This window comes from Lagopus muta, chromosome 18, assembly GCF_023343835.1.
Source record: "Lagopus muta isolate bLagMut1 chromosome 18, bLagMut1 primary, whole genome shotgun sequence".
NCBI lineage: Eukaryota > Metazoa > Chordata > Aves > Galliformes > Phasianidae > Lagopus > Lagopus muta.
The window spans coordinates 5446122-5567426 of NC_064450.1; the positions used below are offsets into that span (position 1 = coordinate 5446122).

Below are 121305 nucleotides of genomic sequence, written 5' to 3' on the forward strand. Positions count from 1 at the left end.
TCCATCCCTCCATCCATCAATCCCTCCACCCATCCATCCATCCATCCATCCATCCATCCATCCATCCATCCATCCATCCATCCATCCATCCATCCATCCATCCACCCACCCACCCATCCATTCATCTCTCCTTCCCTCCCTCCATTCCTCCTCCCTCCATTCATCCCTCCACTGCCCATCCCTGTGCTGTGCTGCACCAGGGGCTTCCCAGGAGCCTGAGCAGTGCCCTGGGAAGAGCACAAGCTTTGAGAAGAGCCCATTTTTTTTTGCTTAAACCTACAGAGGAGGATGGTGAGATGTTGGGAGGAATCCGATGTGCTGCAGAGCTGCGCTGGGCATTGGGGCACAGCCTGATGCCAGAGGGCAGGTCTCAGCCCTGTGAGCTGCAGATGTGTGGATTAGTGAAGCAAGGATCTTAGAAGCAGAACTGTTTTCAAAGCCCTTTATAAGCATGACCTTAGAGAGAGCTGCCTTTCAGAGCTGGAGGAAGAAATCAACTGCATTCGGAGGGTGGTGACTTTTGGACACTTGGATTCTGTGGGAACTCTTGGCCGAAATGCAGACTGCAATAAAATTGGCTGTGAAAATATTTCAGGAGCTTCCTTTGGGTTTCCAGCAGCCTGGTCTGGGAGCAGTCTGTGGGGACAAGGAGCACAAAGCAGTCACAAAGCAGTTGGAAGGCGTTTTGGGCACGAGGTGACCATGATGCAGCTGTCCTGGCTGCTGTGTGTTTGAGCCAAGCAGGGAGACACAGAGGGTGATGCACCCGCTTCCAGAGCATGGTGTTCCTGCACAGCCCCACTGACAGCTCAGCAGTGTCTGCAGCCATTCCCGTGCCCACAATTTGCAGCTCATTGCCTGCATGCAGCCCTGGGGATGGCAGCCCTGCAGCCCCCAGCCTGCTGCCCCCTACCCTGACATAGGAACAGGAGGAAGGGGAATATTGAGTGCAGCTCACAACAGGCAAACACCACGTCGCTCTCCTGAGCAGCAGCTGCCCAGAGAACAGCCAACCCCAACCACTGCCGTCTGACACAGGAATGATGCCAGCACAGAGAGCTGTGGACATTTAGTGTGAATTTAATAGAGGCACCGTGAGTTACCAGCAGCCAACACTGGGGCCATGGCGCTGCAAATGGCTGAAATCTGCTGTGGGACATCGGGTGGCAGCAGGCGGGGAGGCAAGGAGATCCCAGCAGTGCCCTGCTTTGGGCTGCGCCACGCGTGGGAGAACCGCAGTGCTGTTTGTCACCAAACAAATCCTGAGTGATTTCCACATCGCTGCACGGCATTTCAATGGCAGAAAAAATAACACCAGAAATTATCGGCTTCAGCTCCTCCCGTTGCCTCCTATTTGCTGCAGCAGGAGCAGTGCTGGACCCTCTAGAGTTGCCCCAGCACAGCGTTGCGGCCTCGTGGTGCAGCCTGAGGCCAGGACTTCTCCCACTGGGGAAGCAGCACGTGCTCGGTGGGTCTCAGCACAGCACTGTGCTCTGCACCAACCTGCCTGCCAGGCTCAGTGCCACAGCGCTGGGCAGAAGGAAGCAGCAAAACCAGCACGGCCCTGTGCTAGCCCATCTCCATGTCCGTTCCTAAGGAAGCTTTCCCCAGACTCCTCTTGGCACGAGCTTTGGCTCAGCACACACCTTTGGCTGCCAGTGGATTTGGTAAAGACGTTTCGTATTTGGCAACATGGCTGCACTCAAGGCCTCAGCACAGCTTCCAGTTGGCAGATTTTATAGAAGGCAGCAGTGAAAACAGGCTGTCCTTCCAAAAATACTTCAAGGGAAACGTTTACCAAAGACAGCTCAGCAAAAACAACTGCAACAAACCAAGTTTTGTTTTTCTTTCAGGATGGGGAAGAGTGCATACGGGTGGCATCAGCTGAGGAGCGCTGGGTCCGCCCCACGTGCCTATGGCAAAAACAAATAAGGACAGAAAATATTCAGTCGTTGGGAAGAGCCAAAGGGAACACGTTGGAAACACACTAGAAACAACAGAATTCCATAAACAAGGTTCTAAAGTCTGTGGCTGGCAGCATAAAGCAGCAGCTTTGCTGTAATGTCACAAAGAAGTAAACTCCAAAAGGTGTCTATGAAATACCCTGACTACAGAAAGCAGTGCTGTAAGACCCGTGGCTGTGCACTCTCTGTACAAAAGGAGAAGAATCACGCCAGCAGGCATGCCATGTAAAAACAGAGAGAGCAAAAGATGGCCTTCAGGTGACCAGCTCTTCCTCACCAACAGAACAGATACGTCCCCTGCAGTCCCAATGGTCTGCAGGTTTATTTTTGGCAGATTGTAATTAAAATGATCGTCGTGGCGTTAGAGAGAAGCCACCAAGAGGCATTGTTCTGGTTGAAGCACGTGTGCTCGGGGTGCAGGGATGCTGCAGGGCCCTGCCCCCCTCCCCCCCACCAGCCACACACTCTGCTGGGGGCACTCGGCTCTCATTAGCGTTCACGCTTCTCATCAGCAAGGTACAACTTCTGGTTCCTAACCAGTCCAGTCTCAGAGGCAGAGTAAAAAAGTCCTTGTGAAGGTCTAGAAACACTTTGTGTTCCTATGAAGATCAAATCCAAGCACGTGCAAACGCTGTTCCTGGTTGGGTGCGTTTCGCCCCCGTTCCTCCGCCATTCTCCTGCAGACAGACTCCATCCCTCTTCCATTCTCCCCCTTCCAGTCCTCTCCGGAGCCTTGACAAACCTCCCCTCCATTTTTGTCCTCCACATTTTTCCTCTGCACATCCTTCCTGCCCTTCCCTCTTCCTCTGGCGCGCCCGGTTCCTCTCCAGCTATTTTCGGAAATTGAAGATGTCGTGTGTTTTCACTCCTCTCCTGCCTTCACCTCCTGCCTTGGGAGAAGAATCCTCCACCAGCCCCCCATAGGGGCAGCCCTCAGCTGCGGGGTGGTGACCAGAGCACTCCACTGCAGGGATGAAGCCGCTGTCCCACATCCCCGTCCCACACAGCTGGCACAGGTCGTGCAGACTGCAGGGGATGCGGGGCAGCAGGTGGAACTGATAGAGCAGGCTCCTCGCCTAGAGGGGAGAGAGACAAAGTCATTCCCGCGTGCCAGGGTGCGGATACAAAGCACTGGGGTTGCCATCGGGCCCTGCTCAGCTCTGTGATAGGAGTCAAAACGTGGGGCACCCCTCCTGAACAGCCAGCTGGAGGTTAAATGGGGCCTGGAGGCATTGCCAGCAGGTGGATTTAGCAGGAGCTGCTCTCAGCATGGGATTCCTGCCCCTCGGCACCGCAGTGCCTGCATCTGCCCTGCAGCCTGGGCTTGGTGCTGCTGTGTGCTGGCACGTCCCAGCAGCATCACCCTGTTCTTGCTGGCTGCAGGCAAGCAGGGGATACAGGAGGTGAGGAAGATGAAGCACCGGTCCCTGGTTTTCTCCATGCTCTGACTCATCTCATGGGCCTGAGAGCCCACCTCAGCATGCAGACATTTACCTTCCTGAGTACGAGCTCTCCGTTCATGTGCATAGCCAGGTTGCCGAAATGCAGCAGCATCTGATCGGTGGCCAGCTGTTGTTCAATGACATCATCCCCATAAATCACCACGATGGCCACACAGATGAAGAGGTGGAAGTAGTCTGTCTGCAAAGAGAACACGGGCTGGGTTACAGCAGGTGGAAGCTGAACTCTGGCTCCCCACCCTCCACAAGCACGTCCTGAGGAGAGATTTGTTGCTCCTTCCAGTTCTGCTTAGTGGTGCTCATAAAGGAGTTGTTGTGGATTCTGAATCACAGCTGAGTCAAAGTCTCTCACCTTTAAAGTGTGGGAGTGTGGTTTGGGCCACAGCTTTCAAAGCAGACTGGTGGCTCTGGGAAGACATTGTCCAGCTGTTAAAGAGGAGTCTGAACCTCAGAACGGATGGTCAGCACATTCTGAAAAGCATAGGCATCCCCAAGCTGGGGAGCAGCGTCCATCCTTTTGTTCTACAGGTAAATCCCTTTGGTAGTTACAGACTCTCTGAAATACCTACAGTCTCCCCACAACATCTGACAGGGAAAACTGCTGGAAGATGCCCACAAGGAACACAAGCTTGTGAAACAGACTTTTCAGGTGTCAGTGCTGCAAATGTTCAAATTAGGGGAACCTGCACTTTGATGAATGAACAGTTTTGTAAATGAAGCAGAGCCCTTCGGAGCCGATCTGTCTGTGAGCATAAAGTAGCTCAGGCAGCTCCTCAGTGCATTCACCAGGCAGCTCCACGTGCAGTTTGTATGACTTCCCATTTCTTTCAAGGTTACCTCCAGCAAATCAAAGCAGAACCCGGCAAAGACAAAACCAAGCTGTCACATCTCAGCTAAGAGAGTGCTGCGGGAGAGGGAATGCCTGCAGTGTAACTTATTTCGGATACTTTGCTACGAAGGGCCTTTAAGGAACCCCGCAGAGTGCTGAGGTGAGGGCTCAGCAATGCACACTGCCTGTGTGCTGCATGGACTCCCACCTGGTAGTGTGCCCAGCAGGCTTCCCACATGCGCAGAGCCTCAGCGTCAGGGAACTCCCTTTTAAAGCAGAGGAGGATCCAGCGGTGACAGAAGAGCATCTGCAGGCCGTCCTCCCCCAGGGCAGAAAGGTGCTGGTAGAAGCGTGGGTGCATGAGCCTCAGCAGCTCCCGCAGGTACATCTGCAAGAGATGCACTTGGCTGAGCCACTGCCTGTGTGCCAGGACCCCCAGAGCCCCCCCACGTCCCCAGCACAAGCCAGGCCTGCTAACACTGGTTTGGGTTTTGTCCTCCCACACAGAGCCCCAGCTCACGGCCCCGGCTCACAGGCAGCTCCTTACGTTCAGCCAGGAGCAGCCTGGGCCACTGCAGCTATTCCACAAAGAAGCAGGGAGGGTGAAAAGAAAATCCTCTGACTGCTAAAGGAAGATGGGGAGAGTCGGGCTGGGCAAAGCAGTACGCAGCCCTCGAGTGCAGACAGGATGTGGCTATCTACAGCATTTCATTTCAGGGGGGGCTGAGCAATGTGTGAGTGATTTTAAGAAGCCTGATGCTATGGGCACGCTGCAGAGCATAATCCATACAATGATTGCACCTCACCTGCAGCACCCCACCAGGCTTCCGTGACAGATTTACCATTTTACATCAGTGCCATCATGACCTGGACAAGATTTCAGATTTAAAATGTGTTTCCCAGGATTCTGACCAGCGAGCAACTGACATTAATGTTCAAACCTAAAAGGTTTCTATTTTTCAGCAAGGTCACTTTATTTTAAGTGACTCTGCCAGATAGGAAAGGCTTTTCATTTGGATATCATTAAAAAGATATCCATTAAAAATGTTAAAACCTTCAAAAAAGCTCATACAGAGGGCTGCAGCTCCACTACTACGCCTCATTCATACCTAATGCCCCCAAATCAGGATGGAAACAAATGAGTGAGTCTCCTCTGCCTGACAGAAGCACAGAGAAAAAGGCAGCAGAATCCTAAATAAAAGATGACCATAAAAGATTCCTTGAATCAGCATCCTTCAGCACAGCCAAGGCAACTTGACTGACAACTTATTGCCTATAATTGCCCCTGGAGTGCCTCAATCACCTGAGATTCATTTTATCCATCGGATGCTTTGTGGCTTTGGTGCATGATTTCACACAGACCAGTTAACAGCTTTACGTCATTCCTCCAGTTTGAATGAGGAAGGGAGAAATTACAGACAGGACCAAACCGAGCCCAGCCCTCCTCCTCACCAGCTGTTTCTCCATATCCTCGTCCCGGGGTGAGCTGATGAAGATGGTGTTCTGCATCAATCCCACAAAACACCAGAAAGTATCCGACTCATCCAGGACCTCTGCCAGGATTGGGGCGACCAGGTCAGACATGCCTTGTGAATACCCAATAGCTGGGTTAAACACTGCGTAGTTCAGCAAGATCCTCCTGGAGGAGACATTCAAGAGGAGAGGTGAGATGTGGAAGGCACGGCCCTTCCATCCAACCCCAACCATTCACCAGGAACACGCTGACGAGTCCCGCACCCATCAAGGAGACTCTGAGGGCTGGTCTTCCACCCCATCAGCAGAACCACAGCCATAAGCACCTGCCCACAACCCTGCTGCAGCACTCTTTACCCCACGAGCTGCAGAAGGCTCCCCCCTCTTTTATGTGCAGGGAAGCTAGGGGATGGCAGTAGTGAGAGCTCTGGGGAAGGAGTTATTTTTGCATCCTCTGGTCCAGCCATCCTATGTGTGATGCTCTTCAGTATTCCCAAGGCAGCAGCAGAGGCAGCCTGGGCCACGGGGAGTTCTGGAGTTTCCTACGTGCTCAGTAGGGCACTGTGTGGGACGCTGAGATCAGACACATCACCTCATTGTTTCCACATTGGGGTTGTTTTCCCCTCGGAAGAACTGGTTGCTGCGGTCAGTCCTCACAACATCCTTGTCTACTGTGAACTGCACCTTGCGCCAGAAATCCTTCTGCTCATCTGGAGACATAGAAAGCCTGAAAATTGAAAGGCAACACAGGTATGTTGAGACTACAGGCACAGGACCGTCACAAAGAACAAACAGCCTTACTTCAGCTTTGGCTTTGAGAAAAAAACCCTATTTCTATACTGAGTTTTCTCATCAGTTGAAAAGCAGACAAGAGGTCTGTCTGGAACAGCTCATCTTCTGTCCAAAGGCATTATGAGAAGGGGCTTCCTGGGTTCTGAGTGGGTGACACTGTGTGTTTTGTGATGAAGTCGACGTCAGGAGCAGTTGATGATGCTCTCCACTGCTCCTTGTGGGTGTCACACCAGAACTCACCACTCTGCTGCAATTTACTCCAAAATAATAATACCACAGTCTATCTCCAGCTTAAATTTACCCACAATCAGTTTGCAAAGCACAGATAACTTCCTTAAATTTGACATATCTTCTTCTTCCCTATTTTTACATCCAGATACATTCATGAAGAAACCTAAAATCCTGTTTTCACCTTCAGCCTGCTAAGCCTAGCATGTCAGGCCATAGCCTTGCCTGTGGTGCTGCTGGTGCTGCTCCAGAAGCTGGGTGAGATAACATTGGAGTAAGACTGGCTGTGCTGAGAGCAAATCTGCACCCCTCACCTCTGTCCCCAGCAGCTCTTTGGAGTTAGAAGCTAAAGAGAGGGGAGCAGCCGAGGCTGAGGCCACTCTGTTACCTCTTCTCCTGGATCTCAAAGTACTCCTTCCTCTTCTGCACCCTCAGTGCCTCCCTCTCCTCAGAGGTGGACTCGTAGCTGTAGTAGTGCAGCAGGAAAGGCCACACTTCCCCACGGATGGACATATCGATCCCACCAAAGAAAATGGCCTGGAAGGAAGAGTAGAACCATAGAATCATAGGAAGGTTTGAGTTGGAAGAGATGCTGAAGGGCATCTGGTCCCACCCCCCGCGCTAAGCAGGGACACCCACAGCTCCATCAGTGCTCAGCGCCCCATCCAGCCTGACCTTGGCTGTCTGAACAGAAGTTAGGACCGGTTCAGCTTTAGCATTCCCAAAAACAGCAACAAGGAACTGCCCGCCACTGTGCTGCGTGGCTTTGCAGCTCTCTCCTGACAAGTGACGCCTTGATTCAAGCTCCTGCAATTTGCACATGTTTAGAGGGAAAGTGCTGGCCTTCTATTCCCAGACGAGACACAAATCGGGCTCATTTCAATGTCAATAACCCCCCCTGGAGTGGCTCTATGATTAACGTGTCGTTCTCATGTCACGGCTTAATCCCCAATCTTGGAGACACCGCATTTCACTGCAAACCCCTCTCAAGACCCGGACCCGGTGCTCCCCTGAAAGCCCCGCATTCTTTCATACAGTCATCTCAATTTTTCTTTCTTTGATTTGCTCACAGCACGCAGAGCACAGATGCGTTGGTTTACCCATCCTGCTGCCTCCTTGGGATGATGCTCAGATCTCACCTGCAAGCGCTCTGCGGTCCCACCAACACCTCTAACCATGCACCACGAGCAACCTTCATCCCCTCCAACATCACCTGCCCCGAAAGCAAACCAAGCTTCCACTCCAGGACTCTGCCCAGCACAAAGCAGCAGCCTCAACTCACCTTCTGCAGCTTGTACTCCTCCTCCACCTGCCCGCAGTGGTTCAGGTGGCTCAGCCATGCTGACACGTCGAGGCGCCGATATGCGTTCTCCTCCGGGTGAGTCTCTGACGAGGGCAGCTTGGGCCGACGGATGGAGAACTGCATGCATGTCTTCTCATCAGCGAGCTGCTGAGCGAGGGGAGCGAAACAAAACAAAACAGAACAAAAATGAAGGCGGGAGGCAGATAGCGGCACAGCGGGAGACGTTGGGAGCAGCAAAACCTTTCCCTGTGGTTCTTGTAGCAGGCACAGCACTTAGCAAGGTTGTTTTCTTAATTCCAACCATTACAATAGCACGAGTGATTAGAATAATTAAAAATCGGAGCGCCACAAAACAGCTTCATCTTAAAAAACCACCAAAAACAACACAGTTTCCTATTCCTCCCCCCATCTTATCCCTGACCTGAAAGCGAATTAATGCTGCTTACAGCAAAACTTCACCCTGCCAGGAATGCCTGCAATAAATTACATATGATTGGCCATATACAAAGGGATTGCTGTTAGGCAAGCGGGGAACGGCACTGCCAGGCTCTCTAAGGGCACTCCTGATCCCAGTGCAAGACTGCAGCTGACATTTAATTTAAAAATCAAAGGTTGTTCAATGCAAAAAGTGAGCCCATGCAACCACAATAAGAAAAGCAGCAGGGGTCTCTGTGGGAAGGATGGAAATTTAAAAATCACTGTTACTAATAAGCACATATAGTATCTTAAACAGATAATTAAACAGCTCTTATCACATTTGTATGTAGATTGAACAAAATATGGCAAGATGCCTTGTCAAAACATTTTCAGATGCAGTATGCTATGCTTCACAAAATGGATGAAAGGCTCGGACAGCAGTGCACTGCTGCATTGGAAATTGGTTCCCAGCCACCTCACCACCCAGAGCACAGTGCTGATCTACCTGCACACCACAGCCAGCAAAATTACCCCCTAACGAGGTTCCTGCCTTATCTGCTCTGCATTCCACAGGCAGAACAGGAATGGATGAGGATGAACAAACACAACCAAGACCTCCCAGCTAACTGCTGGCTGTATCCCAGTAACAGTCGGTGCCTTGCTGCCCTATTTAGTGATGGAACCTCACTGCTTCATTTCCCCAACTCCTTGTGAGAAGTCCCCTGCCCCACCTTGCCCGCTACCTGCTCCTTCAGGTGGGTCTCGGTGCAGTACTTCCACTGCTGGAACACCTCTGACACTTTATCCAGGCCTCCATGGTGAAAATGGAAGATCTTGTACTGGCTCTCCCGGCTGGCGACCACCAGCTGCCCACAGGTGCATGCCTCGTCGCTGTGGGGAGGGCAGAGTGGGGTTAGAATCAGAATCATACCATCACAGGATGGTTGAAGCTGGAAGGGGCCCTAAAGGCCATCTGGTGCCACCCCTGCCCTGAGCAGGGACACCCACAGCTCCATCAGTGCTCACAGCCCATCCCTGCCTTTGGCTGTCTGCAGGGATGGGGCACCACCGCCTCTCTGGGCAACCTGTGCATCAGCAGACCCTGCTATTCTGTCCCCTTCTTCCCTACAGCTTCCCTTTGGACGCTTAGAGGCCAGCACAGATCTCCCTGGAGCCTTCTCCTCTTCAGGTCACCTCACAGGGTGAGGAGGTGCCCCGCAGGAAGGGGACATTGGATTGCAGTGAGAGGAAAGCAAACTGTAATGAAGCTCTCCCTTCAAACAAGGCAAAAACCATCTTACAGCTCTGGAAGTGACCACAGAACCAGAGGAGCACTGTGAGGCTGTTCCACCAAGAGCTTCCCTCGTGCTGCTAAGAGCACCCTTACCCTCCCGATATGCCAAGGAACTGCATTTTATCTTTCCTGGAGAACAAACCCCTGAAGCCTGCCTCACGGCACCTCTGTGAAAGGTGCCTAAAGAAAGGTTACCTAAAGAAAAGGCGCAGGGATCTCATTTGTCCCAGGTCCACTCTGAAGACTCCGCAGATCTGCTCCAGGGCTCCCACCTTCTGCTGCTCCTCTCCCTGCGTTCGCCCGCTGCTCTCTGGGCTCTGGGTGCTGCCGTTGGGGCTCTCTGTGCAGCAGTGGGAACGTGGCACGTGGTCATCACATGCATCCCTGCAGCCATCACCTGTGTCCCTGCAGCCATCACCTGTGTCCCTGTAGCAGAGTGAGGGGAGAGCCCAGCAGCGTTAGCCAGGAGCTGCAGTTGCATGTGACAATCACGGCTGCCACGAGGCTATGCATCTTTCCCAGAGCTCTGACATTGGAATTCAGGGCAAGTCTAGGGAATCAATAACAGGCTGCTTACAAAAGAGATTAAATGATTTTTATTGAAATCAATGCCCTGCCATCCCAACAGGCGCTCCTGGGTTTGGTCTGCTGCACACAGAACTGGAGAGGGTGGATGTGTTCCCACCACTGCCTGGGGAGGTGAGCTGTGCACCCTGGGTATCAGCTGTGAAGTCCCTCTGAACACAGCAAGACCAAAAGAGGCTTCTCCTGAACTAGATCCATGCAAGCAAGCCTCACAAGCCTCAATTCAGACATACATGGCTTCAGGTTCCCATTTGCAAGCTTGGCACTTGGGGAGTTAAGGAGCGGGAAGTGACACATGAGCTCAAAGCCAGCCTGGAGCAGGAGAGTGAAGCAGCATGATGCAGGGAGCTGGGAGCATGCAGGGAACTGGGAGCACGCTGCACCCATGCATCCACCCCAAAGAGCAAACTGAGCTCAGAGCAAACGCCCTGCATGCCCGCCACCAGCCCCGATCCCAAAAGAAAAATATCACTGCTTTGAGAATTAAGTGAATCTGAAACTGTGACCCCTCGGTTCTTAAAAAGGCCAATACATGTGAACAATCTCAGAGCAAGCTCTGAATGGGTTCCGCTGTGAAATCAGGGTTTGCAAAACAAGGCAAGTAGCAGGTATAAAGACAGCCCCCTGCAATGCCACTTTATGCAATGTTTTCTAATCCGCTTATCTAACAATGTAGGCACTGAACGCTGAAAATCACACACTCAGCATGCATCTGCAGCACAGCACATCAGTATGCCTGCCGAGCCCGGCTGCGGTGCTCCTGCACAGGGCCGAGCCCCGCGTGCAGCATCTGCCCGTGGTTCAGGTCACTGCACCCCAATGGCCGGGGCTCCGGACATCCCCCTTGGCTGTGGGTTACATTTTTAACGGTTCCAACGGATGGCTCAAAGCCTCAGCGCCCACCCGCATGGGAAACAGCCCCCAAAGCCCCTTCCTTCACTCCGCAGCATTGTGCAGGGACAAACGCTGCTTGGCTGCCAGCTCGAAGAGCAGCTCCATGGCTCCATTGGTGATGATGTGCTGCTCTGTCTTGGTGTGCCCGTGCAGCACTTTGGTCTCAATAACGCCATGCAATGCTGCAGGCTTGGGGCATGGTGGTTGGAAAGCTGCCTGGGGGTGCTGGGGCACAGCTGCCTGAATGTGAGCCACCAAGAAGGCGGCCAACAGCATGTAGGCTTGTATCAGAGGTGGAGGCCAAGCTCTGCTCCCACTTAACAGCAATGGGATGAGAGGCGATGGCCTTGCACTGCACTGCAGAGATTCGGATTGGACAGCAGGAGAAATTTCTACTCGGAAAGAGCAGCCAGGCACTGGCACTGCTGCCCAGGGAGTGGGGGAGTCACCGTCCCTGGGGGTGTTCCAGAGCCATGATGCTGAGGACTGTGGTGAGTGGGCATGGTGGGGATGGGTTGGGGTTGAACTTGGAGATCTTCAAGTTCTTTCCCATGGAAATTGTACAGGTCTTTGTGAAAATTCAAGTGCTATTTTCAGCTCAAGCTGCGAAATGTAACACCTTCCTAAAGCTCTCTGTAGCTCACATGAATGCAAAAATAACAGGAGTCCTGGTGCAGGGCAGCCGTGTGGGACTGCTTGCTGTAAGCAGCTGGTATTTGTGAAGCAACACTCAGCAGGCACAGCTGGTTCCACAGGATTGCCCTGGAAGAGGTGACTCAAACCAACTGTAAGACTGAGCAGAGGTTCTTGTGTCTGTGTGCAGAGCTGAACAGAGGCACAGCGATGGCTCACTGGGATCTGCTGCCCCACGCACACCGTGTGCGTTCAGGCACTGTGGGAACTGAGGGGAAAAAATCCTCACAGTGTTTAGGGTCACTTTTTCCTTTATACATCAATATTGGGGCAAAAAAGTACGATAAAAAGGAATGGAAAGACTCTAAACTGTGGGTCTACTTCTTAAAGCACTGTTAACGTGCCCAAGTAGTGGAACGTAGCACTAACAGCACTGGTTCTGTGGCTTCTGGGGAGTTCTCCATCCAGGCACACTTGATGTGCAGACACAAGGGAAAAATTTTACCATTTATTATTTATGAAAGCCAGACTATTATACCTGCTGGATGAGGGATTTGCACCAGTGCAAGGCAAAATGCTGGAGGAATATTTAAGAGAGAGCTGGGGCCGTGGGAGCCAGAGACAGCAGACTGCCAGGAGAGCACATGCAATCCCCAAGGGAACAGAAGGGACAGAGGAAAAGATTATCAGGCGAATTAGCAAACCTAGAGGCAGGAAGCCCACGGACACAGCCACAAGGCCAGTGACACCTTTTCTCTTTGCTCAAGTCCCATCACTCTCTTGTTACAAAACACATCTCAGTCTTGCTGCTGCAAGATCAGGGAGTGATGCATTTTCTCCCAACCATCAGCTGCAGCAATCAATGCCTCTATGCTCCATGAGCTTCTGCAGCATCTACAAAGCATAATGCCCGCGTGGGGCTGGCCCTGTGCTTCAGCTGCAGCAGGAACTGCTTGGCAACGGGATGACTTACAGCAGTGGGGCAGACCTGCAGGAATTGTGGGGCTGACCTGCAGCAGTGGGGCTGACTTAGCGTCCAGCCAACACGCACCTGCTGCACAGAGACAGGAAACCAGTTGTTATTACTGTTACAGAGCCAGGGCAGAGACCTGCACCAATTACATGGGAAGGCTATTTTAGCGACAAAGATCTAATAACTCATTTTATGACAAGATGTGACACGTGTAATTATAAGAGGGAGGATGGCAGACGGGATGTGGCAGTTATTGAGTGCCTCCCAGCCGCCTCCCAGAGTCTCTTGCAAAAGCCAAACCCTCTCCCCTTGGCTCTCCATCACCACTGCATTCAAGCACACCTCCAGTAATTGCAGCCTGCCTCACAGCCCCATCTATTCCTGCACGCTGCCTTGTGAAGCGTTGTTTACAGACAATAAGCATCACCATAATGTATGAGCACCATGAAATGGGAACAACGTGCCCTTTCCCTCCCCAGGGCTGATGTTTCTCTGCTTCTCCACAGCTCCCCACAGGCACTGACCTTCCAGTTCCGATTCTCTCCAGCAAGGTGACGCAGCTCACGGCAGCATCAGCTGCCTGAAACGCCAATGACAGATGGCTTCAAATAAATAATCCATCAATAAAAGTTCAAAGATATCCCAAAATGCCTAAACGCTGAGTGCGGCGATGGCACAAAGTGAGGTCAGGTTGGGTAGCTGGAGCCCAAATCTATTGTTCTGATAAATAAAAGAGTGTCCTTGACAACATACATGTATAATGAATTGTGAAACGTGCTGATTTCAGCAATAGATGAACAAAGTGCAAAAGAACACAGGTAATATGGAACAAAGCAGTTTGCCAAAACAGCCCTGCTTGCACCAGATGATGCTGCAGAGCGATGGAAGGACACAGGCAGGGCAGCAAAGTCCAATGCCAAACCCTGACTGGTGGGAACATGTAACGATGTTGGGAGCCGTGCAGAATTCCCCCTTGGGCTGAAACCATGTGGAACTGAAGCCCCTCTGCCTCAGAGAGCCCCAATAGAATCAATCCATGTTAACCTGCAGGGAAGGGGCGGATAGGAGCCTGGATGAGCACACAGCCAGGAATCCCAAAATGAGATGTGGGAACACCCTCGTGTGGAGGCACACACAGAGCAAAGCCAGCAGTTCTTCCCACTTGTCAGGGAGACTGCTGAAAGCCATGAGGACGTCACAGCACAAAGTACGTCAGTGTCAACATGGACTTCCCAAAAGCCTGTTCCACAGCTTCCCATTGATCTGTTTGCTTTCAAAACATAAATTTCCCCATGCTGAACTGCACTAAATGAATGCTATTTAGTAGCTAATTAACTTTCTGTGCTGAAAAGCTCCCTTAATTGCACTTCTTTCACCTTTTTTAGCCCGTGTCCTCTGGGGAACCTCAGCTGTCCTACGGCATTTGTTCTGCTCCTTCCTATGGCACTCAGCGGCTCCCAGAACTGCAGAGGTTTGTAATGAACTGATGTGTTCTGCCTCTCCTTCCTCCTCGCAGGTCTGCGATGTGATGCCCTCCAAGTACCCAAAAAGCAACACTTAAAAAAATGCCTGAGATGGAAAAAGTGATTTCTCAGCAAAGTCCCCAAAAGAATGTTTGCTTTTCAGCCCATTTGGGATGAGAGAAGGGCACCTTTCTTACCAGTGTTTATTTTATATTTTAAATCAATGCCTTATTTTGCTTTTCTCTTTCAGTTCTACCCATGCAAAAATAAAATCCTATACTAATTATGCTAATTACAATCAAGCCTTCACACCGCCTGTCCCTTGGAAGACCCAAAGATTACCTTTTGTCTTACACACTTGGCTCTAAGCAGTGGATGGGGAATATTGGGCAGCTCTCTGCCAACACCAAAGCCGTGCACCTCTGACCTGGCCCGCTACCACTGCCCTCGTGCTCAGATTGGGAGCCCAAAGGAGGTGGATGCTCTGTGTTAGAAGCAAGAGGAGTGAATTACTGATCACACCACCGGTGTGCTTAACGTGAAGCAGTCTGTGGGAGCAGACCTCAGCAGCACCTGCATATTCCTCAATTAAAATCCCAAACAAATAGCTCCACCGCCCCTTCGAGCCGTAATTCTTGATCTCAAGTTAGCTGTCACTATTTTTCTTCCACAGAGAGCTGGCAGCGAACCAACAGAGGCAAAAAAACCAAACCTGCCATAATTAACATGCTTGCTGTTCAAATATTGATACAAAGGAAGACGGAGCCGTATGCCCACACTGCTGCTCGGCTCTGCCCAACCTCACAGTGGATTGGGACAGCATAGCCCTGCCCAGAGCCCACAGCTACCCCACTATTAGGGAGCAGAGCCTCACTGAGGGACAGTGGTGTTCTTACAGGCACTGCTCCAGGTACCAGCAGCACTTCTCAAACCACACGGACCCAGAGCCAGGCCCTGAGGCTGAAATCGCCAAAAGCAGGCGAGAGTGATGCAAGACACTGCAAGAAATTACAGGAGTTGGGAACCCAGAGCCCAATTCCCTCAGCCCTGGGAACACAACCACCCCAGGCAGCACAGCAGTGAGTGTGCAGCCCCGCTGTGCCCTTACGCTTCCCCGGCCCGGTCTGCAGGGGGCTGAGAGGCACCGAGGTGCTGCCACAACATCATGATGCAACAGCAAGCTGTGCTATCCCTGGGGAGGCCATTTGCTGATGAGCTCCCCAGGAAGGACTGAGCAACACTAGCAGAGATTGCAGCAAGCGTGCCCAAGGAGCTGCTGCTTGCGTTGCATGCTGCGCCTGTAAGAGCTGTTCATGTGCACTCATGACTCCTTCGGAGCATGAGAACTTTACTGTGGTTTAGCTCCAGCATGAAAAGGTTGTTTCATGACCCAGAGAGTGGTAGTCAATGGCTCAGTGTCCTGATGGAGATCGGTGAGCAGTGGTGTCCCTCAGGGGTCAGCAATGGGACCAGTATTCTTTAATATCCTCAGCGATGTTGACAGTGGGATCAAGTGCACCCTCAGCAGTTTGCAGATGACACATCCCAGGGATGGGATGCCATCCATAGAGACCTGGACAGGCTGAGCAGTGGGCCCAGGAGAACCTCACAAGGTACAACCCATCCAAGTGCAAGGCCTGCGCCTGGGTGGTGGCAGCCCCTGCTATCAGCACAGGCTGGGGGGTGTAAAGATGGAGCACAGCCCTGCCAAAAAGGACCTGGGGGCATCAATGGATGGCAGCAGGACGTGGACAGCATGGTGCCTTCACAGCCCAGAAAGCCAACAAGACCCTGGGCCGCATCCAAAGCAGCATGATCAGCATGCACTGAGCACCCTGATCTAGGTGTAGTCCCTGTTTATTGCAGGGCCTGTAAAGCTCCATTCCAACCCAAGCCATTCTGTGATACTATAGTCATGGTTCACTGCTGCAGTGAGAAGCCCCTCACAGCTCCACTGCCCCTGGCCTGGCTAGCAGGGGACACAAATCCAAAGCATCCCTACAGAGCACCAAGTGCCTCAGCAACCAATTGGCACAGGGCTGCTGCCACGACCAGCTAAAGCGATTTTAGAAGCACTGAGTGACATCATGCAGGTGTCAGATGCTATCTCGTCGCAAGGACGTACCAAAAGCTTTTGGTTTCACTTTGCTGATGGGGAAATGGAAGCTGAGTAATCTAGCAGGGCAGCAACAGCCCAAGGCCGGGTTCAGATCCCGCTGTCCTCAACCAGTGCCCTTCAAAGCAAAGCAGATGTTTCCTGACAGATAACAGCGATAAGGGAGAAAAGGAACACAAAGAGACCATTTTATTTCCAGCATCTCTCCTCTGCCACACAAACGCAGTTCAGGATGAAGCCACTGTCTGTGCAACCACCTCCCATCAGCCGCTGCCCCCAGGAACCTGAGGGCCAGCAGGGGCACGGGAACCAGGAGGACACATCCCCCTCCTGCCCACGGCCCAACCCAGCTGCAAAGGAGCACGAATGTGTGCTGGTAATGGGGCACTGCCCTCTCCCCAGCCCCAGGAATTGTGTAAATGGGAGGAAAGCATTGATCACTGCATGGGAGCCTGGCAGCCTTTCAAACTGAGAAGAAAAAAAACAAAAACACAACAAAACAAAACCCAACAATGGATACGTTTTTATTTCCTTATGCTCTGAAAAGCGAGTTGTCGACTTAAAATGACTGACTCATTGTGCAACTCCAAGGCTTCCCAGCTCCCTCCTGCCCCTGCTCCGCTCCCTGCCTCACACACAGTGCTGAGGCTGCAGCTCCATCCTGCCCCCAGGAGCAGGTCCCAAGGGTCCAGTGTCATGCAAGCAGCCCACCTCCATCTCATCTGACCCAACACAGCCTAATTCTTCTGCAACGTCACGCTTCTCCATTTCTGATGGTACCCAACTGCATGGAAGGGACAGCCGAGCTGGAAAACCCATGCGCTGCGCCGCTGCAGCTTTTGAAATAAACACAGAGCAAAGTAGAAGTTCTCTTTATTGCAGCTCCCCAAAGGAGAGGGAAATAACCAGAAACAGTCGCTCCTCTTTGGAGGGAGGGTGGTGGCCGGGGGGCAGGGAGGGAGCTGCCGCCAGCAGCACTAACTTTGTTCGCACTCCAGCTCTGCTGCAGAGGAGCTGCCAGCAGAAAATCCTTCCGAAACAAGGAAGCCGTTTTCAAGCTCGTGGTGACTCCTGGAGCAACATCCCCTGCCCCTGAAAGCTGGGGTGAGCATTGGGAATCGGAGTTTTGGGCAAGACATTTGCAGAATATTCTGCGCAAACTCTCTGACTCGAGCAGTTTGCAAGCAGCACCCAGATCTGCAGCTATCATGCACAAGGCCCTGTGGGGAGGAACAATTTGGCACAAAAGAATGGACACACTGGACAAAAGCCTTTCAAGCCTGAAGCCCCAAACAATGAAAGGTCTGTTTAATTAATCTGTTGCAAATTATGAGAGCCACATCCACTGTAAGATGCTTGCAGGCTGCTGCCAGAGGAGTTAAAATAAAATAGAGGGGAAGGAAGGAGCAGCCCCCAGGAGCAGCAGGTAGGCAGAGCCAGCAGAGGGCTCCCCAGCAGCCAGGGCAGCATGCATGCACACAGCAGGGACTTACAGCTGAAACTGTATTTTATCTACATAAAAAGAAGAAAAAAAAAGCCCAAAACAAACCAACTGTGTTCTCTATCACAGGTCAGTGCTGTGGGACATAATGCAACTGACCTCTTTGCTATTGGACTCTGCAAACACAGATGTTATCACTAAAAAGGAGTGAAATAAATAGAGGTTTCCTAAAGTTTGTTCCAGACAACAATCTGGTTGGTGATCACTCAGTAAAACTCAGGTTGCAACACTTAAAAAAGGAAGAGCACTTTTTTTTTTGTAATAGTGACAGAAACAGCTCAAGCGTGCTCAGCATCACGTGCTGCTTCCAGGAATAAAATTACAACTCTGAAGCAAACTAAGGTGCTGGTGGCAATGGAGTTCCAATGTGCTTTTTTTGCAATGAGTCAAATTAATCACAACATTCTCTGAAAGCACGTGCAGCTGAAGGCCCAAACAGCAGCCCAGCACTGGAGGAAAACCTCACTGGGGAAGCACACCTTGGAACCAGCAAAAGTGAAACTGCAAACCCTATTTCAAGGAGTCAGCCAACACACACAGAATGGAAGAAGGAAAAGTCAGCTGTCAGAAGCTGTGTTTAACTCATTCAAAGGCCTCTCCAAGCTTTCAAGGTATGTCTCATACCATTCATCTAGTTCCCAAAGCCCTCTCATGGCCCACAGCTGTCAACAGGAGATGAGCATGCAGAGAGCTGTAAGAGCTCTCTCTTTCAGATTTCCTCTTTTCTCTCTCTCTTTCAACGCTGTTTGGAAACCTCATCCCAGCCTGAGCAGCCTGCACTGCTCACAAAGGTGCTCTGTAGGGAGCAGGGTGTCGGGGGGGGGGGGGGGGGGGACAGGGAGCACTGCCCAGCAGCCCCAAGCTCCCCATGCTCACGCTTCATGACCGCGTGCTGCTAAGATCTGCAGCAAACATGAGGCCAATACAAACGTCTGACACCACCACACTTAGGTATTCAAAAAAAATATTCAGAAAGAGTTAAACCACTTAAAACGCTTCCTTCCATAGACTTGTTCTTACTGGTATTCTCTGGGTTTGAGATTAGACCATGAACTACAGAGGCCAACTCCTTCCGAGCGTCAAGTCTCCGCGCAGCCCGCGCGTTGCTGACACACACAAAGTAGAACTTGTTTTTCCTAATTTCAAGTGTAGTTTCAAGTTCAGCTGTATCCTTAAAATCAGCCCTGGGGTGCTTCACGAACACACCTCTCACTCTGTGTGACGGAATCGAGTGATACAGCATGGAGACTGCAGGGCAGAGAGCCAGAAACACCGCGGATCAATGTGGAAGTGATCAGGTGCACAGTGATAAAGCCTTGCTTTGCCAGGGGGCCCTCTTCCCCCATAGAGTTGACTGCAGGTGCCATTGAGAAGCACTGATCTTTGGATGCACCAATGCTGACCATATTAGCTAGGTTAAACATTTCAGAATTCATATTTCTGCCCTACTGTGACCTTGTTGTCAGCAAAGCAGCCTTCCTGTCCCTGCAGCGCCTTGCCCAGAAGCCAGGCTCGCAGGATGCCAGCCAGACTCTTTGATGTGGCTTTGTACCAGCAGCTAGCACAGCACAACAGAGCCAGGGAGACCCACGGAGGACCTTCCCACTTCAAGTAATGCTGCTCCCAGGCCTCCAGGCAGCTCACCCGAGAGGCCCACACGTGCACAGCCCTGCACGATGGACAAGGCCACAGTTCAATGAGCAGGACTGGCCAACAAGCAATTTCCTGTGAATTACACAGGTGTCATAATCAAGGGGAAATTAAAGCAAGTCTGAAGCCAGACAGGATATTCAGCTCAATGTCACTGTCGAGCTTCTTGATTTCCCTTAACGTCCCCAAGCTCAGCAGCCAGCAACCCAGCAATTCACCCCAAAACTGGAGAAATGGATGCACTCACCTGGTTTCATTATCCAGAAATACAGAACTACTGCTTTTCACAAGGGCTTCGCTAATGGGAGAGAGGCAGAACGGGGAAGAGAAGGCATCAGAATCAGAGTCGAAAGTGCTGTCCCTGCTCACATCGTCAGCAAACAGCTCCAGGGAGCCCTCGTCCTCCCCTGGCTCTGGCCTGCAGTCCAGCCCTTCCTCCACCGACGGCTCTGACCTGTTCTGCTCATCCTGAGAGCTGATTGTCGATAGGATTCCTGAGTCGCTGCGCGCAGGCTGCGGGGACTGCTGGGCGCCGTCTGCTGCCACACAGCTCTGGGGCAGCTTCTCCCCATCCAAAGAAGGGGAACTGATGTAAGCCCCGTCCTTCACGAGCTGCGACACAGTCAAGATGTCTTCCTTCAGGACCGCTGCCCCTTTTGGCTCAGTGGGAGAAGCCTGCTGGGCAGTGCCAAATCCCTGAGCGTGGCGGCCTCGTTTGCGGGGAGCTTTGCGGACCGGGGAGCTCTCAGGAGTGACGTAACGCAGGGCTTCTTCATCCTGCCTCTGGATGCGCGAGTTTGGGACCCAGGCGAGGATGAGCGTGGTGCCGAGCAGCTCATCCTTCTCCATGTAGAGGCACAGATAGCCTGTGGGAGAGCAAAGCAGCAATCGGTTACAACACAGCTTCAAAGTGCCTAAGGCACAACCTTGCCCTTCCTCATCGCCTCCCCTCTTCACCACCACTGCAACAAGGGCAAAGTGCTTTTGTCATCAGGAGAGAATTCTGCCACATGAATTGCAGAGTTCTCAGCATCACTCAGTGTTCACAAATAATTTCAGGTCTGCACATGGCTTCTGCATACCCTAAATTCCCTCTGGCTTAAGTGAAGGAATTGCATACAACGCTTTCAACTTCCTGGCTGGATTACTAATCGAGAGTAAATTCTGAAATATGTTGCCACATGAAAAACTTTCACTGTTTGTTAGTTAAACAATGTCAAGTGCCAGCTGAATACTTCTTCTTTTCAAGAATATTTACCTTAGTATGGCCAAAGGGCTACAATTCTCACGGAAAGCCAATAGAAGAGTCACACATACAAAAGGGGAAGTGTGGGTCAACGTTCACAGAATAATCAGTTTTGTGAAGTTAAGCCAGTAGCCACAGCTCTCTTTGATGAAAACATGAAAGAGCACAGTAACAGATGAGAATAAAGGGATAGGGGCAGTATTTATCTTCATTTATGCCAGTGCATGCAGCCACAATCAGGTTTTATTTTCCCTCTACCAAGGGTTGGTGAGGCCACTCTGGCAATAACAGTTACAGGATGATACTTGGCTTCTCTGAACCATACACGTTTAAAAGAGCATCAGAAGTTCCTGCCCTCAAATGGCAACTGTTCATCTTCTGGGAATACAAAAGGATGTTCTGAAACAGGTAGATCTATGCTACCAGAAGAAGAAATGTTGTCAATTTTTCCTATTAAAAGAACAGCTGATAGATCAGCTTGTGGATGGCTTTCCTCGGTGCCTTGAAGCCTGCCTTCCTCGTGCCCCACTGGTGTGCAGATGTTGACAGGAACAAAGTCCCCAGGAACAGGAGAGGGTAAAAAGGCTGAGTGAGCACCCACTCACCTGGGTGGTGCTCCCCGATGCCCTGCAGCAGCTCAGGTGGGTGGACACAGACATTGTTCTTGGAGTAGATAATCTCCCCATCGAGTATGGAAGATGAAGTGCTGCTGCCACCAGGGTTCAGGGTCAGGAGGTCAGAAGCTTTAGAGGAGGCACGTCGGAGGAGTCGCCCCAGAGACATCGCCGAGGAAATGTTTCCATTATCTGTCAGCTTTAATCAGGAGCCAAATTCAGAAGATCTGTCAAGAAGGAGGAAAGAACGGTGTTAGAACAAACACAAGGGCAGTGCAGCCTGAGAAGGAAGAGGTCTCCCATCAAGTGCTGCTCATGCAACAGCCTCCAAGTGCTCTGGGCCCCTAATGTCCTCTTTGTGGGTTAAGCATGCTAAAGCATGTAATTCTGGGATGTTTCTCTCTGCAGGGAAGAAATATGGAAGCAGTGAAAAATAAAGCAAGAAGACCTTTGGTAGTTATAAAGTTTTTTCAGAGAGAAGTGACATCCCACAGACTGCCCAACAGAACTCAGCGCAGCGCAGGCACTACTGCCACCACTGCCTGCAGCTGGAACACACAGCATTGCAGCATGGTAGCTGCTGTTCTGCAAAGGGACACGAGGAGAGGAGACGCCCACTTCTGTTCCTCTGTATTTACACGGCCTCACTTTAAAGGAGCAGGCTGGCCTGACCGTGCAGCACCGTGCATTGCCACAGGGCTGGGTGCAGGTGCAGCACTCCTTGCTCACTCTGCGGTCTGCAGAGCACACGGAGGGGCAGCCAGGGGGAAGAGAAGCAGACAAGCTCAGGTTTGTGCTGTTGGAGGCATTGTGTGCAGGGAGTATGTAGGGGTGTAAGGCAAGTTCAGTTTAACACAGAACTGCTCTCATTTCTTGAACTGTGGTTCTAATGGATAAACGAGGCAGCAAGGAGGCTGAGAGGGCAAACAGAAACCAGAACTTCCCCAGCAGCAGAGTGAAAGCTGCTGGGAAGGAAAACAGCAGTCCCAGCTCAGAGTGATTTTTCCATGTGATGGCAAATGAAACCAAGTAGCTAATGGTGCCTTCGTTAAAGAGCAAGCTATTGGTTTAACTGGCAATTGCTGCATTAGTCAGCTTGAATCAGCTTTTGTTCACTGGGACTTGGAGAAGCCTCAGCCTTGCCATGCACCGAGCCCAACAGGCTCCTATCTTGGAGGAAGTCATTTGCTTGAAGATATCTACAGAGGAAGCCACCCCTCCTCTTGCAAGAATACAGCCAGTGAGCTCTGCTGCAGTTCCTCCTCCTCGCCGCTGCGTTCCAGCACAGTGCTGAGTCCAAAGCAGTGATGTGGAGCAACCTGTGCAGCATCACTGGCCCTGAGCTTCCACCACACCCACAGGAGCTCATCTGTCTAAAAAGGCAAAGCCTGTATAAGCAAAGAATGAAGGTTTGGTCGAGGTGGTTGCAGCTGTTGACCAGGGAATGCTTCCTTGAAAAAACATTGCTGCTACAGACAACAGATGGAGATGCACCTATGAAACACGAGCTTATGTTATGAATGCTCAAATGCAGCTCCCCAGGATGCAGGAAGAGGTAGAGGACTTGTCTGCCAAGAGAAGCAGCATTTAATTAGCTTTTACCTGGCATAGTGAGAACAAAGCAATAAGTAAAGACCTAAATTCCTTCTGCTTTTCAGCTTTTTTTTCTCCCCAGCAGCTTTAAGGGAGGTATCACTTTGATCTGCAGAGCATCTGTTGCTTCAGCACTGCCTTGATGTGCAGGTGGAAGGCACTGGAGGTACATGCACACATGAGCAGGTTGTGAAGAAGAAATAAAAAAGCCAGGAGGTCCAAACCATAACGTCCTGCCAACATGGAAACAGCTTGTGAACCTGCTGCTGCTCCCCAAAGGGCAGCAGCTCAGGCAACACAAACCAGCAGTACCAGAAGTACCGAATCCAGAGGGTTTGCTCCATTCTGAGCCCTTTCCCACGTGGGACAATGTCCTGAGGCCTGGACTGTGGAAAGTGGTGCTGCCAATGCCCTGGGGCTGGGGGAGGCAGCAGGACCCCGTCCCACAGCTGAGTCAGCACAGAATCTGCACCATTACAAACGTCCTTTTCATACTTTCTATTTATCCCCCTGATCTGAAGGGATTCTTTCCAACACGACAAAGCCAGCCCAGCTCTTTGGAATCCAAAGCACTGAATTAGCTGATAAGCTCCTGTAGGGTGCCAACATTTATCAAGCGCACAGACATTTTTCCTCTCCCACACATTAACTGCCATCTCTAAACACCTTCGCTGCAGCTCCTGAGCTGCCCTCACCACCTCAGCTGCTATCCCAGCCAGCACAGCCCCTCAGCCAGCAGGCAGCTTAGAGACACACTGGGCTGCCAGCCCCTCTGCAACAGCAGATGCCCTCCGCACAAGAGCCTGCCCACTTCCAGGCAGTGGCATCTCCAACAGCGCTGGCTGCCCTTCCCCTTCTCATAACCAACAAGATCCTGTTTGGTTTGGCAGACTGCACTCTCACCTTGGCAGTGGCTGTCGGACCAAATGTCGCTGCCTCCGGTTGCACAAGATCCCTGTCTGCTGAAAAAGGAATGCAAGGAAGGCTCCAGCACATTGCCACCCTGCAGCCACCCATGGGGCCTCTCCCACCAACATGCTTGGCTCAGGGGCACTCAGAGATGTGCTGCAGCCTACAGCCACGCTGACAGTGCTCCAGGCCTGACAGCAGATCTTACATCTCCAAGGGCAAACGTTCTGTACAAGAGTGTAATCACTTCACAAGCAAAATAAGCCAAATGACAGGGCTCCTGAAGGGAAACACGAGGCTCACAGCACACCTGTGCGTAAAGGAGAAATGAGAGCTGTCAAAATCAGCACCAAATTTGAGCATGAAACGTCTTAAGAAAGAAAACCACAACAAGGTTTTTTTTCTTTTTCTGCCTTAATAACTTGAAATTGATTTTGCAGATTAAAGGAAGAGTCACTGCGCAGTGGAGGTCTCAAGCCCAGTAGGAGTTACTGCTTCCTCCTGCTCCCCTTGGGCAGAGCAATCGCTCCATCTGCACTCTGGGCTCTGGATGGCAGAGCACAGGGACACAGAGCCAAGTATCGACCTTCCCTTTGCACTAAGAAAAATAATAGCTATCCAACCCACCAGCTATTAGCTAGAGCTATTTAAGATGCCAAATCATGGGGGAAAAAAAAAAAAAAAGTTTACCATGGGGAGCCATTCTGAAGTCACTCCATTTTGCAGGAAGAATGATGTAGGTCACCAAAAGCTTTTCCTTTCCAACCTGCAGGTGCAGGCGGGGCACAGAGCAAAGGAGTGACAGCAGCCACAGTGAAGCATCCTGCCTGCTCCCATGCAGCAGGTTTCACTGAGATGAGAGGTAAAGAAGGGACAGCAGACTGCACGCTGCAAGTTTGTGACTCAGAGATAAAAAGGGAAACAAAATGCCATCATCGACGCCTGCTGGCTGCTCCCAGCCACACCTGCTCAGGCATAAAAAAAGCAAACACAACACTTACACGCCTCCAGCCCTAAAAGTCAAACGGCAGCATGAAATGATTTGCTCCTGACGTCCCTCAGTCCCAAGATTAGCCATCCAAGATTAACCATCATTTCACTTAACTCATCGTTTACTTAAGGGAAGTGCTGGTGTGGTAGACAACATAACGGCCTTTTATCGGCACAGTTCTGCAGCCGCTGCCCTGTGACTCTCACAATGCCCAAAGAACAGCTGAAGAAAGCCCAGAGTCTGTGGCCACACAGACCAGGACTCACTAAGCAGCCTCAGAGATGTGCCCATGCCCTCCAGCGAGATCTGCCAGCAGCCCTCAGGGCAGGGCAGCGGCTGGCACGGATTCTCCAGCTTTAGCTATGCGATCACAAGGATGAAAGCAAGTCCCGCAGCCTCAGAAGCCGCTCGAAGAGGCAGCAGCAAGCCGGGCATCCCTCCTCTGAGCTGTCAGCAACAGCCAGTCCTCCCGTTCATCCCGTTCTCTCTTCAGAGACCTTTCATTAGTTCTGTCACCGAGTGCATCCATCGAGACAGTCGAGCGCCTCGCACGGCAACGTAGCGCTGGGGGTACGGGGAGCCCCGATAACGGCAGAGGACCGACGCTCCGGGACACTGGAGGGCAGTTCGGGAGGGACGGACAGACGGACGGGGAGGGGAAGGGGGGGGAGATTGGAGCAGCGAGGAGGGGAGAGACAAAGAACGGGGAGAGCGCGTGCTGCTCCCGGCACCGGGCTGGGAGCTCTACCTCGTGGGCCCGGAGCGTGGAACCACGGCCCGCCGAGCGCCCCTGGGCTGCTACCGACAGACAGGGCCGGGGAACTTCCCCCCGCCCCATTCGCCCCGTACCCACCGCGCGCCGTGCGGGGCTGCCGGGCCGCCCTCCTCCTCCTCCTCCTCCTCCTCTTCGTCGCTCCGCGCGGCCCCGAGCTGTGCCCGCCCCGCCCCGCCCCGCCTCACAGCTCCCGGTAACCGCCTCCGTGCCGGCGGGGAGCGGCGGAGAAGGACGAAAAAGCCCCGCCCCGCTCCGTTCCGCCTCGCCCCGCCCGCTCCGGCCCCGTTATCCCGGTACCTGTGCCTGCAGCGGGGCCGGGGGGCAGCGCTGAGTTGAGGCGGCGCGGTCCGTTCCCCCCCCCGCTCCGCGGGGTGAGGTGGTGCGGTCCGAGCGCCCTCGCCCCCCGCCCGCACCCCCCCATAGCGGGGCGAGGTGGTCGGATCCACCTGTCACGTGACCGGCTGTTGACTCGTCGCCTGGCAACGACAAGATGGCGGTGGCGGCGGGTGAGTGCGGGCTGCGGCCCGGCCCCGCTGCTTTGCGGTGCCACATCGTCTGCTGTGCTTCTCGCACGGCTGCTGTGGGCGTATCGGAAAGCAATTCACCCGAAAAAGAGAGTTATCCCAATGAAAGTTCCTTAGGTGCACGGCAGTGTGGTGTTTGATGGTGTTTTTTGAGGTTTGACTGTGATAACTGCTCTTTCCTTGTCAGCACTGTACGGTATGTGAAGCTGGGGTGCGGCCGGGTCCCTTTCAGAAGAGGCGATTTTATTGCTGCGACCACAAAACTACAGCAGGGAGAAGAGATTTGGTCGAGCGTGGGGGAAGTTCTTTCTTATGAGAGTGGTGAGGTGCTGGGACAGCTGCCCAGAAAGGCTGTGGGTGCCCCGTCCATCCCTGGAGGTGTTCAAGGCCAGGTTGGATGCACCCTGGGCAGCCTGGGCTGCTATCAGATATGGAGGTTGGCAGCCCTGCCTGTGGCAGCGAGGTTGGAGCTTGATCCTTCCAACCCAAGCCATTGTATGAAGTGCACAAAAAGGCTCTGATGAAATGGGAGATGTTTCTTTCTAGTGCCCGATCTCTGCAAAGGTTTCTTTTTATCAGAAGTGATGCTGCTTTGCCAGTATATTTGTGAGCTGATGATGAAACAGGATTCTCTTGCTTGTCCTTCATGTTGTCTGTATCTCATAATGACAAAAATAAGCAGGTTTTTAGGGGTAGACAGACTGCAAAGTTGATTCAATTGTTGAATTTCATATTCTAGGAAAAATCTCCTGAAGCTTTCTCAGACAAAATGGAATTTGATGGTAGCCCTCCTGAACTGGCAGAGATGGAGCAGCCAGAAACAGAGAGTGAGAGCCCTACCCATATAGCTTCAGGAACTCCTATGCAGGCACCTGCATTTGCAGGGGACTTGAACAGCTCCACAGAGCCAGGTATCATCCCATTCCTTACTGATACTACAGTAGGTGATACCATCTAACAAACAAAATATCCTGCTTTCTTCCTTTCTGGTGATTGTGAATCCAACTTTAGACACAACACTACAAAATGTGTTGGTTTTTTTTTAATTTTCTTTTTTTCCCTTTCTGTTCAGAATCTGCCTTGGAGCAGTTTAATCAGCTTGCTAGTGAGCATGGTGGCCAAAAACGGGAACAGGACCACCAGCAGGTTGGAGCTGAGCAAAATGAAACAAGTGGAAGAAGTAACGAAGCAGCAGAAGAAACACAGCTAGTTGTCCTGGATCCAGAACATGTGAGAAATCTCCAAATCTTGCTTTTTGCTATTGGTTGTATTCGCAGCTATATAGAATGTAGGAGGCAAATTCTAAGCAATGGTTTAGCTGTGTGCTAAGACTAGATGTTTAAAAATAGGTTCTGCTAAAGTGCTGACTTCTGAATGTCTGTTCTCAGTATTAAACTCAGATTCAAACGTGAGCAATGCTGTGGGCATATTGGCTTCTATTTAGCACTCCTGAGAGACAAGTACTCCATACAGGAGGGAGTGGATGGGCTCTCAGATGTAGCTCTCTTGATGTTTCTGACTTTCAGATATTCTTAGTTGTTGTTTTCTGTTGTCAATGAACTCCCACTGTATAACTTGCTGCAGTGAGTGTAGCTAAATAGGAATCCAAGCCTCCATGGTAGAGAATATGATGTTTTATTCAGTAGCGGCAGTAGTATTAAGGTTCCTTCATCATTTATTGATACAAGTGTGTTAAAATCATCACCATCACGCTTTTTTACAGCCTCTGATGAGAAGATTCCAGGCTGCCCTCAAGAATTACCTTACTAAGCAGATGGAAAAAGTGGATCTAGAGCTTCGAGAACTGGTAGATAAGAGTATTTTGTTGCCTTCTCACAGCGCCCTGTGCAAGTTGAAGGGAGGGAACCAATTTCCTCTTGTATTTGCAGAGGACGGCGACAAAGAAGAGCAATGAACAGAGAGAAGAGCTCGGGGTGATTCTTTATGGTGCGCAGCAGCAGCTGGCCCATCTGCAGCTGGAGCTGGAGAAGAGCCACAGCCGTCGCTCTCAGGCAGCCGCAGCGCGTCGGCAGCTGGAAGAGGAGCTGGAGGGCCTCAGGCTGACCTACCAGAAAGTGTGTCAGAACACGGCTGATGAACGCAGGAAAGGTGACTGAGGCAGTCCTTGTGATGCAAAGCAAGCAGTGGATTTCAGAATACAGTGAGATTCACACGGAATGATGCGCTCACTGGGGAGTTTCATAGGTGCTCCCAGTTCTTAGGAGCATCCGTGCGGCAGCCTCTTCTAGTCTTTCCATTTTATTTGTGCTTAAAGTGTGTCCTTCAAACACAGTTCTCAGTAAATATTCTTTCTCCCACCTCCTCAGTTTCTGCAATGCAGGCCCAAGCAGAAAACTTGGCCTCACGTCTCTTGCACATGCAGAATATGGATGAGGAGATGCATCATAATATCTTACTGATGAAGCAGTCGACAAAGAAGGCTGAAGCAGAGAAGATTCAGGCTGAGGTGGAAAAGAAAAAACAGGTATCAAGTAAAACTGTCTGCTTTTAGATAAATAAAGATGGACAACAGTAATGAATCTTGGAGGAGGTGCTGCCTTGTCAGAAGAAAAGCTGTAATGACAAATGTAAAAAGTGCATGGGGACTTCATTCCCAAAGAATTGGAGAAAAACAAAACAAAAACAAATCAACCCAAACAGAACAAACACGTACACACACAGCACACAAAACCCACACCACAAAGCAAGTGTTTCTAAAAAGGAAGGAAAAGCCACCACGAAGATGGTGGTATGCACTGCCCACAGGTCCTCTGCAGTTCTTACGGTAGTAAATCGCTCTTCAAGCAAGCAAAGGGGGATGGGGAGTGAAGGTAGTGAAGAAGTGTCATTGTTCAAGCTTTAAGGATTACTCTGAGTCACAGTGAGGTTCACAGGGGAAATTGAACTTTGGAAAGGAGCAAGCCTGTTGGTGTGCTGGAGCTCCCTCTGCTGCCTTCTGCTTGCAGCAGGACACACACCGATGATTTTTAATGCAGGGTTGTACGCAGACACTTGAAGTAGAGTGGATTTAGATGTTTTCTAACAAAGCATTTTACATCATAAGCTATTAAGATTCCAAATGGTGAGGTGTCATAATATAATGTAAACTGACAGGAAGAAATGTTAATTCAGTTTCCAAAGTGCTGGTTTACTAATGTGAACAATAAGCAAAAGATAACAAAATCAGCAAAAAAGGGCTCTTTCTTTTGAGAGTTCTCTTCTGCACCCGTGGCAGTCATTCATATCTGAACGGAGAGGTTCAGTAAGAATCAGCTCTAATCCATTTGCCCATTCAGTCTTGATACTGGGCAATCTTGTTGCATATATAGCTGATGAAGACTGAGATTGCATTACTCATCCTGAAATGCTTGATTCTGACTCTTTAGGATCTTCTAGTGGAACGCTTAACAAGAAAAGCCTATGAACTACAAGAACAGATTGCTCTGTTTGAAGCCCAGTTTGTGGCCCAGGCAGAGGACACCAAAGTGACTCGGCAGGCAGTGAATGAGGTGAGAAGTGCACTTTTGTTTCTTTATTCTTCTGGTTAACATTTCCGTTTGGGGTGACTGACCCTAAGGCTCATGTGATTGGTACAACACAGGCCACAGCTTCATAGTCTGTTCCTGTTTGCTGACACGAAGAGATTTCTTGCCTTTGTCCTTAAGAATTGTCTGTAAATCACTTCTTAGCCCACTTCCTCAGCACTTTATCTTGAAGGCCTATAACTTCTCTGTGCAATAAATCAGACACTTGACCTGAAGCTGTTTCTGCCTGGCATATTATGTCAAGAAAAAGGTACAGAGTTGCAAAGTATATTTGGTTTCTCAACCCAGCAAAGGTTCAGCCTGTCTACATGTTCTCTCTTCTCTAGGCCTGTATGGAGGTGCAGGCTATTAACGTGGAGAAGAAGCAATTGATGAACCACTGGACAAACAGCTTAGCTGGAGTGAAGCAAAGAGATGAGGCCTATGTTGCTGCACAGGAGCTGCTGAGGTATGGCATCTGAGAAATGCCCCAGGAAAGGCCTCAAATAATTTGGAGAGCAGAGATTCTAAAAGGGGCAGTGTGTCTTCTGTCACGTCTGTTACTGCATGGATATGTTAGAGCAGGATATGTTAGACAAAGCAAGTCTGCTGCTCTGAAGTACATCATAGCAAGGTTATTGGCTAAGAAGTACATTTCTTTGTTGCTGTGTTTTGATCCACAGCACCATTCTCTCTCCAAGTGTGGTGTTTTGTTTTCTTTTAAGCTGTCTAGCATTTCTTTCATTTGAATTTCATTCCTTCTAAAAGTCCCTTTACTTTTGCAACATCCCTCAGTCTAAAGAGAAACAAATCCTTCCTGATCTTTCTATCATTTTTGGTTAAGATTTTGGGATGCCTTTAGAAGTCTTTGAAAAAACTTATTGTTCCCAAATGAAGCATTTGTTGGTTCTGGAGACAAAACCTGACTGATTCTCTGAAAGCAAGAACAAAAAATTGTTTTTGTATGGTGACATCCTGGTAAGAATGGAAAAGAATGGCAGTGGAGGAAATGAAAGATTTTCCTACATGCGTTTCCCTTTAGGTCATAATATCTCTGTCCATCTTTTGGGGACTCTGCACACTCTGCACTAGGTTTCCTTATAAAGATGGTCATTTGTTGCTGCAGTAATGTGTTTGAAAGAGCAATTTCAGATGATTGTTCAGCACAAGTCAACCTATGTGAGGTTTTTCATCTTCTTTGCCACTCAGCAAGTACAGACGTGACCTCCAGTCCATAGAAACAAACATCCATGGCTACAGAAAGTCAATCAGGAAGGAAGAGGAGAAGAATGAGATGCTTGTCACGATACTGAACCGTTCATATAATGATGCCAACACTACAAAGAAACTGATTGCCCAGTGCCTTTCAAAGCAGGAGGCCTTGAAGCTTGAATCTGGCAGCTACACTCACATTCTCAACGAGACACAGCAGGCTGTCAGCAGGATCAAGATGGTGAGAGGAGTCATTGGGAAGAACAACACTTTTGAATTGTGCATTAAGGTTTAATCTCCTTTCCCCAGGCAGTGGCAGTGATCCTCTTTGTGTCTTCCCTACCTTTTAGGATCGAGCTGCTCGTCTAAACGAGTCCTTATCCATTAGTAAGGACATAGAGAAAGAAACTGAAGCCAAAGAGCAGATAGAGAGTGAGATCATGGCAAAGCTGCGGGACCAGATGATGTCCAACAAAGCAGAAAAGCACTTCTCACAGCTGGTTGCAAAACTTGATCAGAGAAAAACAGATCTGGTACAGTATGTTCTCCGTTTGTGAGTGAAACAGGCCACAATCATCACCTACAGCAATGTCTTGCAAGTGTGTTTTGGCAGCATCTTTGCTTCTTCAGCTCCACAATTGAAGCTTTGTTGAGTTTTTGACCCCAGTTTTGCTCATCCAGTGATGCACAACCTTTACTTTAAAAAAATAACGAGGCAGTAAGATGAATAACACTGTGAAGTGTTACACTGTGAAATGTTGTTAGGTCTTGGAAGAAGTCTGGACGTTCTGGATATTCTGCATCAACTCCTATTAGTGTCTGTGTTGTGCAGTAAAATGCAGAGACAGTGGGCTTGGAAAAGACCAAACTGTAGCTCTGTGTGGAGCAGGATGGACAAAAGTAGCAGGGATGTTCTTGAAAGCTGCATTCATAACTCAAACAACCAATAGACATAGCCACTCTTTCTGGTTACTGTAGATGTTGTTAAGTGAGAAATGCATTTTGGAGGTGGTAAAATATGTCCTACTGCTGGCCAAGTATCTAGAGACATCTGGGCTGGGGATACAGAAGCAATCAGCATGGTCTCTTTGGGTTTAGGGATGTTTACTCTTCTTAATGTTTTTCAGCAGCCTTATGGCAGAGGTAAATATTGATATCTCCTGTTAATGGTTGGGTAAACAAAGGTACAGTCATGGTATGTAACTTGCTTACAGCTTGCAGCGCAGACCTGGGTGTAGAATCTAAATTCCCTGATTTTCTGTGCTAAACAGGCATTAAAACTTCATTAGTGCTGGTGATACTGACTTGTCTTCTGTCTGCTACTAGGAGCTGCATTTTTCCAAGGTTGAAAATGATATGAGCCAGGTTATCCTGAACACAACTCACACTAACTGCAGGCTGACGGTCCTCCAAAAAACACTGTGTGAGCTGGACAAGGAAATAAAAGACATCCACCATCTAATCAGTCGTGGTGAAAGTGAGATCTCAAAGGGCAACCTCCTGATGGAGAATAAGCAAGGGCTCATCAGGCAGTACAACCAGAAGCTGGAGGCACTTCTTTCTCAGCAAGGGGTTCGTATGTCTGCGTTTTGATCCCAATTTGATCTTATTCTTTGTGTTGGCTGCAGATGTCCTTGATAAATGTAGCTGTGGGAGTGTTGTGTTGTTAAAACTTCCAGGCATTGGTATGGGGTTCAAAAGCAGCACTGGTTAATGTGATGCTTCTATTTGGCAATCAGTGCTTCATGTGTGCAAAGAGGAACTGAAAGTAGGGAATTGCTGTGCAAGGAGGGTGGGCCTGGTGCAGGATTCAGCACAGAGCTGTCTGTACCTGAAGAAAATGTTGAATGACATCAAGCTTGGGAGTAAATAAGGTAACGGTATAGAATCTAGAAAGGTCAACAAGAGGAGAATGGGACAGACAGTGACTTGATTTCATTGAGAGTTGGCCCTGTCTGGATGGTACCCAGATCTGCTCCTGGCACTGAAGTTCATCTGGGTACCAATGTGAGAATCAGTGCTGTGGCACATACTCTGTAAGCTTCTGAATGTCCGGCTGGGCCTGTTGTTAGCACTTAGGTGGCCCTCTCACTACAGAAGCTGAGGACCTTGCAGGTTTCTGTTGCATTTATGAGGTCGTGCACTCCTATTAGTGCCATTCAACTCAGGGGTAACAGAAGCAGGGAGTTAGGCACTGCAGCACCTGAACTGCCCTCTGCAATGGTGCTTTAAACAAGTGCTCCAGAACCTTCCATCTCATTGATCCCAAACCTTGCCCTCGTACAGGGGCAAGAATTGGGACCTTTGGAAATTGAGATCAACAAGCTGACGAAGGAGATAGAAGAATGTAATTCTGAGGTGATGATGCTGCAGAAGTACTGGCTCAGTCTGCAGAGAGAGCTGCTCAAGCTGACCCGTGAGCAGGAGGACCAGCTCACCTCCTTGGACACGTTAAAGAAACAGATCACAATAATGCAGCAGAAGAAGCTGCGCACTGAAAGTGAGTAATTCCCCAACTCCCCCCTAAAATATTCGGCCACCAGTGGAGGTAGGAAAGGGAGAAAAGGCTCACAGGCTCTGTGTCAATCCAAAGAATGCCCTCAGTGCTCACATCTGTGTGCAGGCAGTAATGCAGTAATGCACGTGGCCCCGTGCTGCACTGTGAGGCTGAGAGCCAGGCACCTCCTGCTCTTCTGTTTGTTACGTTTCCTATAATGATCTTAACTGAAACTGTTCAACCCAAAGTGGCCACGTCATGAATTCCATGCCTTTATCCAAAGCTTGCAGATAGTTGGCAGGCCAGTGTTCCCACAGGTGATAGTTTCCTAAACCAGCTCTTTTTCACTGCAGCAGTCTTTGTCGAAAGCTTTATCTCAGTTTTGGGCTGTGTGGAAAAATGTTTTGGCTGGGTGTGTGGCACCCAGACAGCTCCACGTGCAGGGCTGTTTGCTCTAACAGCAAATTGGTTGGACTTGGTTGGACTCGACCTGCTGCTGACAGGAATTCTATTTACATTTCTTTTTCTGTTCACCCGTAGATGAAATCCAACAGCAAATAAAAGAGCAGAAAGACCTTGAACGTCACATGAAGAGCATATCCAATGACTTGATAAAGCTGAATGTGTTGATCAGCAAGAACAACAGCAGCTTCACAGAGCTGCAGTATGGCAACATTATCACAGAGAACGAGTTCGTACGCTCTCTCAAGGTACAGAAGCTCCCATGCTACGGTCAGACTGGGCTTTTGAGAGTTCTGTACAGCAGGAAAATAGTTTTGTGCTAGAAAACAGTATGGCTAAGTGGAAATTACGTAGTTATGCACAGAAAGAGCATCAATTTCTTTACTGTTTCAGGATGATGGTTCTTTATCTCACAGCAGAAACTCATGTGCAACTCGTAGAGCATAAGAAGCTGACAACCAAAAGGGACACGCAGCTCAGAGATAAACAGTGATGCTGTGAATCTTTCTCAGTCTGACAAATTTGTATTGTTTTACACTTCCCAAATCCAGGCAGCAGAAAAGGAATCCATGGAGATGCAGGAGAAGCACAGCCAATTGACTGAGGAGAAGGAAAGACTCTTAAACAGCCTGGTGGAAGCAGAGTGGGTATCAGAGAGTTTCTTGCTTAATGCCACAGTCTTAGAACTGCTGTATAATGGCCCATGTTGCCTTTTTTCCTCCAGTCACCAAACTCAACCAGCACCTGTAGTTGTGCCTCTGTCTTTCTGGGAGAAGATGAAAGGAGTTGAATGAATTTTTGAAATGGAGAAACTGAAAGGTGCATTAGCTGTCCCTGCAACCAGCAAGAGCTGGGAGGATATTGGTTCTAATGATCCCAGCATACTTGTTCTGGATGTCACAGCGATCTGTTATTAACCCAAAGCCAGTGTGCTGTCCTGGGCAATTAATTGTGCTCCATCAGTCCTGTCAGTCTGGGCTTGCTTGTTTTCAGTCATCATGACAGCTTATAAATTGTGGAGCTTCCTGTCTGACTTCACGCTGTGCTGTTGCTGCCACTTCACATGTCTTGTGTGCAAACTTTTAGGTTGCTCTGTGTTCAGAATCAGCCTCAGCAGCGTGCTGCCACTGCTACACAAAGAGAGCATTCTCTCTGTCCTTTACAAAGGCCCTCCTTTCCCTTTTTGTCACTGAAGGCATCAAATCATGCTGTGGGAGAAAAAGATCCAGCTGACAAAAGAGATGCGCTCAGCAGTGGATTCTGAGAGAGGGCAAGGAGAAATCCGAGCCATGAGAGCAGAGATTCACAGAATGCAGGTGAGCCATTGTGTGCTGCAGCAGCATTCAGAAATACCTGCTTTCTTTTTCATTCATGGAATACATCCTCTTATTTTGTGACTCCAATAAGCAAAGAAATGTTGATTACTAATACTGCCTCATCTTAATCACTGCTTCCAGAAGTCTTCTGGTGAAGCAGCTCTTCCTTTCATTCCCAAGATATTTCTGCTCTTCTGCTTTTGCTACTGCTAATGATATTCAGTAAAACATTCTGCTTTAGATATTATAGATAGATTTAGATAGATATTTAGATATACACGTTGATACAGAGCTGGTAACTAAGGCAGCCCTTTTCCTCCCAGAACTATACAGGGCCAAACTAGGTTTTGATTTAGAACAAAATTTGCCTTGCAAAGGCTTCTGTGTCACACGGATCTGATTTATGTTGATGGGATGTGCCACGCAGAAGACTTCAACGAGGTGCCATTTGTAACCATTTGTTATTTTTGTTCCCCTTTATATTTTGACAAATGCAGGTCCGCTACGGCCAGCTGATGAAGCAGCAGGAGAAGATGATTCGTGACATGGAGGCATCTGTTGCTCGTAGGGAGGCCATCGCAACTCGTGGGGAAGGTCGGAACAAAACAGATCAGAAACGTATCACCAAGAGCGACTTCTGCCGCAAGAAAGAGGAGCTGAGAAAGAAGATTGCTGAAAGCCAGAAGGTGAGCAAGCAAAGCAGTGCTGCACGAGTTGACACGGCCAGCCTTTGCCTCGTAATGAGCACCAGTGTGTGCTCAGCACAGGTGCATGGGATGGCAGTACGCAGATCAGGCCTGCACAGAGGGCAGGCGTTGGGAATTCATTTTAAGTAGCTGAAAACCTTTGAAGATAGCAGGCTTGCTGGCAGGGCAGCGTGAGAAACAAAAATGTCCTTCACTCAGTGTAAGCACTGCTCAGCAGTAACTAAAACAGCAGTGTTATTTTCATCCTAAATCCAAAACTGTGCCGCCTACTGTGAGGAAAACAAACTGTCAGCCCCAAAGCGTGGTGCTGGGAGTGCAGCTGAACTCAAGAACCACAATCCATAGTCTGCCCTTTCCTTCTCTTGCGTTTACTAGAATGCTCAAGACTGCAACAAAATTATCCTGGAGCTGGAGAGTACCCAAGCATCCCTTAGTGCCAGCCTGGTGGAAAAGCAACAAGAAATGTGCATGCTGCAGGCTGAGTCCCATGGCCTCGATTCACACACGGAATGTCTTCGGTACAAAAAGCAATGGGTGAGTGGAACCTGCTGCCTCCTTGTGCTGCCAGCTCCTGTCTCCTTGTCTGCTTGAGCTGGACACACTTGATGTTAGCAGCACTTTGAGTTATCTAAGCTTGTTTTGGGGACAGTCCTGAACTGATGCTACAGGTATGCTCTTGGTGAGGCAGCATTCACCTGGAACCATCAGCCTGCAGCATTTTCCTTGGAAACACTGCATAAAACTGTATGGGTCAGGGGGAGAACTCTAATTTGAAAGCCATCTCAAGGTCTTGAATAGCATCCTATGAAATTTTAAGCGTGTCAAACCTTGTCCTGGCAACGACCCCAGCATATCCTTGTGTGCACAGGTATTTCTGTGCTTTATGACTGATGTGATGTCACTGTACATCTGCAACACTCGATATGAAGGTGCACCCTTCGATTTCACAATGGTGGCAGTACTTCTGTGCCTTGAATCGTGTTGTGTTGTTTTCTTTGCTGCGTGCAGCTCGCTATCAAAGCAATTTCTGTTCATTGCTTTTCTCAGAACCTTTTGGAGATTGTGGCCTATCAGACACGGCAGAAGCATCTGCAGGCGCTGAAGGAAGGGAAGTACACACCCCTGTGCAGCTCTGAGCAGAGCTGCAGAAACGAGCAGCAAAAACTGCAGGAGCGGCTCCGTGCCATCAGTGCCATTGTCCACCGCGTGCAGCAGGAGCAGCCGCAGCACCACCCGGCCCTGCAGTGGCTCGGGGAGCGCCTGGAATCCGGGCTGGGCTCGCAGGAAGCCTGATAGGTGTGGGACCAGGTGTGGGCAATGCAACCAAGGGGGAGAGGTGGGAAGGTTTTATAAAGAAATGTTTAAAAAAAAGAGAGAAAAAGATGCAAATCCTCATTAAAGACGTGCTACTGCAAAGCGTGTTTGGTTTCTTTTGCTTCATCCGTTTCGTGTCTTCTATTTTCCGACACGGGTTCATCTGTTCCGTGCATTCAGGCGGCGCTCAGCCCCAGCGTTCCGGGGGGTCGCGGGCTGCGGTGCGGAGCTGCGGTGCCTCGGCGGGAGCGGGAGGCGGCGCCGCGCACACCGGGAAGGGAAAGCGGAGCCCGGAAGGAGCGGAGCCGAGGCCATGGCGGGGCGGCGGGCGCTGCTACTGGCGCTGCTGCTCCGCTCGCTCCCCTCCGCCCGCAGCTCCGCGGATTCCGCCTGCGCGGTGCCACCGGACGAACGCTTCGACTGCGGCCCCGAGCGGCTGCTGGCGCGGGCGGGCTGCGAGGAGCGGGGCTGCTGCTACGCTCCGTCCGGCCCCGGCGACGGCGGCCCTCCCTGGTGCTTCTTCCCCCGCGGCTACCGCAGCTACCGGGCGGACAACGTGACGGCCACGGCCGGCGGCTACGCGGCCCGGCTCCGCCGCGTGGTGCCCAGCTTTCTGCCCGCGGACGTGGGCACGTTGCGGCTGGACGTGGCGCTGGAGACCGAGAGCCGCCTGCGCTTCACGGTGCGCCCCGTGCTCCCCCATCCCCTCATTTCCTTCCCGTTCCGCCGGCCCCGCTGAGCCCCTCTTTTCCGCAGCTCCGCGATCCGGCGCGGCAGCGCTACGAGGTGCCCATGGCCACGCCGCGGGTGAGCATCCGTGCGGCTGATGTGCTGTACGGGGTGCAGATCCGCCAGGACCCTTTCGGCATCGTCGTGTTCCGGCAGCCCGGCGGGCAGGTCCTGTAAGTGCAGGTCCTGTAAGTATCGAGCCCCGGTCGTGCCCCGTGCCGTGCCTTGGCTGCACTCCCCGCTCCTCCCCGCAGGCTCAACACCAGCGTCGCTCCGCTGTTCTTTGCGGACCAGTTCCTGCAGATCTCCACCTCTCTGCCCTCCCGTTTCATTTCTGGGCTGGGGGAGCGCCTGTCCCCTCTCATCCTCGACACGGCCTGGACCAGGGTCACACTGTGGAACCGAGACATGGCACCAGCGGTACAGACGGGGCCGAGGGGTGATGGGATTGGTGAGGGGTTGGGCGGGCACTGGGGTCTCACCTGAACTCTGCTCCAGCCCCAGGTCAATCTTTATGGTTCCCATCCCTTCTACCTGGTGCTGGAGGACGGTGGCTCTGCGCATGGTGTCTTCCTGCTGAACAGCAATGCCATGGGTGAGTGCTGCCAGGCACGTGGCCACACCGGGACTGACCCTGCACTAACCACTGCCTGCACCCCCAGATGTGCTCCTGCAGCCCAGCCCAGCCCTGACCTGGCGCACAACAGGAGGCATCCTGGACTTCTATGTCTTCTTGGGCCCCGACCCCCAGAATGTGGTGCGGCAGTACCTGGATGTTGTTGGTAGGATGGCACAGCATGGCAGTGGGGTTCGGGTGCTCACAGCATGTCACCACCCCTGCTAGCAGCTGCTCTCCTGCCCCGCAGGGTTCCCCTTCATGCCCCCATACTGGGCCTTGGGCTTCCACCTGTGCCGCTGGGGTTATTCCTCCTCTGCCACCACCCGGCAGGCTGCAGCCAACATGTCAGCTTGGCGCTTCCCCCTGGTACGTGGCAATGGATGTGGGGTGGCTGTGGGCACCATGTGGGGCTGCTCCTCACTGAGCGCTGCCCTGCAGGACGTGCAGTGGAACGACCTGGATTACATGGATGCAAAGAGGGACTTTACCTACAACAAGGAAACCTTCAGGGATTACCCCGACATGGTGCACGACTTCCATCAGCGTGGACTGCACTATGTCATGATCGTGGTGAGGGACGTGGCCTGCTCACCTCATCGGTTGAGTCCTACACGGCTTCGGTTTAGTGGCAGTCTGGGGTTTATTCATACATTTATGATAAATCATGAGGTGGGGTCGGATGATTCTTAGTAGCCCTTGATCAGTGCTCCATCATCGGCCAATTGAACGCAGTGAGTCAGTGGTGAGTGCTGCACTCAGCTTTGGGTCCCTCACTACAAGAAAGGCATCGAGGCCTTGGAATGTGTCCAGAGAGGGGCAGTGGAGCTGTGAGGGGCCTGGAGCACGACTATTATGGGTTGGCATTAGGAAACTTTTAATCTCCAAAAGAGCGGTGATGCGTTGGCACAGCTTCCCAGCGGAGTGGGGGGGTTACCAGCCCTGGAGGTGTTCCAGAATTGTGGAAATGTGGCACTTGGGGACAAATGGTCAGTGGGATGGGTTAGGGTTGAGTTTGGGGATCTTAGAGATCTTTTCCAACCTTAATTACTCTGTGATTCTAATCACCACAGCCACATCCTCGCCCCCTGCTCTCCTGGGTTTTATAAAATCTCATACAGGAGTGGGGCTGGGAGCCGTTCCTTGTCCTTACTGGTGATGCTGTGGCTTTGTGCCCTGCAGGATCCTGGCATCAGCAGCTCGGGGCCACCTGGCACCTATCGGCCCTACGACGATGGACTGAAGAGAGGAGTGTTCATCCGCAACGCCACAGGGCAGCCACTTATTGGGAAGGTGTGAGGAGCACAGCTCCGTCCTGGAGCGTGGGGGCCGTGGGGGGGCTGTGGGGAGTGGCGAGAAGGAGGGGAGCACCCAGGGGGGACCAAGGGATGCCAGGGTTCTGGGGTTCTGGGGTTCTGCCCATCACTGACCCTCCTGCAGGTGTGGCCAGGCCCCACGGCTTTCCCAGACTTCACCAACCCTGAGACGCACGAGTGGTGGCACGACATGGTGAAGGACTTCCACCAGCAGGTGCCATTCGATGGCATGTGGATTGTGAGTGGCCAATGCAACTCCCAGCTCCTTCCCCACCTTCCCTGCTCCCTACTTCCCCAGCAGTGAGGGCTCCTCCTTGCCTTCCCCAGGACATGAACGAGCCATCCAACTTTGTGGAGGGCTCCCAGGATGGCTGCCCTGACAGCAGCCTGGAGAAGCCCCCATACGTGCCAGGTGAGCAGCGCTGGGGGTGCTGCCGTGGGCAGTGCTCTGTTGGCAGCCCCCAGCTCACCCTCACCTCTCTGTGCAGGTGTGTTTGGGGGCCGCCTGCAGGCAGGCACCATCTGCGCCTCCAGCCAGCAGCACCTCTCCTCCCACTACAACCTGCACAGCCTGTATGGGCTGACCGAGGCCATCGCCTCCCACAAGTAAGTGTCAGCCCACCGGGTGGGAGCTGGAGATGCTGGTGCCATTGGGGTGGAAGTGTGAGCTCAGATTCGGTTGGGGATGCAGGGAGCAAGAGGGGGGTTGGTTTGCAGCACAGCTGCCGTGCCCCCAGCACAGGGCTCAGCCCCGGTCTCTCCCTGCAGTGCACTGCTCAGGGTGCGGGGCACGCGACCCTTCGTCATCTCGCGCTCCACGTTTGCGGGACACGGCCATTATGCAGGGCACTGGACAGGGGATGTGGAGAGCAGCTGGGAGCAGCTGGCCCGCTCTGTGCCAGGTGGGCTGCGGGGCCGCGTCCCCTTTTTCCCTTTGGGGCTGTGCAGCCATCCCTGTGCCGCTGTGCCATCGCTGTGCATCCCGCAGAGGTGCTGCTCTTCAACCTCCTCGGGGTTCCGCTGGTGGGTGCTGACATCTGTGGCTTTGCGGGCGACACATCGGAGGAGCTGTGCGTGCGCTGGACCCAGCTGGGTGCCTTCTACCCCTTCATGAGGAACCACAATGACCACGGGAACCGAGTGAGCACGGGGCCGAGGGCCGTGTCCCCATCCATCGCTGCATGCGTGCATCCATGCACTGTCTGAGTTCCTGCTTCTCACAGCCACAGGAGCCCTATGCCTTTGGCCTGGCTGCACAGGATGCCATGAGGAGGGCCCTCCGCCTCCGCTACTCCCTCCTGCCCCACCTTTACACCCTCTTCCACCGGGCACACGTGGCTGGGGACACGGTGGCACGGCCACTGTTCCTTGAGTGAGTGCCAGCTGCTGGGCGTGGGGCAGTGGGTGCAGGATGGGCTTTGCTGTGGTGCTGCCCCTTCACTCCTCCCCAGGTTCCCTACAGACCCCAACACGTGGAGCGTGGACCGCCAGCTGCTGTGGGGCGCAGGGCTGCTGATCACGCCGGTGCTGGAGCAGGGACAGACCAAAGTCAGTGGCTATTTCCCAGCTGGGACGTGGTACAGCTTCACAGGGGTAAGTGCTGGCTGTGGGACGGTGTGTGTCTTTCTCCATCTCACCCCAACATATGACCTGTGAGCTGTCCCCAGAGCTGTGACACTTCCATCCCTTGTGGCAGTCTGAGGGCTGTGATGCTCTGCTGGGATCCCCGTGGATGCGTTGATCCCCAGGATGCAGCCTTTCTTCTTTTTCTTATTTAGGACTCAACCATCCACAGCAAAGGGCAATGGATCCTTTTAGCAGCACCCCTGGACACCATTAACGTGCACATCCGAGCAGGGCATATCCTGCCCCTGCAGGTGAGTTCTCTCTGTGTGACACCCCAATGACAATGGGACCCAGCCACTCCATGGCTGTGCGTGGGGTTGGGGCAGGGCCTGGGTCTGACCCTGCACCCCCAGAAGCCCGGACTGAACACAGTTGAGTCCCGCAAGAAGGGGATGACCGTGGTGGTGGCCTTGACACCGGACGGCTTCGCCCGTGGAGAGCTGTACTGGGACGATGGGGAGAGCTGGCAGAGCTTCGAGAAGGGGGACTGCACTGAGATCCTCTTCCTGGCTGCACGTGTGAGCATGGGATGGGGCTGGGAGTTGGGAGGAGGGCACTGATGCACCCACATCATACCGAGGTCCCCAGGGTGAGCCCTGCCATCACTGCATCCCCTCGAGCTGCTCGCAATGCGGTGCCAGCGGTGCTGGCTGGGGCAAGGAGGGGGTGCTTGGGGGGATGACCTTCCCTGTTTCCACAGGGTGCCGTGCTTAGCCAGATCTTGCGGGCTGGCGGCCACCTGGATGGGATCCTGCTGGAGGACGTCACCGTGCTGGGCGTCCCCAGTGCTCCACAGCGAGTCCTGGCCAATGGCATCCCCGTGGAGGACTTCTCATACCGCAGTGACACCCAGGCGAGTGCTGCTCCTCCTGGGGGAGCCCCGGGCCTGTGGGATGGGGCTGACTCTGCTTTTGCCTCCCCAGGTGCTGCGTGTCTCCGTGTCGCTGCCGATGTGGGAGCAGTTTGTGGTCGCTTGGTCCTGAGCAGGTGATTGTCCCAGGTGTCACTGTGCCATTGTGCTTTGAATCTGTCCATCCCTTCTGAAGCAGTGTTGCCTCTTGCCCATGTGTTGTAGCTGCTGAGCCTGGCATATTTGTGCTGAAATGAACTCACAGGAGGTGTAAGAACGGGACTGGCACAAGCAGGCCTGCAGAACTTGAGGGGATGGGGAAAAACTCATCGACAGAATGGGGAAAAAAAAAGACCCAAGTGCCTTCTGAGACAGCAACCTGTCAGTGTGAGAAACCTGGCACCTGTCAGGGACTGTGGGGATTCTCCTGGTTGTGGTTTTGGGATGGATGTGGGAGAGTCCTTTCTGCACACTGGACTGTGGTGGTTGGTGTGTGCTGGGTGTGGGATGCAATCTGGAGCTTTTCCACGAGGGCTGGGAGTAGGGTGGGGGGCCTGGGGAGAAATGCTGTGAATAAAGAGTGGTTGTTTGCTCCCAGCAGTTCGTGTTGCTGTAGCCATTGGGCTCAGTCCCAGCCTGTCCTGCTATCAGCTCTCAGCCCTCCCCTTGGTTGGGGCACCCTGGCTCCATCCCCAGCATTTAGGAACTCCGGAGCTGTGCTGAGCTGTGGGGTTTAATCACAGCCCGGCCCCACAAAGAATAGAAGGGTGCCTAGTGGTTGCCCCTGTCCCCTCCCTGCACCTGAGGGTGTCACAGCGGTGACAATCAGGGCAGCCCCAGAGCATGCACACCACAGCAGTTCTGCATGCTGTGTGCACTGTGCCAAAATGAGAACTACACCACTTCTGTGTGCCCACCAGTGGCTGCTGGCTGCTTCCCAGTGAGCTGCAGAGGGACAGCTGAGCCCCAGCTACACCACACAGCTCTCCACCAGAAGCTTTATTGAGCATCAGTTTGGCTTTACAGCTTCTCAGTCTGAGCAGAGCCACGAGGATCCTCGTGCTGCAGGCCAGGCAGTGCTGGTGGAGCAGCTCACAGCTCGTTGTGCAGCGGCTGGCACTGCGGGCTCAGCTTCTCCTCCAGGACAGCATCAGGGGCGCACACCCAGGGGTCCCCCGTGTCCCACTGCCACTTCAGCAGCTGCGCACGCAGCATCTGGAAGACGGCAGCATAGTGTGGGTCAGAGGCCAGGTTGTGGCTCTCAGTGGGGTCCTGGCTGCAGTCAAAGAGCTCCCAGCGGTTCCGGTAGTAATACTGGTGCAAGGTCTTGTTCCAGTGCGTGGGCTGCCCTGCCCTGGTGCGGTTCAACAGGTCTTGAAATGTGGGTGAGACGTAGAAGTCCTGGTCGATGGGGAAGGGCATCTTGTAGTTGAGGTTGTGGATGAGGCGGAACTGGCGGTGCTGGATCGCACGCATGGGGTAGTACATGGTGGCCTCGTGGTGGCTTTGGCTGCTGAAGGCGGTGGCCCAGGGCTGCTCTGACTGCAGCGCTGGCAGGAGAGATTTACCCGTCAGCTGCACCCGCTTTGTGCCAAAGATGCTGTACGAAGGGTAGGGGATGGAGAACCAGTCCAGAATGGTCGGTGTGAGATCTGCAGGGAAAGAGAAGGTGAGGAGGGAGCTGGCACCCATGGGAGCAAGCTCAACCCGAGAGGGTCACCCGTGCTTATCCCACCTATGCTGGGGTGACTGCAGCACAGAGATGCAGTGCAGGAGAGAACTGGCACAGCTCCGCTCCCTCCTCACAGGCAGCACTTACCCAGGAGGCTGGCAAAGGCTGAGCTGACCTGGCCCCAGCGCCCGGGGTGCTCTGGGGAGGAGAGCAGCAGGGGCTCAGCTGTGCCTGACCAGTAGAGGTTGGTCCTGCCGCCGGGGAAGGGGATGCCATTGTCAGAGGTGTAGATCACCAGCGTGCTGTTGAGGACTCCAGCACGCCGCAGCTCCTCCAGCACCAGCCCGATCCCTGTGGGCAGCAGGCAGAGCTGGGCAGCTGCAGGACAGAGCTCTGTGTGCAGGCACCAGCCTGCTCCCACACCCCTTACCTTGGTCCATGCGCCCAATGGTGGTGTACTGAGCTGCCAAGTCTGCCCGGGCAGCTGGTGTGTCTGGAACAAAGTGAGGGACCTACATGGAGAAAGGGGAAGTGGTGTGTGGGGCCATGGGAGGGGTGGCATCGGCACACCACGGCTGGTGGCTGTTGTGCAACCCCATGACCCCAACCTGCACATCCTCTGGGTGGTAGAGCTGTGGTTTCCAGTCAGGGATCCAGCCCATGCCACTCTCTCCATTGCCAAATTTCTCACAAAAGGCTCCATACTGGGGCTGGGAATGCCCGCAGCGGTGTGGGTCATGGAAAGCAACATAGAGGAAGAAAGGCCTGGAGAGGGGGGAGGCAGCGGAGCTGGGGATAACCTGTGTGCCCCATTGGCCCCCCCAGTCACAGCCTTCTGTGTCCCCCCTGCAGGGTGCTCAGGGCTCCCAGGCACACAGGGCCCCATCCCACCTCGTGTCCTGGCTCTGCAGGAAGCGCCGGACCAGTGCTTTGATGCGGGTGATGTTCCTCCCCACCTGCAGCACCGAACTGTTTTCTTCCGTGTAGGCAAAGTCGAAGGGGTACACAGCCTCAGGCCCAACGTGCTTCTTCCCAATGATCCCTATAGAAACACAGATGTGTGCTGTGCCAAGAGGAGAGAGGCAGGGCACTCTCGGCCCCTCCTTCTGCCCCAGGGCTGGTGCAGAGATTCTGCTCCATCACAAATGATGCCCCAGTCCCTGCTGCTGTATACAGAGGCACTTCTATGTGCGGTCAGAAAATGGGACCTGCCTGGGACTGCTCTGCCCCGGCCACAGCGTGCACCAGCACTGGAGCAGCGAGCAAATGGGGGGGAGGTGTGGGTCCGGCATGAGGCTGGGAGCCAGAAAGCAGCAGGAGAACAGAAGTGGAAGCAGTATGGAGGCCGGGGAGGGAGCAGAGCAGGGGCATAAACCCGGCACCACGCAGGGCTGCAGTCATTGATTCCCTCCCTGTGCCGGGTCCCCACCTGTGCGGATGTTTGCCTGGCGGAGCAGCCACGGCAGGCTGCGCACGGCGTCGAAGGAGTTGAAGTGGTGCACGCCCTGGTGCAGCCCGTACATCCCATTCTGGTGCTGCAGACGGGGGGAGGCCACGCGGTGGGACGATGCCCAGCGTGCTGACCTCCAGAACAGCACAGCATGGCTGCAGTGCCGGGCAGGGGATGCCCACCTGGGGCAGCCCGGTCAGCACGCTGGCCCGGCTCGGCGAGCAGCTGCTGACGGACGTGAAAGCGTTCTGGAAGAGCAGACTGCGCCGTGCCAGCGCGTCCAGGTTGGGCGTCCGGATGGCCGAGTTGTTGTAGGCACCGCTCTCGAAGCCGCCGTCGTCCGCTGCGGGGACAGGAGCGCGGGGTGAGCCCTGCGGCACGGGGTGAGCCCGGCCCGGCCGAACCCTGCGGGCAGCAGAACCGGCGGTGGGCAGGGAGAAGCTCACGGTCATCCCGCAGCACAGCCGCGTTCCCCGGGCGCTCACCCAGCAGGAGCAGCACGTTGCGGGCGAGGGCTCCGTCGAGCCGGAGCGCGCCCAGCAGCAGCGGCAGCGCCCAAACCCGCATGGCACCGACACCGGCCCCGGCCCCGGCACCGACACCGACACCGGCAGGGCTCGGGGGCCGCAGCTCCTCCTTCTGCTCCAGTCACATGAGCCGGCCGGAACGGATCACATCCGTCCCAGGCGGAGCCGCCCGCCGGATGCAGCGCTGCGGGTGTCTGTGTGCCCGAAGCTGTCGGGAGCGGCGGGAGGAGCGGGGCGGCCCGCGGGCGGAGCGGCCCTCGAGGATGCCGTGAGCCCAAACTGAGCCATGTGGGGCCCGCGGGAGCCCGGGCAGCGCTGGTGGCAGCGGGCGGTGCTGCGGAGGCTGCCCGTGCTCGGCTGGCTGCCGCGCTACTCGCTGTCCTGCCTGCGGCTCGACCTGATCGCCGGCGTTACCGTGGGGCTCACGGTCGTGCCGCAGGCGCTGGCGTACGCCGAGGTGGCCGGGCTGCCCGTGCAGGTGGGTGACACAGCCCCGGGCTGCCTTCGGCCCTGCCCGTGGGGACCCGCGGGTTGGAGCAAGCAGAGCAGAGTGGGACGGCTGGGAGGGTCGGGTAGGGCTGGGTGCAAGCACAGGTGGCATAGAATCATACCATCACAGCATGGTTGGAGCTGGAAGGGACCCTAAAGGCCATCTGGTGCCACCCCTGCCCTGAGCAGGGACACCCACAGCTCCATCAGTGCTCACAGCCCATCCCTGCCCTTGGCTGTCTGCAGGGATGGGGCACCACCGCCTCTCTGGGCAACCTGTGCCACTGCCTCACTGCCTGTAGTGTTAAAACTTCTTCCTTGTATTCAATCTGAGTGCTCTGTGTCCCCGTGCAGTACGGCCTCTACTCTTCCTTCGTGGGCTGCTTTGTGTACTGCCTCCTGGGCACCGCCAAGGATGTGACGTTGGGCCCCACTGCCATCATGTCCCTGCTTGTCTCGTCCTACGCCTTCCATGACCCTGCCTATGCTGTGCTGCTCGCCTTCCTGTCTGGCTGCATCCAGCTGGCCATGGGGCTCCTGCACCTCGGTGAGATGCCTGTGCTGTGTGTTTGTGTTCTAGAGATGTGTCCTGCTGTCGCTCCCTCCCCTGTGTTCTCTGAGATGCTGGCGTTGTGCTGCTGTCACTTGTCACAGCTTTGCGTGCACCCCTTTCTCCCCTTCAGTGCCAGCAAAGCAATCTGTGTCACTCATCCCATGCAGGTTTCCTCCTGGACTTTGTTTCCTGCCCAGTCATTAAGGGCTTTACGTCAGCTGCTTCCATCACCATTAGCTTCAACCAGGTCAAGGTAGGGGCTCAGCTCTGCCCCCCTCTCCTGGAGCCGTGCTGGCTGCTCAGCAGTGGGCAGCACTCTGGCTCTTCTGGAGCTGCAATGCTTCCTTTGTGGTTAACCAAAATCAGGCTCAGGGCCACAGTGTGAGATTGTGCAAGGAAGCAGGGGATGGGTCTGGCAGGGGCTGCCTGGGATGGAGGCCTCTCAGGGCTTGGGGCTGAAAGAGAACCAGAGCATCCCTGGGGCAGCCCAGGAGGTCTGTCCTCACTGTGTGTTGGAACTCAGGGAAGTTGCCCTGAGCTGTCCCAGCCTGCAGTGCCCTGGGCTGGCCATTGTGTGCTGGGCTTGCATGAGGTTGTCTTTCTGCACAGAACATCCTGGGGCTGCAGGGGATCCCTCGGCAGTTTTTCCTGCAGGTGTATGAAACGCTGAGGAGGATCGGGGAGACCAGGTCAGCACCGCCCCTGCACCCTTGCTGCTCTCAGGCTTTGCTGCTTCACTACATGCCTCTGGTCACCCCTTGGACTGTTTCTCAGTCCATGCCCAGCACTGTGACTCGAGAGCCTGTTCTCTACACTTCCCAGTTTTTCTGGAAATTCGAAGATAGGGATGCACATGGGCTCCTAAAGAGGGGGACAGGGCGAACTTCTCCTGTTCTCTGCTCCCCGTTAGGATTTTGCCAGCCCAAAAGCACATCCTTGGGGCTGTGCATCTGTCACAAGTCCTCCCCCAGTTTTTGGTTGCCCAAGAGAGGAGCTCCCTGGTTTCACACACCTCATTGCTGTGGGGAGGGGAGGTGGTGGGTCCGGCTGCACGAATCCTGCCTACCGCTGGCATCCTTCTTCCCTGTCCCCAAAGAGCCCACAGGCGGTGTGGAGGGCAGACGCTCTCCTTCCCCTACAGCGATGCAATGAGTTTTGCTGGTGATTCATTTTGCTGGTGGTGCCACAGCGTCCCTGCAAGGCAGCAGCCCTGACACATCCCATTGCAGGGTTGGGGATGCCGTTCTGGGGCTGTCCTGCCTGGCTGCACTGGCTGGGCTGAGGGCCATGAAGAGCCGCCTGCACCCTGCTGCCAGCACAGAGCCACTGGCTACCAGGGCCAGCATCCTGCTCATCCAGAGCTGTGCCACAGGTGCGTTGCTCCCTGCCCCCTGCTCTCCCAGGACCTCGTAGCCTGGATTCCCCTCTTTGCCCCAGGTTTTCAGGGCTGTTCTCTCCCGCAGCACGCAATGCCCTGGTGGTGCTGGCTGCTGGCCTGGTGGCATACTCCTTCCAGGTGAGCGGCTCCCAACCACTGACGCTCACCGGCAGTGTTCCCTGTGGGCTCCCCCCATTCCATCCACCACCCTTCTCCAAGGCTGTTCCCAATGGCACTGTGCCTTTTGGCAGGATGGTGCAGGTGGGTGCCGGGCTCTGGGGCTGCTTTGTCGGCACCTCGGGGCTTGCTCCTCTGTTCTGATGCTCCCCATCCTCCTCTGCAGGACATGGGGGCTGGGCTGGCCGTGGTCCCCCTGGTGGGTGTGCTGGAGACTGTTGCCATTGCCAAAGCGTTTGGTACGGCTGGAGGGGGCCCTGTGAGGGGTTGGGGGCTGAGGGGACCTTTCAGTTCCCATGGGGGCAGTGTGCTGAGCGCTCTGGGCTGTGCTCCTCTCCTTGCAGCTTCACAGAACGATTACAGGATCGATGCCAACCAAGAGCTGCTGGCCATGGGTAAGGCTGTGGGGCTTATAGGGATGGGTGGGCCCATCTGGAGCAGAGGAGGTGACAGCGGTGACACAGATCGAGTTGTGCACCCACAGCCCCTCTCCTTCCTGACTGCAGGCACTGCCAACATCCTGGGCTCCTTCTTCTCCTCGTATCCCATCACAGGAAGCTTTGGCCGGTGGGTGTATGGTGAATACATGAACTGGGGCTCATCCTGGGGGGTTGCGCAGAGACCTCAGGCAGAGCCCGTGTGGTGCTGGTGGTTCCCATGCCCCAGCCCCCAGCTGGCAGCAAGGCGGGCACATCACACAGCTGCTTTGCCCCCCAAGTCCCACAGTGGGTGAGGGGCACCAGGTTTGCCAGCAGCCCCCAGCGGGACCTGCCCAGGGGCTGTGCAGGCAGCAGAAGGGGCAGCATGTGGCTCTGTGTTTCAGGACAGCAGTGAATGCACAGACAGGGGTCTGCACCCCCATGGGAGGGCTCGTCACAGGTATTGCCTCTCACCTTGCTGCTCCTGGCTTCGGAGAGCCCCAGTACTTGGGGGGGCAAGGCTGAGGCACCGCTGCTGTCCCACAGGCACCCTGGTGCTGCTGTCCCTGGCCTACCTCACCTCGCTCTTCTGCTACATCCCTAAAGCAGCGCTGGCGGCCGTCATCATCTCTGCTGTGGTCCCCATGTTTGATGCCAGGATCTTCAGGACACTCTGGAGGGTTAAGAGTGAGGGCACAAGTGGGGTGGGTGATGCCCAGACTGGGTGAGATGGGGTGTTTAGCCCTGGCCCCAGAAATGCCTGAGCCCTTCCCAGGGGTTGCGTGTCCACGGCTGGGGGTTTCTCCTTTTGCTGACCCAGTGACTGTTTCCTCCTCAGTTGTTCTGCCCTTGGGTCATAGAATCAGAGCATGGTTGGGTTGGAAGGAACCTCAGAACCCCCCTCAGGCCCACCGCCTGCCATGGGTTAACTGCCTGCCACCAGCTCAGGCTGCCCAGGGACCATCCATGGCCTTGGGTACCTCCAGGGATGGAGCACGTACACTGCTTCTCTGGGCAGCAGTGCCAGGGCCTCATCACCTCTGGCTAAAGAATTTCCTCCTTGCATCTGACCTAATTCTTTCCTCTTTTAGTTTAAAACCATTCCACCTTCCCTGTGGGACCAGAATTGGGTTATGGAGCATCAGAGTGCTGCATCACCTTATCTATTTTCTGCTGCGCTTCCCTCTGCTTATCCACTGCTGGTTACCAACTTGACACTGAGGTTCTGGTGGCTGGAAGATGAGGCACAGCCAAGCCTGAGGCTGTCTATTTTGCAGGGCTGGACCTCGTCCCTCTCTGTGTGACATTTCTGCTCTGCTTCTGGGAGGTGCAGTACGGCATCATGGCTGGCGTGCTGGTCTCAGGCATCCTCCTGCTCTACTCCGTGGCCAGGCCCCCGATCAAGGTGGGCTTACACCCTGCTTGGGCTCTCGCCGGCTCCCTGAGAGCAGCAGGGAATGGTGCAGGGCCCTGTCCTGCTCCTGCCTTGTCCCATGTCCCCAGCCAGCTGTCAGCACAGCCCAGGGTCTTGTTCCAAGGAGCAAAAGCACAGGAGGAACCCAAGGAACTAGGGACAGGAGAGTGAGGCATTGCTTCCTTGTACCTTGGGTGTGTGCAGGAGAGGAATTCCTGTGAGGATGGGGGTGTGCTCACCCAGCAGGAAGGACACTGGCTCACATTGTCACGTGGGCCATTTCCTGGCTCAGGGCAGACCCCAGCCCTCAGCCCACTGTGACTCAGCCCCATGGGCCCCGTGCAGGTGTTGGAGCAAGGTGTGCTGGTCGTACAGCCGGGGAGCAGCCTGCACTTCCCTGCTGCTGACCACCTCCAGGACATCATCCGTGACCGAGCGCTGGCAGGTATGGTGCTCCTCAGCCATCAGATGGAAATGGGGACCCCCAGTGCTTCCCAGATCACTTCTGGGGGAGCTGAGCCTTATAGCTATGACCAAACACAGCTTTGGGCTGCCTGATCCGCAGGGCTGTGTCCCCTGGGGCACCTGTACTGCTCATGGAAAATGACCATGCGTTCTCCCAGCAGCGTCCCCACCGTGCTCTGTCATCCTGGATTGCCACCATGTCAGCAGCATCGACTACACGGCAGTGGTGGGGCTGGCTGAGGTGCTGCAAGACCTGCACAAGCACGGCATCTCGCTGGTGTTCTGCAGCCTGCAGGTACATGGGCAGCCATGCAAAGCCCCAGCCCTGCCAGCACCATGCTGGTTCACACGTACCAGGAAGGGTTGGTGCAGGTGACTCAGCCTTCCTTGCTCCAGGGTGAGCCCTTGGCTTGCAGCAGCCCATGTGCAAAGCACAACTGTGTGGCTGCCTCTCTTGGTAGCATCCTCGTCTCAGAGAGGTGGTGGCTGCAGCCTCTTGAGCCACACTGTGGGGTGGTGAGGGAGGGCTGCGTCCCCCGCACAGCACATGTGCTGCCCTGCCCTGCCCAGAGGGGCTCCTGGCACAGAGCTCCCCAGCCCGTTTCTCTGCCCTCAGGACCCAGTTCTCCGAGCCCTGCTGGCCGCAGACTTGGAGGGATTCCAACATTTTCTCAGCTGGGAGGAGGCAGGTGAGGCTGCCATGAGATGCTCTTATGGCTCTCAGGGAGCTGGGGGAGTGAGGCTGAGCCCTGGCTTAATCCTGCTTTTCCCCCTTCCTCACTCAGCACGCTGTAGCGAAGCGGAGCTGGGGGTCAGCAGGACAGCCTACATTGACAGCACCGATGAGAGCTCACTGCTGCCTGCAGGACTTATCCAGTGAAGCAGAGCTGTGGTGCGGGGCTCACTCTGTGCCTCAAGAGCTGCTCCCAATGGCCCCAGAGGCTGCACATCCCGTGCCTGCAAGGGCAGGCAGTGCTTGGGGGAGAGATGTGGGGACAGAGCAGCGACCCGATGGACTCTGGGATAAAGTCACTCCCTCAAGATTGGCCCCATCCTGGAAGAAACTGCTTTTTAAAATCAGATGTTTTATTTCTGGAGGCTTTTCTTACTCCGATACACTTCAGAGAACTGTAAAATCTTTGGGTTCTGACACACAGATGCACATTTTAAGGACGTCGGAGCTGCCCTGCAGCTCAAGGCCGCACTTCAGCTCACACTGCCAGGAAATTAAAGCCTCTGTTACATGCTCCTTAGCTATCCCTCTGCTCTATGGGGTCTTCTACCAGGCTCTGTCGGGGGGTCCCACCCGTGAGCTGGGTTCTGCCCTGTGTAGGGAAGCAGTTGGCTGACCCCCATCAGGGGATACAAGAAAACAGGAACTCCAGTTCCTGACTCAGCACATCTTTATCTTGCTTTGGAGAAAGCTGACGTGCGGGAAGGAGAAATCGATCTACAGTTTCTTGGTACGGTTGAGCGCAGCATAAGGAAATGAAAGCGAAAGTCGCTCTGCTGCCCACTGCTCAGCTCCCGCACTCCGCACGGCTGCCATCAGTCGAAGGGCGGGGTGACATCGCGGTGACATCGCGGTGATATCGCGGTGGAGGCAGCAGTGCCGGGCGGGCGCTGAGCGGCTCGCGTCCGTCCGTCCGTCCGTGCATCCGTCCGCCCGTCCATGCCCACAGGTGAGGTGAGCACACCCGGCTCCAGCTGCCCCTCGCAGCTCCGCACGGAGGGCCGGGAGGGGACACATCAGTGGCCCCGGAGAAAGGACCCCAGCCCGGACGGGACAACGGTCCCGGGAATCGCGGGAGCAGCGCTGAGTCGGGGAGAGAGCGCACGCGGTTGGGTTGGGGTCTGCGGGACTTCGAGGGGGATGTTTATTGCGAAGACTCCGAGATGGGAAAAGTGGGGTGGGTTTGGTGGTCTGAGTGGAACAAGAGCGGCAAAAGAGGCTCCGCGCCACTCCATTAAAGCTCTGCCCGGGCCTCCCGGCCCGGTCCGCAGCCATCAGCCGACACGGGAGCGGCGGAAGCCGACCCGGAGGAGGTGTCCGGAGCCGCCCCGTGTGCCCCCCCCGCCTCCACCCGCGTGGCGTGGATTGGTCGGGAACGGCCCGGGGGGCGGCGGCGGTGACGTTCCGCGGGGGAAACTTGGTGGCTCCGTGGAAAAACGAAACTTCTCCGGGGGCGGCGGTAGCAGAGCGCTCGGGCTGCGGGTCTCGGTGCCGTCGGTGAGTGCTGCCGGTGGGTTCCGCGGGTGGGGCAGCACTCGGAGCTGTGCTATGGTAGCGGGACGATCCGATACACGACCGCGGTGCTCGGCGACCCCCCGGGCAACCCGCTCCTCCCGGTACACCCGGAACTGCTCAGCCCATGGGTCATCCCGGTTCTCCCCACGGTGCACCCCGGCCGTACCGGCACCTCCTCGCTGCTCCCCTCCATGGGGCATCCCCCTTTACAGCACTCCTGTATCCCCTCCCCGCGGGTCCGGTGTCCCGGCCCCCAGCTCCTCCATCTTCCCCTCTGTTCTTCGCGGTGCTACCCGCCCTCCCCCGACGTCCCGCTCCCGGTTCCTTTGGCAGCACCCCCGGTCCCGCTGCCCCCGTTTCGTCACGGGCCGGACCCCGCAGGCAGCCACGCCTCCCTGTCCCCCCACCTCACCTAACGGGACTCATTAGCATTCTGCCCGCCCTTCGCCACGCCATTGGCCCATCCTTCCCCTTCGTTTGCATATCAGAGAGGGAGGGAACGAGCGAGTGCGAATGGGTGGGCGGGGCGATGGGTATATTTGCATATAGGCCGCGCCCACAGCCTCGCTCCACTTTCACCGCGGGGCGCAGGTGCGGGCAGTGCTCGGACGGGGCTGACGCTACCGAGCTTTGGACCCTGCCGGTACCGCTCGGTCCTCCGCCCTTGTGTGCGGGCAGTCGGCCCTGAGTATGACCCTGAACCCTCTCTGCGTTCCCATACGCGTGTAATATTAACAGGCTTTTGCGCAGAGCCGCTTATCCTTCTTTATTCCTGTGTAGCTGTGATCTCCTGCCCTCGTTGCTGGCTGCAAGGCTGAGGGTGATGGGTGCACGCTGTGCTCGTGGCCCAAATCGATTCCCAAACATAAACACTGGGCTGTGAGAAGGGTCATACGACAAAGATCCTTACTTCACATTGACATGTGTTTTTCTCTCTTACACAGCTTCCTGCAGAGCATGGAGTGCCCCACAAGTCTGCACATCCCTGGGGTTGGGGCAAGCTGTGCTCAGTGTGGGGCTCAGCCCACTGCTGGTACAGGGGACCAGGCTGCAGGTAGGGGGCTGCAGGGTGAAGTGGGCTGAGGGCTTCAAGAGGGGCGGATTGGACACGGTGCTGGTGCTTTATTTAGATCTGAGCTGCCATTTCACTGAAGGTTTTAAGTTTGGGTGAAAAGAGAACTTCCTATTCCTTGCTGGGTGCCGCTCTCCTCTGTGTGGTGCAGGTCACAAAGCCACTCACCAGGAGGTAAAGAAAGCTGAGAAATGGCAGCCGTGCTGTCAGCACACATCCCAAAGAGCCTCGAGCCTTTTGGCAGGCAGTTGAGGCTCGCAGTGCCTCCTGCTCCACCAGTAGTGCGTTAGCTGGAGCTTTGATGGAAATGGATCAGTGCCCCAATGCAGGGATTTCTTATCTTATTCTTCTGCTGATTGCTGGAGCTTTGGAGAGGGGCTGCTATGGAAGGAGGGTGTTGTCATCGATAGCGGTGGCTGCTGGATGGGGAACAAAGCTACTCTTGTGCCTTCCAGTGCTGCGTTCAATCAGTAGCTGACCCTGCTTGCTTACCAGCTGCTTAGAATTGTTTTCATCCCTGAATCATGTAGCAGAAATGCTAAGTGATTAACAAAAAGCAGTGATGGAGCACTTAGTGGGAAGGCAGGGCCAACCCAGGGGAGCTCAGGTGTATGCAATGAACCTGAGTGACCAGAAGGGCTGGAGCCAGGATCCACCCCTTCCTTGCCCTCATTTTAGGGTTGGTAGTGGAGTTGAGGGTATCTCACTGGAGATCCCTGCATACCCGAGGCTTTCCAAGGGTAAGCAGATTCTTTCCTTTGTTTCTGTGCTCATGGCTGCTGTATTTGAGCATATCCTCACCTGCTGCAGTCTAGGACTTTGCTACTACGCTGTCAATGCTACTCTTTCCATCACATTACAGCCTCTAATTTAACAATGACCGTTCTCGCTGTTGCAGAAATAGGAGACGTGAATCTCACTCCTGACCTCAATACAGGCCCAGAGCCTGGAGGAGAACCAAGGCACAGAGGTGCTGCTGGGCCTCCTTCCACCACTGGAACAGAGGAGGAGGGAGGAACACTGCAGGAAGGCACAGCAGTTCTGAGCAGTGCCTCAGAGACCGCGTCTGAACGCACTGCAGCTGAGTTGTTTTCTGCTACTGAAGGGAAGGGAGAAGAGGAGGGAGGAGCATCGCTGCAGGAGGAAGTAACAGCTTTATGTGATGCCTCAGAGACTGATCCTCAGCACGTGGCAGATGCTTCTTCCCAAAAATCAAAGAGAAAGGTGAAGTTCTTTGTCAGTGTGATACTGAATACCACTGGCGGTGTTCCTAAGCAAACTGGAAATGTGTCTGCTGATGCTGTGTTGCAATATGTAGACAGCTGATATACTGACCAGCACTGCTTCCCTCTTTGCTACACTGAGGGTGAAAGTACCAAATCCAGCTTAGCAACTGCTCTGATCTTGTTAGCAGGCATTATGCTCACGGCTGCTCTGCATTCCTGCTTAGGAAGTTTTGAACATTGAAAATACAGATTTCTCAGAAGTCAGTTGTGTTTCTCCTAATATATAAGGCTGTAGCTGGTCTTGTCCTTTTTCTTCATGGGCATTCTCCCATAGCCCAGTGTAGCAGAAATCACAGAATGGCCAGGGTTGGAAGGGACCTCAAGAATCACAAATCTCCAACCCTCTGCCACGGGCAGGGCTGCTGACTGACTTCCCCCTTTAATACCAGACCAGGCTGCCCAGGGCCTCATCCGATCTGGCCTTGAACCTCCAGGGATGGGGCATCCACAACCTCTCTGGGCCACCTGTGCTAGCTGCAGTAGAAGAGTTGACAATGGGTTTCTCTTCACTGATGAGTATTTTCTAGCATTTTCTTACATCTTTTTTTTCTCATCTTAAATTGCAGAATAGAAAGAGGAATAAAGCAAAGCAAAGTCCTTCTGGCCACGGGGAGCAGGACTCTCTGCCTCCTGGAAGCACAGCACCATCTCCAACTGCAGACTTGTCTGATGAAAGCCTTGTTTCACAGGAAATGCAGACCTCAAGCAGTGAAGCAGCCAAACAGAGTGCTGACTTCATTGCTGGTGATGGCGGAGGTGTGCAGGAAAGTGACAGCGCTGTGGGCTGCTTGGGAAGGGAAGCTGAAGGTCTGGAAGTGGTCTCAAGAGGCAGCCACAGCAGCGTGGCTGTGATGAACCCATCGAAGGATAACAGCACGGATACTGGGGCTGCTCCATCTCCCAGCTCTGCAGCCCTGAAAGAGAAGGTGAGAGGTGGGAGCACAACGCAGTATGAAGTCAGGAGTGGTGTGAAAGAGAGGAGTGCTGCATCTGATGCTGGCCAGACTTCAGAATCTGGACAAGATTCCCAGTTTTTGGATGGCAAACAGAAACCAGCTTCAATGGGAGAGAAAACGGATGTTTCCTCTGGGATTTCCCCTGATACTGAAGTGCCTAAAAGTAAGCCTGCAAATTCTTGTGCTGAACGTCCAAGTCAAGGTGCAAAGACGCCTGTTGTGTCCAAAAGCTCAAAGACTGAGGAGGGTAAACAGGAGAACAGCCAGAAAGTGAGCTGTCCTTCCAAGGTAAGTGTGTGAGTGAAAGCTCCAGTGAGTATTTGGTTGTGTTGGAAAGTGTTTGTCCTTCTTGCGCTGTGATTCTCTTACGCTGTCAGTAAAGCTGAAGATGGTAAGGCTGGGAATACGGGGAGAAAGCAGGGAACACAATAAAATTCCTCTCGAGTCTTTGCTTTTCTGTGTGTCAGTTCCAGCAGTTCTTTGAGTGGTTGCTCAGTTACTCTGGCTGTGTTCTGCAGTACCTCCATTGGCTTGGGCATCTTCATGCTTTTTATGCGTCTGTGCTCCAATGGTGGAAAGGACATATAAGCTGTGAACTGCTGTTGGTTGTCTTTTATTTTCTTTATGCTCCATCCTCTGGAGATTTGTGATTTACCCCCCTGACTTTCTGCAAATGCTTGCAGATTGAATTCTTTCTGCCACTGGTGCACTGTTTTCCCCAAGCAGCAGCAGGTTCTCCTTTGTCTCAGTGAGGGATTAATGTTTTCAGAAGTGCAGAGCTAGCTGGCATGCTGTGATTTCTGGGTATCTCTTGCTCTCTGAAGAGATGCTCTGTGCTTCTGCAGATGTACTTGCAAGGTTTTCTGTTTCATTTGATGTTTTGTCCTTCTAATGCAGGAGAAAGACACAATGGAGAAAAAGACCTCAAATGAGAGAGCTCAGGAAACATCTGAGAAGACAAAGAAGACGAATCAGACCTCACACAACGGACCTCAGGTTGCTAGAAAGAACAATGCTCCATCTGTAACAGACAAGAACAAAGAAAACCATCAACAAAATAACCAGAAACCTGTGGATAAGGACAAACAAAGGTGAGGATACCACTGCTGCTCCCCAGCATTCCCCTCTTATAGGGGTGCTTTGAGGTAAGCCAGGGGAGGAATTGATGTCCTAAGGTTTGCTCTGAGTGTATCGTGGTTCTGTGGACACAGAATTGATCTTAAAACTGACACCAACTATTGCTCGTGATGGAAGTCCTGCCAGGGGAGTCTGAGCGAGATATTTCTGTGGTCTCACCAATGCAGCAGCCCAGCTGGATGTGAACAGAGCATTTTGTGCTTCCCTTAGGAGCCCCTTCTTCCTTTCTGCGCTGGGCTTTGCATTAGGTCTGCTGCATAGCCTCAGTTTTAGTGAGCTGCTGACTGAGCCCTGAGTCTTGCCTCCGTTAAACTGGCAGCTCAGAGCTGTTTTGTCATTTACCATGACTCGCACTGTTAAGAAAAAATCATTTCTGTGTTCTTTCCTTTATTGCTCTTCTGTGAACTGCAGGGTGGGTGTTACTGTGTACTTCCATGCAATATTGTCCAAAGACTTCAAGCTAAATCCTGACAACGATAAAGTGTGTGTCATGTCCGGAGGCTTTTCTGGCAGTGGAAAGTGGGAGAAAGTTTGTGAGATGAGCTGTGTCAGGTAAGTACCCTCAGAGTCACGAGGACACGGGAGTGCTTTGGGTCTGGAGGGCAGGAAGCAGCGTGGTGCTTTAACACACAGGCTGTGGTTATCAGTCTGTGGCTGGGTGGGTTTTGCTGCAAAATAATTTCGTACTGAAGTACTGCAAAATTTTTCAGGGAGGAAAAATGACTGCTATTGCTGTTAAAAACTGAGTGATGTGTGGAGGGGGAGGTATGTGGGCCAGCTGATGTTTCACCTGACCTCTGCTGTGTATCTGTGCTGTTTAGGCTTCTGAACGAACACGGGTACCTCATTGAAGGCTATACAATTCTCCCAATGAAAAAAGTGAATGAACGCATTCCTTACAAATACTGGATTTCTTGTGGTGAAGGAGAATTTGAAGTTATTTACAAGAAACCAATGGTAGATATTGTGAATCGATGCTTGTATGTGGACCGCGAGTTGGTCAACAACGGAGGTGAGCTTTTCTTATCTGCATCTGCATGTTGTGCTGTTCTGTGGTCTTCTGCTAGCACCAAGGGGAATAGCAGTGTCTGGAGCTGGGCATTTAATGGGTCTGCTGGTACTCCTGCAAACAGCTGACAGAAACCGAGGCACGAGCAAATGATGTTTCTCTCAAATTGTTTTCCTGTGTTCTTGCCTCTCGTTTATTCCAGAATGGCACCAGTATGATGACATTGTGTGTAAACAGCCTTCTATAATGAAAAGCTTGTGGAATGTTGTTCAAAATAAGAACAAAGATGTTGTGAAAGGGAAGAAAATAGCTGCAGAAATCATGTTAGAAAATATCTTCAGCATTCTTGGAACCTGGAGCTCCATCAACATGAAGAACTTCCTATGCCAGCTAAAGCAATTTTACGTTGTTACGAAGGACCCGTGTGTGTTTGATGGAGTATATAGGAAATGGAGTGAGCTGGACTTCGGACCACAGCAGGTGATTTGTTTTAATGGATACTAAAAGGCAATTTGGTGGCAGAGCTTCGGTTTTGTTCTTGAGTTTGGATTCATTTTTGCTTTTCCAGTCGGAAGGTTCGCATGATGACCACCATGGATCCTTTCCTGCTGACTGCCGCTGTTCACCTTGGGAACTTTCCATTAAGCTTTTGCAATTAATTGCAGTTCTGGATATATCTCACACTGCTAAAAGCAGAGAGATGACGTGGGTTTTGCCTCTCGATATTAATTTCTTCTGCCTGTCCTAAGAGCTATTCTCTTAGGAGAACCATCAGACAGGATTTCTGTAGTCCTTTCTGCAGCTTCTTTCCTGCTGGCTACTGGGGAGAGGCCACAAGATGGCACGCTGGCCTAGCAGCTCTCCCTGGCTGCCCACGCTCAGCTGATAACACAGATTTCATGCCTGCCTGCTTTCAAAAGGCTGATTTTTGGTAGCGTGGTGCATCACCCAGCATCACAGTATTATGAAACCTTCTGGATGTGCTTTCAGAGTAGCTTATGTGGGCTGTAGGTGTGGACAGCCTTCTCTTCTCACTGCCACAGCCAAGTCTGAGTCCACTGGGTAACAAACCTGCTCACTCGTTAAGGCTGGGGCACGGAAGGGCAGCCTTGGTGTAAGACTGTTGGCTCACTCGTTGCTTTGGAGCCCTGCTCTGTTTCCTTGGCTCTCTCCAGCTCTGATCTGTTGGGTGTGGGAGGGCGCACAGTAATTGAACAGCGCGACCTGGGAGCACAGAGGTGGGCATAGAACAGGCACAAGTGCTGCCGTGATGTTCTGTGATGATGTGATAATGGTCTGTGATGATGGTCTGTGCTACGGCTGCTTATGTCCTGGTGTCAGCATGGTTGTGTTGTGTAGGGAGTATCAAGGATCCTAGCTGTGACAGAAGGAAATAGCTCCAAGAGAACAAGACTGACTTTCGGGGGGCTAATGCTCTGCTTGGTTTGTTTCTTCCCTCCTTTCTCTTAGGTGAATGATTTGATGCTGCAGTATATCAGGAAAATAGCCCACCCTTTCCTTCTTCCAGAGGGTGCAGAAGAATCACAGAAGAGTGTGATTGTGAGAAGTAAGCTAGCTCTGGGGCTCACCCTGCTCACCGTGGTCGACTCGTTCCAACTGCCAGCATCCCAAGAGGATCTGGCTGGCCTGTGTGGCCTCTTGTGCTTGGAGAAGAAGTCGCATAAAGCCATAGTGGATGAATTTCATCAGACCATAGAGGTCTTTGTGGGTGTTGTAAGGTATGTATGTTGCTGGTCCACTGACTAACGGGACTTATTTTGTTACAGTGCGATAGGTAACAAGTGCAGCACCCTGTGATAAAAACAGGAAGGGATCCAGCTCTTCAGTTTCATAGAATCATGGAAAAATCCAGATTTGAAGGGATTTCTGGATGTTTCTGTTCTACCTTCCTACTCAGAAATACAGCTAACATCCAGGCAGGGTTGCAGTCAGGATATGGAAACCTCCAGGGATGAAGTGGCACAACTCCTGTGCCATTTCCTGATGTGAAAAATGTTTTCCTTCTGTCCAAACAAGATCTCCCTCTCTGCAGCTGCCTCTCCAGAAGCCTGCTGGATCCAAGCTATTGTTTTTTTCTTTATATTTAAAATCTTGTTATCACTTTCTGTCAAGCAGTTCCTTATCTCTTTGCTGTTTATCCTTACAAACTCTGATCAGTATCCTCACGTGCTTACGCCTTTAAATGCCATATCTGGATTGCTCTTGTTTCCTCTGATGTGCATCATGCACATGGTTTGTGTCAGTTCTTTCTTAAGGCTGACTTGGACTCTTCTCTAACTGCTTATCTGGCACTCTTAAATCTGTAGTTCTTTGCTTGCACAGCTGCAGCTACCAAACTTCCTTTTGGAGGCACTGCTTCAGCCCAACCTGAACCTGAGGAGGTTGGAAATTGTCACTAAAATGCGTGTTCATCTTTATGGCTCTGCATCTCTGTCACTCAATCCCTCACTGAGTTGTGGGGGCTCATGTGGGATTTGTGGGTGAGCCATTGGCACTTCTTAACCCCTTATCTGTAGGGTTTGTGCTGGGGCAGTTGGGTGAAATTACAGTTATGAGTCTTGAACTCTTTATACTCTTCAAGAAAAATAGGATTTAACTAAAATAATTACGAGAAGTTATTTGAAGGTCCGTAGTGAGGTTGAGGTGTAGCCTTTTTTCTTTATTTTCCTTTTGTTTCTTCACAAGGGCATTTTTTCTTCCTGTGAGAAGCTGTTCTGCTACTGTTTTGTTTGCTTCAGTATTTTCAGGTTGAAACTTCAACTGATAAACTTGTGTCAGAGATGCATTGATGGCAAAGTAGGCCAGTGGGTGTGGATTCTTCCTCTTCTGCACTTGTGTACTGATCCTACACAACACAACTGCTGTGTAATGGATGAAGATGGCTGGGCTGGGCTGGGAGGACTTCCATTTGTTGAAGCAAGGAAGAATCATGATGTGTGAGTTCTCCAAACCTACTGGTTTTACACAATGCCTTGACCTTGCAGTTGGTGATGGTTGCTTTACTTCATCTCTTTATCGTTCTCTTGTATTTAAAAAAGAATAAGAGATGCAGCATGCTGATGGTGGGTATTTGGGACACACAAACACGGTCTCTATTGGTTGCTCAAAGCCTATGGTGTGCAGTGAAGCTGTGCATTGTGTTATCTTTCAGCCATAAGCCAGCCCTTAATTCTACAGGCTGCAGAGCATCTTGTGGGATTGGTTCTGCCTGCTGTGAGTTACAGCAGTTTGATGTGCGTGGTGCAGGAGTTGAGCAACACGTGGAATTTATTTCTATTGAACGTCTCTGTTGCTCAATGGTTGGGTCCTGGGGTCTCTCACTGATCTTCAGCTGCAAATGAAGAGAATTGCTTGAGTCAGAATGAGTGCTCTCTGGGCTCCATGAGCCTTCAGCCTTTTGTACTGTGAGAACACAAAGACTTTGTTTTGCTTTCCATCCAGGGGGATCCTGCTGGAACTCATGAAAGAGAAGAAATACCTGATGGAATTGGATGTGACTCTGGTCAAATCGTGGATGTGTGTGCTGCCCGCGGAGAACCTTGCTGAATTTGTTGAAGAGTTCTCTGTTGATATACTGATTTCCCTTCAGGGTGTTTCTTACAGACTGCAGAATGCTGACCCTTCGTGCAGGAAGTCTGAGGTTTGTCTCTTTGTTGCTTCATCTGGCAAGGAGTAGAGGGGAGGAAACGTGGTTGGTAATGAATCGGAGCACAGCGAGCTTAAAACTTAGCTAAAGACAATTTGCTCTGAAGCAAAGTGGGAGGGTGTGCATGAGCAAAAAGCCTCACTGGAATAGAGGAGAGATGCACCTGCTTACCTGGGTTTGCTCTTAGTTACTGGTGGCAAATGCTCTCATGCTGGGATCCCTCTGTGCTGCCTGAAGCTGGTTTTCTGCACGGTCCTTGGGGCTGCCCAAGGTGCTGCTGATGTGAGATGTTCTCCTGCCTGTTGTGAAAACGTGTTTGTGTGAAGACAAGAGGGGTTCCTTATTGCATTTGATAGCAATGAGCTTAAAGGCTCTAGATTGTAAGAAGTGTGGCTGTTCAGAGAAATAATTGTCTCCTATAAGTTGAATCTAACATCCAGGAACACAATTTTAGCAGTTTCATTTGTATGAGGGCGTTGGAAAGCTTCCTCTTTCACTACGTCCTCCTCAGTTAATGAGAAGCCAGACCATAGAGGCCCTTCTGTGGTATAATATTTCTCTCTCTTCATTCTTAGGTACTTGTGAAGCTTCTGAAGATGCTGCTGTGCATCTTGGATGGCGAACGTGCCAGGTAACAGAAGTACTTCTCTGTCAGGAGAACAATCTTCATCCTGTTTCCATGTGTATTATGGGATTGCGTGGGATTATGCTTGATTAGCTCGGGCGTGTGCATTGAAATCTATGGATAGCAGGGTCCTGCGTTTCTACACCCATCAAACTGAAGCTTTTTCTGAAGTCTATCTGAGGGAAGGGTTGCTAATTGATGCATCGTTAGATTTGTTTTTTCTTTTTCCTTCTGAACAGCAGATAAATTCTCATTTATTCCTGTCCTCCAGAGCTCTGCAGGCTCGCTCATGGTTGCTCTGCCTGACCTGCTGCTTCAAGCTGCACGAGAGTGTCTGCAGGTACATGAAGAGGGTGCTGGATTTCAAGGTTCCTGCCACTTCTGCTATGTTGGTGGCAAAAGTTGCCAAACTTCAGCCCACAGAAGTGAGTACCAGGCAGTCATTCATGGCTTGTCAAGAGTGGGGTGTCTGGAAATGTGACAGCAATGGTATAACCAACTGGTTTGGGGTTGTATCTGTTCTCATTTTGGTAACCTTGGTCCTCCAAATTAACACAGTAATGTGGTTGGTATGCCCAAATAGCTGTGAAATCACTTCAATGGTTTTTAATATTATAGAATATTATAGTTATAGTTTTAATATATAGTTATAGAAAATAAGATCAAGTGCTTAGGCTTGCTGTCATGGGTTCCTTTCTGTCTGTCTGTCCACTGGCTCTTCTGCAGGGGGGGGGGGGCAGTTATTTCTCCTCTTTATATTTGTTCCCTGGAATGGAAGTTGATAAGTTGCCTGTTTGTAATCTTTGCATTTCCAGCCTCTCTTGCTTTTGCTCAGTTGCTGGGGGGTTGCACCCACCTCACATGGCTGTCTGATGCACGTAGGCCTTTTCTTTCAGAAATATTTATTTGAAATCAGTTGCTGTCCCGCTTGAACTGATCTTCCTTTTTTTCTTCACTTGTGTGCAGCAGGTTCTGAGCAATGAAACAGCACTGGAAAATCCATTGGAGGAGGTGCTCAGTGCAACCCTAACACACGCTCGAGCGTGGTTCAAAAATGCTCTAAGCCAGAAGTTGCTGAAGGAACACTACCGCTATGTGGTGTTCACTTTTAATACTGAACCTGAGGTTTGTCAGCTTCCATTAATCAGAATGAAAATATTTTATTGTCGCTTGACTGTATAGTCTGAGTGCAATGAGGAGCATTGCTGCTGTGGCTGGGGAGGGAGTGAGGCAGAAAGAGGCGACGCGACAAGCTGAGGCGTATCACAAGCTGAGATGCTCTTCAACTCAGCAGTTTTATATCAGCACAGCAGAGGGCTGTGTTGGGTGCTTTGAGGCTCATTTTGGGCTTTTTCTCTGCTGCTCTGAGGGGCAGTGCTGGGATGATGATCTGCCCCTTGCTGGTGTTTCCTGGACATGTAATTTGCTCACTGGGCTCATAGGGTCCTCCAGCACAGAGCAGCTCCTTACAGCCTCAGCCTGGGGCAGGTGCCAGTATCAAGGTGGGAGCTGTTTATCCACATCTCCTTTCATAATAGGGGCACGTTGGGGCTGTTTGGGCTCAAAGATCACGTTCTGCAGCTCCAGAAGGGATTTTTTTTTCCTTGGAATGGAAACATCTGAAAGGGCTGCAGGCTGTTTGAGGAGTGCGGACTCCTCAGTGTAGTGATATTCTCCTGATTTGAGCAGTAGCATTTAGTGTTCTGGGCTTGCTTGCTTCTTACCTGCAGGCCTGGGATGAGTTTGTGAAGATCAGCTTTCCAGATGAGCAGTTCACTGAGAGATGGAGGAGCACTCTGCTGGAGGATTTGCAGAGAAGGATTCAGGAGGTACTGGGAGCCGTGGGATGGATGGTTTTCTCCTGTGCCTGCGGAATAAGTTCTAGAGCCTGAATGGGCACATGAGAACACTGGCTTTTGTCATGCAAATGGACACTGTTGCTACAAGCCGTGTTCTGGAGGCTGAAAAACTGGCCATGAAACGTGAACTACAGCATAGTGTGCTGTGTTCCTGGTGTCGGACTGCAGGGTGCTGACAGCCCGGCTGCTGTCCTGCCATTTTTGGCGTTGACTGATAGATATCCTGTTATTTTAAAGGAATTCGTGCACTTTGAGCAGTTACCACCCCATTAGTTTTAAGGAAGTGTAAATTACCACTCGAGGATTTGCAGAAGCACCCGTTATGTAGGTGCTGTTATGTAGGTGCTGCTGTGGGGCTCTCAGCTGCACGCACTGTGTGGGTCCCTTTGAAATTGAGCCATTAAATCTCCTCATCTGCTTTCTGCCTTGGCTGTAAAGATTTTTTTTCCATCAGAAAAAAGTAATTCCTGATGGAAACTCAGATAGGAGAGACTTACTGCCTACTTCAGAGGGAAACTAGGAGATTTTTCCAGCATTTATGCTTAATCTTTTCCAGTCCCTGGTAAGCGATACACGGCCAATGCTTGGTTCCACTAGGAAGCTCACGTGTTTGGCTTAGTTCCTGATGTTGTCTTAATAGCACTCTTACAGAAAGAGAAAAAAAAAATGTTGGGAATTTGATGAGTAATCTCTTGTTTACCCTGCAGGAGGATCCAGTTAACCAAATCTTAGCTTACTGCTGTCAGCACAACCGACTTCAATATCTCGACCGTTCCATTGGCTGCTGCTTTGAAAACTGTGCCATAGAGGCTGTTACTGCAGCTTGTCAGGTATTGTTTTCCCTCAGGGCAGGAAAAGCCTTTCTTTTTTCAAAGAAATCCTCTGTAGGGATGCATGTTGTGATGGAAGAAGTGTTAGCTACCTTTTCCTGATGGCTTGAGTTGCTGTGGGCTGTTTTAGTTCAAACTGACCAGAGTATGGCCAAGAAATCGGGATCCGCTTACACAAAGTCCATGAGAAATATCTGCAGTGCTCATCACGTCGCGGCTGCTTGCATCACTCATGTCATGTGGCTGCTTTAGAAAGCGCCTCAGCACTGTTGAAATCAGTGCCTGCTCCTGAGACAGACCTGGCACAACCCAAAATGCTGATGTGTTCCTTCCTTCTGGTGTGTGTGCTTTGTGCAGACCCAGAGCAATCTCCTGGATATGATATCTTCCTACAACATGGACAACATGCACCAGTTCAGCCAGCTGGTGTCAACTATCATTGTGAAGTCATGGCCCAGAAAGATTCAGAGTTCTCAGGATGATTTTGATGAGATTTTGCACCACTTGCTTACATGGCCTGACATCAGATATATCTTCAGCTTTAATGGTATGTCTGTGTGTTCTGATAGGTTGCTGCTACCTAAAAATGCAGGTCTTTGTCATGTGAGTGGGTTGAAATGTGTTCCATGAGTTTGGGGTACGGGAAGGTATCTGAAGTGCTGTCCTGAGGTCCTGGCAGTTTCTGTTGAGGTAAATGTGGAGGATCAGAGGATGCTGTGTTGAGTTCATAGGCTTTTGGATGGGGATTCAAATGGGAAATTGAAATACTCTGTTTTATGACATAAAAATTAGGCAGAAGCTATAATTTAGTGAAGCAGGACTGATCTAGGTTTTCCACATGTTGTTTCTTGAACAGGAACAAACACAAAGCTCCAAGAGCAGCTTACAAACGAAGCAAGAATTGTAATGGCCAAAGCAGACTCTGTGTTCATGAGCATCACCGATGACCTCCAGGAAGGGAGCATCCTCATCAAACATCTGGAAGAGATTTTTCAGCATGAGAATCAGTTTATCTTTATCTGGGAGCTAAGTAAGTGTGCTGCTCAGGGTGGCCTTGTGGGTTTGCTGCATGGTTGCAGTGACTGATGGTGCATTCTGTTAAGATTACTTCAGTGATTAGTTACGCTAATTAGGTGTTTCAGCATTTATTAGTGCTGCCATTCTCTGTATTCTTTGTGTAGAGCTCACAGCTCGTCCTGCCTGCATTGCAATGTTGGTGGCTGTGCTGATCCAACCCTGAGCTACAGGTGCAGAGGGGGAAGTACCATCCTAGTGACCGCAGATGGGTTTTCTTTCAGAGCACAAGCAGCTGTTAGATGGGCAAAAAGAACTGCTGAGACAACTGAAAGAAGTGCTGCGGAGGAGACGAGAAGAAGTAACACACATCATGGAAGAGAAGAAAGCAATAGGAACCTTTCTGAACATGTGTAGGAGGGTGCAGGTGTCTGTGACAGGTAGTGCTTTGGGGAAGCAATCTTCAAGTGGTGGCAACACCAGAAAATGCAATTTTTGTTGAGAACTACTGAACTTTTAAAGCAGGTTTTATTCTAAAACTATAGGAAGAATGGGGAGGGATGGGGAAAATAAACCTGGAGCATCTGGGGCTGTGGGTGAGCACTTGTGTGTCAAACGGTGTTTGTAGGGGTCTGCTGACCCTACGTGCATTGCTTCTTGCAGCACAGATTAGGTGAATTAAGGCTCGTATGGGTGAGGCATCTGACCTCTGACCTGTCTCTATTTTAAAGTGTATGTTGGTGAAGTGGATCGTCAACACTCAGAAGATCTTCACTCAGAAAAACTGAATAGAGTTGTGAATGTGGGAAAGAGACCCATACAGACCTACTACAGGCTGAGCCAAGAGCTGAAAGAATGTGCCCAGAAAATGCACACTTTTAAAGACAGCCTGATCTTCCAGCAGTTCTGGGAGGAAGCTGCCATGGAAGCAAGAGAGGATTATGATAGTTCAGACGAGGAGGAGGCTGTTCCTGTAATGGAGCTCGATGATGTTCTTGATGAACTAATCTCCCCTTGCTTTACAAGTTACAAGAGGTTGTATGAGGATCTCAGGTCTGGAAGTCTCACTCTGTCTGAAGTTGATAGAATTTTTCGGGATTTCACTGATCATCCTGAAGATATCAAAGCAGAGCTGAACATCATCTGTGAACTTCAGCCCGAGGAAGGGAAGCGTTGGGTTGATCGGCGTTTCCAGCAGATCCAGCAGTATCACGAAATGCATTTAACTTTTGATGCTGCCAAGATTATTGACAATGTCAAGGAGAGTTTGGACCTTTCTGGTGACTTCAGTGTCCTGGAAAACTTGCTGTACATGGTAAGTATTTGTTCTTTCAGCTCTCTGCTGTCAGGGTGTTGGCTGGAGGTTTCAGTAGAGCTGAACCTTCTTGGTTCTGTGTGATCTGTCAGGCCAGTCTGTGCCCTAGAATACTTATTTGGGATAACTGTAGTGTTCAAATGAAGTGCTTGTGTGTAATCTTTCTTAAAAGAGAGAAGATGTATTCATCTGATGTTGTTTGGGGTATGTCTTTGCAGAGGGCTTTCCTTTCCCTTGGAAAACAGGCTGTATTTCCCATTCCCAGAATGAATGCTTGTTTCTGCTGCTTGCTTCGTAGACAGAAGAGCTTGAATCGCGCAAGACACAAAAACTGGACTTCATCAGCTCTGAGCTTATACGTGCCAAGGAACTTCTGCAGGGGATCACTGTGAACCGTCGGGAATGCCTGAGGGAGCTGGCCCAGCAGAAGGAGTTTGTCTGCTGGGTCAGAGAAGCACTGAAAGGTGTGTGCTGCTCACCCTGAAATTAGGCAGATGGTACCAGAAGGGATGCTAGTTTGTGTGGGGGGCAGGAGGAATGCCGTGTCCCTGACCCATCTGTTTTATGCTTTCACAGCTTCTGTTATTACAGTTACCAGCATCCCTCATGAGTTTCAGCATGGAACATGCTGTGATGTAGCCCCTGTAAACGTGCCATTGTAGTCTTGTGCTGTACACAGTGGCTACCATGATACAGAGCAGGGCTTGGTCTGGGCACTGTAACTCCTGCCACTGTTGGTTGCTTAAGAGAACAGAGGTTATCTGTGTAACGGGGTGGCAGCAGTCTGAATTCTGTGTCTGTCGGGTCAGTTGTCGTACTCTGACACAGACACACACCCCTTCAGTCCTGGCTGTGAGCCTGTGCTATTCGTGGTAATGCAGATAGAAACCAGAAGCCAAGGATGCTGTTAATTCAGGTGAAATCCTAATGAAATGGGTGATGGTATGGGTGGAGGAAAGCTGCACTGGAGATTTTATTCAAAGGTTCTTTCTGCATCTTCTACAAAAGTGTTTCAGGAAACTGCAGTAAATCCACTTCATTCATTCCTTATTCACATGTTTATCTCATTGAAGATATAAACGAGCTGAAGGTCTTTGTGGACTTGGCCTCTATTTCTGCTGGGGAGAATGACATGGATGTGGATCGTGTGGCATGTTTCCATGACACTGTGCACGGCTATTCTTCCCTGCTCTACGAGCTGAGTCAGGAGTCGGGGTTTACTGACTTCATGCGCTGCTTACGAAAGCTGTGGCGAGCCCTGGACACAGATGAGAATCTTCCCAAAAAACTGGTGAGTTCTGCTGTGGCTCAAAGGCTGACTGCAGCAGCTCTTGTTATAGGAAAGGAAATATCTTACATTCACGTAGCACAAAAATTCACTGCAGCAATTGTTGCTCGTATAGCACAGGTTTCTTCAGAGTACTGCCGAGGCTTTTAAGCGTGGCATGGTGTAGTTTTGCTCTTTGAAAGAGTTTGATGGTGCAGAAGAGGGAAGGCAAATGAGTGGGAACTCCATTTTATTCTTTGCAGCAGGGCAGTTCTACGGTTAGAGGCTCTGAAGCGCTGCAGGCTCTGTTCTGCAGCCCAGTGTTGGTGAAGAGCAGCTGTGCTGCAGGGTTGGGCTGTGGCCCTTTTCTCCTTCCCCATCCTGAAGCTCTCTGAAGCCAGCCCAAGCTGTTTTTCCTGAACGCAGATAGAGGCCTGGATAGAAATGCCAAGTCAGAGTGATAAGGGCAATGCCACGTCTTCTCTCCCCACAGCGTGCGTCAGCTCAGCACTTGGAGTGGCTGAAAACAGTGAAGGAGAGCCATGGGTCTGTGGAGCTGTCATCACTGTCCCTGGCAGCCACCATCAACAGCAGAGGACTGTACATTCTTGAAGCACCAGCTGATGGCCGTAAGGTGAGGCTGCTTCTCTCTGCTTGAGCTGCTGCTGTGTCAGACTGCTGTTTTCTGATCAATGTCACCCACAGGCAGCACTGCTGGCATGTCAGTGACTGTCAGAAATGGGCTGTAACTTCACTGCTACTTTACATGGTTTCTTTTGGGGGACCGGTGGCTCTCAAGTGCTCTTCTTGCTGCCTCAGCCATGGAACCTCATTGCACGTCAGCACTGATTTACTATCTGTTAGGTTTGTTTGGACAACGTCCTGCACCTCACCCTTCTGGAGAGCTCTGATGATCACAAACTGTCGTGGAAGTACTCTCTGGCAGAGCTTCGTGAACTGCAGAACAAACTGATGCTCATGTCAGCAAAGGGAGAGCAAGGCCTGGAGGTGGAGAAGTTCTCTGAGGTCAGATTTTAAACCCAATGGCTTATTGGTGTTGAAGCTGAGGTTGCATTTTGCTTGAACATCAGCTTTTAGGACTGTGATTTACAGCTGAGTTCTGGGGCTGGGCAGTAGCAGACAGATACTCCTATCTTTTTTTGGTTCCCTGTTGGAGGGGAAATAAACTGGAAATGGAATAGAAGATGAGCATCCTCATCTTCCGTCTGTGCTGGGAATGTTCCTGGCTGAGGGGGTTGCTGTACTTGTGTAAAAACCAAAGGATTCCTTACAGGCTTCCTGAGGTTAAACCTCTTCCAGGGAGCCTTTTGTACAGGGCCTGACATACAAAGGCACAGAGCCTTTGTAATTGGAAGTTTCTTGGGTGGTTTTGCTGGCTGAGACTTGGTAAAATCAGTTGTTTTTTTTTTTTTTTGTCCTCACACAGACCTTTTCCAATGTCCAAAGGCTTGCACAGGCCTTTATAGACCTTTACTCAGCTGGGAACATGCTCTTCCGCTCCTGGCTTGCTCAGGTACACTGTTCCCCAAAAAGCGAGTGGTGTGTTCTTATAGACTTCACTTTGAGGCTGATCCCGGGGCTGGAAGGGCAAGGAGAGCTGGCAGATGTGCTCCCTCGCCTCTGCAAGACGATGGAGAGCTTTCTGGAGAGCTGGCAAAGCTTCATGTCCAAGAAGCGATTCCAGCATTTCTACTTGAACTTCTACACAGCTGAGCAGCTGGTTTATTTGTGCACAGAGCTGGGGCAGGGGCAGCCCAGCCAGAAAGCCCTGATGATGCTTTCGTTCCTAAAAAGTAACTGCACCGCAGAGGATGTCCTTAGAGCCTCTGAAAGCCACGAACCTCCCAGCTCAACGAAGGCTCTTTCTGACTTGCCTGCACTGCTGGATGAGGAGAGGGATCTGCCCACCTGCTTGGAGCACATCTGGGAGTGCTACATGAGCAACATGGGCGCCTTCCTTCCAAAGTGCCTGGATGTAGACACGCTTGGTGCGTGGCTGAAGAGCCTGGCCAGCAAGGAGAGGGAGTGTGTCACCAGGGACTTCCCACAGGATCTTCTGCACGTTGGTCAGCCCAACCTCATCACGTGCCCTCGCTCGGAGGTGCTCACTTCTGCTCTGGCCGTTTACATGAACAGCCCCAACCAGCCCCTCCCCACTTTCGATGAAGTTCTCCTGTGCACTCCTCAGACCACTGCTGAGCAAGTGGGGCTCTTCCTCAGGAGATGCCTCATCCCTGGCAGCGAAGGAGAGAAAATTTACACCATGCTGTTTGCAGACGAGCTGAGCTACGATGTCAGCTGCAAAGCAGAGGAGCTGTTCCAGCATCTGCAGGGCTACAACAGCACCTATCGCCTCATCATCCTGTGCAACTGCGAGAGGGAGCACTGCTACATCCCTTCTGTCTTCAGCCAGTACAAAGTGCACATGATACCCCAGAGGCCCCTCACTGAAATCCAGCAATACCTGCAGCACCACTACAGAGTTGTTCAGCCTTTGAACTCAGCCGCCTGCGTGTTCAAGGGCAGCTCGTGTGTAGGGATCGTGTCCTCCAAAAGAGCTGGTGTGGGTAAGAGCTCTCGTGTAAAACACAGTATTGAAAACAAGGGTGGGGTTCATTTTGCCTGCTTTTCTGTCCTAAGTATCTGGTCAGGAAGAATGATTCAGACTTCAGGCAGTAGTGAGGTGAGAGGCATCTCTAGAGATGGTTTCTCTTGCTAATCTGACACTTCTCTCTTTCTACTGACATGAATTATTAACACAAATTAACTGGCTTTGATTCCAGGCTGTGACTACTGCTCTGACAAGATTTAGACTTTCTTTTTCTGGAATATACTTTAGAAAGCTTCAGAGATCTCAAAGAATATCTATATCTAAGCGTTTGATTCACTTCATTCTATGATGTCTGTAGTGCTATATAGCTGATACTGATTTAATTCTTGTGGTGTTTTTATGATAACAGGGAAATCCCTCTATGTAAAGAGACTACATGAGAGACTGGAAGCACAGCAGCCTGACTGTACAGAGCTTCTGAAAACCATCAGGCTAATAGAGCCAGCAGTAAATGAAGATAAAGTGCTACAATCTCTTCTGCCTTTTCTGGAGAGCCAACAGCCCACAAAGCCCATGATATTCCATTTTGACATCACCTCTTCAGTAAGTTCACATCTCCTACCCATGCCTCTTCCTTGCAGAAGCTTTTGTTTCTTAGTAAGCTATTTAACTAGGCCATGTGTTATGACGATTGAGTGTGTAAGTTAGCAAAGGGCTCTTCTGAGCGTTGAGGTGGCTGTGAACACTGAAACAGGTTGCTCAGAGAAGCTGTAGGATCTCCATCCTTGGAGACATTCAAAACCTGACTAGATGTGATGTCGGACAGCCTGCTCTGAGCAGTGGGGTTGGGGGGCCCTTCTTCAGAGGTCCCTTCCAACGTCAGCTATTCTGTGATTCTATGAAGTTGTGATGAGTAAATAACAGGAGAACTTTGCCTTTATTCTAACGACAGGTACAAAGTGGAGTTCCAGAGTTTCTGTTCAAGCTGTTGGTTTTGCAGTATCTGACAGATGCTAAAGGAAATATGTGGCTGCGACAGAAGTGCCATTTGTACATCATTGAAATCCTTGAGGTGTCACCTGTGCCACAGCAAACGGTAAGGCACGTCTGTACAGCAGTGCTTATCTCTGAATTTCTCAGTCATTTGGCATTGATGTTGGTATGTAGCTGGACACGAGCTGTGGAGGCTGTAATGGTAAATACAGCTCAGAGGTTCCCTGTTTGTCTCGGGGGTGTTGCACATCTCCATTACAAAGTGGGATGGCATGAAACGATATTAAAACACAGCAGAGCTGTTGTGGTTTCCTTGGATTATTCATTTTTGAAGGTCTGTTAGCTTGAGCATCACTGGTCCTGCTGTAACATTTATAGGTAAGATAAAAGCACAAAATCCAATCTTTGTGTAGCTTTGCATGTTTGAAAGTACTAAGAATATTTATACTCAAATATAAGAATGTTCTTACAAGAGGAAATGGATGAATAACAAGTTTCTGTGGTTTGATTTTCTTTTTCCTTGAGGTAGCTCTGAGAAGGGATTGAGGTTAACAAAGGACTGATGTTACAGGAAGGAGACTAGAGGGAATGGGATCACCAAAAACACTGGGAGGGGAACATTATGGTTATGCAGAGTAGTTGCTGTTCTGTTAGGTCTGTGATCTTAGGTGAGGTTACTGTAAGAAGAGATTAAAACAGATGAAGACAAGGGCAACGGGTTTGTGATGAAATATTTTACTTTACTCCAGGTATCAGTGAGCCAGAAGTATAATTTCCTTGATGTGTTCCCTAAAGTAACATGCAAGTCTCCCAAGGAGGTACTAGAAATGGAGACGCTTGGGAGGCAGCCCAGGGATGCTTCAGACCCAGGAATGGACGAGGAGGAATTTCATAGTGAGGCTTTCCAGAGACCTTTCCAGTATCTGAAAAGATTTGACAACGGGTGCAATCTGGACACGTTCTGGTATACAGAACACTCTGTGGAAGGGAGCCCAGCAGAATGCCTGCAGGTTTTCCTCCTGCACTGTGGGGTCGTGGATCCCTCCTGGTCAGAACTGCGAAACTTTGCATCATTTCTCAATGTTCAATTGAGAGATTGTGAAGCTTCTGTCTTTTGCAACCCTGAATTTATCCAGGACACTCTGCAAGGCTTCAAAAACTTTGTTGTTACCTTCATGATTTTAATGGCAAGGGATTTCGCGACGCCCTCCCTACACATTTCTGATCAGAGTTCAGGAAGGCAGTCCTTCAACCTGGGGGATGTTTCTGAAGATGATCTTCTTCCTTTCCGCGTTCGGAAGAAGTGGGAGTCTGAGCACCACCCCTATTTGTTTTTCAATGGAGACCGTGTGTCCATGACGTTCATTGGCTTCCACTTCCAGCCCAATGGGGCTCGTGGTGTTGATGCCATTAATCCTTTGAACGGCAGTATTATCAAGAGGAACATCATGTCTTCACAGCTGTACAATGGCTTGTTACTCCAGAGAGTTCCCTTTGATATTTCTTTCGATAGCTTGTCCCGTCTTGAGAAACTAGACAGGCTGTGCATGGTTTTGGGAATCTCGTACATAACAGACCCTGATGAGACCTATGAACTCACAACAGACAACGTGCTGAAGATGTTGGCGATTGAGATGCGGTTCAGGTGCAACATCCCAGTTGTTATCATGGGAGAAACAGGCTGTGGGAAAACCAGGCTGGTAAATTTCCTGTGCAAGTTACGCAGGAGCTTTGTAGAGGTAGAGAACATGAAGCTTGTGAAAGTCCACGGAGGTACAACTGCAGAAATGATTTATGCCAGGATCAAGGAAGCAGAAGTCCTTGCTATAGCCAATAAGAAGCAGCATGGATTGGACACAGTTCTATTTTTTGATGAAGCCAACACAACAGAGGCTGTGAGCAGCATCAAGGAAGTCCTGTGTGACCACACGGTGGAAGGGAAGCCTTTGGTCTCTTGCTCTGGCTTGCAGATCATAGCAGCCTGCAACCCTTACCGAAAGCACACGCCAACAATGATTCAGCGCTTGGAATTAGCTGGGTTGGGCTACAGAGTCAAAGCCGATGAGACAAAGGAGAAGCTTGGATCTATTCCACTGAGACAGCTTGTGTACCGGGTCCATGCGCTCCCACCCAGCATGATCCCCTTAGTGTGGGATTTTGGGCAGCTGAACAACTTAACTGAGAAAATGTACATACAGCAGATTGTGCAGAGAGTTACCGAACATTTCCGAGTGGACCAAGCTGACGTGAAGGTAATTGCAGAAGTGCTGATTGTTTCCCAGCAGTACATGAGGCAGAGGGATGACGAGTGCAGCTTTGTCAGCCTGCGGGATGTGGAGCGCTGCATGGAAGTTTTCAAGTGGTTTTACAAGCGCAGTGAGCTGCTGTTGGAAGAGTTGGAGAAGTACCTTGAAGAAAAAGGAGGTCTGAAGAGCCCTGAGAGAAACGACGTTATCTGGTCCTTGGTGCTAGCAGTTGGGGTCTGCTATCACGCATCCTTGGAAAAGAAGGAGGCATATAGGAATGCTATCAGCAAGGTCCTCCCAGAGCCTTACGATAGTCAGAAAAAGATTTTGGAAGAAATCAGCTTGATGCAGGATTTATTCCTGAGCGGTGTGCAGCTCCGAGACACCATAGCAAGAAACTTGGCCTTAAAAGAAAACGTCTTCATGATGGTCATCTGCATTGAGCTGAAAATCCCTCTTTTTCTTGTTGGGAAGCCTGGCAGCTCCAAATCCCTTGCAAAAACCATTGTGGCTGATGCGATGCAGGGCCAAGCTGCTCACTCGGATCTGTTCAAGGACCTGAAGCAGATCCATCTGGTGTCTTTCCAGTGCAGCCCTCTCTCTACTCCAGAGGGTATCATAGGCACTTTCAAGCACTGTGCTCGGTTCCAGGATGGGAAGAACCTGGAGGAGTATGTCTCTGTGGTGGTTTTGGATGAGATTGGGCTGGCAGAAGACTCTCCCAAAATGCCTTTGAAGACTTTGCACCCGCTTTTGGAAGATGGCTGCATAGATGATGACCCTCTTCCTCACAAGAAGGTTGGCTTCATTGGGATTTCCAACTGGGCTTTGGACCCTGCTAAAATGAATCGAGGCATCTTCGTCTCCCGTGGTGACCCCAGCAAAGAGGAGCTCATAGAAAGTGCAAAGGGAATTTGTTGCTCAGATCGGGGGGCTTTGCACAAGGTTGAACAGTATTTTCGTCACTTTGCAAACGCGTATGAAATCATCTGCAAGGCCCAGGACAGGGAGTTCTTTGGACTGCGTGACTACTACAGTCTCATAAAGATGTTTTTTGCCTTGGTTAAGAGCTCTAAAAGCAAGCCCACGCCTCGAGACATAGCTGAAGTTGTTCTCCGTAACTTCAGTGGCAAAGATGATATCAATGCCTTGGAAATATTCACCTCGCAGTTACCAGAAAAAGGAAAGGTAAATGCTCACGATATCAGTAGAATTGACCTGATACAACAGAACATTTACAGCAGCAGTGAGGATGGTGATTGCAGGTACCTGCTGGTGTTGACTGAGAATTACGCAGCGCTGCAGATCCTCCAGCAAACTTTCTTCACTGCCCGGCAACAGCCGGAAATTATCTTTGGCTCCAGTTTCCCCAAAGACCAAGAGTACACCCAGATATGCAGAAACATCAACCGAGTGAAAGTCTGCATGGAAACCGGCCAAATGGTCGTGCTCCTCAACTTGCAGAACCTCTATGAAAGCCTCTACGATGCCCTTAACCAGTACTACGTGTACCTCGCTGGCCAGAAGTACGTTGACCTGGGGCTGGGCACCCACCGGGTGAAGTGCCGGGTGCACCCCAAGTTCCGTTTGATCGTCATCGAGGAGAAGGACGTGGTGTACAAGCACTTCCCCATCCCACTGATCAACAGGCTGGAAAAGCACTACCTGGATATCAGTACGGTCCTGGACAAGGAGCAGAGAGAAAAAGTGAAAGAGTTGAAGAAGTGGGTGCGTGATTTTGTTGCAGTCGACACCAGGGAGCACCTGGTGAACCAGCAGAATTACAGCCCTTCGGATGTGTTTGTGGGCTACCACTCTGATACCTGCGCCTCGGTGGTCCTGCAGATCACGGAGCGGCTGAAGGCAGCATGTCCCCCCAGCCAGCTCATGGCACGTGTCAAGGCTGAAGCACAGCTGGCACTGCTCAACTGTGCCACCCCCGACTCCGTGATCCGTCTCTGCAACTCGGGGGGTTTGTTTGGGACCAATTCTCTGGCCAATGTGTACTTCAAGCAGCAGCAGCACTCGTCTTTTGCAGACTTCCTCCGAGCTCACGTCAGCTCTGGGTCGCAGTGCCAGACGGTCTTTACAGAGGTGAGCGTCCTGTAGGGTCCTCTCAAAATGCTCTGTGCCTGTGCTGAGGCTTTTAGTTTGTGGCTGCTCACACACAGCCACGATACAGCAGCAGTGACTTTGAACAGCCCTGCTGCTGAGGTGTGCAGGGGTGGGTGTTAGGTTTTGCTTTGCTCCTGCCTTATTCCAGAACTAAAGAACTTCAGCTAAGATGAGCTGGAGAATTTTTCTGTCTCCTGACTTGCTTGGGGAGAGAGAGCGTGCTTTGTCTTGGGGCTGTTTGTGGGAAAGGTTCACTATGGGGGCTGACAAGCCGTTTCTTAAAGCCTTGACTGCTTCTCCTCTGCCCAGCACTGGCAGCACCAAGTGACGCTGGTCTCACAGAGGGCACTGAGGCACTGGGACAGGTTGCTCAAGGAGGCTGTGGATGCCCCATCCCTGAAGGCATTCAAGGCCAGGCTGGATGTGGCTCTGGGCAGCCTGGTCTGCTGGTTGGTGACCCTGCACACAGCAGGGGGTTTGAAACCAGATGATCATTGTGGTCCTTTTCAACCCAGGCCATTCTACAATTCATTCTAAATACGCTGCATCCAGCAACGCAGTGCTGGCCCTGGGTTGGTGTAGCAACCCATATTGACAACTTGTCTGCTTGTGGGTCAGATAAATTACTTTTGGGGTGCAGTCTGGCTCTGCAGTGAGACAGCAGCATCTGGGAGTGCAGGCATGTGAGTCTGTACTGCCTTCCGAAGCTGAGAACAAATCCGTGTCTTGCACTCCTAGGTCACCACCTTCTCGAGGCTCCTCACCAGCGCTGACTCTGCCTGCCTGGAGAGAGAAGTGCAGGGTAAAGCACAAAGGCCTCAGATCCTCTTCCTGCAGCAGTTTGACACAGAGTACTCGTTCTTGAAAGGGATCCGGTGAGTTTGTTTTGTTACGTTGCTGTGAGATGGTCATCTGTGTGGAAGGTGCAGTGGCAGGACTTTGGGGTAATGTACTGAAAGGGGATCCACAAGCCATGTGGTGCTGAGCTCAGTGCAGACTGAGTTACTTCTATTGTGCTAAGCATGAGATTTGCTTTTGGAGGTATTCTGTCCCTGCAGGATAGCTTTCCTAACTTCTCCCTTGGCCTATGGCAGTCAAAGCTAATCTGAGCTGACTGTTCACATTCTCTTATGTTTTGCTTTAACTCTTCTTTTAAATCCCCTTTCACTCTTTAGAGATTTCCTTGAAGCTACATCAGGAAATAAAGTCCTTATTATTCAGGCAGACTTTGAAGATGGCTCTCAAAATGCCCAGCTCGTTGCCTCGGCCAAGTAAGTCCCTTGTGGTTCCCTGCTGGCTGTGCTGCATGGAGGCTGCACACTCTTGTTTGCTATTTCTGGGGATTTCAGAATCAGGAATTCCTAATCCTCTGTGCTGTAGTAAAAGGAAACTGAAAGCATGGATTGAATTTTGAATAATAATTCATAATCCAAGCCTAAATAAGCCAGTACTGGGCTGGCTTAAGTCATCGGGCAATGCCCTGTGAAGTGCAGGTTCTTGCTTTTGGCTGTGTGATTGAGTGAAGGAGGCAGAGTGACTTAGGGAGCGCAGGGGAAGGAGGGTTCCTTGTCTGATGGAGGAAAGACTGGTGGCCTTGACTTCTGTCTGACAGCAGTACTTCTCTTTTGTTGCAGATACACTGTTGTTAATGAAATCAACAAGGCAAATTTGGGAGAATGCTCAGTCTTTGTTTACTTTATTATGAAGCTTACGCGGGTGGAAGGAGGAACATCATACGTGGGATTCCATGGAGGTGGGTTTGGCTGTCTGTCATCTCCAATTCACCTTCCTTTCTAATGCTGAAGACCTGGAATCAGTGTGTCCAGCAGCTTGTCTGACCTGCTTCCTTCATCCGTGTGGGGGCTGCGTTCCCCAGGGCATGACATCACTGTCATTGTGCCTGTAGGTCTGTGGCAGTCGGTGCACATAGATGACCTCCGCAGGTCCAAGGACATGATCTCTGATATGTCTGTGCTGCAGAACCTCACCATCAGCCAGATGCTCTGTGAGGATTTGGGTAAAGCCAAAGGTGAGCTGCGTGTGGGCTGCGTGTGGGCTGCGCCAGATGCTAGAGGGATGTCGTGTCCCACCTCTTCCCCCCCCCCAACTTGGTACTGGGAGATCCTATGCTGAGTACAACATACCTATTTCCACTGCTAAATATCTCGTGTAGGGAGCACTATGTGACTGTCAACTTTGCCTTTCTGTTTAGTTTGTTTCTGTGAGGTTTTGGTCGTTTTCCCTGACAAAAATGCAGTATTTCACTGCTCAGTGTGCTCCTACCTCAGCACGAGAGAAAGCAGGTGCTGCAGAGTGGGGCCAGAAGTACAGCCAGTGTGCAGAGGCAGCTCAGAGAAGGGAGTGCTGATACTGCACACATCAGGGACCACTGACAGGAACCACCCTGGAGAGCATTTCACTTGCATCTGTGTAAATCTGTTCATTTAAACCCATAGGAAGATTTTCTTTCTTGCTTAGTTTTTTCTTGGATTCTTTTTCCTTTTGCTATTTGGCCTTACAAGAGGCAGAATACAGCTGTGAGGGCTCTGGTGCAGCTTAGTGCATTAATTTAGCATCATCACCTTTTTTATTGGTTCTTGCTGCATAAAGCTTGACAGCCCCAGCAGCTGAAAGTGCATTTAGAGAGATGGAGCTCAGCTATTTGTGCAAGCAATGATGGATCTGACAGATGTCCCACTGCTCTCAGATACAGTCACTAAATAAACTCTTATGTGATGGATGCAGCAGCGTCCTGTTGTTTTCTAACAAAAATTCTACACTTTGGATGCAGATCCACCTGTAAACGGAGAAGAGGAGGAGGAGAGAGAGGGGGAGGCTGAAACATCAGTGCCAGCAGCAGAGCACTGTGAGGTCAGTGTGGGATGTATTTGTTTGCTCCTCAGCTATCAGTGCAGCTCTCTGCTCTTTTGTAACCCACAGATGCAATGTTCCCTTTGCATTCATGGTCACTTGAAATCCATTTCTTATTTATTTACATTGAGAAATGTGGGGGAGAGAAAATGTCCCCCTCTGCTGCCTGGTGAAAACTAGCATCACTAAAAAAAGCAAATGAATGGCAGGACTCCATAATTCCTTACTTGTTTCTTCGTTTGTTTTCAAGAATTAGGAATACCATCCCTGTATTTAAAGCTGCTGTTGTTTTATGGACCTGGAACCTGAGGACTATGGTTCTGAGCCTTCCATTCCAAGTGTCGTTGCCTTCTGTTATTGGAAACTGTGCTGGAGTTGGCTGCAGACTTTGCAGCAGCCATGTTAAGAGTGGCTCGTGCTCCTCAGGCAGTGTGATTCCAGAGGATGCCCACTGTCAGGGTGTAACCGTATGTGGCTTTTGCCCTTCTGATGCCTAAGGGTCTTCCAAGGAGGGTACATCAACCCCCAGCCCAGTCGGGTTGATCGGTTCCACTTTCATTTGTGAACTGCTTTCCCCTGCAGGAACTGTATTTTCACAGAAATGCTATTTTACACGCCAGTTTAAAAGGTTGCAGAAATCACAGTGTATGCTTGGATGGAAAAAGAGTGCTTAAATTTGTCACCAGGGATAACAGAACTGCGTTATGGGAAGCAAATGACACGGACTCTCTAGAGAGCAACATAATCCATAATAAGATGGATGTACTTGGGCCAAGGGAGTGAAACCAAATAATGAGCTTTTTTGTCTCTGCTGCTGGAAGGGTGAAGTGCTGGACATCGTTGTGCTGCTGAGGAGCTGCGTGCAGAGTGCTGTGGGAATGCTGCGGGACCAAAATGAGAATCTGAGCCGAAGCAGAAAGCGAATTGAGATTCTCCTCAGCCTCCTATCCAAAGAGAATGGTTTGAAAGGTATGAACTCCTCTGTAGTGCAGCTGGTAGTGTCCCTCAGCATCCGGGGAGCCACCAAAACATGCAGGTTAACTCACTGGGGACCTAAAGGTTGGTGGCTTTCACTGTAGTGTAGGAAAGGTAGAACTCCTAGGCTGGCTCCTGAGTGTGTGTGCTCCAGCCTCGCTACTTGTGTGCTTGCAGGACTTTGCCTGGACTTCTGGCTCCTGGCTTACTCTGTGCTATATCTGGTGGCTGGTTGCTCCCCATTGATTGATTACTGAAGCAAATATAAAATACTGTGCTTGCTGTGATATTTGTGTTTTGATCCAAGGCCAATAGGAGAGGAAGTACAAATAACTTCTTGTTTTCCAGCCTCCTTCCTGAAGACGACAAGGGCTCGTCTCTCCAGCCTTTTGAAAAAGCAAGAAGAAAATTCCTTTCAGCCCAAGAACTGGGTGCTTCGAGCAGCTTCCAACCTCGGTGCCCTGCAGGAGGCTGGAACCTTCAGGTAAGGACAGCAGCAGTATCTCATAGCCTGCACCGAATGGCAGTGGTGGAGCAGGGGCAGCAGTTCTGTGTAAGCTGAATATTTGCAGTGTCCCCTCCAGGCTGTGCTGGAATTTCTCTGAAGGCAGTTTTGCCTTCCCAACCCCTAAGCAGAAGGCAGCTTGCAGCTGAATGGGCTGTGCTGGAACAGGAGAGCTTGAGTGCACGGGGGGCTCTTAGCAGATCAGTAGGATCACAGAGTCACAAATAAGAAATGTGGGGTTTTCTTCCCTCGTGTTTTTTTCCTTCCTCTTTTAAAGATAGGATTAGGGCTCTCACAGACAAATGCCCGCAGGCTTTTAGGACGACCACTCCTGATTTGCTGATGCTGTTATTCACGTTCCCTCTGGGTTTCTTGGTCTCTTTCTTCCCCCCAAGGCACACCTTGTGGAAGCGAGTTCAAAAAGCCGTCACTGAATTCCTGGCTCTCCTAATTGCTGTCATAGACAGAAATGGCAATCTGGAGCTGTTGGCCAGGCCAGCACCTGAGTGGGTGACAAAGCTGTGGATGTTCATCTTCAGTGACACAAAGCTCCTGACTGTCCCTTCTGGTGGGGGTAAAAACAGGTGAGCCCTGGAGGGAGCAGCAGGAGGGCTTGGCTGGCAGCACTGACAGCAGTCCCACACTGTCTCTAAATCCACATGGGAGATTAACACTGTTGGTTGCTCCCAGTGCTGTGCCAAAGGCAGTGGGGAAGGTCTTTGACTGCAGAAGTCTCTTTTTCTTTCTGCCTTATCCCAGTCACTCCTGGGCTTTGCTCTGTGGTTCTTGGCTTGCTCACACTTCTTACTCATCCCTTGAAGCCTGTGTGTTGTGCCACTAAGTCTTTTCGCTTAGAGAACTCTCTTGAATAGGTCCTAATGCTGTATAACTGGCACAAGGAGTTCTATTCATGAGTCCTTCAATTCTTTTCTCCTTGTAGGGCTGCTTTCTTTCTGGATCTTACTGTCTCTGTCTGAATGTGCTTCTCAAGCGAAAGCCTGCTATACTAAAGATCTTTTAATCTCCTAGCTCTCAAACAGAGATAATTCTGGTGCAGAACAGCATGATGGTTTCTGCTGATGCTGGGAATAAGATGCCCTTCAGCTGGAGGATAAAGGAGTATTTGGATGAGATGTGGTTGAAAGCTCAGTACATCCAAAATACTGAAGGTGAGCACCTGGCTTGAGCTTGTGATGCTCCATCCATCTGCCCTGTGAACTCCAGTGCATTGCTACCATGCCTCGACCCCCCCACCACCCTGGGATCGCTTTCAGCCCCTCTATACTCATACAAGCCAGCAGAACTCTGCTTCCCAGTATTTGTCCCATGTCCTGAATGCTGTGGAAATACCAAGGGTTGATGTTAAGATTCAGTAAATATGGCAGTGATGCTTGGCCTCAAATTCCTTGTTAGCACTCTGAATGAGAGGAGTGCTTTGTGCCCCAGTGACTGATAGGTGTCCAGGCAGAAGCTGTGCCAAACCCAGCTTCCTCCTGACATGCAGAGCTTTTCTCTGCACTCTTGTTTTCCAGACCAAGCAGGGAACTTCGTGGATATATTCCAGAAAACTGCACTGGGGGAATTTATCTCTGCTCTGACTGAAGGAGAAAGGCTGGAGCTCTTCCAGTGCTACGTCACTGACTTCATTGTCCTGACCATCGGTGTCTCCTCCGCAGAGGAGCTGCAGGTCAGTGTGTGGAGAGGAGCTGGGAACCCCTTGGCTGAAGAGAAGGGCATGATGCCTGTGGACGGGCCCTTCACTATCAATGTCATAGAATGGCCTGGGTTGAAAAGGAGCACAATGATCATCTGGTTTCACCCCCCCGCTATGTGCAGGGTCGCCAACCATCAGACCAGACTGCCCAGAGCCACATCCAGCCTGGCTTTGAATGGATGTTGCCTTTTCAGACCCAGTTCTCCCCTCAGATGAGTGATGAGCTGTCCCCAAAGCAGATGTTGGATTCTGAATAGCTGCTGGAATTACTGAGTGCTTACCTTAGGAGCCACCAATAGGAAAAATGCAAACCATTTTTTTAAGACAATGTTTGTATTTTAGTACAAAATAAATTATAATATTAATTTTTTTTTGGTAAATTTTAATTTGATTCAACTTTTTTCTTCCCAACTCTTCAGTGTCTGCAACTTGCTTTCCTCTCCTGCATCGAGGAATGGAAGGCAGCTTCTCCCAGCAGACAGGAGGCAGTGCCATGCCTGCCTTGGGTCCACCTGGGCTACAATCAGTTCAAGAGCCGCCTGCAGAACTTCTCTAGGATCCTGGCTGTACACCCCAGAGTGGTCGACTCTCTTCTTAACCTGAAAGAAGAAGGAATGTCCCATCCCAACATGGTATAGTCATCACCAGACATTTTGTGATCCTCAGCCCTTGCAGAGGGCTGTCTTCATTGACTTAGTTTGTGTCCAGCGTCCTTTTGATTTCAGCTGAAGTGGGAAGCATGAACTCAGACAGAATTCTCTTTGTTAGGAGTAGGCAGCTGTTAGCAGCCTTGCTAGTAGAGCTGAAATTAGGCTGCCACGCTTTTGTGTTAATTAGTAGGGTGTGCTAATGATCTGAGCCATGAGCATGGGAACCCTAGGGCTTAAGATCATCAAGTAAGGAGTTATTCAGTGCTACATAGCAGAGCAGATTATGAGCCTTGGGCTCCCAGATAATTCTGAAATGCTACTGCTGCATTATGCTTACACTGTGTGTGCAAATAGGTTTTAGACATCTTAGCTGCAATTGTGTGTGCTGAAGAGCTGGAGAACCAAATGGAGACAGCTCAACCAGAGATCTGGCTGCAGAGAGTGAAGAATCTTCAAATGCCAATTGAATTTATCTGTAAAGACAAGTTCTTGCAGAGAAGTGATATTTGGTGCCATCGGCTGCTGCAGCAACTCAAGTACGTACCACGGATCTGCTCACAGTCTTGATCTTTTGCCTTGCTGTTAGTATAGACTGAAAGCTGTTTGGGTGCTGCTTTTCTCTGTGAGAACTCTGTATACCTTCCCAGGTTCCAACTCTGAGGGTTGTTATCAGTTGCCAGGTTGTTTTTCCTTTCTTTCCTTCCACAGACGCTCCCCTGCAGTCTAGCAATGTTATCCAGTGCATTCCAGCTGCATTCAAGGCTGATTCAAAGCTTGTTAGTTTGATGTTCATCAGCAACGTTTTCCTGCTTTACTTCATTCTTGTAAAGGCAGAGATGGGGAAACTTTGCTGCATCTGGGACAGGAGATTTATCTCTCTCAATTCAGACCAAGGGAGCTACACTGGTATCTTGCAGACCTTGTTTAGTTTAACCAAAAAGAAAAAAAAAACACTTGGCTCATGGTGATTTTTTTTTTTTTCTTTTTATAAGTTACTTCCCATTCTAACAGAAACAGATAAGATGTTTGTTGTGGTCTTTGCTGTGCTGCAGTGCTGTCTGCAGGACAGGCTCCCATGCCATCAACTCGCTGCGTACTGCTGTGTGTTTTGTCCTTGACAGAAAGCCAGGCTTTGGTTCAGGGGCAGATAATCAAAGGGCAAATCTAAGAAGCTGCATGAGAACTGTAAGAAGAGCTGTAGTGGTGAGCATGAGAAGCAGATCATTAGATTGACCTGATGCTGTTCTGCCTTTCATACTCATCACACAGCCATGTCAGCTCTGAGCTCCTAACTGTACTTCTGAAATCATGCTTTCCTTCCCACAGAACCTGCTGGAACCGTGTTTTCTGCATGTCTCTATTTGTAGAACATGTATTGCTTGGTACTAGTGCTTTGATGCCAGAGGTTGAGAAATTAGTGAAAAATCATACTTTGCTTCTTGCCAAGGTAAGCTGGGATGTGATTTTTACCTCTTTCCTGTTTGCTTCTGCTGGCTGTGTTAGCAGAGCTGAGCCACTTAGCATTGCTCCTTTCTTCTGCAGCATTTTGAGGAAGGTTCAGACATGAAGACTCATCCGACTTTCGTTGCAGTGATCAAAGTACTGTGCAAATGCAAGGAGGAAATCAGCAGCAGGCTCTACAGGTAGTGATGCTGAGACAATCTGCACAATCTAGGAGAAATTTTGCCTATGTGAACATAAAAAGCATTGCATTCAGTGTACTGAAAACCAGATGGAGAGCAGTATATTCTATTTTATTCTGCACCCTGGGCTGAGTGAATTAGCCAACAGGTCTTAAAATGTCTTCTCTGATTCTAGTTGTAGATGAACGTCTCATTCAAGACTTTCTTGGTAAGGTAGCATTGAAGCAATCATGTTCATTGCTGTTCCTGAATTACAGGTACGAGTTGAAGCCGTGTTCCATCTGCCACGGAGAGCTCAAGGATCCAGTCGAGCTGTGTTGCAGCCATGCCTTTTGTGAGAAGTGCATCAGATCATGGCTAATTCCAGCACACATGCATTGTCCGTTATGCAGAGTTGCTGTTGAAGATGATAATTTAACTGTTAACAAGGAGCTCAGGTACTCCTTCCTGTGCAAGGGGTGTCAGCATTGCAGTGGGGCTGGTTGTGTAAGGAAATTCTGATTTGCAGCTGTGAGGTCGTCAACTCATGCACAAAGGGTAGAGGAGGAAGCTCTGCTCAGCTCTTCCTCATCCTGGAATAGATTCGATCCATTTCCCCTTCATTGTTTCAAAAGAGGAGAGAAGTTGCCTTTGGCCCATGTGATGAGACTCATTGCAAAACCCTGCAAGCTGAGGGCTGAGGCAGCGCTCAGAAGGCTGCAAGGCCCTCTCTGTGGCTGAACTGGACAAGGGAGCTGCTCATCACCTCAGACTGCTTTGTGATAGCGTAGCAAAAAGCTCACAGTGCATGTATCTGCCACCGCTTTGACAGCTAAGATCAAATGGCAATTTGATGTGGCCTTTTCACTTGGATGCTATCGAAGCATTGCGTAAATCCAGCCTTTTGGAAAGCTGGGAAATAGCATCACTTTGAGTTCTGCCTGTGTCTGCTTTGCTTCATCTGTTATTTAGCTGGTTCTGTATTTGAACGTTTTCCTAATGCTTTTCACTCTCTACCTAGTGCTGCCATAGCAAAAAACGCCCTGTTCCGACAGAGGTGCAATAACTTCTTCATAGACGTGGTTACCACCATGTGTTTTAAGGACAATGAGCCCCCTGACACAGCAGTGATCCAAGAGCTCCTCAATCTGCTCTTTGTGTACAGGAGCTTCCTGGAAGATTCAGGTGAGCTCCCTTCCCAGAGCTTCATGGAGCCGATTCTCCTGGCAGCTTTTCTCACCTGCCCATCCCTTCTGTATTGCCACAGATCGCCCTGCTGCTTACACCAAACTTCTGTCCCCATTTGATGAGGAAGTGGATAAAACTCCTGTTATCCGCTCAGTAATGCTGAAGCTTCTCTTGAAGTACAGGTGAGCAGAGTCAGTTATTGGATGTTACACTGCAGGAAGGAGGTGGTGGTTCACCTTTTTCCATGGCATCATCAAACCAGCATTTCTTCTCCTTGCTTCCCTACTGCTTGTTGAATTTGTACTATGACAGGTGAAATTCATCCTGCACCTTTGCATCAGTCTTGCAGGTGGGCTGACCTGCACGTGCCTTGTGTGATGTGTCTGATCAGTCTGTGCCAACACGTACCTGTTTGTTCTTAACATAAAGCTGTGCTGGGTGTGGATGGCTCAGGCAGCCTTGGAGATAGCTGATGGCTTTTCAGATCAGCAAAGCAGCACTCCTGATCCACAGGCAATCAAGGACAACAATCTTTTGTATGCTTACACAGAACTCTCCTTTCACAGAAGTTCCTCCACCTTCCCTTTGCAGTCAGTACATACAAAGAGCTGTTTCTCTGGTGTGATTGTTTCCTAATTCAGATTCCTAAAATAGAGCAGGTGATTTACGCCCTGGAAATCCTTATTTGTCATCTTTGATACAAACCCAGCTTGGAGGAAAGAACTGGATGTTATCTGGTAGAAGCCAGCACAGCTGCTCTTCCATCACTTCCAAAGTGATCTCTGCCTGTCTGTGCCCTTAGCTGGTAGTTTGATCACAATTTAGAACAGAATTAGCAGCCACCAGCGTTGCAGCTGTGATAAGGGAGTGTTTCTCTCTCCAACAGCTTCAGTGAAGTGAAAAATGATGTGCAAGATTACCTGTCCCGGGTTGAGTGCAGCCACATCCTGGACAAAAGAGATAAAAAAGAGCTCTACTTACTTTTTGTCAACTGCTTGGAGGTAAGACTTTGGCAACAGAGCAGGTACAGGGGGGAGTTTAGGTCCACTTGCTCAGAACCTGCTCTCCAGTACATAGCTATGCTTCCCAAGGTTTGTTTTTGCTGTGTTTCATAAATGCTTCTTTCCCTTGGGCGCCTCACACAAGAATGTATGTTCTTGTGAAGGGAAAGGTAGAGCTCTTGGAACATATGCTGTGTGTTTCAACATGATCGTGCTCAGTCAGCGTGCTTTTAGCTCTCGTGCTCAGCTGCACATGTGGGAAATACAGGAGAGCTTGGGTGTGTTGCTGAAGAAGTGTTTGGTGGTGCAGTAGTTTTGGATAAGTACCAGAAGGATCCCAGGAAGGAGCTGATGGCAGCTGAGTGGAGGGAGTCGCAAAGAACGTGGAAGCTTTTTGGCAAGGGAGCACTGGAGGCATACAGCACCAATGCATGGGGTATTGGAGTCAAGTGGTTCTGGCACTCACGCAATGTTCTGCTTCATCTTTAGGATTCTATGTGTGACAAGTTTGAAAGCAGCCTTGGATGTGAGTGTGTTGACTCTCTGCTTGGTGACAGAGGCTTCCCAGAAAACTACCTCCCAAGGAGGAAGCAAGGAGCTCCTCAGGAATCATCTGTGGAATACCTGCAGGCAGTAGCCAAAGTTCGCTTGTACCTGACTAAGGCTGCAGAGCTGCTCTATGACTTGTATGAGCTCACAGGTAAGTAATTATTGTGCTATCAAATGGAAATGTTGTAGACAATGTAAAGTCACCGTGGGAGGTGAGCTGGGCACAGTCAGTGCTCATGCTGCTGTGCTGGAATATGTGCTGATGTCCAGCTGAGACAGAGTGCTTCAGCAATTTTCCCTTTCATTAGGAGTGCCAATCAGTATTGTCCTCTTCAGCAAGTGTTAGAAGTGCTCTGGTAAGGCTGTGCCAATGGCCCTTAGAGCATAGCTGCATAGCAGTCCTGACTTTGAGAAAGATTCTATGCCCTGGATGTTAACAGTGCAACTTCATTTAGGACCAAGTAAATGAAACTTCATTAAGTGGATGAATGAAGCATAAGTGATGCTTTAGATACATTGAGACTGTAAGGTTTAGTGGGCATCTGAAAAGGAGGAAGAGGTACTTCCAAAAAAACAAACCTTAAAAGAAGGTGTTGAGCTGCTAAGAGAAGCTAACGCAGTCAGTGAAGCATCAAAGCAACGACTTCAGAGGGATTTCAGACTCCAGCTCTTGCACTGAGGATGTCAGGCCAGTGGAATGTATGCAGGAAGCTGTTCTTAGGGCGCTCCATCACCTTGGTAGTTGAGCTGATGGAAATACTAAGAAAAATGGAAGTGCTCTGAGAATTAATACCAGTTCCTTAGTGCTGGAGGAGAGCAGTAGAATACAGGAACACTCCTGAGCTTGTCCAGGTGAAGTTTTGGTAGGAGTCACAGGAAAACTTTTTCATGTATTTAAGTCCTGGTTCTGAAAATGTTTGGAGCCTGTGTCCCATGGGAAACGTAGAGCAGATTTCCATGTAATCTTAGAACACTTTGGAAATAACATCATCAGTGTCAGGAATGGGTTGTAGGCCAGAGTTGGCTTGAGGGAACACTCTAGATAATCAGCAAGGTAGGATGTATTTCTTTTTTTCCAAGGTAGGATGAATTTCTTGCTTTTCCTCCGCCAGAACAAGGCCAGGTGGAGGAGAAGAAACGTTACCTGGAAAACGTGAAGGTGTTCTGTGACCTCAGCAAGAATGACTGGCACCGTGTTTACCTGGTCCGGAAAACTGCTCATCTGTACGGGATGGAATTTGCTCAGAAGCTTGTAATGGAGGCACGGTTCAACTGGGTGTTCCCAGAGGAAATTCTGCAACAGGTAAAGAATGGTCTGTTTGGAGATGGCTCCCTCCTGTTGGTCCTCAGTTGGTTCTAATGCTGCCTGGTTTTGGGGAACTTGCCGCAGTGGGAGATCTGTTTGGGTTGCCGTACCGTGTGCTGCCTCTTTGTGAGGGCTGAAAGGCTGCATCTATTGGGAGAAATGCTTCCTGCAAAGAGCAGGTTCTGCCTTGTCCAATGCCATCCACAGTGCTCACTGTGGGCTTTTCCCTTTGCAGGTACAGAGCAGTCAGTCTAACCACATCGATCGTTACCTGGCGTGTGGCAAGGGCTACAAAGACCTGCGTGATGCTGTGGGGAGAGCCATGATAGAGTGCAAGCCTGTGGATCTATTAGAGGCCGAGAAGGTATGGCATGTTCTGCTCACCACAACCCTCTCGTGGTTTCCGGATAACCAGCATTGAAGCTTTATATGTTGGTGTTGGCAGTGTCTCTTTGCAGTGGAGATGCCTGGGTTGCCTTTACTTGTGGAAGTTGCCATGGCTTATCCTGGCAGAGATGCAAACATTTACTTCTTTTTTATCATGTGTTCTGGTATCTGTAACACTGAAATTCTGTTGGTCACTTCATCCTTGCTTTTCTTCCCCTCTAATAAATACAGCAGTTTGACTTACAGTGATGCTGCTTGCACTTTGTAGCCAACTGCCAGGAGAGGAGGCAGGCAGTCAGAGAAGCTTTATGCCTATCTTTGTGCCTTGCCACGTAAAATCAACCAAGTGGTTTCAGTGCAATTGTAACCTTTTTCCAATCCACATTTTGTATATGAAAGTGCTCAGGACGTTCGACAAAAGGTGCCCACTGGAATTTCTCCATATCACCCAGTGCATTCACTGGTGGTGGTATTTTCCATCGCTTGTGTATTGATTTGGTTTGAAGGCAGGGAAACTTTACGTGCTGCACTGTGAGATCACAATTCCAGCTAGATGAGAATAAAATACTGAAGTTTCTGACATCAAATCAGCTTGAAGGCTCAGATTGCTCTTCCTGTGGCTTGGACAGCAATTTCTGCATCGTCCCTTCATATGTGGGGAGAGCTTTAATGCAGACCTACTGAACCCTTGTAAATGTTCAGCCATCACAGTGCTCACCTCTTTTCCACTCTATCATGAGTTCACCTTTTCCAGGCCTCTGGCAGCACCCCAGCTGTTCGATCTGTCCACATGCTCCTGGCTATTTACAGAGAGGTCACTGCCCTGTATGGATTCAGCGACTCCAGTTTTCATCCCAAACAGCAGGTAAGGTGCTGCCCTTTGGGGGCTTGTGACAAACATGTTTCATCAATAAATGAGATATGAATCATTGGTGGAGGAACTTTTTGTTCTGGCTTATGCCCTGGGCAGGGCAAAGGGAAACTATTTTTAAAGTGGGGGAAAATGCAGCATGAGAAGCAGCTGCTAATCCTGCTCAGTTTTCACAATATCACGGTGGTTTTATTTCTTTTAAATATGTGCTTTCAGCAAACGTGTGCTCTGACTGAGTTCATCCAAAACTCCAAAGTCCTGAGTCCTCCAAACCTGCAGAACTTTGCGATGTCTCTTGTGATGAATGCACTGCCCTCTGTTCTGAGTGTGGATCCTCAAAGCTTCAGCAAGAACGGAGCACTCATTGAGGTGGCTGTTCATACTATGGCTGTCTTGCTGTGCGGACAGAACCCCATCCTGCAGCCACTGAGGAATCTGGCATTCTCCCCAGACATCATGCAGGTAAAGAGATAGAATCATAGAATCACCAAGGTTGGAAAAGACCTCAAAGCTCATCCAGTCCAACCGTTCACCTATTCCCAATAGCTCCCACTAAACCACGTCCCTCAACACAACATCCAGCCTTTCCTTGAACACCCCCAGGGTCGGTGACTCCACCACCTCCCTGGGCATCCATTCCAGTGCCTGACCACCCTTTCTGAAAAGTAATACTTCCTCATGTCCAGCCTGAATCTCCCCTGCTGTAGCTTGAAACCATTTCCTCTGGTCCTATCACTAATGATCAGCACGTCAGTAGTACTTTGATGCACCTGCTGGGCCCACTGTAACATCATCATAGCAGCAGAAGACACCAGCTTGTTGTTTTAGTTGTGAATTTCTGATGGGTGTTTGAGTGTTGTTGGCATTAAGGAACACAGCGCTGAGCTCTGGACTGGCACTTTTTCAAAGTGCTTCTGCAGACTGAGCAGTTCCAGGCAAATACTTGTGCTGGTGTCTGAGCAAGTCTGAAAGCAGTTGGCTGATAGCAGCGTGGAAACCTGTGTTCTAGAGGATAATTGAACTATAGGATCTGAAGGGTCTGCTGCTCTGCTTCTTCTGGCTTTCCAGATGTAAGGAAGCACACTAGTAGACACCAGGGTACATGAGGTCACTCCAGGAGTTTAGGATGTCTAGAGTCATGACATCTAGAGATGTCTAGACATCTTAGGATGTCATGACTCTAGAGAGTGCATGTGCAAGTCTTGACAACATTGAGGATAGCATTTGAAACCATGCACGTGCATCACGCCCTTCATCTGCACTACCTCTTCTTTTAGATGCCATGATGGGGAATGAGGACAAAGAACAAATGGGCAGCTGCTGCAGTAAGGAATTAATTGAGATATTCATTTGTCACCTTTCTTCCTCTTTAGCACTCTTTTCTGCCTACGATGCCAGAAGATCTGGTGGCTCAAGCGAGAGCCTGGCAAGGACTGGAAGGTCTGAAGATGTACAGTAAGTGCTTCTGTCTGACTGGCTTTGAAAGAAACTGAAGAATCCTCGTTTTTAACAAAGCAATTCCTGATATGAGAACAGACATATTCTTCTTCTCAGCATGAGTCTTTCTTCAGGTTTCCATGTTATTCAAGGAGAGAAGCAATAAAAGCTTCCTCCAGTTTCAGCGTGGGTCTTTCACTCTCTGGGCTTTGGGAACGTCAGTGCTTTCCATTAGGCCTTGAAGCATATTTCTGGCTTTAAGGTGATGGTCCCCGTGATAGGAAATAACAGGATCTTCATAAATAGCTTTGTTAACACTGTTCTACTTTTTCCTCTTTCTTCACAGTATGTCCAAATGGCCACCCCTGCACTGTAGGAGAGGTAAGAGTTTGAGATTGGTATTGAAAAAACAAATAAGATTTGCAACAATAAATTGCATAAATTCCATGTTTTAGTTACTGCTGAAGTTCTGTTGTACTGCATTTCATCCTATAAACTTTTGGCAATGCCACTCTAAAAAGCCATTTTGCCTCTGTAATGTAAAATTTAGAGTGGCTCTAACCCAGACTGTGCCATAAACCTGGGAAATAAGTCAGCCAGAGGTTGTCTGTCCAGTATACAGCAGTTTTCAAAATAAGCAGCTGCAGTCTGGATTTTTGCTTCATTGTCTCTTACTGTGGAATTCAGTGTTCTCTTTTTTTTTTTTGCTTTTTGCTAGTGTGGCAGACCCCAGCAAATTGGCCGTTGTATTGAGTGTGGCTTAGAAGTTGGAGGGCTTCACCATAACCCACTGCCTGGCTTTGAAGAATTCAGGTAGGCTTTGATTCATTCACCTTCTCAGTGCTGAATGGTATTGTATTGCCTGGTGTGCCTTCAGAACAAAAGTTATTGCCTCGTGCTGCACCTGAAAGGTGGCACAAGGGGTTCCCTACCAGCTCACATGTTGGCCTCTTGGAAGTGGAATGGCTGAGCCATGAGGGATGCTGGTGAAACTCTGGATTTCCAAAAACTACATTAAAATAAGAGCTTGTTAAGCTTTTAGTTGAAGCTTTTCAACTCTGTTTGTCCAAGCTGATGGATGTTGTGTGGTTCCATAGTGACATAGAGCAAAAAGCTACATTTTGTTAGATGGCTCATCAAGGCTGTAGAACTTCTGCTAAAACTGCAGGAACTACAACTTGTGCTCCCTTCTCCTCTTCTGGATTTGCACTTTCAGCCCTTGCATAAAAACCTTAAGGTCTCCAAGTGTGACAGTAGTGGCTTTTCACCTGTCCTGCATGGTGCTGGCTAATCCTGCCCCACAGGGCTGGGCTGGGCATTGCCTCTTTCATAGAATATGTAACAAGAAGAGATGTCCAAGAAAGAAATCAGGCAGCAAAGCTAAGGGAACTGGCTTATTTGCATACAAAGCTTACTGAAATTCTTCATTCCCATGCAGCACTCTTGATTGGTACTTTTTATGGCATTCAGAGAGCTCATGATCAGAAAGATGTTGCTGGGTATTGATAACCTTATGTGTTCTCTTGTCAAGGCAATACTGTACATATGCTTTCCAACAGGGATATTGAAGACAGAACTCAAACTGGCCACATACTTGGAAATGCAGAGCACAGAAGAGGACAGGGAGTGTGCGATCGGTCCATGACCCCGGCTGTCTTCGTTCTGATCCGCTTGCTCACACATCTAACGATGCTGCTGGGAGCCACAAAAGATCCTCAGGTATCTCCCAGTGGGAGCATGAAATGCAGTGAAATCTGTGTGATGCTGGTCCTTTTCATCGCATTGCCTAGTGACAAGGGCAGTCTTTCAAGGCACAAGACCCAAACTCGCTCCCCTCCTTGCCTAGCAGTGGTGCTGGTTTCATTGAGCAGTCGTATGCATGCATACCTGCCTTTGTTCAGTTGGTGGAGTAGAGACTTTCTGGTAAGACTGCAGTTCTTGTGTTTGATCTGGGTGGTGTTGGCTGTACTCATTCTCTCCTTTTTGTCACTCTTTAGTCACTGAGAAACATGATCAAGCCACCGGTGCGCAACTCGGTGACCTTCCTGCAGCAGCACATCCAGGAGGATTTGGCACAGCTGATGAGAATTTTGGGAAAGAGTGTGGATGAGACTATCAACATCCTTCATCTGGTCCTAAGCAGCCTTCTGAAGGACCAGCACCCAGGGCAGTGTAAGGAAGCTATCAGCCATATCGCATCTGCAAGCTGTGTTGGCATTTTAAGGGCAGCAGTTGATTTGCTTCTTTGGTAAAGAACCATTTCCAGCAGGCAGTAGCTTATGAGGAAGATGCAGGAACGTGAGGCTTGTTTCTCAGCTGCAGAGAGTGAAGAAACTTCAGCTGTGTACTTCTGTTTTGGTTGAGTGCAGGGGTTTTGCAAGATTTGATAAGTAGTTCTGAAAAGGAATCGTGGAATAAATAGCCTCATGATGTATTGACAGAGTTCTCAGCTCACAAGCTGAGGTGCTGCCCAAAGCACAGTACTGTGTATAATCGTATGCTGCTCCTTAAATGACTGCCAAGAAGTCTGTTGATGCAATAGGGATGGCAGAGTCTGGCTAGCAGTAGAATCTGGAGCTCAAGCTGATGTAGTCGTTGTTGTAGGGTGATTTATATGGAACAGCCGTATTTTCAGTGTGTGACAGCACGGGCCATTATTCAAGTTCTGTTCTTTATTCTGTCGTTGCTCCTGGTCTGACCTTGAACAAGTTGTTTAACCTTTCTGGGATTCTGAATGACTTGTATAAATGGCTGCATCGTTTGAATGAATGACTGAAGTCCTAAAAGCCTGAGATTGCTGTGTGCTGTTCTGGATGATGCTCAGCTAGACTGAGATGCTCATTTAGCTTCCAGGGCCAATTGCTCCTGGCTCATCATGCAGGCTTGCAAGGATGTCACATCCTGAAGCTTTGGGAATCTAAGCTCTTTCTGCAACTGAAGCATTCTGAACATAACTCTTAAATATTTCCCTTACAGGGCCGGTTCAGTTTGATGGTGTGCTTTCCACCAAGGAGAAAAGAAACAAATGGGAAGAAATTATTGCAAGCACAGTTGTTATTCCTGAATTGGAGGTGAGAAATTTGTTTTAAAAAAACTTCAGTAGCCACTTCTGTAGAAATCTGACCTGCTATAATACTTGAGTTACCCTTTTCGTTCAGCTATTCCTAAACCTGAGCTATTCAGGAGTTTAAACAAAGCTGCCAATTCTGATAGAACGTCATTCTTTGATTCAGGACTTGGATAAAAAACTTCGGAAGTTAAATGAGCAAATTCAAGAGGATGAGAGAATCTCTTCCAATCCAGTAGTGAAAATAGTTTATGGTGACCCAGTGACCTTCCTGTCCCAACTGCCCAAGGACAGCCACATACATCACTCCAAGATGTGGAGCAGCCGAAAGAGGATTTCAGTGGAGAACCTGGGCCATGTGGTCCAGCAAATGAACGCCAAGGACACCGTCCCACTCCTGTGGAAATTCCTGCAGAAGGTGAATGTGATGCAGGGCTGAGACCCCACAGTGTTCAGATATCTGTCCACAGATTCACAGAAGGGTTGAGGTTGGAAGGGACCTCTGGCTCTGTCTGGTCCCACTTCCCAAGCCCTGTTTATTAAAAATGAAGTAGGCCGTTGCAGGAAACCTTTGTGCATTTCTTTACTTTTCCAAAGGAGTCGTAACATCACCAGTTTATTCCAGGATATGCTGAATGTTCTTTGGGTTTGCTCCCCATGAGGGTATGAGGACACCCAATGGCAGCATCCTACATCCAGCAAAACCTGAGCAGGTGCCCAGGCATTTCTGCTCTAGCACGAGCAGCAAAATCAACCTGGAAAAGAACAGTAAAATTGCACAGAACTGATTGAGAATACAAAATCAAACTTGAGCAGTGTTCTAGCATTTGATTATAGTGTCTTCCTCATCGTCACCTTTGATAATCTTGAACTGCACATGTAAAATATATACATATATATTTCTTCTTTGTAATGTCTAAAAAGTAATTCAGTAAAAGTATTCAGAACCACCTTTTGCCCAAGGACAGCTTTACTCACGGGTCACGTTTCCCCCTCTAGGAAGCAGAACTGAGGCTGGTAAAATATCTGCCGGAGATTCTGGCTCTTCAGAGAGACCTGGTGAGGCTGTTTCAGAACACCTCTGATGCCAAACGCTGCACGATCAGAGAGTTCCTCAGTGAGCCCCTCTCAGGTGAGAAGATGCTGCCCAAACTGTAAATTAGTGAAACGAAAAGTGCTTTAGAATGATTGCCTGGAGAATCCAGCTGATAATGGAGGTGAAAATTCCTGTTAAACTTGCAGTCTTTTCCTTTCATCCCCTGTTTGGATGAGCTGGAGGCCTTGATATTGGAGGTTTCTCTTTTAAAAACCATAAAGTGGGTTTTGAGAGAATTATAAGCACGGGGAGGATGGTTACAAGGGGTAGGGATGCAGCTGTGGATATGCTGAATTTCGGAGCTATGCCCTGGAGTAGGGCCCTCCTAAAATGTATGAGAGAGGTCCATCCTTTCTGATGCTGGAGAAACAGTTTGTGACAAATCAATTGCACTTATGTGCAATAATTGCAATTATGTGCAACAGCTCCTCCTGTTCTTGAGTACTTATAGAACAGGACTTAAAGGTCATGCAGGGTCAAACCGAGTTTTGTAGCCTGGGCCAACTTAGCACAATAATGGAAGAACATAAACAGAGCAAATGACTCCATTTAATAACATTAGGAAACTGTTCAATGTGCATTTAGGCACTTCTGATGTGTTTGAACAGAGGTGCTTTGAAAACTCTCGTATTACTGGATTTCATGGCGTTGCCAGTAAAAGGTGTTTCCTGTTTCTGGTGTTGCCAGATGTGATGCGGGTTCTGTTGGAGAGGAGAGTCGATGTGTTCCTGTCAGTTTGGAACAAGCTGAGGTCATCACTGGATACCAATGGTGAGTATTTTTCTTTCCCAGCACTGTTCTGAGGGGTGGAAATGAGAGAGTGCCTGCTGTCAGACAGGGGTCCTCCAATACCATTGGTGGATTTCTCCCATCAGTTGCTGACATGCATCCATAAAACTGACCTTGGTCATTAGAAGTTAAAAAATATGCAATGGAAGGCTTTTTCCTGCTTGTAATATTCTCCCCTAACCTGCTTCCTTTAGCACTTACAGGCAATGGAACGAGGGCTGGTTTCTCCTCCCGTTGCATCCTTTCTCCCACGTGTCAGCTCAGGAGAAGCTGCTTACTGTGGGCTCCAGGCCACCTCAAGGAGCTTTCAATGCTTTTTATTTCAGGGGAATTTAAACTTCCTAAAGGCTACTGTGATGCTGACCTGACCCTGGACAGCAAGCTTGAGGTCCTTCTGCCACGTCGACAGGGACTGGGCCTCTGCTCCACAGCCTTAGTCAGTTACCTCATCAGCCTGCAAAATGACTTCATCCACTCGGTGAACAAACACACCAAAGAAGATGACCGGTACGTTGCTCTGGCAGCTAAGCACTTTTTGGTCTGTTTTATCAACTGCCATCACACGATCTGCTTTCCCTGCTTCATAAAGGCATGTCATTGTAAATGGAGACAATTTTTTTTCCCCCCTCTTCTCCAGGTACTTGGTCAGTCCATCGGAAGTGGCTGACCTTCACTTGATCAGTTATGAGGTTGAGAGAGACTTGATTCCCCTGATCTTATCCAACTGCCAGTACAGCATGGAGAAGGGAGGGGAGACACTGCAGCACATTGATCTGGAGAGGATCCAGCAGCAAGTCATCAGCAAGTTCTTGCAGGGGAAGCCGCTCATCACCCTAACGGTAGGACAAGGCAGCTGGCTGTGTTTCTAGGCAGCCAGAAAACAGCTAGCAGGCAACTAGCTGCTGCCTGGCCTGCAGTTGTCTGCAGGGCTCGGATGATGTGCTGGCTGTTGCTGGAAGCCCTGCAGAGTTTGCTGCAGCAAGGCATATGCTGTAGCAGGGTTAGCGATGTTACAAAGCTCTACAACAAATGGTTTCTCTGTTGACAGGGGATACCCACCCTCGTTTACAGACATGATCAGAATTATGAGGAGCTATTTAACGATATCAGGAATAAGCAGCGTCTGCATCAGGTGGGTTTCTGCCCTGGAGGGAACAGGGCAAGCGTGTGACCCCTTAAATGCTAAGAAGTGTGGGCCTGCCTTGCTTGCTTTGCCCATCTGCTTTGCAGACTTGCCCGCTAATCTGTTGGCGTGCCTTGAATGTGCAGCCTGTAGTTGTCTTTCATCAGTTAGGATTTACAAAGCAAAGATGATATTAGGCATTATCACTTTCCTAAATTGGGGTTCTGTCCCTTGTCTGGGACTTCAGCAACTTGAGCAGCAGTAAGGAGTGATTCTAAACTAACACTGCTTTGACGTCATGGTTTTCAGAGTGCACTTCCCAGTTCTGTGATGAATGCTATCAGTGGGGAGTTACAATCTTACAGTGATGTCTGTGATGCTCTGTCTGTCACTGAAATTGCCTTGGAATTTCTGGCCATGGCTGGAGAGAACACTGAAATGCTTCTGACTGACTACATTGAAAATGTTCTGCAGATGGGTGATCAGACAAACCCTCATGTATTGCAGGTGAGTCTTGAGAGCATAGTTCAGGTTCTTAGATGAAAAAATATGTACTGGTTTATACTAAATCCAGGCAGTCTGACCTCCGAGCTCATTAAAATTTCTAATTCAAGCTGAATTAGAACACGTTAGGATTCTCTTCCCACCATATTTGACAGCAGGGTAGAAAACAATTTTCACTTCTGCTGCAGTTGGGGTTTACCAGGTGGGAGCATCCAATGGTTCATGACACTCAGCAGGTTCTTGCAAAACATCTTGCAAGTGCAGGATGTGTAGAAGGTCAGACTCCTGTCTGCAGCTCTGTGCTTTGCTGCCAGCACCACCAGGAAGGGCAGTAGTTAGGTGAATGTCAGCATAATTAGTTGTGCAGTGTTTAAACTGAGAAAAAGGAAGAATTTCAGTCACGAGTCAGCTTTTAGCAACATTGGTTTGCCCTTTGCCTCTCAAAGGGTGAAAGGGAAAGATTTTGCCTCCTACTGATGTGTAAAAAGGTTCTTTTGACTGGTGGGCAAAGGCACTACGTTGTGACAGTGACATGACACAGAATGGGAAAGTGATAGAGGCTTTGCGACGTTAAGTCACAGAATGGCTTGGGTTGGAAGGGACCTGAAGGATGGTCTGGATCCCTGTGCTGTGGGCAGGGGCACATTCCCTGGATCAGGTCAGTGTTACTCTGCCTTCTCGTGTGGTTTCTTTCTTAGTGGGCATCTTGCCTGTGCTTGTACTCCTCTGAAGTTTTGCCCTGCATGGGGAAATGTGGAGGAAGAACAAGCTCCTAAACACGTCCCTCACATCCACTTTCTTTCAGGCCCTCAGACGATGCCACCTAAAGCACATCATAGCCCTATGGCACCTTCTTTCTACCCACAAATCTGAGCAGCTTCTGCGCCTCAGAAGGGTAAGATGGGCTGTGTCCTCAGTGACTGCTCCAATGTCCTCTCACCTCTGAAATGAAGTTGCTCGATGTACGTGGGTTTCGGTTCTTTAATTTGTTCTCTCATTGCATTTTTAGGATCCTTTTGAAGACATCAGTACAGAATACAAAGCTGATCTCAGTCCAGACATGGCCAAGCTCCTCAACACCTACTTTGTCCACTCAAGGCTGGAAACCTTCCTGCAGGAGCTCCATAAGATGATCATCCTGAAGCTGAAGCGTGTCAGATCTACAGATGAATTCAGACCCACGTGGGGGTAAATGGATTTGTGCAGCCCCAAACAACCCACACTTAGTAACAACATAAGCTTCTCTGCCACTATGAAAATGCCTTTGATGGAAACAGTTCTGTTAGCAAATGGCTGCTCTGCTGGCCACGTAGTGCGAGCGTTGCTGTTAAGAATGTGCAGGGCAGTTGTAAGCTGCCCTGTGTGTTTCTGCCTCTTACATGGGTTGTTTGGGGAATACAGCAGCTGTCACTCAGCTGAGCATGCTTAGCTTTCTGCAGACACAATGATGCCAACCAGCAGCATCCCACTTAGGGCTCATTAACCCACAGAGTGCTGTACCCCATCTATTAACGCTACTTTTACTCTTTGATTTCCAGTGTGAAGGAATCGCTCATTCCTCTCCTCGATGAAAAGGACTCTGAGCTGGCTGAGGAGCTGCAGGACACGTTCCCAGATGAGATTCACCTCTCTCATGTTGCTGCTACTTGGAAAGCAGCTGCTGCCTTCAAGAGAGAGCGTAGGGAAAGCTAAGAGTGCCCACACTGCCCTCCCCGTGCACAGGGGCTGTTAGTGCCTTGATTTGCTGTTGGTGCCAGTGAAATTTGGGAAATTCAGGGATTGGTGCTTTTTTTTTTTTTTGGTGTATTTGTGGGTTTTGTTGGTTGTTTGGTGCTTTGTTTTGTTTTGTTTTTTGGATTTTTTTTGAGGAAGGGGTGCAACCAGTGTGAAGGTGAGATGTGCAGTAGAAGAGTGGAGGGGGGGGGGGTTCCTTTCCTCTGAGGGGTCTCCTCTGAAGGATGAAGATGGATATTTAAAAAGAAAAAAAAAAAAAAAGGAAAAAAAAAAAAAAAAAGCATTGTTCCTTCAGGAGGGGAAAACTTTTCCGAGCTCTCTGTTACAGGGAGTTTTTGTACTCTTGCTTTTTCTTAACACGTGGTAGAGGTGCTGGGCGACCTTTCCCACCCCCCACACGGCCCCCTTTTGCCCCAGACTTCAGAACCAAGACAGAATCCAGCCGAGCCATTCCTGTGCAACCATTCCTACGCCTCCCTTCCATCACCGCCCTCAGCCGCTGCCCCGGGCAGGCCCGGCCGGTTCCTCCCCGCCGCAAGGCGGCGCTCTTCGTTTCTCAATAAACCGCGGAAGCGCGCTCTATTGCTGTCTCTTTCCGCCCGCCTGCTTTGGGGGTGCTGGGGGGTAGGGGGGGAGATGGATCCGAAGGCGCTGCCGGCCGCCACGCTCCGCAGCTGGGAACGGTAACGGCTGCGCGGGATGCGGGGTGGTGGCCGTCGGGGCAGGGAGGGAGCGAGGCGCTGAGCTTTGCGGTCCCTCGCAGCGAGCAGGCCGGGCTGCGGGCCGCCGTGGTGCCGGAGGACACGGAGAGATGGCAGCGGGAGCCGGGCTGGGCCGGACTGCGGCGGGTGGGCGGCGTGGATCTGTCGTACGGCAGGGAAAACGACGGCAGCGCCTGCGTGTCGCTCGTCGTGCTCAGCTATCCGGGCCTCGAGGTACCGCTGGGGCGGGGGCACGGAGTCACGTTGGGGGTCGAGAGGAGGAGTTAAGGCCGAGCGGCGTTCGGCGTGAGCTGCTGGGATGCGCTGCGCGCCTCCGTCAGCCGTGCTCGTCCTTAAATCTGGGGGAGAGAGCTGGGACGGCGCGTTTTGTGCTGAGATCTAGAAGGCGATGCCGTTACGAAGTGCTGAGAGTAAAGGATGTGAACCAGAGGTGTCTGCAGCCGGGAGCTGCCCAGCAGGCGCCTGCAGGTTGCCGCGTGCTGTCTCGCTGTGCTCTTCAGGTGCTGTACGAGGATTGCCGGATGGTGGCCGTCAATGCCCCGTACGTGGCAGGATTCTTGGCCTTCCGAGAGGTCCCTTTCATGGTGGAAGCTGTTCAGAGGCTTCAGCAGGAGCAGCCCGAGCTCAGACCTCAGGTGCGGCACGTTCCCTTACCCCCAGTAGGCTCAGAGTCCTGCTAAGGCTGCATGGTCTGCCTGTGTTCTGCTGGCAGTTCAGTGCAGCACTGAAGTTGCATTGAAGCAGCTGGTGCAATTTTCCTAGGGACCAGGGATGCTGAGCCACCGTCAGCCAGGTCTGCTTTGGCTTTGGGAGTCCTACTCTGTGTGGGTTTTTTTGTCTTTTTCAGGTGCTTCTTGTAGATGGGAACGGGCTGCTCCATCAGAGAGGTAGGACCGCACTGGAGGGCTCTGCTCCACCAGCAGCATCCATTTGAGATTCCGATCCTCTGATCTCTAGCAGTTACAGTGCTGTCATCTTGGTAGGGTTTGGCGTTGCCTGTCATCTGGGAGTCCTGACAGATCTGCCGTGTGTTGGAGTGGCCAAGAACCTCCTGCATGTGGATGGCTTGGTCAAGGATGAGCTGCACAAAGAGCAGGTGAAGCCAGGTTGGGTATTTTTTCCACTCTCTTATGGCCCTAGGGAACCAGGACAGTCACAATTATGTACTTACTCACTGTGTAATTTCTGACCTTGGGTGTTTTTATGCTCTAGATTCGTTCCCTGCAGAAGAAAGGAGATACTTTCCCTCTGACGGGCACCTCAGGGGCTGTCCTTGGTATGGTAAGCCACAGGGAGTTTCCTGTTTGCTTGGCCATTATATCTTCTAACTCTATGCAGGTGGGAGCATTGGGGGATGTTGTCTGAGCAGGTGACTGGTAGCACTGATTTCCCTTTTCCAGCAGCTCAGATATCCATAGAAGGAGTTGGTAGTTCAGGTGTTGTTCACATACGGGGCTGTGACACCTGAGATGCTGTGTTCCAGCACAGTTTCCACACACCACAGCGTTAAGGGAGAGGTGCCAACTCTGCAGCACCTTACCAGGATGCACCATAGGAGCACTGGACTCTGAAGAGAGTTGCACAGGGAACAGACGGGTGTAAGAAACTTCCTTTGGTGTTAACGTCAACACAGCCTGCATTAGCAAGTCTCATTGCTTCCCAGAGCAGCAAGAGGCATCTGGGGGTCTCGGATCTAAAAGGGCAAACAGTCTCTGTAAAGAGATGCTGCATAGCAGAAGGTTAAGAAGGTTGGGCATTACCAAACACAGACCACCTCCTGCTTTCTGAAGGCAATGTGATTCATCTGCTACTTTCTATTTGTTTGAAATAAGCCTCTTAAGGATTTGATCTCCATTGTTTCTTAATGCACAGGCCCTGCGAGGCTGCAACAACAGCTCTAAACCCCTGTACATCTCAGTGGGCCACCGGATATGCCTGGAGACAGCTGTGCAGCTTGTCAAGTCCTGCTGCAAGTACCGGATCCCAGAGCCCATCCGCCAGGTAGAAAAGCAAGGGAGCTGAGAAAGGGGAATGTAGGCCTGGGGCAGGGAAGGAAGGCAAGTAGTCAGTGGAGGGAGCTGACAGCTGTGGATGCCAAGCCTGTGTTTCAGAGTCCCGGTTTGCCATCCATCTGGAAGTGACAGTTCTGCAGCAGGCACTTTTCTTGCTGGCCTGTTCTCCTCAGCCCGTTGTGGTGTTGTTTATGTGGTAGATCCTTCCATCTTCCTCACTTCTTGTTTTGACGCAGTGCTCAGAAGCAACACGCAGCCTTCGCTGCAGACCCAGCCTGACTGATGCCTTGGTTCCTCTCTGCAGGCAACTTCAGCGGTGCTGATGTTGTTGATACAGAGGAGCTGGAAATGCGGTTCCCTCATGCTTTGAGCCTAGCACAGACCGCAGTGCTGCTCCTGTGGGCTTTTCTCTGCTACTGCACTCTGCAAGGAACTGCGGGCTCTGGGGCGGCAGGCAGCCAGTAGGTGACAGCACTGGATCGCGTTCAGTCATCTGCAGCTGCCACCTGGGCTTTGCTTCACGCTAATTAAATCACAGCAGTGCTTGGAAAAGGGGTCTGGAGAACCGTAAAGCCTTTGGGACTTTTAGTCTGATCCCTCTTGGGGTCACCCTGCTGTTAGCAGCTTGGGTGTGCCTGACCCAGTGGCTGCTTGTGGAGCAGGGTCTGGTCAGATGTCCCTGTTGGTAATGGTGCTCTGGAACACGCAGTTCACGTTGCTGCACCTCCATGCTTGTTAGGTGCCTGACCATCTTTGCTCTGCAGCTCCCCAGAGCAGCACCAGGATGATCCTGTTAGGCAGTCCGTGCACACAGGAGCTTTTCCTTGGCACTGCAGTGTTTTCTGAAAGCAGAGTATTGAGTCTATAGTTATAAAACACACAATCTAACACTTTAGAGCAAAACAAACCTTGAGGCATCCATTCCAGAACTAGAGTTTCTGATCTCATAAACCACTACCTGCCAGACGGGAGTAGGCTGATAGATCTTCTTATGTAACCTCTTCCAGCAAGGGACAGATGCCTCCGCAGAGCTATAAGCTCTCTCTGCAGTTGGGCAGAGGAGAAAAGCATTCCCCTTGGAAACAAAAAAGTGTCTTGGAGCCTTCGGTCACCTTTATTTAATTTCTAGTTTTTTCCAATCCACTAACTGTGACCTTTTTATTTCAAGTGATGGAAAGAACTGCCATTGTGTTCCCTAGCAGAGAGATTAAACATTCAGGAGGAAATGAATGTGTTTACTGTAGAGGTAGAGGAATGGGAGCAGAAAAGGACACTTAATGTCCCTTTCCATGGGACATCTCCCCATCACGCTTCTGTGTGGTAGCAGTCACAGGTCTTGATGCAGGGCAGTGCTGGAAGCCTCAGCTTGAGCACCTGAAGCAGGAGTTAGGAAGCAGAAGGCTGTGGGGAGTCCTGCCCTGTATGACTTCCTTCCTTTTTGCAGTAGGGTCTCTCCAGAACAGGTTTGCAGACCTGGTGGGTGATACACTGCCAGCTTCCCCAGTGTCCAGTGAAAGACTTCTGGAATGTTAGCACTTGGTTTCTAAGTTCTGGTAGCCCCAGAAATGCAATGATTTGCAGATAGCTCAGCTGCCAGTACCTTTTTGAGGTGGTGTTTATGGCTTGTAGGAACGCACTGCTGCTCTGCTGCATGTGTAGTGCTGTCAGCTCTTGTGGGAACTTAAACCTTCCTCTTTCATAGGGGTATGGTTGGTCAGCCTGCATGGGTTTTTGTGGCATCAGACTGGTTTGCCTTCAGCCCACAGTGTTGTCATGTTGGTCAAGGAACTGGCTGTGATGCAGGTGAGAGGGGTGATGTTTCAGAGGAAGCAGAGAGAAGTTGATTATCACCTTCAGTAAATATTTACATCCTGCTTAGTCTGCCTTCTGTGTGTGTGTGAGGCTGAGCTGGGAGAATTTTGTTTGCAGAGGGGTGATCCCTTCATCCAGACAGCTGGTGAGATTTTGAGACAGAGGGTTGGTCCTTTGGAGCTACCCAGGCAAAGGTCAGGACCTCTGAAGTCAATACCAGTTGAGGTAGGCAGAGCTGTTGTCTGAGAACAGTAGGCAAAGCATTCAAACAGGAACAGTGGCAAGCTCTCCGGAGAGCATCTGCCCTTGCCTACTTCTAGCAGGGGTCAGAAGCCCTCTTTTAGTGTTTGCCCACGCTCTGAGCCTGCTCAGACCCAGGATCCCCACGCAGTGTGGAAACAGAAGCTTTTAACACTCTCCATCTGATCAAGATTGCTCTGGGGCTGATTCTTCTGCTCTTGCCTCCTCAGCTTCCTGCTTGGCTGCACACCAGCCCCCAGCACACTTGCTGATCCTTTTAGCTCCACCTGGCACCTTGCCCAGCTGGTTCCCACTGGCTCAGGAGGCGGCTGGTGGGGCAGCCTGATGTTGCTCCAGCCCACCAGAGAGGACAGGAGTCAGCCAAGCCAGAGCTGTGAGTTTCTGCTGGTGGTATCATATGGAGTGTTACAGATACTCCAAATACGTTGCTTACAAATGCAAAATTGAGAAATAAGCCATCATCCCTCTTCTGTGTGGCAGCACCACCTGCTGCCCTGCAGGAACATCAGTACCTCACGTCCCAAAACTCTTAGCACTGAGGTGTAGCCCCCTGTACAAGCTTGCTGGTCACCACCAAACCTCCTAGAATAGGCAAAGCAACAATTCCAGATCCTAATGCCAGCACTGGGCCTGGCTGAAAATAGAAACAATCAGTGAGGATTATTACTGGACAGTTATCCATCTTATTGATTAGCCTCTTGGTTAATACGCTGGGTTAAGCTGTCTCTCAGCAGTGTGTTAGGAGTGAAGACCAGCCAGTAATTTGCCACCTAGTCAAGCATTAGCTTATGTTACCAGCAGAACGTGGTCTGGACTTTTTCTTACCTAGAAAAATAGTTTGTAGACCTGACTCTTGCTACCCTTGGTCTCCCAGCAGGGACTCTATTGAACAGCCTCTTTCCCTTGTTGTAAAATACATCACGTAATCTCTTATCCTGAAGAGTGATCAAAGTTATTTGTCAGTTCAGTTATGAAACTGTCCAATTATAGAGAGAAGGGAAAAAAATCTCCCAAACAAACCACCCCTTATGTAACTACTTTTTGTTCTCCAGCTTGCAGAATTGTTAAACAGTGGTGGAGGCTGCATTTCCAGCAGTAACCTGAGAAGCCTGAGTGAGAGCTGCTGGGATGGAAGGATAGTGGGGAGCTCTTCTGGGGCATGGGAGAGACTCTTCAGAAGTAGCACAGAGATGAGAGCAGCAAATGCTTCAAGGACAGCCACCGGGGATGTGCTAACCCACTTTATTAGAATGATCATTGTATTCTGTGAAGCTTTTCCAGCTGGGAAGGTCACAGACTGCTTTTCAAGTAGAGAGAGAGGCTCCTTCTTTGAGATGGGGTGCAGCAGCTGTTTGAAAATGTCACGGGGTAGCAGCGTTCTTGAGGAAGGAAGGCTCTGGAAAAGAGAAACAAAACTTTAAGGGAATGTTCAAATCAACTGTCTGTTCTCAAAGTAACCAAGAGCCCAGGATCTGAGTGCTTGTGTTGGCATTCGGGAGCCTTAAGCCTGACGTGGAGGAGCACTGAAAGCTGAGCAGTAGTGCTTCTAGGGGATGAGAACATCCAGTAAGTGTCCAGCAACACTTTCTACTCCTCTTGGGATTTCTGCTGCTGTTTTTGCCCTGCTCTGGCTGCGTGCTGACTTGTACTGTTGATAAGATGCAGCAGTTCAGTTCTCCCAGGTGGTTTTGTGTATATCAGAAGCAGAAGGGAAGGGATGGCTGCTGGCAGGAGCAGGGATTTGATGATGGCTCCGAGCTCAGCTTCAAGGAAGAGGAGGGCAGTAAACCACACATTAAGTAGAATCTCAACATTACACCTCTTAATTGTGGCCCCAGGGGAGGTTGTACTGGAAAGCAGAGCTCATAGCACTGACGCACTCTCGTGTGTTTGCTGCTCCCCTTGGCAGCTTTGCTTTTGGTCTCGCAGGCTGGGACAGTGTGAAAGGTGTGTCAGTCAGTTGCCTTGCTGCCAAGAAGCAGGTTTGCTTGTGCCTTGTCTCTGTTTGTGTTTACTGGATGCTTTTACCTGCTTTAGCTGCATAATTAACATCACACAGCCAGCCCACCAGGCGCGAAGGCAGGATGAGCCAAGCTCTTGCCAAGGGAAAAGGATGTGCAGCAGTCAAGTGGTGTGCTTCTCCATCTGTTGCTGCATGGTACAACTGCTGGAACAGAGGAAGGAAAAAGAGGGGTATGAGAGTTGGCAATGCCAGCTTCTCTTTTCATCCCACGTCATCTTGACAACTTGCCTGCTGTATCACCGTGTTCCCAAGCTCTTAATGGCCCTCTCTGTAGCCTTGTTCCCCTTCTTAATTTATAGTTCCCTTCCTGAAGGCAGTCCTATTTCTCAGCTGGTTTAGTGACCAGAAAGGTTAATTGTGTGAATATCACAGAATCAGAGCTGCTAAGACCATGGATCACCTTGGAGTGCTGTGACCTAACAGGCTGCAGCCCACAGCTGTTTGCAGGGCCCAAGGCAGTCCCAGTTAGCATGGTTCCAGGACACAACTTCTGTTTCACCGAGGAAGGGAGAGCACAGCCTGGTCTCAGCAAGTCAGCTAAGGGCTGGTTAGGGTGTGCTGGCATCAAGGTGTGCAAAGCCATTCAGAGATAACTGTGGGGAGGCACCAAGCAGGTGGCTCAGCCCCTCTTCACTCATTTTCCTCCTTGATTCCAGGCTGACATCAGATCGAGGGCGTACATTCAGAAGCAGATGTGTTCCCCCCCAGCAGTTGTACCTTCCAGGCTAAAGAGGTAGGTGTGTGGGCAGCCCAAGCAACTGCCTCTCCAAAGGGGATCTGCTCATGTAATGATCTTCAGTAATGGCATTAAAGGGACAGGTGGGGTAACAAGGTGAGCTGCAGTGACATCAGGACACGCTGCCCCCACAAAGGGTGATTTCTGGGGGTGATTGTGGCCATGGTACCATGGTACTTCACATGTTTCTTGCTTAGAGCACCGTGTCCTGGGCAGGGGAAGGTCACTGGGGATTTGGTCGCTTTCCAGCACCCACAATAAGCAAAGCACTGATGTCCACAAGTGTGACATAAAGGTGAACAGAAATATCCTGTGAGGTGCTGGTTTCTGTTGCCAGAAAGCAAGGGGAGAGTCAGGCTCCCTCACTTCTGCACAATGTTGGCCAGTGGCTGCTCAGTTAAACAGCGTAAATCCATAGCAAGTCGCTGATGTGTGGGAGTTCCTTGTGCTGTGAGAAGGCTCTGCTGCCTTTTCAGCACAGTTTATCAGAGTTTATCACTGGGTTCCCTCAGAGCCATGCCAGGTTGGACAGACACCAGGTTAGCACTGTGTGAAGGGCTCTGGGCTGAATGGAGTCTGTCAGGACTCGGAGCCCACCCCGCTTTGAGAGTTGTGCTGGACCAGAAAGTGAAGATTGCTGGTGGCAGCAGTCAAGGATTACTTGTGCTGAGATATGAGGCACCTCGCAGAGATTCCTTATGACACCTTTCCAGTGCAGCTTGTCGTGTTCTGCTCAGCTCCTCTGTTCTCTGAATCATTAAGCCAGAAACAAAAGATGAGGTTTTCTGTTCTTGTGGTGTTGCACAGTGCAGCCAGGCCTTGGGAGTGGCACTGTGCTGCTAGCTGGGCTCCTTGCTGCTGCTGCATAAAGACTGGCTGGTTTGGAGGCGTGCACAGCAGAAATACAAAACCTATTCCATTGGTGACTGTGTGTCTCAAAACTTGTGCATCTTGTGCCTCTAAACCTGTAGGTGACATAAGAATATCTTGGCTCCTTCTTTTTTTAAGTCTCTAATCCTTCCTGCTTTCTGTTTCTTGCAGGAAAGAGAGGGCTGAGCTGGAGGAAAAATCTCATTCTGGAAGAGGCGATGAAGGTGAAGACCTTCCTCATTGAATCTGCAGGCTCTGGTGGTGCAGAGGCAGCAGCTGTGTGCCACCTGGGGCAGAGCAGCACGTGGCTGTGGTCAGCCCAGCACCAGCAGTGGTGCTGCACTGTTCTGGCAGGCACAGATCAGCCGCTGTTAAATTTGTTACTTGACCTTTAGAGTATATTTTTCATTATTTTTAAGCACTGTAAATACATACATTTACTTGTAATTTTGCTACAACTTCCTTGAGTACTCTGGTTGTTGCAGGGAGGGGATTGTCGAACAGACACAGGGCTGCTTAACTTAATATCTCACAAGCTGCAGAGCTGCCCTTTGGCTCCCAGCACTTCTCTGGGGCACAGAGACTCCCTTGAGGGTTTTGGAATGGCCTCCAGCCTTCCTTCAGCCTGTGCTCCCTTGGTGTATTGCTGGTGAACAGAAGCACAGCACGCAGCTCCTGCTGGTCCCAACAGACGGGACACCGTGTTTCAGGTGGGTGTGTGACTCACAAGGGAGGGGACAGAGCCAGCAGTCTGCTGTGTGCTTTGGAAGAGGCTCAGAGGTCTGAGAAGCTTTCTGTGTGTTTGGTGTCAGTGGTTTCTGCGTGCCTGCTGCCTCGGTGTCTGGATGGGAAATCATTTGTGCTGGGCACACGGTGCTCTGGTGTTGCTGATGGTGCTGGGAAATGCTCTGTATTGCTTCTGAAGTGCAGTCCTGGTATGGGGGTGTCACAGACACAGGCCTGATTGGGGTTATTGTGAGCCTCCCCACAGCCACTGAGGTGGGGCTTGTGGTGCAGACCAGCTCTTCCTTCTCAGGGAAAAGGTGAATTTCCCCTCAAAGAGAACAGGGAGGGAGGTCCTTATTAATACACAAATGGGTCAGGATGGCCAGATTCCAGGCCTGGATTTTTGCAGTTTGAGTCAACCCCAGGAACACTTGTGTCAGCTCATGATGGAAGCTCTGTGGCCAACGTGTTTGGACGAACACTTGTCAGTCAAGCCCTTTGTGAAACTTTGCATTAACAGCAGAGAGCAGAAAAACACTTTCTGTCCTTGTATAAAGCTAGTGTAGTCCACTTTGCAAAGCTAAAGCTTTTTCTCCAGACATGTGGGTTCTTGGTGGTATGGGGCAGTTTGTCCCTGTGGATGCCCCATCCCTGGAGGCATTCAAGACCAGGCTGGATGTGGCTCTGGGCAATCCCTGCACATAGCAGGGGGTTGAAACTAGATGATCCTTGTGGTCCTATCCCCAGGGACTGCTTTAGAGTTGGGCTGGTCCCTGGAAGGGAAAGAGGGATTGGCAGCAATTGGTCATTGATGGAATTCTCCTTTCCTTCAAAATCGTTCCTGTGTTGTAAAGACAAACCCACGAGCAGCCGAAGTTTTCAGGCCCTGAGGAGGAGCGTGCCATCTCCTGGGAAGCCTCAAAGCCATTTTCACATGGGAATTCGCTGTGGGGGTGGACAGAGGCTGGGAAGAAAGGGAAGTCACAGCCACTGTGCTGTGCTCCTCTGATGCCTGCGCTGCGTGGGATCAGAGGGATCCCTGTGCCTGGCGGGGGGAGCCAAGGGGAACCATTAGGTTCTGTGTGACCCCACCGTTGGCACAGGGCCTGGTGGCTGCAGGTTGAGGCTCTGCCACAATACCTCAAGTGTGGCCGCATCCTGAGCAGCCGTGTGCACTGTGCCCAACCACAGAGCAATGCATGCAGGCACGTGGCTCTGTGAGCCTGGGCTTTGCTCTGGGTTGTGGGACTGGGGAGCCCCACAGACCCCACTCTGCTCCACCTCGCCCTGCCCTGTGGTGCTCGTGGCTGCCAGGACCTGGGGAGTCAGTTAAACAAAGCATATAATCCCCGTGTTTGGTGCCTGCTGGTGGCTCTGAACACAATAAGGGATTAACTTGGTCTTTATCTAATTGGTTTATAAACCAGGGAAGGGGAAATCGCTTTGTGAAGCATGAAACCTCCTCTTAATGGGAACTCAGAGACCAGAGCTTGTGTCCTTGCTAAGGAAACTCATGTGCATCCCTTCCTCTTTAGCTCTCTGCTTGCTGGAATGGGGTTTTTGGGTGTCCCAGGAACAAATGGCACCAAGGGCTGCTTTGGGGCTTCCCGTTGCTCTTCTCCCATTGGGCATCAGTAGAACTTTGTGCTTCCTATAGCAGGACACAGCTGCAGGCTGCTAACATCACCCCCAGCTCCATTTTAAGGCCGTGTTCATTAAAAGCAAATGAATGGATTTTCTCTTGACATCCAAATTAATAGCAAACGAGGTAATTATGCACCATGGCGTGGGGGTGATGGAGCAGCTCCACAAGGCTGTGCATGGACAGGGTGGTTGGGGTGGTGGGCTGAGCTGGGCAGAGACCCTGGGGGCTGGGGAAAGCAATGAGGCATTACCCCAGGTTTAAGAACACAATTTAAGGGCCACATCATCATCCTGTAATGAAGCACTGGTGCAGTTCCCAGCATGAGAGCTCAGTGCAGAGGGTTTCCTTAGGAACGTGTGTTTTCCTGGGCTCACTGCACCACTGCCTGTGAGCTGTGCTCCAATTCCACACCGATTTGTGTTTGCATAATGGTCTATTCCTTAAGCCTTGGGAGGACCCCCTGCCTGGGGGCTTTCCAGCTGTGATCTGGTGCTGCTCCGCTGTCACTGCTTGGAAGAGACAGAGCCAATAAACCACCAAATAAGTTCTTCAGAGAGCGTTCAGCATCTGAGAGCCCACTGTAAATCTGGTGCCTGTGTAAGTTGCTCAGAATGCCAGTGGGTAGCAAAGTGATTCCAGCTGCCTGATTAGCACACAGACCTTGTTTGCAGCGAGTGGGACAGGAAAGGCTTGGGAAATCCAGCTGGTGTGGAACGAGGTTTCTCCAATTACTCGGGTATCAATTAGTTTGCTAGGTAAATGTCACCTGGTTTCCTTTTTGTTTGCCTGCTGGCTTGCAGTGGCTGTGTCCTGTAGGGTGATGGGGTGCAGGCAGCAGCACAGGGCTGTGGGTGCTGTTGGGGGGAGGCTGCCCCTCCCCGGCTCCACCAGCCCAGGGCAGCCTCACAGCCTTGATCTCACTCTCTATGGGAGGGGGAACACAGGCAGATGCACCTGGCTCAGCCCTATGTGGCTCTTGGTAAAAGAGCCTTGCAGCAGTGGAGCCGGGCTGATAAATGTTAAAATCTGCTGCAGGCGATTGCTGACCTAATTTCCAGTATTGCTGTGGATTCATCCTTTCAGCTGTTGCTTGCAGCCCGGCTGTGGATGGGCTCATGTGGGGAGAAGGGGGAACGGGGAGCTGAGGGCCCTGGGTGGTGATGCTGTGGGATGGGGGTGATGCTGTGGGCCATAGCTGGGTTGGTGCCGATCCTGCTTGGAGCCCTGGCTGGTACACAAAGGATGCATGGGGTCCAGCTCCGCTCCCTGTGGGTTTCTGATAAGCAGCAAACAAATGCTAATTACACAGCATAATTAGTGTGATGCCACATTTATTTTTAATGTGCTGGGGAGACGTTCTTCCTTCCGCTCCACGTGTGAGGGGGGGAGCACGTGGCCCCATGGCTCTATAGGGCCATCCCACAGCGCACCAGCTGTGCTTCCCCCCCACCCTGAGCTGCTTCACCTGGTGCAGAGACCCTGAGCACAGCATCCCTGCCTCAGTGCTGCTCAGTGGGATCCCCGAGGCACTGGGAATGAGCAGAAGGGACTCTATGAGGGCAGAGCTCCTACCTGCAGCAGGCAGTGGCTCTGAAAGAAGAGATCCAGAATGATGAGGATCATTTCAAAGTCATTTTGAAGCAAACTCATGGGCTGCCAGGGGGGCTGAGCCCTCAGCAGTGCCATTCCTGGGGTGTGTTGGGTGATGGCAGTGCCTCTGTGCTGCAGCAGGGCTGTGCCAAGGATGCTCGCAGTTCTGCGCACTGAGTGCAAAGGACAACGCAGTGCTTGTGCACCAAAACCTCCCTGCCTGTCCCGCTGTGCTGGGGGCTCATCCTGTGCTGCTGGTGATGTGCTGTGAGTCTCGTGCCACTCTGGAGCCAGGTCTACATGGGCAGAGCAAGCTGCAGGATGCTGGTTACCATCAGGAGCCCTTGCCACGGCTTCCCTTGCTGTCAGCTGCACAGAGAGCAGAGTGAGATCCCTGCCTCTGCTGCCCCGGTTTCCCTGCAAGGAGCTGCTCCCAAACTGCTGCCCACCTCCTGCTGCGGAGCACCACGCGCAGGGCAGCGCTCAGCTTTCCTCCCACCTCCTCTAGATTTTGCCAAACGATGGCAAAGAGCCTCTCCAGAGGCTCTGGGGTCGCGGCTCCAGGCTGAGCCCCCATCACCGCTCAGTGCCTCATCCATATTTCATCTGGCTCTCCCAGCACAGCAGTGCAGAGCAGCATACGGTGTGGCACGCTCGCTGCTAATTAATTTAACTGCATGTTATTAAGCGTCTGCCTTCGGCACCGCATCGCAGCGATGCTGGGGGGTGGCTGCAGGCCGGGTGCCGCAGGTAGCTCTGGCAGTGCGTGCATCCCATGGATTGAGGGGGGAGCACCTCAGGGTGCAGAGCCTCTCTGCTTTCCATGGGTGTTCTGTGATGGAACAGGGCTGGTTTTGCTTTGCATGTCGCTCCAAGGCCGTGCTGTGCCCACTGCGTAGGAAGAAGGGGTGAGAGGTTTCTCTCCCACGTGAGCCAGCAGCGAGCGCCCGGATCAGCGCAGTAAATCCCGGCTGCATCCTGCCCTTAAGAACTCTCCCTCGCCCCCGTCAATATTTCTGCACCACCTCCCAGCGCCATGGGCCCTGTCCTCACGCAGCCCAAGATCTCCATCTGCTCTAAAAGCCTCCTGGATTTAATGCACTCAGTGTGGGCAGTGCTCTCCTTTATCCGAGCGCTCGCAGTGGTTCCGGGCTCCCACTGTGAGCTGCAGCCCAAAGCTGTGGGGCTGAGCATGAGGGGCACCGGGCCGTGCCACCCCCAATGCAAAATGCTTGGCTTCCCTGGTCATCGTGCTCATTGCTGCGGCTGGAGGGGGCACGGAGGTGGGCAGCCTTATCTGTGGAGCAGCTGGGCTGCAGGGGGTGTGGGGATGGGAGCACAGTGTCTGCACTAAATGGCCCTAAAACTGCAGCGGTGCAGCGGTGTTGTACCCAGGGCAGTGCTCTGAGGGGTACGCAGGGGTAGGGTGGCTGTGGCACATGTAGGTGGCACATGGCTCGGGGACGTCTTGCAGGCAGGCACAGCACAAAGGGCTGCAGGAGCCCAGCAGCTCTTGGACCCCCACGGCCCCATCCCACACCCTGCCCTCCCCATCCATCAGCTCACAATGTGATGACGTGCTGGGACACGGTGCTGGGGTGGAAGCGCAGAGCCAGGAGTGAGGGCTGGGGGCATTCCATGGTGGGCAGCGTGCTCAGGGCCGACAGGAAAGGCAATCTGTTCACCTGGTGAGCTCATCATGCAATGAGTGGGGATGTGCAGCAGCTCCTGCGTGCGGCAGGGGGTTCCTGCGTGTAGCACACAGCACGGCGCAGCCCGGCGTCTTTCTTCACTCTTTTATTGTGTAAAAATAAAGTCAACAATTCATGTCATCTCGGCAATAAAATGGAAAAAAAGCACGAGTATCATCAGTAGAAACAGTGCATTTCAGAGCTGCTGCTGCGGGCTGGAGCGTATCGTAACCCATTCAGAATCCGAAGGAGACAGAGAGGAGGGATGGACAGCTTTGGTTGGCAGAACGGCGGCGATGGAGAGGCGGTCGCTCCCTCTCTGCACTGGATGCTATGAACCCACCGGGTCGCACCGCTCCGTTCTGCGCTTTGCTCCGCAGGGAATGGAAGGGACTCACAGCTGTTCCTAAAGAGAGCACAGTCAGAATGGGCCCCGGGGCACTGGGGGTCACTGGGGGGCATTGGGGACCATGGCTGTGGCTGTAGTACAAAGCGGACTTTAGAAAAGGAAACCATACAAAATGCATTTGTTTCAAAATACGTTTCTTTCTCTTTTTTTTTTTTTTTTTTTTTTTTTTTCCTTCACCTGCAGGATCTCAGAGTGCTTTTTCTCAGGGAGCGCTTCTTAATTCTTCATAAAAATACCTTTTTTTTTTTTTAATTATCATTATTATTGTCGGTAATAAACTTTGATAGTAAGAGAAACAATCTATTGTGTTATCAAAAGCAGAAAGGCTTCGGACTTCTCAGCAGTCGCTAAACTTCCCGGGGGCAGAAAGGCGGATTTGTCACCAGCTACGGCATGGGAGGGGGTCGGGGCTGTGGGCAGAGGGGGGGGGACGTACCTGAGTGAGGGGGGGGCAAGGGGCTGGGCCCGCTCCTGCCTGCAGCCCGGGGCTATGGCTGTGGTGCTGGGGAGCGGTGCTGGGGGGGACACACACAGAGTTTGGCCTTCCTGGGGGAGAAGGAATGGGAAAAGGGATGGGGGGGGCTGCATCCTCAGAGCACAGAGAGAGGCCTGAAGAGGGTGCATGGGGGGGGGGGGGTTATGGTGGGTTGTGATCCTCCGCCAGCCCTGGGGAGGCTGCAGGGGGGGGGGACAGGGATGGAGAGGGGGGGCCGGGCGAAGCGGGGCGGACGCAGCCACGCCAGGCCAAGGCACGCAGGCATTGAAGGACGTTGGCAAGACAGAAACCGGACTGCGGGTATGAAGGGGGAGGGGGGGGGGGGGGGGCCCGGCTCCAAAGAGGGGTTGGGGTGGAGGTGAGGGCTTCGTTCTCAGTCAGTTTTGCGCAAAAACAAACAAACAAACAAACAAACAAATCCCAACCAAAATAAATACATAAATAAGAGGAAAACCCAAATGACTGAAAGAACCCGATGAGGAGGCGGCTCTCGCGTGTCCATGGCCCTAATTGAGCTGACGGCAGGCCTCGAAAGTCCACTTGGTGGCCCCGCCGTAGATGTCGATGTTGGTCTCTGCCCAGGCGATGACGTTCCCAGCCTGAGCCTTGCTGCTGCAGGTGGCCAACGCGTACACCTCGCCTGGGGACAGCCGCCGGTCCCACACGTTGAAGTGTGCCAGCTCCCCCACGAAGGCCTGCGTGGCGTCAAACCCTCCGCCCAGCGTGTCCTATGGGGTGAGGGGTGGCCGTCAGAGCCCCGTGGTGCCGGCCATGTTCCCGCTCCCCTCGCAGGGATCCTTACCTGTTCCTGGCCCAGCACCAGCACGCCCTGCGGTTTGATGGGGTGGTATGGGGCCAGGTTCTCACCACTGCCCGTCTGCGTGCCATCCTGGTACGCCTCCCAGACGCCGTCCCGCGTGGTCCAGGTGACGCAGATGTGGTGCCATTTGCCGTCGTTGATGATGAAGGGCAGCTTGGCCACCTAACGGGGACGGGAAGGGGTCAGGGAGGTGGGTCCCCATGCCGTCCCCCCCCCATTCCAGCCCTTACATGCCCGCACCGTGCCATCAAGGAGGATCCCTCCAGCCCCCCCGTGCCCACACCTTGTCGTTGATGAGGATCTCCATGGGGTTGTTGCCCCACTCGATGAGCACCAGCTCGTTGGCCTGTCCGGGCACAGCGTAGGAGAATGGGGTGCCCATGCCGGGGGAGGCGCTGGATTTGATCCACATGCAGATGCTGAAGGCATACATCTCGGGGAGGCTCTTCTTCACCTTGGCATACATGTAGTTGGTGCGCAGAGGGAAGGTGAGCTGGAACCTATCTGGGGGGCGGTTGTCCTTCTGGCCTGTGGGGTGGAGGCGTGCTGGGACCCCAGTGCGTCCACCCGTGGTTGGGGTCCGCACCCCTCCCGGACCCATTATGTAACGGCAGTGAGCACAAATCCCCCCTGCACGGCCCCGCTCCGGCCGTAATCCCCAGCGCGGAGCATCCCCGGGGGGCGGAGGGCAGCGCTCGGAGCGGACGGGCTCTGCTCGGCATTCCGCCGGCAGCGGGGAGCGGGCGGGGTGGGGTGCGGAGGGGGGGTACCTTTCTCCAGGTCGCTGATGCGCTGATGCAGCGATGTGAGGGTGCTCTCGATCTTGCCCCGCTCCTCGGACTCGTTCTTGGGGTTGTACTTGCCCTCCTCCAGGCTGTTGACCCGGGACAGCACCTCTTTCTCCAGATCGTCGATCTTGTTCTGCAGGATGTCCTTCAGGTTGGTGCTCTGCCCGGAGGAGTTCATCCTGCTGAACTGCTGCGGGGGGCGGACAGAGCGAGGGGGGGCCGTTAACGCCGCGTTCCCCCGCGGGCTCCGCGCTCTGCGGGCTCCGGGTGCGGGACGCGGGGTACCTCCAGGTTCTCCAGGCGGGTTTTCAGGGACTGCAGCGTCTGTCCGAGCTGGCTGAGGGTCTCGGCGGCCGGCGCCCGGGACAGATCGCCCATGGTGTTCTTGGAGAAGCCGCCCTGCTTCCTTCCCCCCCCGCCGCCCTTGGACTCGCCGTCCAGCACGCTCTGGCTCTCGCACCTGCCCAGCTTGGCCGTCAGCTCGCGGATGGTGTCCTTCTGGTTCATGATGGTCTCTTTCTGCTGCAGCACCGTTTCCCGTAGCTGTAGCACGGTGCTCTTCAGCTCCTCGGCCGAACCTCCGCCCGGCGCAGTGGCCGCGCACATGTCCCCGTCCAGCGGCACCGAGGTGCAGATGAAGCGCGTCTGCCCGAAGCTCTGCGCGCGGCCGCGCAGCGCCGACAGCGCCAGGAGCAGCGTCAGGGACAGGGGCAAGAAGCGGGGCAGGGGCAGGGACAGGAATCGGGGCAGGGGAAGGGGAAGGCAGAGGGCCAGCGCGGCCATGGCGGGGCCGGGGAACCGGGCTGGGCTGGCGCCGGCTCCGCCGCTCTCCGCCGGGCCCACTGCGGCACGCGGCCGCTCTTATAGCGCCCGGGCGGGGCCGCGAGGCGTGACGTCACGGCGCGTGGAATCCCGGCTGCGAGACGGGGGGGAGAGGGGGGGGCTGCCGGTCCCGCGGGGGTGAGCGCGAGTGAGTGTGAGTGTGTGAGTGTGTGAGTGAGAGTGTGAGTGAGTGAATGTGAGTGAGTGTGAATGTGTGAGTGTGAGTGAGCGGCCGGGGCTGTCGGCGCGTAGGTCCGCCACGGGGCGAGGAGGGGTTTGTAGAAGTGAACGGGAAGCGGGGGAGCAGCCAGAGGGGGCTTTTGTGGGTGTGCGGTGCGGGGCCGCGCAGTAGCGCTGCTCTCCCGGGCTGCCCCGTGGTCGTGGGTATCGCGTGTCCCACACAGCCCCGCGGCCGCCGGAGCTCCGCTTCCCCGCTCCGCCGCCGGAGGGGCCCCGAGGTTTGCCCGCAGCCGGGGGGGTGCGACGCGGAGCTGAGCCCCTCTCCGCCCCACTCGCGGTGCTGCCCGTCTCAACGCCGGCAGGGCGGCGGGGATTCGGCGCTGCGTGACCGCGCTGCGCACGGTGCCGCTCCCCGCGCCGTTCCTCAGCGCCGTCCGTCGGCTTTTTGCGGGGCTGTGCGGCGCTGCGAGGCGCCTAGGGAGCGGTTTCCGATCGCACCGTTCGTGAATTCGGTCCTTTCGGCTCGGTTCAGTTCCTGCCCCGCCAAATCTGCACTGCAGCAGCCCATATGGCTGGAGTATTTACATAATGCCAAGTTATCCTGTGAAATGTGAAGCAATTAATTTTGATTAGTGAAGTGGGTCAGGAAAAGACAAGGTCCTTCAGGCCGCGGAGCTGCAAAGGACGAAGAGCTGCTGCTGCTGGGCACTTCCCTTCCCCCCACCTCCTCCCCCCCAGGACAAGCCCTCCCCCCCCTGTTGGCACGTCGCTCCTGACTCACCCCGTTGCCTTTTTATCACATGTGCTCACCTGCCCCCGAGTTCTGTGACACAAAATGCTTCCTGCTGGCAGCACTGGGACATGAGTGTCTGTGGAGCCCGGGATGGTGCCAGCGCTCAGCGGTTCTGCTGTGCTCCGGACTGCTGTCACTGCTCAGTGCTACCAGAGCCACCAAAACGCTCAGTGACCTCGGGGTCTCAGGGGCTGCTCACCCAGATCCTTCCCAGAGTTGCTTCCAACGCTGTTCCTGCCTTCAGCTTGGAGCTGTGGAGCTCAGGAAGAGCGCAGCCCCAGGGCTGTGTGCTTTGCTTTAGGAAATTCCGGGGGAAAAATATATATATATATGTCTTTCCTTCTGGGTTCCTCACTTCTGGCTTTATTGCAGTGGTTACTTCTCCTCTTCTCTGCTCTTTGTGCTGTGTGGTGTTTGGATGCAGCCAGACTGGAGCAGAGGGGTGGGAGTGAGGGGAGGGCACAGAGATGCTGGGCAGGGGTGGACGCTGGGCTGGGCAGGCCTCTCCCTTCCTCTGCTGGTTAGTGCCTTTCCCTTGGATAAAGGGATGCTGTGGAAAAGGCTGAAAGGAATGCAGGTCCGATTCTTCCGCCACAGGCGGCAATGCAAACTGAAAACAATGTTACTGCAGGCAATACAGTTCCACCGTGTGAAACGGGTCTGGGAGGCGGCGGAATCGGTGCCCACTTCTGTTAACATCTGTGTGGTATTGACAAAGCTGTTCGTGTCACAGAACCAATTTAACCAGGGAGCTTTTGTCATCCACAGTACATTATGCTGAGAGGAGACCAAGGTGACAGGTGCAGTAAAATAAACACTCTGATACTATGGTGATGGAGACCGTATAAATACCTGGATAGGAAAAAACAACAGAGCTGCGCTCCAACAGATACGCGCAGTAACCCCCCGAGCCTCCTCGTGTGAAGAAAGAACGAGAAAATATGATGGAGAATTCAGCTTTCCCAGAACCACTGAATCATGCAGTGAGATCCGTTATTGCTTTTGCAGATTTAGGAGCCGGATAGATATAATGGAATAATGGAGCCCCTATTATTTTTAACTCTTCTCTTGCCTCTCCCCAAGCGTTCTCTGTGGCTGATTTATCGTTCCGTAGATGGAAAGAGCTGAGCGCAGCGATCCGGGAACCTTGGAGGTGGCGTGGTGCTGAGCAGGAGCCAGCAAGAACATTTGTGTCTGTGATTCGGAGGATTTTGGACAGCCTGGGGCGCCCCCCCTGGGGCCAGCAGTCCCCTTGGGCCAGCATTCGGTGCAGAGCTGCTGCTCAGAGGCGTTCAGCCCCGGCCCTCCTTTGCTACAGATGCGCAAAAGGGAATTTGGGGAGTGGATGTCTGTGATCCCAGGGGCCGGATGCAGAGCAGGGAGTGGAAGCTCTCTCTCCTGTTTGTGGAAGCGGCTGCACACAAACCATCCTCCTGGGGGGGAATGCTGATTCCGCAGCTAAGTCTCCTCTGTGCAATGTGATCCATTATGAGAATGGCTTTGCCATGAGATGGGCAAAGCGAGAAGCTCAGCTTCCAGCGTTGGTGCCTCTGGAGGATGGCAGAGCCAGCATCCCCAGGGCTCACTGCTGCAGCCCCACTCGCCGTGCACACGGATGTGGCATGAGGACGGGTGCTGGGAACACAGCAGTGACAGCACCCAGGTCTGTGTGCTGCCATGTGTGGGGTGAGCTGGGTGCTGCTGGAGCCCCGTGCCCTGTGCAGCACAGAGAGGGCCGGGAGGTGAGCGCACACCGCCCTGCTGAAGGCTGCAGAGCTGTGCATATGCAGAATATGTATTTTTAATGCCTTCAAAAATTTACAGATCTCATTAGGGCAGCCTGAGCGGGGTGTGCAGTAAGTGCAAATGCACCGCCTGGAAGATGGAGTATTCCCTCCTGTAACAGACCAACACTTTGGACCGGAGTTCTGAAATCTGCTGCATTTTGCTGCAGTCTTTCTTTGCAGATCTCTCCCTCTCCATTTCTCTCTGTCTCTCTCACACACATTCTGCCTCTCCTCCTTTTTCCTTTGCTCTCTTTCATTGTTTCCCATCTCAGAAGTCAGTTTCTTCCTGAAACGCCTGACATTTACATCCAGAGAGAACGAGGAGTGTGCTCTTTGTGCCGGCACATCAGCGATGCTATAGGGGCACAGGTCCCTTCATTACAAATAATTAATTTAACCATACATTGCATAACATCCTAAAAAGCTTTCTAGGGCAATCTCATGCTAGCTGGATGCACAGCTCCTATCAATATTACATTACATTTGGGTACAACCGTTATGAAGTTTCATTAAAAATTTAATTTGTGGTTTAAAACTGCAGCGTTCCCTACAAAGTGTGGCAGAGAAACCATTCTGGCTGCT

General features: G+C 51.4%; 8 protein-coding genes across 28 annotated transcripts; 5 read left to right on the forward strand and 3 right to left on the reverse strand.

Annotated features, from left to right (window-relative positions):
• Nucleotides 1-428: 428 nt before the first annotated feature.
• On the reverse strand, nucleotides 429-26081 carry TBC1D16 (TBC1 domain family member 16). Of its 8 annotated transcripts, none has more exons than XM_048965054.1 (12): nucleotides 26001-26081; nucleotides 21427-21662; nucleotides 19823-20441; nucleotides 9956-10186; nucleotides 9198-9357; nucleotides 8029-8196; nucleotides 7135-7283; nucleotides 6319-6453; nucleotides 5706-5892; nucleotides 4462-4641; nucleotides 3459-3605; nucleotides 429-3040 (listed from the first exon to the last, which is right to left on the reverse strand). In XM_048965054.1, exons 2-12 carry the CDS (start codon nucleotides 21602-21604, stop codon nucleotides 2795-2797), a joined length of 2400 nt encoding a protein of 799 aa, XP_048821011.1. In that variant the 5' UTR covers nucleotides 21605-21662; nucleotides 26001-26081; the 3' UTR covers nucleotides 429-2794. The 8 variants fall into 8 exon arrangements, with proteins under 8 accessions (XP_048821011.1, XP_048821016.1, XP_048821015.1 ...); XM_048965059.1 differs by lacking the exon at nucleotides 26001-26081 and adding an exon at nucleotides 25782-25908 and having other exon boundaries at nucleotides 9956-10165; XM_048965058.1 differs by lacking the exon at nucleotides 26001-26081 and adding an exon at nucleotides 25782-25908 and having other exon boundaries at nucleotides 8029-8193; nucleotides 9210-9357.
• Nucleotides 26082-26088: 7 nt separating this feature from the next.
• On the forward strand, nucleotides 26089-37370 carry CCDC40 (coiled-coil domain containing 40). 2 transcript variants are annotated; one of them, XM_048965046.1, is made up of 18 exons: nucleotides 26089-26209; nucleotides 26967-27138; nucleotides 27300-27457; nucleotides 27951-28034; nucleotides 28117-28336; nucleotides 28555-28712; nucleotides 29614-29736; nucleotides 30099-30220; nucleotides 30961-31204; nucleotides 31314-31496; nucleotides 32290-32535; nucleotides 33250-33463; nucleotides 34001-34170; nucleotides 34474-34565; nucleotides 35118-35238; nucleotides 35736-35924; nucleotides 36321-36479; nucleotides 36993-37370. In XM_048965046.1, the coding sequence occupies exons 2-18, from the start codon at nucleotides 26997-26999 to the stop codon at nucleotides 37236-37238; spliced, it is 2871 nt and encodes a 956-aa protein (XP_048821003.1). In that variant the 5' UTR covers nucleotides 26089-26209; nucleotides 26967-26996; the 3' UTR covers nucleotides 37239-37370. The 2 variants fall into 2 exon arrangements, with proteins under 2 accessions (XP_048821003.1, XP_048821004.1); XM_048965047.1 differs by lacking the exon at nucleotides 26089-26209 and adding an exon at nucleotides 26223-26423.
• A 164-nt stretch (nucleotides 37371-37534) lies between these two features.
• On the forward strand, nucleotides 37535-42720 carry GAA (alpha glucosidase). Of its 3 annotated transcripts, XM_048965049.1 has the most exons (20): nucleotides 37535-37941; nucleotides 38016-38161; nucleotides 38243-38408; nucleotides 38487-38583; nucleotides 38651-38770; nucleotides 38855-38973; nucleotides 39046-39177; nucleotides 39787-39897; nucleotides 40045-40158; nucleotides 40248-40332; nucleotides 40409-40526; nucleotides 40689-40822; nucleotides 40909-41060; nucleotides 41144-41292; nucleotides 41372-41513; nucleotides 41699-41797; nucleotides 41900-42064; nucleotides 42247-42399; nucleotides 42470-42533; nucleotides 42622-42720. In XM_048965049.1, the coding sequence occupies exons 1-19, from the start codon at nucleotides 37573-37575 to the stop codon at nucleotides 42527-42529; spliced, it is 2631 nt and encodes an 876-aa protein (XP_048821006.1). In that variant the 5' UTR covers nucleotides 37535-37572; the 3' UTR covers nucleotides 42530-42533; nucleotides 42622-42720. The 3 variants fall into 3 exon arrangements, with proteins under 3 accessions (XP_048821006.1, XP_048821005.1, XP_048821007.1); XM_048965048.1 differs by having other exon boundaries at nucleotides 42470-42720; XM_048965050.1 differs by having other exon boundaries at nucleotides 41903-42064; nucleotides 42470-42720.
• Nucleotides 42721-43371: 651 nt separating this feature from the next.
• Nucleotides 43372-46333, reverse strand: SGSH (N-sulfoglucosamine sulfohydrolase). Its single transcript, XM_048964731.1, is given in 10 exon segments — nucleotides 43372-44048; nucleotides 44216-44419; nucleotides 44499-44580; nucleotides 44677-44833; nucleotides 44960-45110; nucleotides 45498-45603; nucleotides 45701-45861; nucleotides 46004-46154; nucleotides 46156-46248; nucleotides 46250-46333. Coding segments are annotated over 10 exon segments (1749 nt in total). The 3' UTR covers nucleotides 43372-43488.
• SLC26A11 (solute carrier family 26 member 11) lies at nucleotides 46332-51930 on the forward strand. Of its 2 annotated transcripts, none has more exons than XM_048964729.1 (16): nucleotides 46332-46523; nucleotides 46889-47081; nucleotides 47255-47340; nucleotides 47697-47776; nucleotides 48317-48459; nucleotides 48551-48726; nucleotides 48809-48881; nucleotides 48987-49037; nucleotides 49149-49209; nucleotides 49466-49521; nucleotides 49608-49748; nucleotides 50339-50466; nucleotides 50821-50920; nucleotides 51099-51235; nucleotides 51557-51629; nucleotides 51726-51930. In XM_048964729.1, the coding sequence occupies exons 1-16, from the start codon at nucleotides 46332-46334 to the stop codon at nucleotides 51818-51820; spliced, it is 1785 nt and encodes a 594-aa protein (XP_048820686.1). In that variant the 3' UTR covers nucleotides 51821-51930. The 2 variants fall into 2 exon arrangements, with proteins under 2 accessions (XP_048820686.1, XP_048820687.1); XM_048964730.1 differs by having other exon boundaries at nucleotides 51102-51235.
• Nucleotides 51931-52460: 530 nt separating this feature from the next.
• RNF213 (ring finger protein 213) lies at nucleotides 52461-101122 on the forward strand. 6 transcript variants are annotated; one of them, XM_048964725.1, is made up of 67 exons: nucleotides 52461-52627; nucleotides 54133-54242; nucleotides 55159-55484; nucleotides 56113-56790; nucleotides 57400-57593; nucleotides 58051-58191; nucleotides 58461-58651; nucleotides 58851-59128; nucleotides 60119-60387; nucleotides 61408-61605; nucleotides 62111-62309; nucleotides 62891-62946; nucleotides 63212-63365; nucleotides 63907-64065; nucleotides 64671-64769; nucleotides 65507-65629; nucleotides 65987-66176; nucleotides 66486-66659; nucleotides 66928-67083; nucleotides 67375-67958; nucleotides 68257-68422; nucleotides 69032-69249; nucleotides 69719-69859; nucleotides 70090-70251; nucleotides 70673-71813; nucleotides 72207-72400; nucleotides 72750-72893; nucleotides 73540-77130; nucleotides 77890-78026; nucleotides 78327-78422; nucleotides 78786-78904; nucleotides 79058-79180; nucleotides 79943-80022; nucleotides 80844-80991; nucleotides 81346-81481; nucleotides 81898-82086; nucleotides 82532-82671; nucleotides 83035-83189; nucleotides 83636-83848; nucleotides 84221-84402; nucleotides 85193-85313; nucleotides 85409-85509; nucleotides 85767-85946; nucleotides 86510-86673; nucleotides 86756-86858; nucleotides 87563-87677; nucleotides 88167-88377; nucleotides 89339-89529; nucleotides 89768-89896; nucleotides 90674-90784; nucleotides 91007-91252; nucleotides 92164-92245; nucleotides 92574-92608; nucleotides 92946-93040; nucleotides 93787-93946; nucleotides 94225-94399; nucleotides 95204-95298; nucleotides 95461-95712; nucleotides 96294-96426; nucleotides 97078-97161; nucleotides 97506-97686; nucleotides 97817-98018; nucleotides 98228-98311; nucleotides 98612-98809; nucleotides 99612-99701; nucleotides 99816-99994; nucleotides 100345-101122. In XM_048964725.1, the coding sequence occupies exons 2-67, from the start codon at nucleotides 54146-54148 to the stop codon at nucleotides 100496-100498; spliced, it is 15612 nt and encodes a 5203-aa protein (XP_048820682.1). In that variant the 5' UTR covers nucleotides 52461-52627; nucleotides 54133-54145; the 3' UTR covers nucleotides 100499-101122. The 6 variants fall into 6 exon arrangements, with proteins under 6 accessions (XP_048820682.1, XP_048820681.1, XP_048820680.1 ...); XM_048964724.1 differs by having other exon boundaries at nucleotides 52461-52622; XM_048964723.1 differs by lacking the exon at nucleotides 52461-52627 and adding an exon at nucleotides 52717-53170.
• ENDOV (endonuclease V) lies at nucleotides 101114-109464 on the forward strand. Of its 5 annotated transcripts, none has more exons than XM_048964737.1 (9): nucleotides 101114-101223; nucleotides 101304-101475; nucleotides 101763-101897; nucleotides 102110-102149; nucleotides 102229-102358; nucleotides 102475-102543; nucleotides 103135-103263; nucleotides 108027-108103; nucleotides 109148-109463. In XM_048964737.1, the coding sequence occupies exons 2-9, from the start codon at nucleotides 101352-101354 to the stop codon at nucleotides 109218-109220; spliced, it is 777 nt and encodes a 258-aa protein (XP_048820694.1). In that variant the 5' UTR covers nucleotides 101114-101223; nucleotides 101304-101351; the 3' UTR covers nucleotides 109221-109463. The 5 variants fall into 5 exon arrangements, with proteins under 5 accessions (XP_048820694.1, XP_048820690.1, XP_048820689.1 ...); XM_048964733.1 differs by having other exon boundaries at nucleotides 102246-102358; nucleotides 109148-109461; XM_048964732.1 differs by having other exon boundaries at nucleotides 101304-101897; nucleotides 102246-102358; nucleotides 109148-109464.
• A 6392-nt stretch (nucleotides 109465-115856) lies between these two features.
• NPTX1 (neuronal pentraxin 1) lies at nucleotides 115857-117996 on the reverse strand. The gene is made up of 5 exons (XM_048965020.1): nucleotides 117427-117996; nucleotides 117124-117331; nucleotides 116637-116881; nucleotides 116336-116515; nucleotides 115857-116261 (listed from the first exon to the last, which is right to left on the reverse strand). The coding sequence occupies exons 1-5, from the start codon at nucleotides 117922-117924 to the stop codon at nucleotides 116040-116042; spliced, it is 1353 nt and encodes a 450-aa protein (XP_048820977.1). The 5' UTR covers nucleotides 117925-117996; the 3' UTR covers nucleotides 115857-116039.
• Between the last annotated feature and the right edge of the window lie 3309 nt (nucleotides 117997-121305).

Bases quoted from the DNA above. Each gene is read 5' to 3' on its own strand.
- RNF213 (XM_048964725.1), top strand. From the start codon at position 54,146: ATGGAGTGCCCCACAAGTCTGCACATCCCTGGGGTTGGGGCAAGCTGT. The intron at 59,129-60,118 runs GTGATTTGTTTT...CCTTTCTCTTAG, and splicing joins TGGACTTCGGACCACAGCAG to GTGAATGATTTGATGCTGCA. The intron at 97,687-97,816 runs GTACGTTGCTCT...CCTCTTCTCCAG, and splicing joins CACACCAAAGAAGATGACCG to GTACTTGGTCAGTCCATCGG.
- CCDC40 (XM_048965046.1), top strand. From the start codon at position 26,997: ATGGAATTTGATGGTAGCCCTCCTGAACTGGCAGAGATGGAGCAGCCA. The intron at 27,458-27,950 runs GTGAGAAATCTC...GCTTTTTTACAG, and splicing joins TTGTCCTGGATCCAGAACAT to CCTCTGATGAGAAGATTCCA. The intron at 28,035-28,116 runs GTAGATAAGAGT...TTGTATTTGCAG, and splicing joins ATCTAGAGCTTCGAGAACTG to AGGACGGCGACAAAGAAGAG.
- SLC26A11 (XM_048964729.1), top strand. From the start codon at position 46,332: ATGTGGGGCCCGCGGGAGCCCGGGCAGCGCTGGTGGCAGCGGGCGGTG. The intron at 47,082-47,254 runs GTGAGATGCCTG...CATCCCATGCAG, and splicing joins CATGGGGCTCCTGCACCTCG to GTTTCCTCCTGGACTTTGTT. The intron at 47,341-47,696 runs GTAGGGGCTCAG...CTTTCTGCACAG, and splicing joins TTAGCTTCAACCAGGTCAAG to AACATCCTGGGGCTGCAGGG.
- TBC1D16 (XM_048965054.1), bottom strand. From the start codon at position 21,604: ATGTCTCTGGGGCGACTCCTCCGACGTGCCTCCTCTAAAGCTTCTGAC. The intron at 10,187-19,822 runs GTGAGTGCATCC...ACTCTGCTACAG, and splicing joins TTTCTGGATAATGAAACCAG to GGACACAGGTGATGGCTGCA. The intron at 4,642-5,705 runs GTGAGGAGGAGG...CATCTCTTGCAG, and splicing joins AGGATATGGAGAAACAGCTG to ATGTACCTGCGGGAGCTGCT.
- ENDOV (XM_048964732.1), top strand. From the start codon at position 101,352: ATGGCAGCGGGAGCCGGGCTGGGCCGGACTGCGGCGGGTGGGCGGCGT. The intron at 102,150-102,245 runs GTAGGACCGCAC...TCATCTTGGTAG, and splicing joins CGGGCTGCTCCATCAGAGAG to GGTTTGGCGTTGCCTGTCAT. The intron at 102,544-103,134 runs GTAAGCCACAGG...CTTAATGCACAG, and splicing joins CAGGGGCTGTCCTTGGTATG to GCCCTGCGAGGCTGCAACAA.
- GAA (XM_048965048.1), top strand. From the start codon at position 37,573: ATGGCGGGGCGGCGGGCGCTGCTACTGGCGCTGCTGCTCCGCTCGCTC. The intron at 40,159-40,247 runs GTGAGTGGCCAA...TGCCTTCCCCAG, and splicing joins CATTCGATGGCATGTGGATT to GACATGAACGAGCCATCCAA. The intron at 40,823-40,908 runs GTGGGCTGCGGG...TGCATCCCGCAG, and splicing joins GCTGGCCCGCTCTGTGCCAG to AGGTGCTGCTCTTCAACCTC.
- NPTX1 (XM_048965020.1), bottom strand. From the start codon at position 117,924: ATGGCCGCGCTGGCCCTCTGCCTTCCCCTTCCCCTGCCCCGATTCCTG. The intron at 117,332-117,426 runs GTACCCCGCGTC...CGCCCCCCGCAG, and splicing joins CCCGCCTGGAGAACCTGGAG to CAGTTCAGCAGGATGAACTC. The intron at 116,516-116,636 runs GTGTGGGCACGG...CGTCCCCGTTAG, and splicing joins AGATCCTCATCAACGACAAG to GTGGCCAAGCTGCCCTTCAT.